This window comes from Acanthaster planci, linkage group LG07 (assembly GCF_054643075.1).
Source record: "Acanthaster planci isolate LZ-2023a linkage group LG07, COTS_SCS, whole genome shotgun sequence".
In the NCBI taxonomy this organism is placed as follows: Eukaryota; Metazoa; Echinodermata; class Asteroidea; order Valvatida; family Acanthasteridae; genus Acanthaster; species Acanthaster planci.
Window position 1 is genome coordinate 8,872,114 of NC_141783.1, and position 127,824 is coordinate 8,999,937.

The window sequence follows — 127,824 nt, forward strand, 5'->3', positions numbered from 1 at the left end:
TTGATGTAAGTTTCATATCCCTGATTTTTTTAGTTCTGAAATTATACTCAGAAAAGGGCCGGAAATCTTGTCCTGCTGCTTGCTAATTTTGTGTAATTCCCCTATTGTTTACGCATTACAGAACCTGTTCCCCAGGAATAATGGCTCTACTATGTTGTAGCATAAAAAGCCTCAGAATTATCCAAATCTGGCAATCCTGGTGGCATCTGAAAGGGCGAATGTTCCTCTATCCATTGATGTAAGTTTCATATCCTTTTTTTGTTTAGTTCTGAAATTATACTCAGAAGAAGGCCGGAAATCATGTCCTGATGCTTGCTATTTTTGTGTAATTTGCATTTGTCTACGCATTACTGGTCCTGTTCCCACGTACTGATGACACTCCTATGTTGCAGCATAAAAGGCCTGAGAATTGTCCAAATCTAGCAATCATGGTGGCATCTGAAAGGGCGAGTGTTTCTCTATCCATTGATGTAATTTTCATATCCATATTTTGTTTATTTCAGAAAATATCGTCAGAAGAATGCCGGAACTGTTGTCCTGCTGCTTGCTATTTTTGTGTAATTCCAATTTGTCTACGCATTACAGGTCCTGTTCCTGCGTACTGATGGCACTCCTATGTTGCAGCATAAAAGGCCTCAGAACTATCCAAATCTGGCAATTCTGGTGGCATCTGAAAGGAGAATGTTCCTCTATCCATTGATGTAAGTTTCATATCCCTATTTTTTTTTAGTTCTGAAATTATACTCAGAAGAAGGCCCGAGATATTGCAGTGCTGCTTGCTATTTTTGTGTAATTCCCATTTGTCTAGGAATTACAGGTCCTGTTCCCGAGGAATGATGGCTCTACTATGTTGCAGCATAAAAGGCCTGCAAATTATCCAAATCTGGCAATCATGGTGGCATCTGAAAGGGCACGTCTTCCTCTATCCATTGATGTAAGTTTCCTATGCATATTTAATATAGTTTTGAAAATATATTCAGAAGAAGGCCGGGAATCGTGTCCTGCAGTTTGCTTTTTTTGTGTAATTCCCATTTGTCTACGCATTACTGGTCCTGTTCCTTCGCATTGATGGCACTACTATGTTGGAGCATAAAAGGCCTCAGAACTATCCAAATCTGGCAATCTTGGTGGCATTTGAAAGGACAATTGTTCCTCTACCCATTGATGTAAGTTTCATATCCCTATTTAATATGGTTTTGAAATTTTTCTCAGAAGAAGGCCGGAAATCTTGTCCTGCTGCTTGCTATTTTTGTTTAATTCCCATTTGTCTACGCATTGCAGGTCCTGTTCCTGCGCATTGATGGCTCTCCTATGCTGCAGCATAAAAGGACGGAAAATTATCCAAATCTGGCAATCTTGGTAGAATCTGAAAGGGAAAATGTTCCTCTACCCATTGATGTAAGTTTCATATCCATATTTTGTTTATTTCAGAAAATATCGTCATAAGAATCCCGGAACTGTTGTCCTGCTGCTTGCTGTTTTTGTGTAATTCCCATTTGTCCACGCATTACAGGTCCTGTTCCCGCGTACTGAAGGCACTCCTATTTTGCAGCATAAAATGCCTCAGAACAATCCAAATCTGGCAATCCTGGTGGCATATGAAAGGGCAAATGTTCCTCTACCCATTGATGTAAGTTTCATATCCGTATTTGATATGGTTTTGAAATTATACTCAGAAGAAGGCCGGAAATCTTGTCCTGCTGCTTGCTATTTTTGTTTAATTCCCATTTGTCTACGCATTACAGGTCCTGTTCTAGCGTACTGATGGCACTCCTATATTGCAGCATAAAAAGCCTCAGAATTATCCAAATCTGGCAATCCCGGTGGCATCTGAAAGGGCGAATGTTCCTCTATGCGTTGATGTAAGTTTCATATCCCTGATTTTTTTAGTTCTGAAATTATACTCAGAAAAGGGCCGGAAATCTTGTCCTGCTGCTTGCTAATTTTGTGTAATTCCCCTATTGTCTACGCATTGCAGGTCCTGTTCCCGCGGAATGATGGCTCTCCTATGTTGCACAATAAAAAGCCTCAGAAATATCCAAATCTGGCAATCCTGGTGGCATCTGAAAGGCCGAATGTTCCTCTATCCATTGATGTAAGTTTCATATCCCTATTTTTTTTCAGTACTGAAATTATACTCAGAAGAAGGCCGGAAATCGTGTCCTGCAGCTTGCTTTTTTTGTGTAATTCCCATTTGTCTATGCATTACAGGTCATGTTCCCTTGTACTGATGGCACTCCTATGTTGCAGCGTAAAGCGCCTGAGAATTATCCAAATCTGGCAATCTTGGTGGCATCTGAAAGGGCAAATGTTCCTCTACCCATTGATGTAAGTTTCATATCCATATTTTGTTTATTTCAGAAAATATCGTCAGAAGAATGCCGGAACTGTTGTCCTGCTGCTTGCTATTTTTGTGTAATTCCAATTTGTCTACGCATTACAGGTCCTGTTCCTGCGTACTGATGGCACTCCTATGTTGCAGCATAAAAGGCCTCAGAACTATCCAAATCTGGCAATTCTGGTGGCATCTGAAAGGGCGAATGTTCCTCTACCCATTGATGTAAGTTTCATATCCTTTTTTTGTTTAGTTCTGAAATTATACTCAGAAGAAGGCCCGAGATATTGCAGTGCTGCTTGCTATTTTTGTGTAATTCCCATTTGTCTAGGAATTACAGGTCCTGTTCCCGAGGAATGATGGCTCTACTATGTTGCAGCATAAAAGGCCTGCAAATTATCCAAATCTGGCAATCATGGTGGCATCTGAAAGGGCACGTCTTCCTCTATCCATTGATGTAAGTTTCCTATGCTTATTTAATATAGTTTTGAAAATATATTCAGAAGAAGGCCGGGAATCGTGTCCTGCAGTTTGCTTTTTTTGTGTAATTCCCATTTGTCTACGCATTACTGGTCCTGTTCCTTCGCATTGATGGCACTACTATGTTGGAGCATAAAAGGCCTCAGAACTATCCAAATCTGGCAATCTTGGTGGCATTTGAAAGGGCAATTGTTCCTCTACCCATTGATGTAAGTTTCATATCCATATTTAATATGGTTTTGAAATTATACTCAGAAGAAGGCCGGAAATTTTGTCCTGCTGCTTGCTATTTTTGTTTAATTCCCATTTGTCTACGCATTACAGGTCATGTTCCCTCGTACTGATGGCACTCCTATGTTGCAGCATAAAAGGCCTTAGAATTATCCAACTCTGCCAATTTTGGCGGCATCTGAAAGGCCATTTGTTTCTCTACCCATTGATATAAGTTTCATATCCATATTTGGTTTATTTCAGACAATATCGTCGGAAGAATGCCAGAACTTTTGTCCTGCTGCTTGCTATTTTTGTGTAATTCCCATTTGTCTACGCATTACAGGTCATGTTCCCTCGTACTGATGGCACTCCTATGTTGCAGCATAAAAGGCCTGAGAATTATCCAAATCTGGCAATCTTGGTGGCATCTGAAAGGGCGAATGTTCCTCTACCCATTGATGTAAGTTTTATATCCATATTTGGCTTAAATCAGAAAATATCGTCGGAAGAATGCCAGAACGTTTGTCCTGCTGCTTGCTATTTTTGTGTAATTCCCATTTGTCTACGCATTACTGGTCCTGTTCTCACGTACTAATGGCACTCCTATGTTGCAGCATAAAAAGCCTCAGAATTATCCAAATCTGGCAATCCTGGTGGCATCTGAAAGGGCGAATGTTCCTGTATCCATTGATGTAAGTTTCATATTCCTATTTAATATAGTTTTGAAATTATACTCAGAAGAAGGCCGGAGATCTTCTCCTGCTGCTTGCTATTTTTGTGTAATTCCCATTTGTCTACGCATTACAGGTCATGTTCCCTCGTACTGATGGCACTCCTATGTTGCAGCATAAAAGGCCTGAGAATTATCCAAATCTGGCAATCCTGGTGGCATCTGAAAGGGCGAATGTTCCTCTACCCATTGATGTAAGTTTCATATCCATATTTGGTTTATTTCAGAAAATATCGTCAGAAGAATGCCAGAACTCTTGTCCTGCTGCTTGCTATTTTTGTGTAATTCCCATTTGTCTACGCATTACTGGTCCTGTTCTCGCGTACTGATGGCACTCCTATGTTGCAGCATAAAAAGCCTCAGAATTATCCAAATCTGGCAATCCTGGTGGCATCTGAAAGGGGAATGTTCCTCTACCCATTGATGTAAGTTTAATATCCCTATTTAATATAGTTTTAAAATTATACTCAGAAGAAGACCGGAGATCTTGTCCTGCTGCTTGCTAATTTTGTGTAATTCCCATTTGTCTACGCATTACCGGTCATGTTCCCTCGTACTGATGGTGCTCCTATGTTGCAGCATGAAAGGCCTGAGAATTATCCAAATTTGACAAACCTTGTGGCATCTGAAAGGGCGAATGTTCCTCTACCCATTGATGAAAGTTCATATCCATATTTGGTTTATTTCAGAAAATATCGTCAGAAGAATGCCAGAACTCTTGTCCTGCTGCTTGCTATTTTTGTGTAATTCCCATTTGTCTACGCATTACAGGTCATGTTCCCCCGTACTGATGGCACTCCTATGTTGCAGCATAAAAGGCCTGAGAATTATCCAAATCTGGCACTCTTGGTGGCATCTGAAAAGGGCAAATGTTCCTCTATCCGTTGCTATAAGTTTCATATCCGTGTTTTTTTAGTTCTGAAATTATACTCAGAAAAAGGCCCAAGATCTTGTCCTGCTGCTTGCTATTTTTGTGTAATTCCCATTTGTCTACGCATTACAGAGCCTGTTCTCGCGTGCTGATGGCACTCCTATGTTGCAGCATAAAAAGCCTCAGAATTATCCAAATCTGGCAATCCTGGTGGCATCTCAAAGGGCGATTGTTCCTCTATCTATTAATGTAAGTTTCATATCCCTATTTAATATAGTTCTGAAATTATACTCAGAAAAAGGCCCAAGATCTTGTCCTGCTGCTTGCTATTTTTGTGTAATTCCCATTTGTCTACGCATTACAGAGCCTGTTCCCGAGGAATGATGGCTTTACTATGTTGCAGCATAAAAGGCCTGAGAATTATCCAAATCTGGCAATCATGGTGGCATCTGAGAGGGCAAGTGTTCCTCTATCCATTGATGTAAGTTTCCTATCCCTATTTCATATAGTTTTGAAAATATATTCATAAGAAGGCCTGAGATCTTGTCCTGCTGTTTGCTATTTTTGTTTAATTCCCATTTGTCTACGCATTGCAGGTCCTGTTCCCACGCATTGATGGCTCTGCTATGCTGCAGCATAAAAGGCCTGAGAATTATCCAAATCTGGCAATCTTGGTGGCATCTGAAAGGGCAAATGTTCCTCTACCCATTGATGTAAGTTTCATATCCATATTTTGTTTATTTCAGAAAATATCGTCAGAAGAATGCCGGAACTCTTTTCCTACTGCTTGCTATTTTTGTGTAATTCCCATTTGTCTACGCATTACTGGTCCTGTTCTCGCGTACTGATGGCACTCCTATGTTGCAGCATAAAAAGCCTCAGAATTATCCAAATCTGGCAATCCTGGTGGCATCTCAAAGGGCAATTGTTCCTCTATGTATTGATGTAAGTTTCATATCCCTATTTAATATAGTTTTGAAATTATACTCAGAAGAAGGCCTGAGATCTTGTCCTGCTGCTTGCTATTTTTGTGTAATTCCCATTTGTCTACGCATTACAGGTCATGTTCCCTCGTACTGATGGCACTCCTATGTTGCAGCATAAAAGGCCTGAGAATTATCCAAATTTGACAAACCTTGTGGCATCTGAAAGGGCGAATGTTCCTCTACCCATTGATGAAAGTTCATATCCATATTTGGTTTATTTCAGAAAATATCGTCAGAAGAATGCCAGAACTTTTCCCCTGCTGCTTGCTATTTTTGTGTAATTCCCATTTGTCTACGCATTACTGGTCCTGTTCTCGCGTGCTGATGATGCTCCTATGTTGCAGCATAAAAAGCCCTCAGAAATATCCAAATCTGGCAATCCTGGTGGCATCTGAAAGGGGAAGGTTCCTCTATCCATTGATGTAAGTTTCATATCCCTATTTTTTTTTCAATACTGAAATTATACTCAGAAGAAGGCCCGAGATCTTGTCCTGCTGCTTGCTAATTTTGTGTAATTCCCATTTGTTTACGCATTACAGAACCTGTTCCTGAGGAATAATGGCTCTACTATGTTGTAGCATAAAAAGCCTGAGAATTATCCAAATCTAGCAATCCTGGTGGTATCGGCAAAGGCGAATGCTCTTCTATCCATTGATGTAAGTTTCATATCCCTATTCAATATAGTTTTGAAAATATATTCAGAAGAAGGCCGGAAATCTTGTCCTGCTGCTTGCTATTTTTGTTTAATTCCCATTTGTCTACGCATTACAGGTCATGTTCCCTCGTACTGACGGCACTCCTATGTTGCAGCATAAAAGGCCTGAGGATTATCCAAATCTGACAATCTTGGTGGCATCTGAAAGGGCAATCGTTTCTCTACCCATTGATGTAAGTTTCATATCCATATTTCGTTTATTGCAGACACTATCGTCAGAAGAATGCCAGAACTCTTGTCCTGCTGCTTGCTATTTTTGTGTAATTCCCATTTGTCTACGCATTACTGGTCCTGTTCTCGCGTGCTGATGGCACTCCTATGTTGCAGCATAAAAAGCCTCAGAATTATCCAAATCTGGCAATCCTGGTGGCATCTCAAAGGGCGATCGTTCCTCTATCTATTGATGTGAGTTTCATAGCCCTATTTAATATAGTTTTAAAATTATACTCAGAATACTTCCGGAAATCTTGTCCTGCTGCTTGCTATTTTTGTGTAATTCCCACTTGTCTACGCATTACAGAGCCTGTTCCCTCGTACTGATGGCTCTACTATGTTGCAGCATAAAAGGCCTGAGAATTATCCAAATCTGGCAATTCTGGTGGCATCTGAAAGGGCAAATGTTCCTCTACCCATCGATGTAAGTTTCATATCCATAATTGGTTTATTTCAGAAAATATCGTCAGAAGAATGCCAGAACTCGTTTCCTTTTACTTGCTATTTTTGTGTAATTCCCATTTGTCTACGCATTACTGGTCCTGTTCTCACGTACTGATGGCACTCCTATGTTGCAGCATAAAAAGCCTCAGAATTATCCAAATCTGGCAATCCTGGTGGCATCTGAAAGGGCAATGTTCCTCTATCCATTGATGTAAGTTTCATATCCCTATTTGTTTTAGTTCTGAAATTATACTCAGAAGAAGGCCCAAGATCTTGTCCTGCTGCTTGCTAATTTTGTGTAATTCCCATTTCTCTACGCATTACAGAACCTGTTCCCGAGGAATGATGGCTCTACTATGTTGCAGCATAAAAGGCCTGAGAATTATCCAAATCTGGCAATCGTGGTGGCATCTGAAAGGGCGAATGTTCCTCTACCAATTGATAAAAGTTTCATATCCCTATTTCATAAAGTTTTGAAATTATACTCAGAAGAAGCCCTGAGATCTTGTCCTGCTGCTTGCTATTTTTGTGTAATTCCCATTTGTCTACGCATTACAGGTCATGTTCCCTCGTACTGACGGCACTCCTATGTTGCAGCATAAAAGGCCTGAAAATTATCCAAATCTGGTAATCTTGGTGGCATCTGAAAGGGCAATTGTTTCTCTACCCATTTATATAAGTTTCATATCCATATTTGGTTTATTTAAGACAATATCGTCAGAAGAATGCCATAACTCTTGTCCTGCTGCTTGCTATTTTTGTGTAATTCCCATTTGTCTACGCATTACAGGTCATGTTCCTTCGCATTGATGGCATTCCTATGTTGCAGCATAAAAAGCCTCAGAATTATCCAAATCTGGCAATCCTGGTGGCATCTGAAAGGAGAATGTTCCTCTATCCATTGATGTAAGTTTCATATCCCTATTTAATATAGTTTTGAAATTATACTCAGACGAAAGCCGGAAATCTTGTCCTGCTGCTTGCTATTTTTGTGTAATTCCCATTTGTCTACGCATTACAGGTCATGTTCCCTCGTACTGATGGCACTCCTATGTTGCAGCATAAAAGGCCTGAGAATTATCCAAATCTAGCAATCATGGTGGCATCTGAAAGGGCGCGTCTTCCTCTATCCATTGATGTAAGTTTCCTATCCCTATTTAATAATGTTTTTGAAAATATATTCAGAAGAAGGCCGGAAATCTTGTCCTGCAGCTTGCTATTTTTGTGTAATTCACCTTTGTCTACGCATTACTGGTCCTGTTCTCGCGTGCTGATGGCACTCCTATGTTGCAGCATAAAAAGCCTCAGAATTATCCAAATCTGGCAATCCTGGTGGCATCTGAAAGGGCAAATGTTCCTCTACCCATTGATGTAAGTTTCATATCCATATTTTGTTTATTTCAGAAAATATCGTCAGAAGAATGCCGGAACTGTTGTCCTGCTGCTTGCTATTTTTGTGTAATTCCCATTTGTCTACGCATTACAGGTCATGTTCCTGCGTACTGATGGCTCTCCTATGTTGCAGCATAAAAAGCCTGAGAATTATCCAAATCTGGCAATCCTGGTGGCATCTGAAAGGGCGAATGTTTTTCTATCCATTGATGTAAGTTTCATTTCCCTTTTTAATAAAGTTTTGAAATTATACTCAGAAGAAGGCCTGAGATCTTGTCCTGCTGCTTGCTATTTTTGTGCAATTCGCGTTTGTCTACGCCTTACTGGTCCTGTTCCCACATACTGATGGCACTCCTATGTTGCAGCATAAAAGGCCTGAGAATTATCCAAGTCTGGCAATCTTGGTGGCATCTGAAAGGGCGATTGTTCCTCTATCCATTGATGTAAGTTTCATATCCCTATTTTTTTTTAGTTCTGAAATTATACTCAGAAGAAGGCCCGAGATATTGCAGTGCTGCTTGCTATTTTTGTGTAATTCCCATTTGTCTAGGAATTACAGGTCCTGTTCCCGAGGAATGATGGCTCTACTATGTTGCAGCATAAAAGGCCTGCAAATTATCCAAATCTGGCAATCATGGTGGCATCTGAAAGGGCACGTCTTCCTCTATCCATTGATGTAAGTTTCCTATGCTTATTTAATATAGTTTTGAAAATATATTCAGAAGAAGGCCGGGAATCGTGTCCTGCAGTTTGCTTTTTTTGTGTAATTCCCATTTGTCTACGCATTACTGGTCCTGTTCTCGCGTACTGATTGCACTCCTATGTTGCAGCATAAAAAGCCTCAGAATTATCCAAATCTGGCAATCCTGGTGGCATCTGAAAGGGGAATGTTCCTCTACCCATTGATGTAAGTTTAATATCCCTATTTAATATAGTTTTAAAATTATACTCAGAAGAAGACCGGAGATCTTGTCCTGCTGCTTGCTAATTTTGTGTAATTCCCATTTGTCTACGCATTACCGGTCATGTTCCCTCGTACTGATGGTGCTCCTATGTTGCAGCATGAAAGGCCTGAGAATTATCCAAATTTGACAAACCTTGTGGCATCTGAAAGGGCGAATGTTCCTCTACCCATTGATGAAAGTTCATATCCATATTTGGTTTATTTCAGAAAATATCGTCAGAAGAATGCCAGAACTCTTGTCCTGCTGCTTGCTTTTTTTGTGTAATTCCCATTTGTCTATGCATTACTGGTCCTGTTCTTGCTTACTGATGGCACACCTATGTTGCAGCCTAAAAAGCCTCAAAACTATCCAAATCTGGCAATCCTGGTGGCATCTGAAAGGGCGAATGTTCCTCTATCCATTGATGTAAGTTTCATATCCCTATTTAATATAGTTTTGAAATTATACTCAGAAGAAGGCCGGAGATCTTGTCCTGCTGCTTGCTATTTTTGTGTAATTCCCATTTGTCTACGCATTACTGGTCCTGTTCTCGCGTACTGATGGCACTCCTATGTTGCAGCATAAAAGGCCTGAGAATTATCCAAATCTGGCAATCTTGGTGGCATCTGAAAGGGCGAATGTTCCTCTACCCATTGATGTAAGTTTCATATCCATATTTGGTTTATTGCAGAAAATATCGTCAGAAGAATGCCAGAACTTTTGTCCTGCTGCTTGCTATTTTTGTGTAATTCCCATTTGTCTACGCATTACTGGTCCTGTTCTCGCGTGCTGATGGCACTCCTATGTTGCAGTATAAAAAGCCTCAGAATTATCCAAATCTGGCAATCCTGGTGGCATCTGAAAGGGGAATGTTCCTCTATCCATTGATGTAAGTTTCATATCCCTATTTAATATAGTTTTAAAATTATACTCAGAAGAAGACCGGAGATCTTGTCCTGCTGCTTGCTAATTTTGTGTAATTCCCATTTGTCTACGCATTACCGGTCATGTTCCCTCGTACTGATAATGCTCCTATGTTGCAGCATAAAAGGCCTGAGAATTATCCAAATTTGACAAACCTTGTGGCATCTGAAAGGGCGAATGTTCCTCTACCCATTGATGAAAGTTCATATCCATATTTGGTTTATTTCAGAAAATATCGTCAGAAGAATGCCTTAACTCTTGTCGTGCTGCTTGCTATTTTTGTGTAATTCCCATTTGTCTACGCATTACTGGTCCTGTTCTCACGTACTGATGGCACTCCTATGTTGCAGCATAAAAAGCCTCAGAATTATCCAAATCTGGCAATCCTGGTGGCATCTGAAAGGGCGAATGTTCCTCTATCCGTTGATGTAAGTTTCCTATCCCTGTTTTTTTAGTTCTGAAATTATACTCAGAAAAAGGCCCGAGATCTTGTCCTGCTGCTTGCTATTTTTGTGTAATTCCCATTTGTCTACGCATTACTGGTCCTGTTCTCGCGTGCTGATGGCACTCCTATGTTGCAGCATAAAAAGCCTCAGAATTATCCAAATCTGGCAATCCTGGTGGCATCTCAAAGGGCGATTGTTCCTCTATCTATTAATGTAAGTTTCATATCCCTATTTAATATAGTTTTGAAATTATACTCAGAAGAAGGCCTGAGATCTTGTCCTGCTGCTTGCTATTTTTGTGTAATTCCCACTTGTCTACGCATTACAGAGCCTGTTCCCGAGGAATGATGGCTTTACTATGTTGCAGCATAAAAGGCCTCAGAATTATCCAAATCTGGCAATCTTGGTGGCATCTGAAAGGGCGAATGTTCCTCTACCCATTGATGTAAGTTTCATATCCATATTTAATATGGTTCTGAAATTATACTCAGAAGAAGGCCAGAAATCTTGTCCTGCTGCTTGCTATTTTTGTCTAATTCCTATTTGTCTACGCATTGCAGGTCCTGTTCCCACGCATTGATGGCTCTGCTATGCTGCAGCATAAAAGGCCTGAGAATTATCCAAATCTGGCAATCTTGGTGGCATCTGAAAAGGCAAATGTTCCTCTACCCATTGAAGTAAGTTTCATATCCATATTTGGTTCATTTCAGAAAATATCGTCAGAAGAATGCCAGAACTCTTGTCCTACTGCTTGCTATTTTTGTGTAATTCCCATTTGTCTACGCATTACTGGTCCTGTTCTCGCGTACTGATGGCACTCCTATGTTGCAGCATAAAAAGCCTCAGAATTATCCAAATCTGGCAATCCTGGTGGCATCTGAAAGGGGAATGTTCCTCTACCCATTGATGTAAGTTTCATATCCCTATTTTTTTTTAGTTCTGAAATTATACTCAGAAGAAGGCCTGAGATATTGCCCTGCTGCTTGCTATTTTTGTGTAATTCCCATTTGTCTACGCATTACCGGTCACGTTCCCTCGTACTGATGGTGCTCCTATGTTGCAGCATAAAAGGCCTGAGAATTATCCAAATTTGACAAACCTTGTGGCATCTGAAAGGGCGAATGTTCCTCTACCCATTGATGAAAGTTCATATCCATATTTGGTTTATTTCAGAAAATATCGTCAGAAGAATGCCAGAACTTTTCCCCTGCTGCTTGCTATTTTTGTGTAATTCCCATTTGTCTACGCATTACTGGTCCTGTTCTCGCGTGCTGATGATGCTCCTATGTTGCAGCATAAAAAGCCCTCAGAAATATCCAAATCTGGCAATCCTGGTGGCATCTGAAAGGGGAAGGTTCCTCTATCCATTGATGTAAGTTTCATATCCCTATTTTTTTTTTGTTCTGAAATTATACTCAGAAGAAGGCCCGAGATCTTGTCCTGCTGCTTGCTAATTTTGTGTAATTCCCATTTGTTTACGCATTACAGAACCTGTTCCTGAGGAATAATGGCTCTACTATGTTGTAGCATAAAAAGCCTGAGAATTATCCAAATCTAGCAATCCTGGTGGTATCGGCAAAGGCGAATGCTCTTCTATCCATTGATGTAAGTTTCATATCCCTATTCAATATAGTTTTGAAAATATATTCAGAAGAAGGCCGGAAATCTTGTCCTGCTGCTTGCTATTTTTGTTTAATTCCCATTTGTCTACGCATTACAGGTCATGTTCCCTCGTACTGACGGCACTCCTATGTTGCAGCATAAAAGGCCTGAGGATTATCCAAATCTGACAATCTTGGTGGCATCTGAAAGGGCGAATGTTCCTCTACCCATTGATGAAAGTTCATATCCATATTTGGTTTATTTCAGAAAATATCGTCAGAAGAATGCCAGAACTCTTGTCCTGCTGCTTGCTTTTTTTGTGTAATTCCCATTTGTCTATGCATTACTGGTCCTGTTCTTGCTTACTGATGGCACACCTATGTTGCAGCCTAAAAAGCCTCAAAACTATCCAAATCTGGCAATCCTGGTGGCATCTGAAAGGGCAAATGTTCCTCTATCCGTTGATGTAAGTTTCCTATCCCTGTTTTTTTAGTTCTGAAATTATACTCAGAAAAAGGCCGGAGATCTTGTCCTGCTGCTTGCTAATTTTGTGTAATTCCCATTTGTCTACGCATTACTGGTCCTGTTCTCGCGTGCTGATGGCACTCCTATGTTGCAGCATAAAAAGCCTCAGAATCATCCAAATCTGGCAATCCTGGTGGCATCTCAAAGGGCGATTGTTCCTCTATCTATTAATGTAAGTTTCATATCCCTATTTAATACAGTTTTAAAATTATACTCAGAAGAAGGCCCGAGATCTTGTCCTGCTGCTTGCTATTTTTGTGTAATTCCCACTTGTCTACGCATTGCAGAGCCTGTTCCCGAGGAATGATGGCTCTACTATGTTGCAGCATAAAAGGCCTGAGAATTATCCAAATCTGGCAATCATGGTGGCATCTAAAAGGGCAAGTGTTCCTCTATCCATTGATGTAAGTTTCCTATCCCTATTTAATATAGTTTTGAAAATATATTCATAAGAAGGACTGAGATCTTGTCCTGCTGCTTGCTATTTTTGTCTAATTCCTATTTGTCTACGCATTGCAGGTCCTGTTCCCACGCATTGATGGCTCTGCTATGCTGCAGCATAAAAGGCCTGAGAATTATCCAAATCTGGCAATCTTGGTGGCATCTGAAAAGGCAAATGTTCCTCTACCCATTGAAGTAAGTTTCATATCCATATTTGGTTCATTTCAGAAAATATCGTCAGAAGAATGCCAGAACTCTTGTCCTACTGCTTGCTATTTTTGTGTAATTCCCATTTGTCTACGCATTACTGGTCCTGTTCTCGCGTACTGATTGCACTCCTATGTTGCAGCATAAAAAGCCTCAGAATTATCCAAATCTGGCAATCCTGGTGGCATCTGAAAGGGGAATGTTCCTCTACCCATTGATGTAAGTTTAATATCCCTATTTAATATAGTTTTAAAATTATACTCAGAAGAAGACCGGAGATCTTGTCCTGCTGCTTGCTAATTTTGTGTAATTCCCATTTGTCTACGCATTACCGGTCATGTTCCCTCGTACTGATGGTGCTCCTATGTTGCAGCATAAAAGGCCTGAGAATTATCCAAATTTGACAAACCTTGTGGCATCTGAAAGGGCGAATGTTCCTCTACCCATTGATGAAAGTTCATATCCATATTTGGTTTATTTCAGAAAATATCGTCAGAAGAATGCCAGAACTTTTCCCCTGCTGCTTGCTATTTTTGTGTAATTCCCATTTGTCTACGCATTACTGGTCCTGTTCTCGCGTGCTGATGATGCTCCTATGTTGCAGCATAAAAAGCTTCAGAATTATCCAAATCTGGCAATCCTGGTGGCATCTGAAAGGGCGAATGTTCCTCTATCCTTTGATGTAAGTTTCATATCCTTTTTTTGTTTAGTTCTGAAATTATACTCAGAAGAAGGCCTGAGATCTTGTCCTGCTGCTTGCTATTTTTGTGTAATTCCCATTTGTTTATGCATTACAAAACCTGTTCCCGAGGAATGATGGCTCTACTATGTTGCAGCATAAAAAGCCTGAGAATTATCCAAATCTAGCAATCCTGGTGGCATCAGCAAGGGCGAATGCTCCTCTATCCATCGATGTAAGTTTCATATCCTTATTCAATATAGTTTTAAAATTATACTCAGAAGAAGACCGGAGATCTTGTCCTGCTGCTTGCTATTTTTGTTTAATTCCCATTTGTTTACGCATTACAGGTCATGTTCCCTCGTACTGATGGCACTCCTATGTTGCAGCATAAAAGGACTGAGAATTATCCAAATCTGGCAATCTTGGTGGCACCTGAAAGGGCAATTGTTTCTCTACCCATTGATGTAAGTTTCATATCCATATTTGGTGTATTGCAGACAATATCGTCAGAAGAATGCCAGAACTCTTGTCCTGCTGCTAGCTATTTTTGTGTAATTCCCATGTGTCTACGCATTACTGGTCCTGTTCTCGCGTGCTGATGGCACTCCTATGTTGCAGCATAAAAGGCCTGAAAATTATCCAAATCTGGCAATCCTGGTGGCATCTCAAAGGGCGATCGTTCCTCTATCTATTGATGTGAGTTTCATAGCCCTATTTAATATAGTTTTAAAATTATACTCAGAATACTTCCGGAAATCTTGTCCTGCTGCTTGCTATTTTTGTGTAATTCCCACTTGTCTACGCATTACAGAGCCTGTTCCCTCGTACTGATGGCTCTACTATGTTGCAGCATAAAAGGCCTGAGAATTATCCAAATCTGGCAATTCTGGTGGCATCTGAAAGGGCAAATGTTCCTCTACCCATCGATGTAAGTTTCATATCCATAATTGGTTTATTTCAGAAAATATCGTCAGAAGAATGCCAGAACTCGTTTCCTTTTACTTGCTATTTTTGTGTAATTCCCATTTGTCTACGCATTACTGGTCCTGTTCTCACGTACTGATGGCACTCCTATGTTGCAGCATAAAAAGCCTCAGAATTATCCAAATCTGGCAATCCTGGTGGCATCTGAAAGGGGAATGCTCCTCTATCCATTGATGTAAGTTTCATATCCCTATTTTTTTTAGTTCTGAAATTATACTCAGAAGAAGGCCCGCGATCTTGTCCTGCTGCTTGCTAATTTTGTGTAATTCCCATTTGTTTACGCATTACAGAACCTGTTCCCGAGGAATAATGGCTCTACTGTGTTGTAGCATAAAAGGCCTGAGAATTATCCAAATCTGGCAATCTTGGTGGCATCTGAAAGGGCGAATGTTCCTCTACCCATTGATGTAAGTTTCATTTCCCTTTTTAATAAAGTTTTGAAATTATACTCAGAAGAAGGCCTGAGATCTTGTCCTGCTGCTTGCTATTTTTGTGTAATTCCCATTTGTCTACTCATTACAGGTCATGTTCCGGCGTACTGATGGCACTCCTATGTTGCAGCATAAAAGGGCTGAGACTTATCCAAATCTGGCAATCCTGGTGGCATCTGAAAGGGCGAATGTTCCTCTATCCATTAATGTAAGTTTCATATCCATATTTGGTTTATTTCAGATGATATCGTCAGAAGAATGCCTTAACTCTTGTCGTGCTGCTTGGTATTTTTGTGTAATTCCTATTTGTCTACGCATTACAGGTGATGTTCCGGCGCACTGATGGCACTCCTATGTTGCAGCATAAAAGGCCTGAGAATTATCCAAATCTGGCAATCTTGGTGGCATCTGAAAGGGAGAATTTTCCTCTATCCATTGATGTAAGTTTCATATCCCTATTTAATATAGTTTTGAAATTATACTCAGAAGAAGGCCGGAAATCTTGTCCTGCTGCTTGCTATTTTTGTGTAATTCCCATTTGTCTACGCATTACAGGTCATGTTCCCTCGTACTGATGGCACTCCTATGTTGCAGCATAAAAGGCCTGAGAATTATCCAAATCTGGCAATCCTGGTGGCATCTGAAAGGGCGTGTCTTCTTCTATCCATTGATGTAAGTTTCCTATCCCTATTTAATATAATTTTGAAAATATATTCAGAAGAAGGCCGGAAATCTTGTCCTGCTGCTTGTTTTTTTGTGTAATTCCCATTTGTCTACGCATTACAGGTCCTGTTTTCTCGTACTGATGGCACTCCTATGTTGCAGCATAAAAGGCCTGAGAATTATCCAAATCTGGCAATCTTGGTGGCATCTGAAAGGGCGAATGTTCCTCTACCCATTGATGTAAGTTTCATATCCATATTTGGTTTATTTCAGAAAATATCGTCAGAAGAATGCCAGAACTCTTGTCCTGCTGCTTGCTATTTTTGTGTAATTCCCATTTGTCTACGCATTGCAGGTCCTGTTCCCGCGGAATGATGGCTCTCCTATGTTGCAGCATAAAAAGCCTGAGAATTATCCAAATCTGGCAATCCTGGTGGCATCTGAAAGGGCGAATGTTCTTCTATCCATTGATGTAAGTTTCATATCCCTATTTAATATAGTTTTGAAATTATACTCAAAAGAAGGCCGGAGATCTTGTCCTGCTGCTTGCTATTTTTGTGTAATTCCCATTTGTCTACGCATTACTGGTCATGTTCCTGCGTACTGATGGCACTCCTATGTTGCAGCATAAAAAACCTCAGAATTATCCAAATCTGGCAATTCTCGTGGCATCTGAAAGGGCGATTGTTCCTCTATCCATTGATGTAAGTTTCATATCCCTATTTTTTTTTAGTTCTGAAATTATACTCAGAAGAAGGCCCGAGATGTTGTCCTGCTGCTTGCTATTTTTGTGTAATTCCCATTTGTTTACGAATTACAGGTCCTGTTCCCGAGGAATGATGGCTCTACTATGTTGCAGCATAAAAGGCCTGCGAATTATCCAAATCTGGCAATCATGGTGGCATCTGAAAGGGTAAGTGTTCCTCTATCCATTGATGTAAGTTTCCTATCCCTATTTAATGTAGTTTTGAAAATATATTCAGAAGAAGGCCGGAAATCTTGTCCTGCAGCTTGCTTTTTTTGTGTAATTCCCATTTGTCTACGCATTACTGGTCATGTTCCTGCGCATTGATGGCACTACTATGTTGGAGCATAAAAGGCCTCAGAACTATCCAAATCTGGCAATCTTGGTGGCATCTGAAAGGGCAATTGTTCCTCTACCCATTGATGTAAGTTTCATATCCCTATTTAATATGGTTTTGAAATTATACTCAGAAGAAGGCCGGAAATCTTGTCCTGCTGCTTGCTATTTTTGTTTAATTCCCATTTGTCTACGCATTACAGGTCATGTTCCCTCGTACTGATGGCACTCCTATGTTGCAGCATAAAAGGCCTTAGAATTATCCACCTCTGCCAATTTTGGCGGCATCTGAAAGGCCAATTGTTTCTCTACCCATTGATATAAGTTTCATATCCATATTTGGTTTATTTCAGACAATATCGTCAGAAGAATGCCAGAACTCTTGTCCTGCTGCTTGCTATTTTTGTGTAATTCCCATTTGTCTACGCATTACAGGTCATGTTCCCTCGTACTGATGGCACTCCTATGTTGCAGCATAAAAGGCCTTAGAATTATCCAAATCTGGCAATCTTGGTGGCATCTGAAAGGGCGACTGTTCCTCTACCCATTGATGTAAGTTTCATATCCATATTTGGTTTATTTTAGAAAATATCGTCAGAAGAATGCCAGAACTCTTGTCCTGCTGCTTGCTATTTTTGTGTAATTCCCATTTGTCTACGCATTACTGGTCCTGTTCTCGCGTACTGATGGCACTCCTATGTTGCAGCATAAAAAGCCTCAGAATTATCCAAATCTGGCAATCCTGGTGGCATCTGAAAGGGCGAATGTTCCTCTATCCATTGATGTAAGTTTCATATCCCTATTTAATATAGTTTTGAAATTATACTCAGAAGAAGGCCGGAAATCTTGTCCTGCTGCTTGCTATTTTTGTGTAATTCCCATTTGTCTACGCATTACAGGTCATGTTCCCTCGTACTGATGGCACTCCTATGTTGCAGCATAAAAGGCCTTAGAATTATCCAAATCTGGCAATCTTGGTGGCATCTGAAAGGGCGAATGTTCCTCTACCCATTGATGTAAGTTTCATATCCATATTTGGTTCATTTCAGAAAATATCGCCAGAAGAATGCCAGAACTCTTGTCCTACTGCTTGCTATTTTTGTGTAATTCCCATTTGTCTACGCATTACTGGTCCTGTTCTCGCGTACTGATGGCACTCCTATGTTGCAGCATAAAAAGCCTCAGAATTATCCAAATCTGGCAATCCTGGTGGCATCTGAAAGGGGAATGTTCCTCTACCCATTGATGTAAGTTTAATATCCCTATTTAATATAGTTTTAAAGTTATACTCAGAAGAAGACCGGAGATCTTGTCCTGCTGCTTGCTATTTTTGTGTAATTCCCATTTGTCTACGCATTACCGGTCATGTTCCCTCGTACTGATGGTGCTCCTATGTTGCAGCATAAAAGGCCTGAGAATTATCCAAATTTGACAAACCTGGTGGCATCTGAAAGGGCGAATGTTCCTCTACCCATTGATGAAAGTTCATATCCATATTTGGTTTATTTCAGAAAATATCGTAAGAAGAATGCCAGAACTCTTGTCCTACTGCTTGCTATTTTTGTGTAATTCCCATTTGTCTACGCATTACTGGTCCTGTTCCCGCGCATTGATGGCACTACTATGTCGGAGCATAAAAGGCCTCAGAACTATCCAAATCTGGCAATCCTGGTGGCATCTGAAAGGGCATTTGTTTCTCTACCCGTTGATGTACGTTTCATATCCATATTTGGTTTATTTCAGAAAATATCGTCAGAAGAATTCCAGAACTCCTGTCCTGCTGCTTGCTATTTTTGTGCAATTGCGTTTGTCAACGCATTACTCGTCCTGTTCCCACGTACTGATGGCACTCCCTATGTTGCAGCATAAAAGGCCTGAGAATTATCCAAATCTGGCAATCCTGGTGGCATCTTAAAGGGCGAATGTTTTTCTATCCAGTCATGTAAGTTTCATATCCTTATTTATTTTAGTTCTGAAATTATACTCAGAAGAAGGCCGGAGATCTTGTCCTGCTGCTTGCTAATTTTGTGTAATTCCCATTTGTCTACGCATTACAGAACCTGTTCCCGAGGAATGATGGCTCTACTATGTTGCAGCATAAAAGGCCTGAGAATTATCCAAATCTGGCAATCTTGGTGGCATCTGAAAGGGCGACTGTTCCTCTATCCATTGATGTAAGTTTCATATCCCTATTTATTTTAGTTCTCAAATTATACTCAGAAGAGGGCCGGAAATCTCATCCTGCTGCTTGCTATTTTTGTGTAATTCCCATTTGTCTACGCATTACTGGTCATGATCCGGCGCATGATGGCACTGCTATGTTGGAGCATAAAAAGCCTGAGGATTATCCAAATCTTGCAATCTCTGTGGCATCTGAAAGGGCGAATGTTCCTGTATCCATTGATGTAAGTTTCATATCCATATTTGGTTTATTTCAGAAAATACCGTCAGAAGAATGCCAGAAATCGTGTCCTGCTGCTTGTTTTTTTTGTGTAATTCCCATTTGTCTACGCATTACTGGTCCTGTTCCCGCGTACTGATGGCACTCCTATGTTGTAGCATAAAAGGCCTGAGGATTATCTAATCTGGTAATCTTGGTGGCATCTGAAAGGGCAAAGGTTCTACTATCAATTGATGTAAGTTTCATATCCCTTTTTATTTTAGTTCTGACATTAAACTCAGAAGAGGGCCGGAGATCTTGTCTTGCTGCTTGCTATTTTTGTGTAATTCCCATTTGTCTACGCATATCAGGTCTTGTTCCCGCGGAATGATGGCTCTACTATGTTGCAGCATAAAAGGCCTGTGAATTATTGAAATCTGGCAATCTTGGTGGCATCTGAAAGGGCGAATTTTCCTGTATCCATTGATGTAAGTTTCATATCCCTATTTATTTTAGGTCTGAAATTATACTCAGAAGAAGGCCGGAGATCTTGTCCTGCTACTTGCTATTTTTGTGTAATTCCTATTTGTCTACGCATTACTGGTCTTGTTCCCGCTCATTGATTGCACTCCTATGTTGGAGCATAAAAAGCCTGAGAATTATCCTAATCTGGCAATCTTGGTGGCATCTGAAAGGGCGGATGTTCCTCTATCCATTGATGTACGTTTCATATCCATATTTGGTTTATTTCAGAAAATATCGTCAGAAGAATGCCAGAACTCCTGTTCTGCTGCTTTTTATTTTTGTGTAATTCCCCTTTTGTCTACGCGTTGCAGGTCATGTTCCCACAGAATGATGGCTCTACTATGTTGCAGCATAAAACGCCTCTGAATTATCTAAATCTGGCAATCCTGGTGGCATCTGAAAGGGCAATTGTTCCTCTACCCGTTGATGTAAGTTTCATATCCATATTTGGTTTATTTCAGAAAATATCGTCAGAAGAATGCCAGAACTCCTGTCCTGCTGCTTGCTATTTTTGTGTAATTCCCATTTGTCTACGCATTACTGGTCATGTTCCCGCGCATTGATGGCACTACTATGTTGGAGCATAAAAGGCCTCAGAACTATCCAAATCTGGCAATCCTGGTGGCATCTGAAAGGGCAATTGTTCCTACACCCGTTGATGTAAGTTTCATATCCCTATTTATTTTAGTTCTGAAATTATATTCAGAAGAGGGCCGGAGATCTTGTCCTGCTGCTTGCTATTTTTGTGTAATTCCCATTTGTCTACACATTGTAGGTCCTGCTCCCGCGGAATGATGGCTCTCTTATGTTGCAGCATAAAATCCCTGAGAATTATCAAAATCGGGCAATGTTGGTGGCATCTGAGTGGCGAATATTCTTCTATCCATTGATGTAGGTTTTGCATCCATATTTGCTTTATTTCAGATATTCTCGTCAGAAGAATACCGGAGCTCTTGTCATGCTGCTTGCTATTTTTGTGTAATTCCCATTTGTCTACGCATTCCAGGTCCCTTCCCGCGCAGTGATTCCTCCCTTTGTTGCAGCAGAGCCTGACAATTGTCCAAATCAGTCCTTGTGGCATCTGAAATGGCGAATGTTCCTCTATCCATTGATGGCATAATCATATCCATATTTATTTTGGTTCGGAAATTATCCTCAGAAGAAGGCAGGAATTCTTCTCCAAGTGTTTACTGTTTTTGTGTAATTCCCATGTGTCGCTGCATTACAGGTCCAGTTAACGTGTAATGGCTCTCTATGTTGCAGCATAAGAGACCTGAGAATTGTCCAAATCTGGCAACCCTGGTGGTATTTGAAAGTTCTAATATTCCTCTATCCATTGGTGTAAGTTTCATATCCGTATCGTTTTTGGCTCTACAAATATTCTTCAAAGAAGGCAGGAGGTCTTGTCCTGCTGCCTGACAGGGCAAAAATCCCTCTATCCTTTCATGTAAGTTTCATATTCAAATTTGTTTTAACTCTACAAATACCCTCAAAAGAATGCTGGAGCTCTTTTCCTATGTACTGCTTGCTATTATTGATTCTCCCGTTGTCTAGTCATTATTGGTCTGGTTCCCGTGCAATGATGGCTCTCTATATTGCTGCATAAAAGATTTAAATTGGATTTAGATTTATTGCAGCATAAATTTTTTTTCAAATTTGGCAATCCTGGTGGCATCTGAAGGGGTAAATGATCCTCTCTCCATTGATTTAAGTTTCATATTCATATTTGGTTTATTTAGTTACAAAATAACCTCGACTAGAGAAAGAAGGCAGGAGTTCTTGTTCTACTGCTTGCTATTCTTGTGCAATTCCCAATTTCTCTATGGGTTATTGGTCCTGTTCCCCCGCAATGATGGCTAATAATCCAGCAAAAAGTACATAAAATTTGTCCAAATCTGGCAATACTGATGGCATCTGAAAGTTCGAATTTTCCACTATCCACTGGTGTAGGTTTCATATGCATGTTTCTTTTAGTTACGAAAATAACATCAAAAGAAGGCTAGAGTTCTTGTCCTGCTGATTGTATTTTTGTGCAGTTCTCCATTGGTAGTGTTCCCCACTCGGCGATGGCTCTCTGTTTTGCAGCATAAAAGACTTAAAAATTTTCTGAATATACCGTAGATACTGTAGCTTCAAAGACTTGAAAAGTGTCCAAATCTGACACTTCTGGTGGCATCTGAAAGGGCGAATGTTTCTCTCTCCATTGATGTCAGGTCTCATATCCATATTTGTTTTGGTTCAGAAAATATCCAAAAATTAAAAGAAGTCAGGAGTTTTTGTCCTACTGCTTGCTATTTTTAGTCAGTTCTCGCTTTGTCTACCATTAGCCTATTGGTGCTGTTCCCGCGCAATGGTGGTTCTATGTATTATAGCATAAAAGACCTGAAAATTGTCCAAATCTGGCAATCCTGGTGGCATACGGAGGGGCGAATGTACATATATGTTTTGATGTCCACCCTTTTTTATTTGACTTGCTCCGAAGATAAGCCCATGTAGTGGTAAAACTGTGCGTTATGCTTTGAATGTAGCCTTCCACGTCAATCCAAAATATTCCCTCAATTTGGAGCTTTTTTTAAAGAGATAGGGCCTACCCCAAACTGGAAACTACCAGTTCAAAATTCGTGATTATATTTCCATGATCCCTGCTGATTAAGCCATGTCTCATTGTCAAAACCCTGTTTGGTCTCAAAATATTAATGAGCTTAAGTGCAGATCCAACAATTTGGTGGAATGCACCCTTGAGTGCACCAAAGTAATTCAAGTAATTTTAATGTAAGTTTAGCTGTGATTCGTTATTTTGGCGAGGGGAAAGCACGTGTATATTGTAGACAAAGTCAATTACGCAAAAATAGGAAGCAGTTGCACACCAACTCGTGCTTTCTTTTGCAGATATTTCGCTAACTAATGCAAATATGGATATGAAACTTTAATGCCACTGTGTCTGGTATTATTACTTTTCTTTTATCGTAGGTAGGGTTAGAGGCGTCTGTCCCCGATAAAGATCGATACATCACCGATGCCAGCAGGGTTAGGTTCCGGACAGACGTATCCCGACATGCAGTTTGTGTACTTGCGCGGCTGGGTGACATTCATTTATCCTTATCTTTCATTTCTTATATCAGTTATTTTTTACGTAACTTGCACTGCACAGTTCATTTTTTGATGGAAACGGCGCATTATAAATTTTCACTTGTTATTAAATTTTCAATTATTGTCAAGCTTGATTGATTACAGTGTAAAATGAACAAAGGTCGGAGCCACAAGGCAGGCAACTGAAGTCCCTGAGGCCTCTCCAACAAAAAACAATGTGTTGTTTGGTCCTGTAGATTTCATTTGATTTTGAAATATGAGTAGGTCAAGCAATGAATTTTACATTATCCTCCAAAACAAAATCACCCCCCCTTAAAAAAAGTGAATGTTCCGAAGTGTTCTTAGAAGCCATTTTTCAAATGACATCCCTTACCTTTTCTGGCTCTTCTGACAAATTTTCAATTAAATTTTTGTCTGCTTAGCCCCCAAGATGGGTGCCTCTGAATCTATAGAGATGATCCTAAGCCAAACTTACACAATCGTACAATTTCTTGATCCATACAGACCCTTTTGGGGAAACAAAATTGCAGGGGTACTTTATAGTGCCTCCTCTGGCAGAGAATTTTCTTTGAATTCGGACACTGCACCCACGGACGTATATAAAAAAAACCTGGACTTGCAACGCCTTTGTATGAAAAAGAAGCCAACCAGCGGCCATTTTACCGAGCCGAATACAAAGGCTTGGGTTGGCTCCCTACTATTGACGTCAGGAAGAACAAAAGCGGGCATTACCAGGAAAGCTTTGTATTCGGCTCGGTAAAATGGCTGCGAGTGGATTCAATGACTCTATAAGCTGATTAAGGGCATTGCGAGTCCAGATTTTATTATACACGTCCGTGACTGCACCCTTGAATTTTTGTTCACAGCGCCCTCAACTGGCACTTTCCAACGTACATGTGCAGCTGCATAACGATGGGAGACAGTAGAGTTCGGGAGGGAAATCGGCCGGAAAAAGTGCTTTTCACCATACCATCTGCAAAAGAAATCGCCAGGTTAGAGCATGGAAAATCGAAGGTAATGTTAGAAAATTGTTAGGGCAAGCTGACCACGTGTACTAGGCCTATGTACATGTAGGTCTCCATGTATATACATGTAGCTACACTTTTGTAATGTACATGTACATTGCAATGTACAGTATGTACATGCTTGGTACATGCAATGATGCATGGAGGGAGTTCCTTCTACATGTACCTTCATGCTCCATCCATGTGGCCTACACACATGACACAGGGTGTTGGTCACATTGCCCCATTTCCACTTTGCCCCTAACCACTTCGCCACTTCACTCCATTCCCACTTCGCTCCATTTCTAAATTCTAGTTATTTTTATGTTACTTGGCCCATGGAGGAAGGAACACATGCTTGGCCCCATTTCCACTTCGTCCCAACGATTATCATTCAGGCCTGTGCCCTATTCTGTTCTTTAATAACAGAGGCATAGGATAAGTGTGGGTATACCCGAACGGTGGGAGAACCCGATCAGCCGTGATTTATTTTCATATAATAGGGCCTACAGACTGTGACGTGAATGAAATAAATAGAGTGTACATGTAGGCCCTACTATATGAAAAAAAATCACGGCTGATCGGGTTCTCCCCCGATCGGGTATACCCACACTTACCCTACATGTAAGCCCAGGTGGAACAAATGAAAACATCATCGTTAGAGCAATCAAATAACGCTGGGAGAATCCAACTTGCAAAGGCCAAATCAGTGCTTTCGATTTCCTGACCGACCCTAATTTTTTGGCGAGACCCTAACGTGGCAAGTTTGAAGAAACAAAGTTAATAAATACACTGGACAACAAAAGAAATTTGCCCCCTCTGTCAAAGGCCACACATTTGCACGTACAAATTCACTCCAAAGAAATAAACAATTTTTGTACACAGGTATGCTGCAGTACCCCTTACTAGTCACATGCCCAAAAGCAAGTGATTATCTTTATAACAAAGATGAAATTGACATGCACAGCAACTTGGTCTTCTTTCTGAGTTCAAATTTTCCAAGAGTTATGACCATCTCATTAGACCTCGCAGACAAATCATATCTTGTCACGTGGTTTCAGGTAATGAAAACCTAATTACAGATGTTCATGTGCAAACTAAATCGTCACGCAGGCTATTTATCGCGACTGTTTATGCCCTGCGGTTAGACGCATTTGCCCCAAAATAATTCAACATTTATATAACTGCAGAGCCAAAGTGTTACCTCATTAAAACAGACTTCAGAAAGAGTACCGTATACGAACAACACTAATTTTAACTTAACATGTTACAACAGCCATCAGGAAATACATAAAAAAAAGGGAAATTTAGTAAAGAAAATTCCAAAGCAGTACTTAAAAAACACTTCACACAAGTCTTACAGGGGCATCAACTGTTGTCTGTTTATATGGAACTCTTTCCCAGGCTTCTATGGGATGCCCCCAACGACTTCATTTTCAGTTTGCCTGATATGAAGGAGGACTTTAGCTGATGAAAGTTACATGTATTTACGTTTTACCTTTTACTGTTTAGGTCTAAATTTCATAAAAATTGAAATTGTGAATTTTACCAATGTGATTGATCTTGAAATGAAAAATAGTAGTCTTCCAAAATGATGTACTGATCTCTCCATCTCACCAACCGGTATTCTATGCAGAGATCATCAAAACAACCTTTTAGCATGTTTAGTAGAAAGTTGTGTACTTAACATGTACATGTACATGTACCTCAATCGTTAAGGAAGATTTGTTATTTAATAAAACAATTTACCTGTACATGTATCACGTCATTTTGGAAACTCGAAAAACTGTATACCAAGTAACTACATACATGTATATGTCCATTGTATGGAGTGAAACCACCCATCCTCTGATGCCCAAGGACATGTTCAGAAAGGAAATAGCAAAGAATTATGCTCACTAATTTTGAAATATGTTATGCTAAAAGTACAAATGCATGTACATGTATTTATAAGCCTTTCCCCATGTTCCCCAACTGTTTGTGTATAAGAGCAATTATATACACTGTGAATTCCAGACTTCCAAGTTTTTCTCTGAGGTCTGTTCTTACATGGGTATCCTGGAATTGAAGTGATGCAGATATGGGCGGGCGGAGGGAATTGTGAGACTATCAGATGTCAGCTATTAATAAACCAATCCATTAAGCCCCCTTCACCCCCACACATTATCAGACGTGCCAAAACACCCAGTTGCAAAATATAGCCCTCTGCTCCATTGACAGTAGGCTTGGTCATGATGGTGGATTTCTGCTTCTGTTTCTGTGCTGTACACAGTACCCTCATCAATGGGTTCGAGTGGAGTCAACAAACTGACAAAATTAAATTTTAAAAACAGCCTGTTGAACTAACTTCTGTGACCATACATGGACATGTAGTTCCCTTATTTCACCACTTACATACATGTACTGTGAAAACCAGACTTGACAATACATGTTAGTGGGGAAATAAGAGACCTGGTGACTAAACGGTTGCAAACGTTAGATTTTCAGCATCCACAGCATCCAAGGCTGACTGAAGCCTTATATACATATACATGTAGCTGAGAAGGCTATAAATTGTCCTGATATCTTCTGAAGAGACTCCGTTCTGGAATTGCTCTTGGGTAGAGGGAATACTGTACATGTACTTGACACGAGCCTCGTTGGAAGCAAGTCGCTTGAATGAATGTTGGCCACACAGCCTATGGGATTGGTCAGAACTGTAGCACCGGTACCTAAACTGGTCATTGTTGTTCGGTATGAACCCATGTGATTCCTCATAAATCATGACGAGCCTGGCCTTGATAAATGTACATGTAGGTCTTTCCTCAAGTGTATCCCATTCCTGAGGTTGAGCCAACAAGGATGCACTGGTCGCAGGGCTAATGTCTATAGCCATTATCAAAGCGTGCTGCTGTCCTTTGAGTTTGAAATCAAAACCTGTAACCAGCAGCATTTTCATTGAAGAAACTTTAGCATTGACTTGATAAAGAACTGGATATTTTAGACCACTTTGACGATCCTTGACTTTACAGTACATGTACATTTTGTGCCAAGAAGTACATACATGTATTGTGATATTAAGTTTGATTATGAAAATTAATCAAAATCACCATGGGCTCCTTGAATTGCATTTTGCTTTGCACACAATGTTGTTGTTTATCCTTTGATAGAGAATGAATACTGGGTAGAATCATTTATTTAGTTATTCCGTTTCACATGCAGGTTAAGTCCTACTTCAGAAGCCACTTTGGGAACCGTCTTTCAGTTTCACAGTCCAGGGGCCAAGGACCCTCAACTGAGCAGACCAGCTCAAGAACAGTCCCTCCCTCAACAGAAAATCTGCCCAGTTCCAAAGCAGCATCTGCTGAAGCCAATACTACAGTCACAGGCTCTACCGGCTCAACGCCACATGGCAATATTGACGTCAATGGCAGGACTGTCAGCGCGTCTGTTGATGGTGACCCCAAGGTCAACAGTTCATCTGCATCTGTAGGTAAGGATCCAAGTACCTGCGGCATGCGCGGTGAGGCAGGCATGGCAGGTGGCAACATCGGCGGTGGTGCCAAAAGGAAAATAGGGTCCGCCTTTGCCGACAAGTTCTCCGTGTTGAGGGACGAGTCCAACTATGAGGAACCAATGGCCAAGAGGTGAGCACGGGGTCCATCCTTTAAACCTCCTGCCTCATAACTTGCTTTAGCTTCATGCTCTAAATGGATTTTTTTTGTGCCCACGGAAACTGAAGATCAATAAATGTCTGCTTCAGGAATGTCACCAATTCCCGCAATTCAAATGAGGCAGTCAGTTTGGATCAGTCATTGACAGCTGACAAACACAACTGAAACCAGAATGAAATCTAATGAATTAATGTGAGACATTAAAGATGAAGTTTGAGAAATGATTCTCTTTATAACTTGATCTACAGTCATTTGCAAAAGATCAAATCGCCTGGAATTTTACTGGTATTTCTGTCACTGGGCCTGCACTACATTGTCTTATTGGATGATTACTTCATGTTTTTGCAGTGTTGCATAACATGAGTGTAGTGCTATACCCATTTGAATGAAATCTTTTGCGCAAACGGGTCTTGTACGACATTTTGTCTGTAGGGCAGCGTGGGTAAAAACATCCAGTGTACATGTAAGTGATCAGAAATAAAGGAGGGCACACTAAGTACCATATTAGACTGTTAACATTTCAAATCATGGAAATGCAGTCAAATAGTAGCTACGTGTATTTAACCAAGATACTAAGGTTACACATCAAAGATAAACATAAGTTGCCACGATTGATTGATTTAAGTTGGTTTTTCTTTAGATTTAATGCATTTGATATTGGTGGTCCTAAACTTTTGCAAGTGACAGTACTTGAGGGATGCATGCTATTCTCTGCATGATTGGATCTCCAGAAGAATCTTTGCAACTAACTTCAGACAAGTTAAACCCTCCATTTGTGCCGACTGTTACATGTAACTGCATGGGGGCTTTGGAATGAATTTTCAAGTGATTGTCTTAAATTGAAACTAACAAACTCCTGGCCTCATTCAGAAGGGTAATGATGTGCATATATACAAAGCATGCCAATGAGCACTGACATGCACCCAAGCCAGCATCTCTCCCATTTTTTGGTCTATTCTATCTGCAGACCTGCTGTATCCACTGCAGTAGTTGCCGCACCCATCACGACAGCTGCTAAGGCACCGTCTGGAACGAACACCATTATAGTCAACACAAGACAGGTACGTACAGTATGTACTTGGTCACAGGGAAGTTTTAAGGAGTGACCGTGTCAAATTAAGAAGCCACTTGACCACTGGTTGCGATGGGGGGGAGGAGGCCAGTGGCCCACTCCCTCTAAACTGACTTTGTGGAGGGCATGTGCTTAGAGAATCCGTCTGATAATGGCTGATGCCTCGTCTCACAGCTGTCTCCCCACTTTCCGCGGCTGTTACCCTCAGCATTAAGACATACATGCTAACTGCATGTACCTTAGAGACACCAAGATGTGGAATGTATTCTTCAGCATTCCAAAGGGATGCGTAAGTCTCGGAGTAAGTGTGGGGTTTTCAACATGGAGAATTCATCTCTCTTTTCATGAAGAGACAGACCTGTCTGTGTTGTGTAAAGTTCAACTTTTGATCTGCTATAAAACATGAGAAATTGTAGTGGCCAAATGTTTAGTTAAAATTCAGATATGTTACAAAAATCTAAAATATGTTCATTTGTGAAAACTCACATGATAGGGAAAACAGTATCAGCAATACCTTCCAAAGGGAGCCTTTTTATGTGCATAGTGAGCCTATTTTACAGCATGTTGATCAGGATGAATCATGCTTTGTTCCGTTTGCTAGGTCACTTACATGTACAACCAACACTGCCACACTGTAGGTTTCCAACCACACTCTTACTCATACTGTCATCAATTTCATATTTGCTTCTGTTGTGTGTCTTTATTCCCAGCGAGGCAATCCCATTCTCAAGCACATCCGGAATGTGCCCTGGGAGTATGGTGACATTGTCCCTGACTACGTCATGGGCAGAACTGCCTGTACGCTCTTTTTGAGGTGAGATATTGCCAGAGTTAACCATTGATAGCTGCTGTGATATGCGATATGGAATTTTTCACACCAGTGGCAAATCTGAGGGTTCTGTGGAGTCCTAAAGTGTAAAAGCGAGGCATGTTACACATCACCACCATCAACAGCTCCTCAGTATTTAAACACAAAGTCACAAATTTATGAAGCAGTTGAGAGATACAAACTGAATCAAAGGTTTATTTTTTGATTGCTGTACAATGTAAGTTCTCCTGTCAGACGTACATGTACATGTGTGCGTACTGTACGCACCGGTAAGAGATTGCTGAGAAATACATCCGTGTACATACAGTTTATAGAGGCTTTTCATGTGATGTAACAGGACTGGCAAAGGTACATGTACAGTATTTCAGGAAGCATACATGTACCATGTCCATGGAAGCATTTGCATTTTCGAATCTGTGTATTTCTATTGCCGATTTTCATGTTTGCCAGAATGGTCAGAGACTTCGAAGGTGCATGCGTTTCTGCTCACATCCATGTAAATTGAATGCTGGCCATCAAAAGTCACATGACTGGCAATGCTCTATACAGTGCATAGGCCATGAAAATAATCTTTACATACATGTATGTATTGGTAGTTATCATGGTTATAGCATACTGTGAATGTTTCCCTTGCAGGACCTTGGTAGTGCATGGTAAGAAAGGAAAGCGAGATTTGCGTAATAGAGTTGTCATCTTGCAGCTCTAAACGTCAAGATTTCAGTGTACATGACATACATGTACAGTACATGTGGAATCTTGTTGGATTTGGTGTGCATGGTTAGGGTTAAATTTAACCCTAAAGTGGTCAAGGATTTTGGCATTTCCAGTGGGGAACCTTTTGTCCAAGGAAATGCTCCTGCACTTCTACAAGTTTGCTGCACTTCACAATTCTGTTTTCAAATATCTCTGAGTTAACCCATGGATCGAGTGTACTTGTATTGTCATGGAAGACTATACTTTCGGTGATTTGCAATTACATGTACATTGATTCGGGAGATAAAATTTGGTTTCGTTCTCTCAAATTCTGTTCTGCCCTTACAGCCTGAGGTATCACCATCTCAACCCAAACTACATCCATGACAGACTGAAGGACCTGGGTCATCATTATGAACTGCGGGTGCTGTTGGTACAGGTCGATGTGGTGAGTCATGCATCCACTGCCATAAACTTACGCCTCTGCACTCCCTGTAGGATTATTTCCAAAAGTGTTATTCGTTTTTATCACTTTTTTTTAGATCTATGCGTGTTCTTACCTATCCAAAAATACATCTACATACCACGTACCGATGCTTTGGTTGAAAAATTATAACAAGACCACATTTGAATTAGGCACTCCACACTCTGCACAGGCCAGAGGGCCAGTCCACAAGGAAATGGGTCCAAGTATAATGTACACCAGAAACTGCACAGAATTTTCTCCCAGAAAGTCCATTACTGTCACAGTGTGAGCAGTATAGAAGGAATGAGCCTTTTGCAAGTTAAATTGTAATAATATCTGGTACACTGTGCTATCTTATTGCTCATAAACCTAACAATTTGAATTCCCCAGACTGAAGACACTGTTGCTATACCATGTGATCCGGGGTAAGCTTTTGCATTGTGACCACTGTCTCTGGAATGGACTGGTTCCTTTCCCTTCTTATCCATTGAAAAATGTGTATTGGTGCAAGGCGTCTCTTGTGTAACCAAGCAAAAGCTTGCTCCGAATCATGAGGTGTAGCAACAGTGTCTTTAGTATAGAAAATTCAAATTGTTATGTTCACGTGAATTTAAAGAACTCAGTGTACCAGATTTTATTCAAATTTTACTTGCAAATGGCTTATTAAAGAAAGTGACTTGATGAACACAACAATGAAACTCCCCCAGTGCCGGCTTGTATCAGTGTGTGCGCATTGGACTATGAGCAGAATTTTGCTGCCGTAGATGAATTGGGGCGTGCAGAGCACCTCATCAAGTAGAACTTTCTTTTCCCCTTGTCTGTTCGTTGTCTGTTCAGAAAGATCCCCACCATTCAGTGAAGGAACTGGCTCGCATGGCCTTAATGGCAGACTGCACTCTCATTCTAGCGTGGAGGTACGTAAGTTTCGCGGCTGTCACATGTTTTACCTGAATTGAAGAATAATGTCACTTACATGTAGTGTAATTCAACAACCAGACCTAGGAGCCATTGTTGCGGTGGCACAACACTTGTGGACAGGTGGTACACGCCTGTCACATGCCTCTATGACCAGTTGGCTTCTTTGCCAAATGCATGTGCCCATCAAGCTGAAGAATGTGCATGTGAGTGCCGTGCCATTGCAATTGTGGCGTCTTATGGGATTAGTCTATACTGAATCCCATTTAATCCTAACCCCTACATGTATTGGTACAGCCACTTGGGAGATGGAGATCCACTCCCTAACATCTGACTTAAGGAATGGGTTTTCAGTGTTTCGTGATGCCGTGAAGGGAACCTTTTTGCCTTTTGCCAACAAAAACTGTATTATTTCATTTCAAAATGCGTGCAACATTTTTTTTTTTCATGTTCTGGGCAATATCATGCAAGCTGCCTTCTTGTGACATCACAGGATTAACGTGCCTGTGATAATGTCTTAACCACTTGTTGCCAGGTTCAATTAAAATGGTTTTGCACACATACAGGCGTTTTTCAAGATTTTCCGTTTTCAAAATTCTTCAAAAATTCATTACTTTGTTTACTGGACTTTTACACCCACACGAATGACTGTCTAGTGGCTACTCTAATGTGACAGGCAACGTCTATTGATGCCCGAGTATTGCAGCCAGGCAAAAAGAGCCCAGATTGTGTGGTGTTACATAAGTTGTAGAGGATCAGGTCCTTAGCTTCACAGTTACATTGACTTAGCCAAATCTGCAGCTGTTCATTTTTGTTTTGTTCTTGTAGCTTGCAGTCAGAAAAAAATTCAATCTCGCATTGAGTTGAAGTATTTTGAAATGCTTTAAAATATGGTGCTTTGGAAAGTTTTCTAAATTTTATACCTTTTGTACTTCGACTCGTGACAAAACATATTTCTCATTTTCATTGGTACAACCTTCATGCACTTCCATGTAGTGGAAAATGTGGTGAAGTTTGAATCCCACAGTGAAAGTCTTAATCTCAGCAAGGGCATTTAGAAGGCATATGAAACTGCATTTGTGCCCATTCACTTGCAGGAAGAAGTTAATAAAGGCGAACATGTATGTATTTTGTGAATGGATATTGGAAAGGAGGGTAAAACGTATACATGTATGTGTACTTAACATTGTTTTGTTCTCTGTGGTTGAATGCAGTGCTGAGGAGGCAGGCAGATACTTGGAAACTTACAAGTCCTATGAGAACAAATCGGCAGATGCCCTAAAGGAGAAGATTGAAACTGATTATCTGTCCAAGGTGACATCAAAATTAACTTTCCTACTCAAGGCTCCCTGGTCATGGAAAAATCCTGAAATTAGTTATCCTGGAAAGTCATAGAAATTTGAGAAAAACAGGGTGTCCTGGAAACCTGATTCGAGAGGAAAACTAGTCATGAAAATCATGATCATGCAAGGGTTTGTTTTTTTTTTTGATCGGCGAAATTTGATTAAATGGAACAAAACGTTTCCGGCCCATATCCATGTCAGTCTGTAGTATTGGCTGTTGCAGGTTTCTAGTTCATAATATCAAACAACTATTCTCTGCAACATGGTGTTAAATTTTAGTCCTGGGAAGTCCTGGAAATATCATGGAATGTGGTTTTCAGATTTTTCTTGGGGACTCCATTCCTGCTAAATTGTATCAACCTATCTTTTCCAATCAATGCCCTTTAGGGAATCTGCATGCTATATGTGCTTGTTGCATCATGTGGGTACATGGAAATAACCTGTTCAGTATGAAGTTTCAAATCTCTGTAAAGGGGTTATGTATTGCTGGCATCTCCATGGTACCGGTCTCTTAGAGGCTGCTTTTGTTATAACAAGGAATACACAAATAGTTTACTCGAGCCCATCCCAGTGACACAGAACTCTTGCCCTCTCAGGACATGTCAATGCATAACCTCATTTCTTTCTTTCATGACGTAGGTGACAGATGTCCTCGGCACAGTAAAGTCGGTCAACAAGACGGACGCCGTCACACTGATTTCAACGTTTGGGGTAAGTTGTCGACTACGTCCTTAGGAAGTTTTTGCATTATGGGGCTGTCCGGTGGAGTGACCACTGGTCACCGACATGATATGACTGTTCCATGCCGTCAAAGTTCCTTTGTGGAGAAGTCTTCCATACAGGTATTTTTAATACTCTGGTCCAACCTATCACAGCAGGTCAACCTCAACGCCACTTCCATAGGCTGCGCGTGTGTTCCTTTGCTAGCCCTTGGTAGTGTAGAATAAGAAAATGACGCGGACGTAAGGTTCAGAATGAATATAAAACGTAAAGGCAGTCGCACATGTATTTCAAAAACTGCACGCTTACGCCCACGTATTCTCTTAAGCCCACGTATTCTATTACATGTCATGCATGTGTAAATCTGTGACTCGCGTAAACATACTGACTAAACTCCTAATTTGAATATCCCAAATAGTAGGATATTTAAATCATACAATACCAGGGGTTAGACCACTCACAAGGCATGGTGGGAATCAATATGACGTGGCAAGCCTCATACCCATGGGAACGAGGTTGGGTCAACCTATATGCACTACATGTTGTTTGTGAACTAGGGAAGGACCTGTCCCAGCTGTGGCCACACTGGCAGGACTGCTGAACCTACCGGTAGGAGAGCATCCTTTTTATTAGTTGGGTATTCCGATTCCACAGGGACACGCACTACCACCCAGTCCCCTGCCTTGAAATACTAACAAGGAACTGACTGGAATTTGATACACAATTCAAGAAGCTGATTTCATTTGGATGTTCCCCCCTCCAGACGTTTGACAAGATCCTTGCAGCATCAAAGGAAGATCTCTATCTGTGCCCTGGGTTTGGACCTCAGAAAGTAAGCAACTCTATGAAGGAAAAAAATGTTTGCGATTCCTTTGTTGTTGATGTTACTGTAAGTTAAATTGGCATTGTCTGTGGTCAAGGCACTTTTAGAAAGACACCTTTCGCTATAAAGCCACTTACTGGCTTGAAAATCTTCTGAGTGTTTCAGAGATGCCAACATTTACAATTTAGATGTAATTTTTACAATTTTTTTTCTCCAATTATGATTTCACAATCTCTATATCATATTTTATGATATTTTCAAATCGAGGGAATTTTATCAAAAACACGTCTGGACTCCTGTTACTTCATGTTACATATACCATAAATATGTACTTTGGTATCAGTCTATAGGTTGTGCAAATTTAACATAGGTTGTGTACATGTAATCTTATCAATCTGTAGCAGTGTTGGAAATGGGCTTACAGAAAAAGCTATGGCTACTGACATTGGGTATTTCCAGCGCAGCGAAGACCTAGACAGCTATTGCTCTGCGCAAAGGATTCGGATACAGCACTAGATTGTGCCCAACCTATCGCCTAACATAGCCCCTGGTTCCCGTGGGCAGTGCACCAGCAATGTATATTTAATTGTTGTATTGGAAACCAGCCAACCATCCTGTCAACTCGGCTCATGCGGGCATGTGATATGGATATGGAATACCGTATGTCATATGCCTGTTTACAATAGGTATTCCTACTGTTATCAAACATTGATGTGTCATAAAACGTTAAAGTTTCCTGAAAAGGATGGAGAAATTCCACCTGAAATTTAAAGAGTGCAGCAAAGAGTGGAACTTCATTGTAAAATCAGGTTGCACTGAAAAATTTGCATTCTGCAACATGTGTTGGTGCGACATTAACATTGCCCATGGCGGAGTCTAAGCACAGTGAAACAAAAAAACAGGTTGGCACAGTGCGCTGCTGACCTCTTTTCAATAGGGGCCAGATTAGCATGCAGCGGTGCTGTGTGGCTTATCGCTGCAGTGGTGGAGCGCGTTTGTCCTGGTGGTAATCCGCTCGCTTTAAGTGCCCCAAACCGTGGTATATTGTTTCAAAACAAGGCTGGATTGTCTCCACCATTGAGAGTGAAAATATGTCGGTAATGCCCAGCAGCCTGGCCTTTTGTTCCGAGTACAGTCTTTCGTTACAAGGCCCAGTTCCCTTTGTCCCATTACGGGTTCCCCGGCTATGTGTATAAAGCCTACGTGCTCGAAAACAGGTCCCCCGGCAGCAAGTGGTTGACAGGTATGTATACACATGTACATGTATGCTAATTGTTCTGATACATGTAAATGTACATAAACATGTATAAGTTTTTGCCTGAGGTGCGTGGCTCATGGCAGATTACTCTTTTTCAAGTTGCAGTGTTGGCATCTTTGGAGATGTAAAGCAAGGGGAACTTGTGTTGCACATCCCCGTTCTTGGAGACAGAAATGGCTGTGCACATGAACTTTAGAGAGCACTTCAAGTACATGTACATGTTAAAACACAGGAGAAAAATGTGTGGTCCAATGAACTTGGGCGAAAAACTACATGCATGCACCTGCTGTAGCCATCAATGAAAGTTTTGGATCTCGCTGGATGGTTGCAGTTAAATTTGTCATTAATGAAATTGTGTATGTGTAAACACTCAGCTATGCTCTTAAAGCAGTTCAAAAGTTGCAAAGCAAACTCTTTTTATATTGGCCCCTACACTCAAATTCCATTATCCCCCAGGCTCGGGAGCTGGTCCAGGCAAGACTGGAAACAAGGGGTCAGTTCTATTGGAAAGCATTTCTTTTTCTGTGCTTTGTGACTTGATCATTTCAGGCTCAGAGATTGTATGATGTGCTGCATGAGCCCTTCTTGAAGACAGCCAAAGATACATGGAAGACTGCAGCCGTGGAGACCACAGCAGAGGCATCAGCAGAAGACAGCATGCCAACAACATCAAAACCAGGTTGACGATGGAAACCAGCTGATTGTAAATAAAGTTATGCCCCTTGAAGTATATTGTACAGTTTTCACCACAAACAGTTCATTTGAGACCAAGGTAGGCTTCTCACCATGAAATAAACCATGCGTGGGGGTGGGGCATCTTCTCATCAGTATGGGGGTACTTTGACATCAAAGTCTGTTGGGCCCTTGCTGCCCTTCATAATGACTTTTGACAATACAAAGCAAAAAAGATCAACTGTCATGATGTTCTTCCATTTTATTTGTCTGGATGAAAATTTACAAACGAACGGTCGGGTTTTCCTTTCAAGCAATTTGAATTTATTGTCCTACACAGTTTTTGCAGAATCAATTTCAGTAATTTCCTCATGGATATCTAACTTTAATATGGAATTTGGTTTTATTAAAAAACTTTCACAGTGAAACTGGCAAATACATCATTCGTGGAAAAAAACCACTGACTCTGTCATTCTGTCCACAAAAAGATTGTCTGTCTTAAGTTACACGTATATGAATATTTTCCAATGATTCCTGTAATCTTTCAGTTGCCTCCGACAACTCGCTTTTGACACCATGTGAACAAGAAGATGCGCTTCCAAGATCAGTTGTCCCGCTGCTGGAAACATTCTCCCGGGAGTATTCAGTTCTAACATGTAGTTGTCCATCCTGGCTATCTATTTGGGCTTGGTCAAACTCAGGAGCATGTGTGATCTCCCTCCGCATGTAGGCACTGCAGGGATGGTGTCTGTCACTAGTGTTGCTGACCGGCAAGTTCCTCTCAACAGAAAAGTCTCTGTGACTATCTCTTTGCGTCTTTTTATCTATGCCACCTGATGACGAAGCCCCAGCTCGATTTATCACCCCTTCCAACTCTCCCCTCTCATTTTTGTCTTTGTCTGCCTCATCCTTACTGTCACTGTCATTGTCAGCGTCTCTCGTCTCGGCCGCCCCTCCCGTGGCCTCCCCTCTCTGCAACTCATCATCTTCCTCCTCGTCGTTTTCATCCTCATCCTCGCTGTCGTCGTCGTCCGATTCAGGTGTGGAATACTGCGGCTGGCGGTTCAAGTTGCACGTCTCTTGCTCCATGTCAATGTCCATCAAATCTGGAGGGAACAATATTGACCAACAAAGAAATGTTTTTCAAAAACATTGACCAGTGCAAAATTGCCTTGCCTGAATGCAGTGTCGTTGCCAGCAGTCTTGAGGTTGCCTTGATGCTAAAACTAATACTGTTGTGAGACTGCTTTTGTGAAGGATAAAGTTGGACCTGCCCCGGAATTAAATTAATGACAAGACATACATGTAGCAAAAACCCAGTTAGCCAGAATGGCTTAGTATCTGCCCTAAAGACGGTTTAGTACTTGTACACATACATAGTGTACTTTGGCCATATTGATACATACATGTAGGATCAGAGCTTAGCCATATTGCATATGGCAGAAAAGACAGTCGTGGGACTTAAAGTTATCATCAAGTCAGGGTTTCTCTGGTAGTTTTTACATTTTTGCCACGTCTCTTAAAATGTTGACTGCCGCGCATAATCTCACGGGGCGTTCCCATTTGGCAAGTGTTGTACGCATGCGCACATATTTTTTAGGTGTTTATTTGAACATGAGCATTTTCCAGATGTTCATGTATGTCCTCAACGCTGCCAGCAGTGTATTCGTTGTATTCTCAGTGATGCCAGTGTATTCAACTTACATTGCATTTGCATAAGCCTTTCATTTCCTATGAGTATGTATACTTGTGGCAGAATCCGGTACACCTGTTACTATGAGTATACTTGTAGTCGGCAGTCAGCGTGTTAAACACCTTACAGCCTGTTCTTCAGGCCATAACTGAATTGAGATTTTAGTCTGTCCATTTTTGACTGCAAAGGGGAATAACAACTATGTGAGAAAATGTAGAGTGTTCTACTGTTTTGGTTCAAACTACAGCTTGCTCACCTTTTCACAAGTATAAAAAAATCATGTATGTATAAGTGTTGAAACACTTACACTGGTTTAAAACCACAGGGGAAACACGGGTGACCCCCATTACTGGGTTTTGTGCCTGATGCCATCCGCTATTGAGTCACTGCAGTGTGTTCAGTTTTGGCACATTTATGAGAGTTCACAGGAAAAAAAATGGGTTCTAAGAGTTGGGTTCCATGGTGCCACTTCAAAGCAGTGTGCAATACACATGTACTCTGTAGGTTTAACCTGAACAGTCCTCAATCCTCCAATTTCAACATGATTTTTACATACACCCTATTATGGGGTTACGGTTGAGACAGTCATCTTTGTGCATGTATGTATTATCTAGAGTGAATTACAGTGAAATGTTTGGGATAAAACTTGTCTATAACCCCAGTCTACGTGTACAGATTGGCATGAAATGCAAACAGCAGGAAATATGAAAAGTGCCTTCTACCAAGAGGCAGCTACAGTATCTACATGAAAGCATGTATGCCGTACTCCATGTTAACCCAGATGGCACTTCTAGGCCACCGTACATGCGTAACTTCAAGCAAATGAGATGTGAGGTTTTGGCGCTTTACAGAATAAGAAAACCAAAGCTACACGTACATTCACGCCTTTGTAATCTGATTCGATCCTCCATTTCTACACGGGTAAAATTAGTCACCTCGAGTAACAAGGCATGTCCTGATTTTTGTACTTGAGGAAAGTGCACGTCTGGGGTGCATGTCATGCTAAGTTGAGTTAGCATTTGCACACAGCTGCAAACATAAACAGCTACACTCATTTCTGGTGCATATCATCACCGGTTTCATGAAGAGGCGAATTTCTCACCACAGAGTAAAAGCCAGGTTTCGAGGAAATCGTATTTGAAGTTGGTCTCTTTTTCAAACATTTATTTCCTCAGTATTTGGCGCGCCTTTGACTCAACCAATGCGACTTCACTGTCCTTGAACTTGAGGAAAGGACCAGCTATCACATTGACATCAATCTTACAGGACGTACATTCAACGACTTCCTGAGTGAATCACATGTCGGCATCATGTGTATTTGCCACAGGGATATTTTTAGTCATGGGGCAACAATGCATATTCAAAGCAAGTTAAGGGCACTAAATAGTAAGACTCTTTGCAACTTTAAAGCATGGCCAACCCAGTGAAGTTGAAGTGGTAATATACAGTCCAATTCAAGGAATCAGTCTTGCTGAATTCCTAAACAGATGCTTGAGTGGTACATGAACGATAGGCAGTGTTGTAGTAGAGACCACTTCAATAAGACCTTCACAAGACCAGCACAAGATCAATACTAGACTTCCAGTCTGAATCCCAGTCAAAAGCTATTCAAATGAACTTAAACCAATTTATTCCTTTGTTATTGTTCGCACTGTTAATTGTGGCTGGTTTTGTGACTGGTCTTGTGTCGGTCTCGACTACAACACTGACGATAGGAGATTAATGTTGTACGTTTTCAGGGTTCTTCGGAGAGAGTCTCAAAAACCCCATCAGCCTGATCTGAAACCATTTAAAAGATTGTTAAGAGTTATCAGGTTCGTCTAAAGCAGCTGAATGTGGTTTTTATTTTCTAAGACTGTAGCCAATGCCTCAATACATGTATCTGTGCATCTGTACCTGTTATTTTTCTGTATGTAAGAAAAAAGCTCTGGCACAAATTTTGTGTTTGTAGGGAATCCAATCTGAAAGTCTGCCAAAGCATGCATTTCAAATGAACACTACTTACACTTCGTCAATTATTATCAGCCCAAGTCCACAGGATTTCAGATTCCTCGGAAACGTACGCATCTTGTAGATAGTGTGGACTAAAGATAACAAGATGGACTTAGCTGTCCAGTGTGCCCCTTTGAGGTTAATAATCTGCACTAATGAATAGTTCCGGCAATGAGGTGCCTACAGTGGCCAGTGTGATTCAGTGGTGAAGGTTGTCACACTTGTGGGGCCACTGTTAAAGGTACCATGTGGCCCTTGGGGGGGCTGCAGTCACGCTGGCCAAAGTACACGGGCCACCTCCACACCCCACAAGACTGTTTTGGGGTTTCGGACAACAGATTTACCTCAAGGAACACCATGGAGTGATTTTTTTTTACTGCATGGCGCACAGAGCTGTTCAAGATATAGCGGTAAGGAAAATACATGTACTTGATATTTACATGCAAGTTCTTGGTTTACACACAGGTTCCAATCTGGTTTTTGGAAAAATTTCTTACTTTGAAAACATTTTTTATTCAAAGACAGGTAGGTCTGAGCTTAGTATGCAGTGCAAATTACAAGTTTTCCTCTCGATATTTGAGTGATTTTTGTTTTCTGTCTTTCAAGGAATGCTCCCAAACATGCTGCCAACTGCTGGTAAACTATCTAGTTGATTTGTGGCTCCAAAATCATCTTTTTCAATAAGAGAAAGTACCTTATAATTTTTATCATATTTTCTCAAAGCCTGTCTCTGTTCCTACTGTTATCTTTTAGGAAGTTACGTTTCTCTCCAAATACTTTCTGTAGATCAACGATTTACTGTAAACTCAAATCGCATATTTTGAGCTGTTGTGTTCAGTACATATACATGTACTTTGAAGTTTGAGCTGGGTTTTATATACAGGTTCAAAGTTGTGTTCCAGCTCAAGTTTCTTTATTGTTGCTCTTGAGCTTAATCCTTGAGATCAAGGGCTTTTCCCTTGAATTATTCATACTAATGAAGAAAATTGCCTTCTGAATTTCACAGAGGGATTTTTGAACTAAAGATGAGGTAGTTTACTCTAAATGACGGTTAGGCAACTGAAAAGAATCCCTCAAATCCAGCTGAATGAATTTTGAAAAGCCCTTTGCCAGTTACAGAGAAATTTCAATATTTTCAAGTGGCCAACCACAACAATACATGGCTTTCACTCCATCAAAAACTCCCTCTTCCGGCTTTGAAATGAGAGTCTTTGTAGTCACCTGTATTTGATCTTAGTGCGTCTTCCTGCGCAAGTCTCTCCATCCAGGCCTGCTGCGCTTCCACCACCTCGGCGCCGTTCTTGCAGGCCGCGTAGCTCTCCAAGACGTCTCGGTTCAGCCGGTAGAATCCTGGTCCCCACTTGAACCTCTTCAAGAGCTGCATACCATACTCAGGGAGACCTGACAAAGATGGGGCACAAATGCGGCCATTTCAATCTTAAGCAAGAGTTCAAATTGTAGAAGACGCTACTGCAGTGGCATGGATGGCACCACAGAGGTGGTCATTCATAAACTTGTGCACCACAAGTTTGCTCATGACTGGGAGCAGCAAAATACTATTTGTTGAAGGTGTTCCACACACACACCATATCAACCAAGCTTGAGAGAGTTGCCACTGAAGTAACGGCTTCTTATTCAGGTCTTCAGATTAAAGATTGAAATGGTTTATTTACTGTGCAGCGTGAAGTTGGGCTGAACAATACTTCCTTCTAGAGTGGAAGAGAACTTAGAGAAGTGAACTTGTGACTGATCTTATGAAATGAGTATTTTGTGTGTGTACAGTTTTCCACCCACTTTTTTCTAGTAAAGGTATCAGCAAGAATATTTGTGTCCTCAGCTCTTCATTTTGACATCTGAATCAGTTTGATACCTTACTGATTACGTACTGCTTCTAATGATGCCTACAGATTTGTTGAAAGGCCTGTGGTGATTACTCAGAGTTCTGATGACAGTTTGTGATTTTTATTGAGTTGGGCTGGGTCACATTTCATGACATCAAAAACTACAGTCCCATTGTGATGACAACTGACTGTTGTCCTAACAAATTAGTGTCACTCTATGAATTGGTGACAGGTGTAAGTATATGCCCCAAACGCCCTGCCTCAAACAAGACACTGGAGAATAACGGGGTTGTAAGTGGACACTTAAAATTAAAGCTGAAAACAGCAAGCAAAAAGCTGAAATGTAAAAAGTTCCCATACTTTTTATACAGACTAGGTGTACAAAAAAGCTGAAATTCAGGGTCAACATCTAAGCAAGAAAGTTGTGAAAATTTCTGACCATGAGCTCTAAGAGAAGCCAGCCAGCAAGCACACTCAAAGTTTTCAAAAAAATGGAAAATGTTTGCCGGAAAGTGAGAAAGCCAAATGCCTCACCAACAATGTAAAAGGTTGCAGCAAATGCCTCCACGCAGGAGAGTTTACAGGGCCTTCCGTAGTTGATGGGGTTCGCTGCCACCAAGTAGGGGAGAAGCCGGGGCTGACCACCCTTCATCTTGTCAAAGGGCGTCTGCTCCAGCATGGCCCAGGAGCAATCGATTACAGCGATGCCTTTTGCTTCGACAACGTGTCTATTATTTTTAAAGAACATAAATTTGTACAACAGACACCAAATCGGTTGAAGAGGAGAAAAAAGTAATGGAAAAAGAAACGAAGAATAAGACAACAAAACTTTGGTGGAATTGGGTGCTTCTATTTTCCTTTTCTTTTTTAAAAGTTGTACCGTGCTCATCTCAGTGTTGTATTTGAGTCCATCACAAGTCCTTTCACAAATCACAGGGTGAACAATGACAAAGAAATGTTTTTGTCACAGCTCACTTGAATAGCTTGTGAATTGGCTTAAGACTGAATGACTTGTGATGGACTTGTGATGGACTTACAGGGACTTGTGATGGACTTGTGATGGACTGGAATACAACACTGGCTCATTTATAATCCATTTATTGGATTCTTCACAGCTTATGAATCAGAAAAGAAAACCAGGGTACACATGTGTTTGACAGCTAAGAATTTCTGCTCCATATACATGTATATATCTGACACCCACGTGTAAGGAATATTTTCATATGACTGACTTTCTTATTAAGAAAATGTTAACCAAGTTGAGTTAACTGCTCTCTCATAGCAGTTATCATCTAACAAAGATACCATATCTCGGACAATCACACAAGGATTATATCCACCAATGTAAATTTCTCAGGAAACTGTGCGTACAATTCATTTTCAACGGTGACCAACATCAGGAGCTGTGTCATAACAACCTAACATTGAGGGATTTAATACTCCACATCCTTTGTGCAAGTAGCTGTCTTAAAAGCTTTCCCATGTTATGTAAATGAATTAAATGAGCCTCAGTGCACCTGTCCTGAGGGGAGACACAGTGGGTGCCCAGTGGCGACAGGATGATCCCATTAAAGCGTTGGGCAAGCCGTAGGGTCCTGATCAGCCCCTTGCGGGCCAGCTTCCGGCCGGTGCACTTCTTGGGATCACAGTGCTGCAGGTCCCACATGGCCAGCGGGCAGGGAATCCGCCAGGGGTCTTCCTCCTCTGCCGCTGGCTGGGACTGGCTCTCTGGATCTTCTGCAGGATTATAGAGAGATCATCAGTCTCCTCGACCTTTCCTGAAAAATCTTCCGAACCATATCCCAACTTCTGTCCATCACATGATGTACATCATGTATAAGCCAACTTGGATTATGATACACACTCATTGTATGCGTAAGATCCTGTAACCAACCAAATATTTCAAGAAAGAATTCTGAAAATTTTTCCAATGATGAGCACTCAGATAAGCAAATATTAAGTCAAGTGACAAGACGAGCAAATACATGTAGGCCTTATATCATTTTTATATTTACTTTCATTTAAGAATATCTCATACAGTAAGTTTATTAATGTTAACCATTTAATTGGGCTTCTTGGGTACAAGTGGTCTATCTGTGTACATACAGCAACTAAAAGTTTTGCTCATTTTGGTCAGTCTCATGGTGCTTTCTGTTTATCTCCGCTATTGGCTAATAATCACCTTTTCTTTCTAATTTCTTAGGGGCCTACATAGTTGTGGGAAATTTTCTTGAAAACATGGAAAAGGGGAAGTTAAATATTTCCAACATGATGCAAGCATGATCGTTTGATCACAAAACTAACAAAGATCGACTGATTGTTCCAAACACTTGTGCAAACAGAAACAGAATGGGGGACATATACATGTACACTTGCTAACCTTTTTCATAATCCCTTGCGTATCTTTCAAATTTGTGGACATGGCGTTTACTTTTGCCTCCTGAACCAACTGCATGGCTCTTTGTTCCCTTCCCTCGATTCTTTACCATTCTTCCTGGAACCAAAATAATACAGTCCACTTTCAATACACATCTGTATAAAGAACACCGTTATAACAAAATACTGTCACAAAAACAAATTCTGCAAATCCCAATTCATAGAATTCTGATATTTTCCTTTGTAGGCCATGTATCATGCCTATATTTCTACTCCTTTTACAACAGAGTTCTGTAATTTGTCATGTTTGTCTTGTCCCAGCAACCTTGTTATCTAGAATGAGAGTTGACCAAGTTGACGGTATTCCCCCAAATTTGACCACGCCCCTACATGTATGTACCTCAACGCTCGCACGATGCAAAACCAATGAGTCACGAACAGTGATGAGTACCACTATACCAACCATGCTAGTGTAGCAGGGCTACTTTATTTCACTTGTTTTCCTCAACAGATTTGACATCTTCAGGTTTATAGGAGTGGTTCCCCACATTTTCTGCTTTAACGTGACAGATGAAGTGCCACATTTAGATGAATTGTGTCAAGTGTAAGACACATTGACTTGGATAATGTTGAGACATTTCCCACAGACATTGGTCAACAATAGTTGGGCCAGCCCAACAGCAGCACTACAGTTGGGACCGTCCCAACTATAGTTGGGACTTATGCTATAGTTGGGGCATAACACTATCACTCAGAAAGGTCTATTGTCATATTGTGGACTTTTAAAGCAACTTGTAACATGTCGTTACCAGGTAATTTAAAGTAAAATATTCCCCATTACTCGCATAGGCCTACCCGGTACATGTACACACAATTGCAAAGCACAAACCTCACCGCTGGGCAGCTGTGCCAATATGCATGGGCGCTGGCCAACTATACATGTAAATGTAATAGTCCCCTGAAAAGGCATTCTTTGATGTTTATTTGGATTTCCTCACACAGCATTGCCAAACCTCTTTCTTGGAAACCTTAAAACTCATTTGCTTATAAACTGGTACCCTTACGTAACTTCGTGATACAAGTGTTACACCTTTATGGACACTTTAAAAATACTGGAAACTTACATTGTATACAACCCAACAGGCTAAAACAGTCGTAGAGAATCTCAGTGTAATGAAATTTTGTTCGAAATCCAAACAGAGCCAAGTCTTCCCTAAACCTAACGTGACGCACTTAAAAAAGGTTGTAGAAGATCCCCGGTAAAAATTTCATTTCAAGTTGACAAATTCTCGTAAAGCATCATTACTGCCACTCAAATATCCATCCACAAGTTTGTCAGAAAATTCTTTTCCTAGTTTCAGGCACATTTTAAAAGACTTTGTTTTTTTAAAACACTAGTTTTGAAAACTAGGTTGGAAAATCAGGCAAAAAATAAAATTTCATTCAAACTTTGTAGGCCTAGGGCTAGCCTGCTAGCAAGTATACATGACATGTAGGCCTAGGCCTAAGTAAAATCGAGATTTGAATTTTTGTATGAAGTTTCTTGAAATTTTTAATTGTGAAATTTGAGCTTAAAATATTGCTCCATACTGTGGGGTCCGACGTAACGGGGCAGACGTCGGACCCCACACTTTTCTGGGCATGTGGGGTAGGCCTACGCTACTGCCATGACCTGATGACTGCCTGACATGCCTGACTGCCATGCCTGCCAGTGCCACGTTCTGCCTGAGTCCTGACGTTAGCTGATTATGCTGGTTAGCCATGGCCAAACGAAGCATATCATTCGTACTTTGGGTAGGCCTAGGCCCTAGTTGAGCTGTTCTTGAAAACAATATGAAAAAAGGGTACTTTTCATGGTCTTACACTGATACTTTCCAACTCTGGACACTCGGAAGTCAGATTACGTTATGGGCGCCGCCATGTTACTTTCCGTGGCATTGTGGGGAATTCACGGGAAATCACAGGAGAAATAACGCGCGTTGAGCCATAATCTCGTGACTGACACAGTAGAGGCTACTGCGAATCACTTGGCTACGGCCGGTAACCATCTGATCATGCACAAGTTTACGGATAATTGCTACAGCCGCTTGGGAACGTCTTCCGTAGCTGCACACGTTACATCCAGCCGTAGCCTAGTCCAGTCAATTGCGAAGAAACGTTAAACCCAGTGTACATTGTACATGCTGCACAAAACGACAATGGCACCGCCGCCCCCTCCAGCTCCGCCACCTCCCCCAACAGGGGATTTAGATGATTTTTTGACAAATGGCCTCGATGGACAACCTCAAAATGAAGGGGTGAGAAACTTAGGTTTCTAATGATTAGGGACCTATGCCTAACGTTACCTCCCGAACCCAGCAGCCACATTCATTGACCATGTTGACACTGACAGGCATGACAGGGGAATGATCATGCATCCATTTTGTGCATGGACGGTGATGGTGCTCATTATGCTGGCTGTTGGCAATGGATTGTGGCGCAGCAGTTTTCTGAATCTGTTCATCAATAATAATTCTTTTTCATGTTTCATGTGCGCAAGCTTAGAATAGAAGACTTAACAGAGGAGAACAAATTCATGACAATAACGTTGCGTAACGTTTGCCGAATGGATGCCCATGATCGTTTTAAGAATTTGTTCCCCTCGAGCTTTGTTCACTTACTCGCGTGGGGCGCTAAAATCAACATGGCAACAGAATGGGAAATTGGCTTATTACCGCAATATCATCAAACTGTATGTTAGCATGTGTTAACCACGTTGACAGATGATGTGGGTGAACGCAAATTAGACGACTTGCACCAGTTTAAACTTAACGCCATGAGAATGAACATCCCAGATTTCTGTCTGGACAATTTCGAAAACCCATGAGGCTTTTTTTTATTATTCATTAGTTGATGTACATGTACATTCTGCACATCGATGTGTGTCCATGTAACATGTGTAAAGGGAACCAACCTTGAAAGTAGATTACATGTACATGTACATGTAGCTCTCAGTCCATCTTGCATCACCATTAAATACCATTTAAGGTATTGGTAAAAGTCTGAGTTTGCCAGAGGTAGTCTGAGATAGTGGGAGGTACATGTACATGTAGTTGGAGGTTGCCTGAGGTAGGCCTAACATTTTACTAAAGTTTTGGTCAATAATTAAAAAGAAAAACAATGATTTCTTGTTGTGGCATTCATTAAAGACATCTTGTAATTTTTGAATAATTTTTCAAGTAAGCTTAGCTACTTGTACTTAATTAACCTTCAACCAATATTCATGCGCTGAAATCAAGTGTACCATTTCTTCTTATAGCACTTTGACTTTTACTAATTTTTGGATATAAACTTTTCAATTATTGCATTATGGAGGCGTGTTTCAAGCTGATTCAAATGAAAAATGATAGAAATCGTAAACGATTCAAAAAGTAAAATTATTCATTAAAAAATTTAAAAGGAATAGAAATTTTCAAGTATTACTTGTCTATTTTCAAGATGTATTTTTTTTGCGTTGGGAAGATGTTAATTATATATAACGGTTTGCCCGTACCCAACGTATATTAATAAGCACTGTAGGCTCAGTGCTTGTCCGAGAGCTTGCGAAAAAAACCTCACAAGCTTACTCGGGTGGGACTCGAACCCACGACCTCCTGCTTACTAGTGCAGATGTCTTAACCACTCGACCACCGAGCTTGCTGGGATCGGCTGGCCGGTCCGAGTCAAATGAAGCAGCGGGTACCGCGAACTATTTTCAAGATGTATTTTTGCGTTGGGAAGATGTTAATTATATATAACGGTTTGCCCGTACCCAACGTATATTAATAAGCACTGTATGCTCAGTGCTTGTCCGAGAGCTTGCGAAAAAAACCTCACAAGCTTACTCGGGTAGGACTCGAACCCACGACCTCCTGCTTACTAGTGCAGATGTCTTAACCACTCGACCACCGAGCTAGCTGGGATCGGCTGGCCGGTCCGAGTCAAATGAAGCAGCGGGTACCGCGAACTATTTTCAAGATGTATTTTTGCGTTGGGAAGATGTTAATTATATATAACGGCTTGCCCGTACCCAACGTATATTAATAAGCACTGTATGCTCAGTGCTTGTCCGAGAGCTTTGCGAAAAAAACCTCACAAGCTTACTCGGGTGGGACTCGAACCCACGACCTCCTGCTTACTAGTGCAGATGTCTTAACCACTCGACCACCGAGCTTGCTGGGATCGGCTGGCCGGTCCGAGTCAATTGAAGCAGCGGGTACCGCGAACTATTTTCAAGATGTATTTTTGCGTTGGGAAGATGTTAATTATATATAACGGTTTGCCCGTACCCAACGTATATTAATAAGCACTGTATGCTCAGTGCTTGTCCGAGAGCTTGCGAAAAAAACCTCACAAGCTTACTCAGGTGGGACTCGAACCCATGACCTCCTGCTTACTAGTGCAGATGTCTTAACCACTCAACCACCGAGCTTGCCGGGATCAGCTGGCCAGTCCAAGTCAAATGAACCAGCGGGTACCGCGAACTATTTTCAAGATGTATTTTTGCGTTGGGGAGATGTTAATTATATATAACGGTTTGCCCGTACCCAACGTATATTAATAAGCACTGTATGCTCAGTGCTTGTCCGAGAGCTTGCGAAAAAAACCTCACAAGCTTACTCGGGTAGGACTCGAACCCACGACCTCCTGCTTACTAGTGCAGATGTCTTAACCACTCGACCACTGAGCTTGCTGGGATCGGCTGGCCGGTCCGAGTCAAATGAAGCAGCGGGTACATCTTGAAAATACATCTTGAAAATAGTTCGCGGTACCCGCTGCTTCATTTATTATTACTTGTCTCTTTAATCTTAATCTTGCTTAATCATGGCTGGAGAAACTCCCTAGACGTGAGAAGCTACATTTATTATACATGTAATGATCATAATGTACAATTGTGTGTGTTACTGCAACTGATTTTGTATGGTTTGTTCATCAGCAATCTGCAGGTCGGTACCTACGACCGAATATTCATACATGTATATTCAATCGAATTGAAGGTCAAATATTCAAATACATGTAGTACATTATTCAAATTGACTCAGCCCTACTGTTTCAGCCAAGATTAAGTAAAAAGCAAGCAGCCTTCATTGGTCCATCTTATTTTGTTCGTTGGAGATTTTCTAACAAGGCTTCCTCTTGGAACAAATTTATTTCATTATGTTTGTGCGTTATAGCAGGATTGACATTGTTCACTTCTGTGTTTCAAAGCGACGGACTTCATCACGATGGCATATTGGCCTCAATGTACATTTTTGTACATGTACCGGTATCATACTTTCTTTGCAAGAAAGCAAGATTGCAGTGTTGATAGATATTGCTTCAATATATACCCAGTACATGGCAACTTTAAGTGTAATGTGGATGTACGGTACAGTCCATGTTCTGGATGATCCAGACCTACATGTACATGTACATGTACATGTACAGTGTATATTAAACATGTAAGCTGATGCTGCAGTTAGGCTAGTCCTGGAGCACTGCTGTTGGATTGTGCCAACTAAGTTTGCGACTGATGCTTTGGTTGAGGCGCAAAAAGCTCAGCGAAGCATGTATGTTAGTATAGATGCCCAACTGCTGTTGGACAACATTTTTGCTTTGCGCAGATAGCTTGTGAATGTAAAATGTACTTTCACACTGTACATATGTTTATTGTAATCGACCTGCAGTAAAGGGAAACAATGTCCCATCCTGCTTTTACAGTGTTGTTACGTATCATCTCAGCAAAGGTCAGTCATTGCAGAAATGCTGAAAAGACATAAACCTGGGTGTGAGAAAAAAATTGTCAGTTTTGTTAGGATAAACATTGAAAATTTCTTGGTTCCCCGTAGCCTTTGTGCACAGTTGCTGAAGTGAAATCGGGATGCAACATTCTTTCCCACTTACAATGCTTACTCCACTTTTCTTGTCACCAAATCAGACTGCATCATGGACACGTTATCCGTGTCTCCACAAGCTTATTTTGCCTGTATGTACATTACATGTAACTTTAGCCCGTACTACACACATCCAGTCTTGATTCATGACAGGATGTTGTTTTTTACCAGGTCAAGCCTCAGCAATTAGTCATGACTCAGCTAACGTATCTTTGAGGAGAGACAGAAAAATCTTGTAAGGTCGTATAGACAAGTCAAGCCAAGAGCAGTCATAGAGTCGTCTACAGGATGGCGACTCCTGTCTGGGTTGTTTGAGCTCAGCCGAAGGACAAAGTTTCAATTTTGGCCTGGATACATACCTGTATATATGTTTTTTCAAGTTATCAGTATTAGAAGTCTTGTAACATTTTTTTGGAGACCGTAGAATTTTGCAAAAGGATGGCTCGGTACTTGGACCTTGGCACTTGTGATTACTTGGTGAGTTGTTCACAAAATTTGGCGCAAGTCGTGTTTTTTTCCACCCCTTAGTTTGATGAGACCTTGAACCTCCCCAGCAGTGCAGGCTCTCACTTTCACTCTCTTGAGTTTGCATACATGTAGTACACATGTAATGTACATACATGTAAGTTATGGAAGTACATAAGTGAAATTCATGAGATGAGCTTTGCAGACTTCATACTTTCACCCAAATGAAAACAGCTGGAAAATAGTTACTTGTAAATCTATCTGCTGTGTCAGCCAGAAATTACCACAGGTGTGTTTCCATGACTGGTTGTTGCATGTACCTGTACATTGTACAGTTGTAGTTATTTGTTTGTGTTTTTAAACATCCACTCGTGTGTTTTTGTCTATATTCACAAGTGGCTTTGTAAGAATGTAAAAGTATGTACATTTAACATCAAATTCTGAAATACCCGATATTTTGTTTTAACGTTAACAGTGAAAGAATTGCCCATACTATAAGTAGATGCACTCATGTACATGTATGTTTTAAGCTGTGTTTTACATTATTCATGCACTGGTACCCATAGAGGAACGTGCGTGCGTTGCTTTTAATAAACCATTACGAAGGAATGAGTTTGTCTTGTACGTCAGGACTGTTACTTGACTTGAGACTGGACAATATTTTTGAATTGGCACATGATTGACATGTACATGTACAGTACATGTACATGTACATACCGTTTACATTGTAATTTTGTCAATGATAACCTGTGTTGACAATGGTTGATGGAATACAACGTACAAGTACCTAAGAATCCACCTTGGCACCTCTGTGACTTTACATCACAAATTATTACATGATGTACATGTACATGTAGGCCTACATATTTCCAAGTAGGGACACATTGTAGACATACGGAAGTAATGACATGAATGAACTGGTACAGGATAACGGTTGTTTGGGTACATGGTGGCAGGAGGAACATACATGTACAGTACATGTACAAATACAGTACCTGCCAGGGCATGCGTTATGACCCCCACCTTAAACCCGTTTGAGGTGGCCCACAAAAATGCAACAGTGGAAACGGGTGGAGAGTGACACAGGCACTTTTGCAAATGCCATTTCAATCCATTATATCACCCTTCCCTCTCTTTTTACATTCTAAAAAGAAAGCACATGACGTGTACATGTACCTATTTTTTCGTTCACTTACATGTAATACCTTCAACAAATTTGGGAACTTTACTTATTTGATATAGATGACAAGAAACAGAATACATGCTCATTTTTCACCATTTCGAAGTGGTGATGAACCAACACCAATCTTTTGGTCTCGCTTGGCAGGAACAGCACGTCACAAAGTCATACCAAGTTGCAAAAATACCAAACTATAAGAAACATGTTTCTGGTCACGGTCACGAAAGTGCATACGTCCCTGTGCGGCTAAATGTATGTGTTGCCTTGATTGCACAAAGGACACCCACAATCTTTTTGCACACCTGTGTTCTGTCTTACTCCAAAATATCAGGAATTGTGTAGGCCCTACCTGAAACATCCTTTAAATTACTCTTTTCGGATCCCACTTAAATATGATGGAAATGTTACATGTAGTCATGTTAGGTGAAGTGAAAAAATCTACAATTTGATTAGGAAAGTGCACTAATTAGATTTACAGTCTTGCTGAGCATTAATATACGTTACATGTACATGGAACTGCAAACACAACAGGTGTTTCATACAGTGGGCATGTACAGGTGTAATTATCAGATTTCATTCACTTCACATTTGCTGGTATTTTCGACCTATATTGTATAGTGTAGGCATAAAAATCCACCTAAGAGCTTGACTGTTAATGAAAGCAGAGTGGTTGTTCTCAATTTTCAAATCCTTTGCAGTTTTACCGTGTAGTCCTTGAACACATGATGACCCTCACCTGCTACAGTATGTTGGAAAATACATGTATTTGTCTTTTCTTAATGGGAACCAGACAGCAAATCTTGAGATTCTCTCAACCAAACAAGTACTTGTACTTGTACCAGTATTTCCTATAAACCCCCACAAACAAAACCCTATTTCTTACATAAATCTTGATAAGTTGAGCAGTGTTGAACCTTACATTTTTTGTATTTACGGACAATATAACATGTATGTACCCGTAGTTCTAAATAAAATCATTCATTCTTACAGTGTACTGTTTCAATGCATTTCCTGCCGTCCAATATGAATTTGAAAGGTCAATTACAGTTTTTGTGAAGTCCTACGGTACCGTACCGGTACATGTCCACATTACAAGTACATGTACAATGTATGTAGTGCAAACTTTCATAAAATGGGTTAACATCAATGTAATGGTGCAAATAATGTGGCATGGAGTGGCATTGCATCAAGTTCTGAGGAATCAGCACTGCTGAAGATTTTACCTCATCAATAATGAGTCAATGATACCGGTACGTGCATCTTCATGTATAGAGTAATCCGAGGAGACGCCATAACTATGGTGGCACCGCACACTTACATGTATGTGCATTCTTAAGCATGAAGTGAGCGTGCTTTTGGCAAATCGCCACACCCTATTGGTTAAACAGGCACATGTACAGTATGTAACGCAGGCATTTCACTCGTCCATGAGTGTTGTGCTACTGGAGTAATGGCTTCTAATTCTGGTTGCTGAATGACACTATAAACTAACTGAATGGTACTGGTGTCACGTTTGCTCTTGCAGGCTGTTGCCCTGCCGTCCTTTGGGGCAGGGGATACCAATGGCTCCATGGACACAATGCCCCCAGCACCTCCAGAGAAGGAGCCTCAGGTATGGGAGAAGCCCCTGACCATTCCGGACATCCGCAAGAGCAGCAACAACTGGTCATTGGCCTCAGACGCTGGGGTGAGTTCACACAGTCTTGTTCCTGTTGAAAAGTTGTCATGTTTTCTCTTGTTGCAACAAAATACAACTGTGGATTCCATAGAAGACTACTTGTTGTATAGCTGCACTGTGTTGCCATCAACTTGAGTTGATTGCTGTATTTAACTTTGTAAGTTGGTATACCTGGGTGCAAACAAGCAGTTTCATGATGAAATACCTGAAGTGCCCTGCCCTGGAATGTACAATCTTAGAAATCCCCAGTTGGGGTAAGTTTCCGTGAAAGAAAGCCTGAGAAATTAAGCTAACCATGGGAATGTTTCACAGTATCATCAAAGACAAAACCAGGGTCCAATTTCATACGGTGTTAAGTGTATGATTTTCAACTGACGGAACCGCTGTCCATTCTAGACACTGTAAATAGAAAGCATACAATAAAGCTCACTGACTTCAAAAGAAATTGCTTAAAATTATGACATAATGCATCTCTGTACACATGCAAACGTGAAAATGCCAGCTTAAAAGTTGGCAAAGTTTTTCTGCTATAGACTAATGAACATGCAGTGAGCACAGCTTTTCTGCTACCGGTACGTACATGTACATGCACGTACATGTACATGTACATGCACGTACATGTACATGTGTACGGGTAATAAGCAACCCTGTGATATTGGCTAGACATTCAGTCTGGGAACTCCAGTCATCTTCCACTGAATGACAAGGCAGCTGGGTTAGAAGTTTCTCTTCCCTGTGATTGGGATTGCCAGTCCATTACAGGTTGCTCCACAGCTAGTGCTTGGTGCCCACTTGTTCTCCAGTATGGAGAGGGACAAGTGGGAGTGGAGTTGCTTGCCATACAATGTACATGTAGCTACAATCCTGGACAAAATAGTTGGAACATCTTGTGGGAAGCGTGTTCAAAAGATCCCCCCTCCCCCATTCTATGTTGCGGTCATTTATTGGACCAAGATTCGGCCCACCTTACCCAATGAGAAACAACATTGACGGGGGTGAGGAGGGAGGCATGTTCCAACGAGATTTGTCCAGGATTGTAGATTTGAATCCTTGAATCAATCACTCTACATGAACTGTACCGGTATATACATGTACATGTGCCATAACCACCAATAAGCCACAGTAAGATTGCATACTACAGTGTACATGTAAGCACGAAGGAGGAACAGTGTGTTATCAGTGACATTACAACATACTCATGTATACATGCACTGCATAACATTTCAAGACAACTTTGCTTAGATAAAGATTCTGCATTTTCCCATAACCCTGGCACAATATAATCTAACAACCTCCAGCCTGCCGGTGCATGACCGCCCTACATACATGTATATACTCCATCCAAGGTGATGTCAGTACCGGTACATTGTATGGTACCCTGTATATATGATGCCCCCGACCGCTGTAATTACAAACCAACCTTTCTGAAGTTGTCTGCACTCTGTTGGTAATAAATTTCAATCATCGTGAGTAGTAGCCCTCGCCTACTCTGGTTCCTTCCCCGTCTCGTGTCTTTTCCCCTTGGCTAGAAGAAGGTGTCCAACACCCTCCAGTTAAAAGGTTATCAGACACACATCATTGGGTATCAACACAAATACTTGTCGGTTAACTTAGACAGCCACAGAGTTAATGGTATCTTGAAGTGGATAAGAAAGTATCAGTTGTGTTTAAATGAATGGTTGTTGATAATTTGACGTATTAATGAGTTAATACATGTACATGTACTTGTAAATGCTTCAGTACGGTACTGTACATGTACCGGTACATGCATGTACATTGTACCTTGGCAAAATCAGCTAACCAACTCTGATTCATCTTGTGTAAGTGGCAAGTCCAATGAAAATGGATTTTTAAGAAACTTGCCTGTCAGCTGCAGAATCTCCGGATTAATTGCCTGGAGACCTGCAAGAAGTGCCATTTTCAGTTTAGCTCATTGGCCAGGAAATACATGTACTGTACACTCCTTGGAGACTCTAGTGTGTCTGTTAGTGAAAATTACCATATGATCGAGTACTTATTGACAGTATACATGTACACGTAGCCATAATTTGCTGAAGTGTTACATTTAAATATTTAAAGTTATAGTCTGTTGTAATGCAGATGGGGACATAATACTTTTACACTGTCCTGTTTTGCAGTATCGTATGTGTACATTTCTACTTTTACTATACCACTATCTGAGGACAAAAGACTAACCAACAAGGACAGAGACATACACCCTTTGTGTTTTGTCCTCTAGTAAAGCTTGCCAATAAATGTACTGTACATGTTCTGTACATGTACCGTTAGTGCATTTGGATGTTCATACATGTACCATACATGTACATTTGTACATGTACCTTTATATTTAATTTACTTGCTTCCATGCTGTAAGCTTATCTCAATTAACCAGTTCCCTTTGAAACCGAAAGAACAAAATTCCAACTGATGTCAGAAATGCTATAAATGTTCAGAGCTGGCACAAACTCAAGAGCACATCACATGGAATTGTTTTACCGAGGTTGCCTTACATTAAACCTGAAATGTCAGATAGGATTTTAGATGCCTGCATAAAAGTTCATCACGTGCGGTACTGGGTACTTGTACATGGGGTAAAAGTAACAATGTCCGGTTTCTTTAGTGAACAGCAAGTGGCGTTGATATACGTGTACATGTACATTGTAATACATGTATGGGGCATGCAGTACATGTATCTTACATAATATACACTCAAGAAAAATTAAAGACTTTCCACAATAAACACGGGAAAATCAAAGGCAAGATCACAAAGGAGCACTCAACCATGCCAGTCAATCGGTAACATCATACTCAGTGTGACAGGTGATTGGCCAGAATGTGCTTTCTCAGTACTGCGTCTTTCAAAAATCATTTTCTAAGATTTCCAAACACAGTGGTGTATCAACTTATCACATGGTTTATCCGCTGTCAGTGTAAGCAAGCTCAGCCCATACCATGTACTGATGTAGGAAACCATGTTGCCGCATGTAATATTGTTGACCCTTCGAGCTTGTGTCACACTTTATTTGTGCAAATGGGCCGTAAGGTAGTTTTGTACACAGTGTTTTTATTTTTCTCACAGCTGCTGCTGTATCTGCAAGAGTTCTCCCACAAAATGCTGGCAAAGACCAGTGACTTGGAGAAGAAGGTGGACAATCTGGTGCACGAGACCAAGTGCACAGACTCCCGAGTACACAATGTCTTCAACGACTTCCTCATGCTGGCCAACACACAGTTCATTGAAAATGTAAGTAACGCTGAGTCCGCTGTGGCTGAACCAGTTGATCGGAGGTAATGCCACTCCTACCAGCCTCCAGTCATGCCACAAGCTACTCGAGTGAAGTGTGACAAAGATGTTCCTTTGTTATTTTTCATCCCTGTTTCCTGTATCCGGACCTGTGAATTCATTTGCTGTAACCTCAACTTACATGTACCAGTATTTTGTAGCTGAGATGTGTACACTTCTGTGAGCTTACATGTACCTATTCTTCCATTGTCGTGAGGGCCACTCACAAGTCGCGTGAGAAGAACATGTACTGTACGTGTAGTGCAGTGGCCCAAAACATCATATGGACATTTTTGGAAATTTTCCACACAAAATACAGTGTGACACCAGACAGAGCACAATTTTCATGTTGTGCATTAGTTTTCCCAGCAGCTGGTTTCACGAAACGTGGCGTAATTTTGAACAATGCGTAAGCCTTGTGCCACAAATTTCTGCCATAGCTGCACAATGTTCAATGTTATGAGAGTTCCTTTACTGCACAACATTTTAATTGTATTGAATTTCTTGGACGAAGATGACTTTGTACAGCTTCTACCGCAGCTGTTCCTTGGCAATATTACAGCAGTCATCAAACAGTCATTGAATTACTACTGCCAGCCATTTTGAAAAAGTTTTCATCTTTTCTTCATTGGAACAGGACAGAAATATTGAAGTCCATATAAGTTCTTTGTTACCTTCTGAAACAAAGTTGTGCATTCCTCGTATAAACAAGTTAAATTCAGCAATGATGAGCCTTAACCGAACACAACAAGTTTAGACAAATCATTAATTTTCGTTTTATTCGGGGGAACTTGCGCCACTTAAAATCATGGCGTAGGTTACGCCATGATTTGTTGTGCAAGTCACAAACAAGTTTTCTGATATACCGGTAGCCGATAATTTCAGGGGTGTGAGAATTCAGCTTTTTAGCTGATTTCAGCTTATAGATACACATTGTATACATGACCAACAAGTGAAAGGCATCTGAAAGCACCAGTGAAAGATACCGACTTGAAGTTTTCTGTTCTTAGTACTTTTAATATTTCTGTAAAGTCTTACTCATACTGAAAGTTTCAGACGAGTTCTGTAGTTTCCAGTCAGCCTCTTAAATTGAGTAATCACTCAGTGACGCCCATCCTTGCCCCAAAGACATCCTCTTGTTGAACTTTTTTGCACTTCTGTTTATCACCTCTCCCAGTTGGTGTTCATTGACAAGATGTGTACATAAATTTTCCTAACAAGATGGCTGATTGCTGTATTAGCAGCCTGCATGCGATTCCTGATGGTACAGAGTACCGGAATATGTATAATTAGCCGTGATGATCCACTCTCTGGCAGACCCTCTAGAAGACACATGCCAAAATTTTTCATACCCCACCTTCAGGACATCACCAGGATATTTTTGGGGGTGGGGCAGGGGGGGCTTTTTAAACGAGGAAGTTCTGGGGAGACGGGCAGTGAACTGATAAACCATTTACAGTGCAAGGGGGTCATTTTAAGGGTCCCCCTCCCCCAACAAAATGTTGATTTTTATCCCCTTCCATCTCTTTTTTTGTGTATTTCTTTTGATTTTTCCCGTCTGTTTTCCCCTGTTTTAGTTTTTAATTCCAATAACTGGAGGGGGTCCCCTGAGGGTCCTCCTTCCCACAGACAACCATACTCCCTGGTGAAACCGAAGGGGCTTACTGTTGCCTTGTCCTGCAGTGCAAGTGCATGAGCCTACAGTATCTGTTCATTTGTCTTCAGTTTTCTAATGGGACGTAATTTAATGGGAGTTTGAGCTTCTGGCCAGCGGAGACCTTGGCTTGTTCCTTATTGAGCATCAATTAACTCAAAACACCTGACTCTGTCATCATATGACCATTGCTGCATACTAGTTCATATAGGTATAAAGTGTGAATAAAAGTATGGACCAACACATCCCTAAAGGCCCGTATGCTGTGTACATGCAGACCTTCGGTACAGGTACATGACCTTACTACAGGGGTGCGTTCGCGCAGTTACTCCTGTTAACATGAGTGAGGATGCGCGTGCATAACTCCTGGGTCAGGAGTATACTCCTGCATGATCTCGCTGATCCTTGGGGCGTACTCCTGCCGTTCGTGTGCTTTGGGAGAGTACTTGCGTTAACACAAGTACATGTACATGTAGCTCACTCAGCTATACCCCCAGATGTACAAGAACATGTACATGTATAAAAAATTTACATTTTTCTTCTACCAAAGCACAGTGGCAGAGAAATCTAAGTGGCAACCTAGCCATCTCTAAAGTTGGGGGGGGGGTCACACGTGTACAGAATCCTCGGGTGTGTACTCCCTATTGTTTTGAAAGTTGTCCTGAAACCAACATTCTTGAATCGTGCCTTGTTTTCACGTTTCGTCTGGGTGCCCTGTAACGGTGTACGGACTTGGCATTCAAATTGAATTTGACCACACACAAAAAAAATTCACAGTCTGCCAATTAGTCCTCATTTCCTGTTTCGCTTTATTAGTCCTGTCGGGGTTGATTCAACTGCTCATCCTGAACTTAAGTCCTCGATCCACTCCTCTTTCATGACTAGATTCCATTCCTTTAGGGCACCTCCTCCAGCAAGCATTCGTCCTGTGCTGGGCTTTAAAACAAACAGAGGATGCTGTGTCTTCATTGGCTGTGTTGGAAGTTTCCCGATTGTCACGCAAGACCACCACAAATGAACATCTTCCTTTCTGCGCATGCCAGTTGTCATTTCTTACAGGGTGTGTGGTACAGTAGGCACGCGTAGTAACCCTTCTTAAAGCGGAACATTCTAATTGGGTCCCGTTAGAATTAACAGAAACTGCATTTAAGTGTGGTTGGATATGAAATTTTGTGATAACATTAACAGCTGGCGTGGGAAAAATGAGGACATTTTAGGCAAGAGGAAACTACTAAGTGCAAGCGTATTGGTACATTGTACATTCCAATATTTTAATTTGCTTTTCGGTTGAACTTTTTCTACAGCGGGTGTATGACGATTCTGAGGAGACTGACCAGAAACCAGAAACTACCAACAAGAGAGAAGAACAGGTACCAGAGATATTTCCTTAGTCAAATGACCAAAGTTTTGAGGGGAAAAAAGTGTGTGTATTTTTCCTGTATTTTCCAGTATTTTTACGCCTACAGTACTTAACCCACTCTCAAAATTTTCAAGCCCTGGACTGAGAACCCACTGACATCCCTGTATTTACTCTACGCTTATCACTGACCCATCTTCCTTGTTTCCACAAACAAGGTCAAGACAAGAGAGCAGCGAGAAGCGGAGGTCATCCCGCGGGTCATCAAGGCCCTCAACCTGGGCATCAACGTGCTGGACTCGGCCTTTGAGCAGCTGGACGCCAACGCCGGCAACTCAGACTCAGAGGAAGAGGACCCCACCTACCGGGCCGTGGTGGAACCCATTCTGGAACCCAAGGTCAGTCGAGGCACTCACCCTGTTGTTCGGTTGCTTGGTTGTTCTGCTGCAGCACTGGAAAGGGAGGAATAAATTTATATTTCGTCTTTTGTTCATTACGTTAAGCATATTCAGCCTACATGTATGTAAAATCTAAACGTACTTTATAGTGTAAAACAATACATAAAACTGACATGGCTTTCATAAACAAATTAACCACTTCCTGCCGGGGCAGTTATCAATGTTGTTGATGCTGGGGTATTTATCACTTTTTCTGTTTTCAAAATTCTTTAATGATTCCTATCTTCATTTACTGGACACTTAAAAACACGTGAAGGACTGTAGCCTGACAGACAAAATCTATTGACGCCCGAGTATTTCAGCTAGGCCTGCAGCCTTGTAAAAAGAGCCCAGATTGTGCGGTGTTATATAACTTTCTTTTGGTAACGAACCCGGATCAGTGTGCTGCTGACCTCTTTTCAGTTGGGGCCAGATTAGCATGCAGCGGTGCTGTGTGGCTCATCGCTGCGGTGGTGGAGCGCTTTTCTCCCCAGTGGTAATCCGCTTGCTCTAAATGCCCCAAACCGTGGTATACTGTTTCAAAACAAGGCTGGATTATCTCCACTTTTGAGAGTTTAAAAAATGTCGGTAATTCCCTGCAGCCTGGTCTTTTGTTCCAAGTACGGTCTTTTGTTACAAGGCCCTGTTTCCTTTGTCCGAGTTCGGAGACCCCGACCACACATATAAAGCATACATGTACGTGTCCGGATCTGGAATCCCCGGCAGCGAGTGCATAATACACATTTATTGAAATACATCGAAAACACATGAAATTAATACTAAATCAAAAGACATAAAACACCCACAAGAACTCTTCAAGATTTAACCCCATGATGACGGGAACTTTTTTCTGAAAGCTGACTCCAAGAATTCCAGCCTCGCTTGGCCATGAATGCAACCTGCCAAACCGCAAATTCTTGGATTGTGGCCCTGCATGCTCTGCACGCTTTGAATTACACAGTGAAAAGGCTCATTGTTTGGTGGCATGCGGCTCTACTCACGCTTCCACATTCCCATTGCCTCTTTTCAAAGTGGGGACTATTGTGAAGCTGGTGCTTATGATGCAAATTTGGTCTTTTCATTTCTGGGCTACACACAAAGGCCAATCACCATATATACAAGAGCCAGGGTCTGCCTTCTTTCACCGTGTTTGCTTGAGTGTGGGCCAAGAATTATAGCTGTAAAGCGGGCTGAGAATCTCAATTTTTATGGTGGCTCTTACTGTCATCCGTCGCGAAGAGGTTAAAAGAAAATGTGACTTGAAAACTGATCACTTGTAAACATGCTGAAAAACTGTGGTTTTGGGGGCTACCATAAACGAACAAAATGATGATGAATTGCAAATAAACTCTGCCAAAAAAGACACAGTGCTAATACTGGAAAGGTAAGCCTGCCATAATCATCCTTATTATTGAGTATCAAGGCTAGACAAAACATGTTTGAACAGAAGAACGAGTCTCTGTACACGAACGTGTACGAGTCTGTCCTCGGGATAGGTGAGCAAGTGGTAAAATGAGACCTTAATCAGAGATACATGTACGTGCTCGTACAGTGAGTGTAGAAGGACAGGTACCATTGTATGTACATGTACATACCGTAGAGGATGAACTTGTACTCCCTGCGTTAACTTAGACTGTATCGTAGTTACACATCCAAGCACACCGTAAATTGCCGCAAGTGTAGGCCTGACCTTTAAACAAGGAAGCATTCAAGAACCCCCATCGTTTAATCCTTGTCTAGTTGAAGTCCATTCTAATTATCCACCCAGTTATCTTTAGAGAAACTTGGGGAGCCACTAAAACCTGTTGACACGGATTTGTGGAGAGGGATGAACAAATTCTAGAGAAGAGGGGAAAGAAAGACCTTTCTGTCTGGTCTTTGATCGGAACCGACCCCCAGCAAACCGGAAGGTCTTTTTTTTTTCTTTTTCTTTTTTTCCTAGTTGGTTTACTCCTTTTCCTGTTTTGGTGGCAGTTGGACCCTGAGGCAGTGTGCACACCTCCGTCTGGAGTGCCTCAGGGTAAACTCCAATTTTTGTGACCGAAAATTTGGTGGGGCAGGATGGACAACAGACCGGAACACTAGTAGGCCCTACCTTCAGGTTTCAGAAAATTTGTTCAGATGCAAACTGATGAATTGAAGAATGTCCATTACCTGTACCCTACATGTATCGATATTTGGATGTGGATGTATTGATATTTGGATACTTATTAATAATTTTGTGATACAAAAGTATTAGTATCATTCTACGTGTAATTGATGTGGATGCCTAATAAATGCAATTCTTTTTCCATGCTAGTGTCCATGCATTTAGATGTATACCAATCACAAGGTGTACATTAATTAATCACAGTGCCCTTTTTATAACTACGTGTATAATTCCTCACATAAATCCATTTGTGTATACGTGTCAGCCTGTACATGTTCATGTCAGTGTAAAAACTGGTAGCTCAGTTGGTAGAGCACTGGCAAGGTGTTCCAGAGGCCGCAGGTTCAAATCCCGCTCCAGTCGATTTCTTTGTTCGTCTTTATAATCATTCATAAGCACCTAGTCAGTTTCCCCATGTGATCTGTTTCATGATCAGTGTATAACTGTTATTACATACTGTATATGTACATGTACTTGTGTGCTAGATCTGGAAATGACTGACAGTTTGCTACAGGTATTTGGTTTGCAGCATTAACCCAACCCCCTAGGCCCTTTTTGCATGAGACCCTCCTCAGTCCTCCAGAATCCTCCAATTTGGGTGGTGAAAAAATTGGATTCTCTCTCACTCCTCCAAAATCTTCCAACATTTCTTGAAAATGTTATACATGTATGTACTTGGAGGCCTACTGCCTCACTCCTTCAAAATGTTCCAGCAATTCCTGTCATTATGTTGAGGCAGTGCAAATGGCATTCTTGAGCAGTGTGGTTGATTCAAGAGAAATATCGGGCTGAATTTATGCATGACTGAGCAAGAACAACACAAGGTCTAACCGACGACCTTGCTCATGGCATCCTTCGACATCAGCCATGCACTATTGCCATTCACCCTCAATCCTCCAAAACCGCCCAAAGGATTTTGGAGGACTGAGGAGGGTTAGGGTTAATGACTTGTTAATTTCCATGCTACTGTTTAAACGTGCTTGTAGTACAGATTTGTTTTTGCCAAGAATAATTTGCACGTGCCCATGTGTGAAACTTTTGTTGTCAGATGACACACATCTTGTCCTTCAGCCTCATGTGCTGCTCAAGTGAAGACAAATCAAAGAGGGTTTATTTATAGACGAGGCCCTCAGACTGTTAAAAAAGGACCACAGTGTATACCCCATGCCATGAGCATATCCAGGAAGCACTGCTTGCCAAGTCCGTCAGCGGTTTAGCCCATGAACGGTCTTATCCACCCTCTCACTAATCTTATTGGAAGCCCTGCCAAGTTGAGACCGCCTGTTATTTAGTTTGTTTCATTTTTTTCTTCGTTTCTCATCCTTCTTTTCCCGTCTGGTTGTACGGCTGTTGGCAGGACTTGTACGCTCACCGCTCGCTGCCGTTCCTCATTGGTAGTCCGGCCTTCATGCAGGATGACAATGTTGGGGTGGCTGATATCACGGAGGAAGGTAACGTGCAACGTTTGATTTTAGTTTCTCCTTTCGAGGAATTTCACGTCGTCTCATTACCGCTGCCTGTCTGAGTCTCGAGTTGGTTGGAAACGGTAGGGTTTTACTCAAATTAGGACCTGATGCATTTGAGACAGCAGGCATTTTGTGTCAGACTCAACTCTTTGACTTCTCTGCTGCTGCATGCATCTATACGTATGTCATGGATTACAGAATGTTGTTTGTATTGTTGATTCATATTAAATCATGTCTCAATACTAGTGCAATTGACTTACTGAAGGATCATTAAAGGATCATTCATGACAGTGATACAGTGTGGCAGGGACCAGTATTTGATGCCTGTACATGTACATGAATACATGTATGGCGTGGAGAATGCACGTTGCACTCAACAGGACATGAATGACATGTTTAAAGTGCAGGCTTCAGAACAGATTTTGCAATAAGAAAATCAGTAATCGGTGAATACTGGTATTTGCAGGATAATGGAGCAAGTGATACGTGTCTATGAAGTACTTACTGTACATGTAGATTTTTCCTTCCTCTCCACGTGTACAACACGAATAAGTGAAATAATGTGCTTATTAAATTATATTTTGTGGGATTCAGTCACAAATTTGTTCATTCTGTGTTCAGAAATGAGTGAGGAAGGATCTGTAAGTGGCTCAGAGAAGACAACATCAGAGTCTGAATCAGAGGTAAGCAATGCCATTACCTTGACAGAAAGAAGCATGAGCTTGAAATCAGCATATGTACGTGTACATTGTAGTATACAAAGTTCATGACCCACGAGTGAAAGTGATCATTAGTGTTTGTCACAGATTCTAATCAGTATTAAGACAAAAGTAATTTGACTGTGATACTTGACTTAACAACGGGCGACATTCTGTACTTAAAGATAAAACCCCTACGTTGTACTGTAAAGTTGTGGTACACGTATTTTGCTCCCAGAAATGCTTGCAGTTCATGTGTACATGTACATGTAAATGGTCTTACATTAGGACCATAGGCCTGCTTTATGTGTTCCAATGCGTATCTGTTATTCAACGCACAAGTGTATCCTATCATTGCTGCTTAGATGTAGTTCTTTTAAAACACTGGCCGCTTTAACAGCCTCTGTGAGATTTGGCCCAGTGGTTCCAAACAGGCCCCTTGCCTTGGCATCAGTTGAGCACTGCATCCTGTATTAGAATTGTCAAACAAATCTGAGAGGGGAAGGGGAGGAAACTGGTGCTTTTTTTTAAGTTAATGTGCGTCATATTCCCTTGGCGTGTTTCGCTGGACAGCTGCGTCGTGGGAAAATGCCATCTCCAATGAGAATCTACAGTTGCAAAGGCACTAACGGCCTGTCTGTCCCCAACTGCTCATTTTAATTGATTCGCTCCTCTCTTGCATGGACCTGCCATCTACGTCCTAAATTCTAGGGGTGTATACATGTACTTGTATGTACATGATATTTAAGGTTACACAGGAAATGTTCATTGGTCTTGGGTCAAAGTTTTTTAACTGGAGTTGTTTTAGGCAAGAGATGTTGACATGGTGCAGGTACATACATGTATGAGTCACTATGGTGGATTTAACTTCATTCTACATGTGCATGTACGTAATCATGTCAAACAGCACTTGTACAATGTGCATTTATGGTGTGGGAGGATTTTGCAATGTTGGAAGGTACAGTACAGCCTTTGCCACTGACTACAAAAGCGCTCCGTGTACATTTACATGTATATATGCACCAGGATGTGTGGAGGAGAAGCATGTGAAGTGGGATATGGTTGTTATGTTCCATACCCTCCCCCTTTTACTTTGACATGTACTTTGGTGCATCACTTGATAAACGCAAGGTGTGTTCTACAGTAGAATACTTTTCAACAACACGCGTTATAACTTCCTGTATAGACAAAGTCTTCTTCACACTTGTACTGATTTGCACTGTGATATTATACTAAGATGGTACATTTAAACATGCACTACAACTGGTCATTGAAACCTTTTCATGATTAGTCATAGGGTTTCTTATTTTCAAACCTTTTAGATTTGAAAGCAAAATTATTCCAACTTGAAAGTTTGTATATATTTCCATCCACTTTCTGTCATTCTGCAAATGTTGGTTGTTAATCTTTCACTTGAGATGAACTGGCTGAACAACCAAGAAATACATGTACATGATGTATTCATTAATCTACAAAAAGGCTCAGTAATTCAGCTCTGCACCGAAGGAACATGAAACGGTTTGTCACAGGTAGCAACATGTTTCTAACAGGCTTTTTCGGTTTACAGTACACCGACGAGAGCGAAACAGAATCTGAGATTGAATCGGATGTTGCAACAAAGAAGAAACCATCCCAGATAGAAAGGGTAGGTACTAGTACATATGTGCTCAGATCAAGTACTCATGCTTTTTAAGATTAAGAGCGAGTGTTCATGGCAGAAAGAGCAGTACTTATCGTCTTCCCATACTTCGCGGAAACCTCTGGAATGTGTTCACATTTTTGGTTGAAATTCAAACAAGCTGATGCAGACAAAATTCTGGCATGTAAAAAAGACACAGTACATGTTTGTGCCAGGAAAAACAAGTATTTGGAATGGGTTTGGTATCTGAAGATTCACCATTTGGCTTCACCTCGAAGATGTCACGTCACGGATTGGTCAGCCTGCTGGAGCAGCTTTCTGCAGTGGTGACCTTATAGGTCAAAGTCATTGTCTGTGAAAGCACGTGCCCTGCATTTGACATGTGTACATTTACATGTATCGTCACCATTTTCATAAAGAGGTGAATTTCACACCAGAGAGTAAAACCTAGGTTTCGAGAAAATTGCATTTGAAATTGGTCTCTTTTTCAAATGCTTATTTTCTCACTACTTAGCATTCTTTTGACTTAACCAATGCTACTGCATGAAAGAAGGGATCTTAAATGACACAGAAGTGCCAATTAACATTTGTAGAGGTCAATTAAATTGTTTATTTTGTAGTAAACAAACAAATTTGCCTCTTCATGAAAATGCTAAAATTCATGTGACTTTTGTCTAGTTGTGAAAATGTGCTATTTTGCTGTAGATGCTAAAATTGTAACATTTGTTATACGTTTCCAGCGTCAAATTTGTCATTTCATGAATACGGTGAAACAAGTCTGCCCATTAATTCGCCCTTTATTGCAAATGCTTTATCTATGGAAGGTAAATTTACCTCTTTGTGAAAATGCGGTTTAGGTAAAATTTGCCCAGGAAAATCATCGTGATTTGGCTGATTTCCGTAGATTGGGTAAAAAAATTATTACACCAAGTTGTAAGCACTGCAAAGCCTGGTTAGTTTTGCCAAAAACCAGAAATTTGACCAAAAAATCATGATTTTGGGGTCAAAGTGGCACATCATGAAAAAGTTGACGGTACATGTACGTGCCCTATTTGTACATTTGCTGTAGATGACGTAACTCATCATTGAAATGCCAGTGGAGGACAAAGTGTTTGCCCATGCCGTATTGTCTGATCAGGTCTTCAACAGAATAAAGAAGAGGGTTTTAGACATGTTTTGCAACCGTGTGAAGGACAGGTTATTAAATCAGGAAAATTGGCAGTGAATAAAAAGTGCTAGGACCTGAATAAGAAACGAAATCTGCATAGTACATCAATAAAGGAGCTACAGGAACATTTCAAAAGGAATACTGAAAATTCTACTGAATAGATAAAGGACTGATATACATGTAAATATGCTTATTTAGTTTACAGATTCTTGTAGAAGTTTACAGACATGTGCATTTCTGCAATATTTTCAGTCACAGACCGCAGCTGATATTTCTGTCAACTTTTTACCCAGGCACGGATCCAAGGGGGTGGGGGGTCGAGTAAGTGCACCAATACCATGGTAAACATGTCATGGTAAATACATGTATGTCATGTAATGTTTCATTATTATTTCCGCTTGTCGGCAAGAAATGAGACAATAAAAAGATCTCTGCTCTGACTCCCGAACCCCCATGGAAAAATTCCTGGATCCGCCCCTGTTATCCCAGTAAAAATGGATGCATTATGATATGTTTAACTCGGTATTATTGTTTCGTTCATTTGTTGACGCAGTCGGAGTCTGAGAATGATCTTTTTGAAGGAGAGAAGTTATCAGATGAAGAAGAGGAAAAACCAAAGGTGTGTTGATGACCATTGAACCTACATGTAAATAAGGATGGATTAATCGTAGAGCCAAATTTCCTAGTTGCATGGGATGGTACATGTACATGTATTAAACCGGAGGTCAGAGTCACCTCATTGGAATTACTGTCACAAATCCAGGGTGAGGACTTGCGGCGCACCTGACCCTTTGTTAAAGGGGTAGATCTCATGGTGCATGTACCTGGAATTTGAGGCTTACCCCAACAGTAGCGGTGCCTGAGCAGTTACAATTTGAACATAAACGTTGGTGGGAAGTTGTTGGTTTGAATTTTCCTCAAACAGCTTGTGAGATTTTTTGGAGGGGGAGGGAGGCTGGTGAGGGAAAATTCTTCAATTTATTCATTCTGTTTTGGTAAGTAAGCTTAAAAGAATATGTGTTCTATTTTGGTTGGTTCGTGTGGTTGATTATAAACAACGCCCTCCATTTGTGGGAAAGATGTGCAAATGAAATATTCTTCCCACATTTTCCCTTCAAAAACAATAATATCCAAACCCTTTGGATCAACCAAGTTAATCGCATTAAGTTGAAAAGAAAAACTGTTTATTTGGACAACCTAGAAATACTGACCTGGGCAAGTGAATACAAATGCAGCCCCCAAGAACGTTTCTTGTTGTTATGTTGATTGAGGATTTTCAGTTGTTTGATTTTTGACAGTCAGCTTTCAATTTACATGTATACAGATGTGCATGGAAATGCGCATGTTTCAAAGTCTCTCAACGTTCTGGCGTATATGAAATTACCAATAGATACACAGATTTCAAAATGTACAATGTGCTTGTACCCACCTCCACAGACATGGAGCACTTCCTGAAATGCCAATTTGCCCATCATGTTGGGTCACACAAAAACCTTTATAGTTCATTGTTGCATAACATTGAAGGGAACCTCAAATAGTCCTTACAAGTCAGCCATATTGACATTGAAAGTGAGTTAACTCTTCATTTTGGGACCTTGAGAGATTCACTGAAAGAGTAAATTAATGGAACTTCTGTTGAATTTGTGTCAGTTTACTTTGATTAATAATTTTACAAATATGATAAAACAAACTTTGATGTTTGTGCCAGATGAGGGCCTGTTTATTTCACACAGATTTTGATCTGTGATCCCAATGTTGTTTCGCTCTATCAATTAGATGGGCTCTGGTGTTAGTGAATTAACGGCAGATCACTGATTGCAATCCAGATCTGCTGGAAACAAACAGGCCCTTACATGTGGGTAGAAGCAATTGAAAAGCACGCTTGGAGCCTACATGTACATGCACATGAATCCCCAAATAGTCAAATACCATCCCTCTCAACAGTGAACAATTTTCAAAACTGATTCGATAGACAAGTTTAAAATGGCTCTCTCAGGAGTTTGGTCCTGGAACAGCTGTGGTGCCAACACTGGTCAAAGCGAGCAGATTTCTCACGGAGCCCTCAGGATTTTGTCCTTTGGCCAAAAATAAAAAACAGGCTGAGTCACTTTTCTCAGTCATCAGGTGTTATCCTGTTTGTTCCTGTTAAAGTTGTTATGGCATTGGATTCAGAGAGAAATGGTTATTCGCCTTTCCTCTATAAAGCTTCCCTGCAAACTTTTATTCTCTCTTAGACTAGGGTCATATGGTAGGTATACTTTAAAGGCAAGCCACTTGTGCTTTAATAGTTGTGGTTGGACAGGGGCTGTTATTTTTACTCTTGTAGGAAGGCAATTTTTTTCCATTTGGCAAAATTACACACAGACACGGGCCATTGAGTCATACAGTACATGTAGGTGTAGGTATAGCTTGACTTGCCATTTGTATACATTCATGTACGCGTGCATATACAGGTATTAGTGGTTTTGCTCACATGGGGCTAACCTGGGGGTTCTGCAGGGAATCCCTATAGGGAAGCTGCTGCAGGGATACAGTATACATGTACATGTAACTCATGTAATGTCGGCCCACTGGTTTGGCTCCATTTACAAATCTGAAGTCGGGATTCACAGAAAATGAGGCACATTTTCAGAAAGAGGAAAAGAGTTCTGAAGCTAGGAAAAGTACACGTGCACATAATTTGGATGATGGAATTCTACACTGTATCGTTCATTCCCAGAATTGGTCATGTAAACAGGAACTTTTCAAAAGCACCTCAAAAAATGAAAATGGGCACTCAGTATCTTTACAACACTCCCCCATAGATTTTGGCCTTGAACACATATGTATCATGTGCTGCTAAAAGACCTTTTCTAATTACATGTACATGTACTCAAGGCAATTATACCTCAGTAGATGTACATTTTGTAGCATTTGGATGCCACATGTATGTTCTCGTCAGTGTACACTTACATGTACCTGCGTGCACAAGTCAGTGTGTTTTGACTCATACACGTAGCCTTCAAAAAGCACAACCAATCTTATTCATCGTCATTCCTTTCATCGGTAACATGTGGACTGCACACGGAACCAATTTAAATGTTATGTGTACCAGTATGTATGCATTTTATCCAAAGTGCATGTACAACATTGTACATGAGCTTGTTGAGGCTTAACTTGATCTCCTTTCAGTTGCCAGCAAGTACCCACCATATACTGTATGTGAAATTTTTTTTTTGGGGGGGGATGTCACAGCTCAATCCCTGAGACTTGTAATTAGTCTTTTTACTTAACTTGTCCATGAGATTTGTGATGGACCTTAACTACTTACATACATGTATGCATGATTGTATGTGCACCTGACTTCTTCAATGTATTTATGTGATGATTTAAACGCCAGGGTGGAGCATTGGCAGACGAGCTGGCAGCAAGGATCGGTACAGCACCCCAATCAAAGGCTGATGACGATGGTAAGTACATGTACATGTACCAGGTCCACTAAAGAGGCAACTTGGTACTTGCATGCATTATGTTGCATGTATTGAGTCATGTTTTACTGTACCACCGACAGAGGAGAAGGCATTGGGCTTCGTTCATCTTGTTTCCAACACTCTCCTTTACACAAAGCACAGGCAGTTACCATCCGGGACAATACACTAACCACTGAGGATAGGGTCACATCCCTTGGCTTCCTTCGTGGTCTGTCCTCGTCACGGTAAATTAAAACAAATACACATAGCGTGTTCTGAAAAAACAGCTGATGTAACTTTGGCAGCTGCGTGTTTGAAAAATGCAGCCACCTACATGTACATGTATAGCTGAGATCAGTGCAGTGGTCACATGGTGGTTTGGCCCACCTACATGTGCATGTACATACAGCACATTCTCATTCTCAAACAAGTTACAACAGAACATGTAATTCCATACCATAGTTGGCATTTTACATGCACTCCAACATGCACACAAACTTGTACATGTACTGCACTTGTCTGTCCAAGCAAGTTTGCACAGCAAGATACCGTCTGTCACCATTTCAGAGGAACACACTGCCCACATGCATCTTGCCTTCAGCTGTTCCATTTTTGTCCAATATCCGTTCCACCTGGACATGATTACAATCTAGGATGTAGCTACGGGAAGGGAGGGACGATCCATGCAAGCCAGCGTAGCACCAGTGGCAACTCAGTCCCTCCATCTTTAAGTTGAAGCTGGGTCGTGCTACCCCAGGGGATGTCGTCCCCCCTCCCCATAAAGTGACCCCGTTTGCCTAAGAAAGTGTTAAAGTTACTGACAAAGGGGTGAACCCGGAGCTCAATTTTCTACCATGTTCTCATGGGATAAAATACTAACCAGGCTAGTTAGCCCAGTTTTGTCCCAGTGTGAAGAATGCGCCAATTGCTTTCTGCACAGGGTTGATTTTTGATAGATGCGGGACACTTCTCAGCTTGAAGAAATAGCTATGTGGTTCAGACAGTGCAAACTATCAAGTAATTTCAATAGATCAGAAGGGTTGGTTTTTATTTCTGCCAACATTTTTTGTTGCTTTGAGAATCTTGTGCCAAAAACTTAGACAAGGTTACCATGGGTACATGTATAATTGTGTGTCATTCTACCCCTGATGTGTTATAATTCAACCTGCCTAAATTAGTCGTACATGTACATATATGGAGTGTGTACACTAGTACCAACTCAGCTGTTAAGAGAGATGATAGGCACTTGAGCGCCATTGCTGTCGTGTTTTCTGTGCCCGCGGATTTATGCCCATTCTGATGAAAATTAATCTTTTACAGTCTGTGATATACCGGTACATGTACATGTATGTGGAGACAAACTAAAGTAGAGTTTCCCATACACTTGTTCTTGCCGGCGACTGATCACACAATACCATCTCGCTTTGCCATATGGAGTCACTACCTTCCCACACCCCTATTTTCTCTCCTGAATAGATTGCAACCCCTTCCCCCTTCCGCCCTTTTTGCAGCTCTCAAATTCATGGATCCGTTCACCGAATCCTTTGACCAATCATTCATACCAGAAACACGATAGAGAAAGACCATGTATCTTCTGTAGGGCCCTGGACCTCATGCAGTGACTCGTAATACACACGTTTCTTATCTTCCCCAAATTTGTGGATATGACTTCAGACTGTGATATTAGTGCACTTCCTTTGGAGAGAGCTGAAGTTGGACCATTCCATTCCATTCCAAGGTGTGGCACAGTTGCTCAGTTTAGCTGAAATCAATGTTCTTGGAGGCTAAATAAAGATGGCCGCTGTCAGTTTGTAAATGTGAATCAATCACAAAGGGTCATAGGTGAAAATGTCTGGACCACCTTTCAAACAGTTTAATTGGCTAAATATTATAAGTTAATTCCATGGCAGAGGAAAAATCTGCCACTTTTGCTGAAGAAGTCTACCCCTATCTGAAGAGTTTTCAGTATCATTCTCCTAGAATAGATTTCTGTTCGCGCTTCCTCCACTACAAGTTTCTAGCCTTTTTTTTGGCATTGGTTGCTTTCACAAAGGGGCTGGAGCAATTGGAAACAGTACTATCGGCAGCACTGCTTTTTTTTGCAAAGGAAAATTGGAATTATACTGTGAATTGTGATGGAATCTGCTGCAGTTTGTTGGTACATATACCAGGTACCTGTGGTTGAGAGACTTATGCAGGATTGACATTACTGCTGTGGTTGAACTCTGCTGATCTGTACAATCTGCCAGAATGCTCTTGGAAATATGTTGTAGACGTACATGTATGCAATTACTGGATGTGCATGTGTAAAAGTCTTGACGCTACTTGCTCAGTCGTAGATTGGATCACAAGTACAAACCTTATGAATTCTGTATGTGGATATACAATTTAAAAAGCCACCAACGACTTCAGGAAGGACTTCAGCCTTAATGTCTCAAGAAGAAGTTGCTGATGTACTAGAGTATTTAGTACTATTACCTTACTAAAATACTCAAAATTTGTTGAAATTCATACTCACAAAAAATTCGAGTTACATGTCCGTGTACCTGCATATGCACCCTAAGGGCTGTTTTCATAACTTTTGAACAAGGAATCCAGGGGTATTCTTGATGAAGGTTGGCCTATATTTTTTAATCTGACAGCAAAAGCTTTATGAAAGGTTGAGATGGGATCATCACCCGTGCTTCCATTTTGGAAAAGCATCTGATGGATTCCCTGAGAGAATCCCTCACCTTTGCTGACCACACTTCAGTTCCTAGGACAGACAGGAATTCCGTGCCAAACTTTGCATGGAACAGATCCCGGTCGGGGATTACAGCGTCACGGTGACAGCGCGCAACGGCCATTTCTGCCTGACCATCGCAGAGCCCGAGGAGACTATGCCCAGAAAGGCCCGCGACGAGATCCACAGCGACTGTGCTCGCGACTCCTGCCGGCTCTGCCAGCGTGGCAGCACTCACATACGCACAGACGGGGCCTCCTGCCACACATGCAGTGGGGGCGTGCCCCTGCGAAGCATCCACCGGCGGCTGGAGTTCAACACGGGCAGCCTAACCACCCATTTCTTTACCCTCTTTGATGCAGAGACCAAGCGTGACCGCAGTATCTCGGAGGTCAGTGGCACGTCTACCTCCAGCAAGGGCAAAAAGCGGAAGAAAGGGACAGCTAAAGATAAGTCCGGCAAACGGAGGTCAGCCTCCAAGACAAGTGGTGAGTCATGATCTTCAAATGTCCTGTGATCCTTTAGGCATTTGTGACCTGTTACCACAAAATGAGCTGAAAGTTGGAATATTCAAAAACTGAGATATTGGTATTTTGGAATTCAGCATAAAGAGAGCTTTTCAATGGCATGCACATAGAACACTTTGGGTAAAAGTGCAAGGTGACTATGTGACATTATTCTGGCAGCTTTGCGTCCTTGTTCCCAACATTGTTTCAACATTTCTGACCAGGCACAAATAATGCTATCATCTGTTGAGAAAATGACATTTTTAAATATGCAAATCTGGGAAATGCTTGGAATTAAATAGGATACGGGTTACTCTCTCCAAATATTACCAAAACCCCCAAATTGACCTCCACTTCAATATAACTTTGAACACTCAAAATAGAAAAGAGTGGGAAGCGACTTTACTCTCATTTTGTCTTGACAGGTCACATTTTAGACCTTTCCATCTCTTTTTTGAAGTAGATGCAGCTTTCCATGTACTTTTTGTTGCTTTAAGCCTGGTTTCCATATCAACGTAAGAAACGCAGAGAGCAACATAATCAAGACACAAAGCAGACAAATGGAAATATTTCAAACGAAAGGGTCGCCGATAACGCAAACCAGCCCCAGACGGATTGGCAAAGTTGAGTCGCTGAGTAGGCCTATGCAAACACGCACGCCGGCATGAGGGGCGTACAACGATGTTTCTCTCGCTTAGTACCACTCATGTTGTCCATTTTCTCCTTATTACTTGCACATGAAGCCCCAGTCGTCAACAAAATAGCTGACCATTACAGGCCTCGAATTTCTTTTTTTTTCAGGGCACTGCCATTTGGCATTGGTGGACTGGCTGAAATAAAGGGCTGTAATGCCAAATGTGAGGGCAGTAATGTCAAACGTGAGGGCATTAATGCCATCAGCGTACCAAAGTTATCGGCATTAATGCCATCCCAATTTTCCTTTTATATCGCATGAAAATGATTCAGGTGTAAGAAAAAGTAGGATACGCATTATACCTGAACATGTCCATGATAAGTGCTGAACCAGCAGCCAAGTGTTGAAAGGCTTCGGCCTGTTCTGACTGCAGCCGTTCTTTCCTCGGCATTTTGCGTATCACAAAAACTGGCCAGGCCAGTGATTTTGCACACAACATACGTGAGATTTAATCCGGGTAGTTCCGATCGACCGTACCGAAGTCATGTATGTACAGTTCGGATCGCGCGCGACGCGTAGCACTAAACTGCAAACACTATATTGCAGTGTTAGTCAAAATACTGCCCCGACCATACAGTTGTCCTGTGTGCACGAAAAACGTGGAGCTCTCAATATACCGATAATGCGTACACTTTGATGAGCACTTGTTCTAGACTGACATTATTGCATGGTACATTAAAATACTTGGCTTGGGCATACGTTGTTATGTTAAGTCGCTGGATAGGCCGGCGGGTGTCACCTGTGCTGTGCTCTGCTTGCGATCGTGCAGCGTGCATGGAGCGGGCCGGGCCGCCAGTGCGCGGTGGGCTGAGTGTACGATATTCCCACATACACACCGTGCACGCACGCCCTGCTTTATGCGTGTATGCCATGTGTTTGGATGGTGCGGCGCGGTGTTCTGGTCGAATGTGAGCAATCAAGGAACGATGCGTTTGCCACTTTCCATGCTGCCTTCCACATACCTCGCTGAACAGGGGCAGTCGATATGCACATGTAGGGCACTACGGCCAAGAGAAAAAAGGGCACTGCTATCTAGGCGGTGAAACACGATCACTTTTCGGAGGCACCATGGCCAAATGGGAGGGCACCAACGTCCTTGGCCATCGTGAAATTCAAGGCCTGCTATTAACAAATTACATCAAAGTGCAGTATCAGTTTGGCTTTAAGAGCCAACATTGCCACCTGAAAAGGCATTTTTTGCTAAGATTTTCCGAGTTTCGGGCGCCATTTTGATAAATTTTTTGGGAAGAATGACGTCACACAGCGTCTTTTCCACGACTGTATATGTCTTGATGTCTTGCAGACCGTCTGCATTACAAACAACCATATGGAAACCAGGATTTAGTTTTATATAGATAAGAGATGTTCTTTTAAAACATGTAAACTTTGATACATGAGTCTTACCCTGTAACTTAAAGAATTCCGTTGTTTTTCCCTGAACAATACTTTATATTAACCCTAACCCCCTTCAAGTTTTCTGTAGGTAATCTGTTGAACATAATGGAATCCAACAACAGAAAAAGTATGAAGCTTGCTGAACCCCACAGAACCCAACAACCAGAACAAAAGGCCTTTCGTTCACTGCTGGCATGAACAAAATCCCACAGAAAGAAGCTACTGTTGGATATCATTGAGTTAGCGATGTTCAGTGCAATTCACTCCCATTCAGTACGATTTAGTATTTCAGGTTTATTAATCCATATCTCACAGCAATAGCCTGAATTACACATGAACACAAACATACAAGTAATTTATATAAAGTTTACATTAAAAACAGTCAACCCTAGAATAAAAATGCAAATCTAATCTACAGAATTCTTTATTTTTAATCATTACAATAAATGACTAATTACTGAATTATAAGGTATACTTAACTGGTACTAAAAATAGCAATTAAGTGCATGTATGTAATCAAAAATGAATTTTAAGAGACAATCATATTCCATATTTTACTTCCTACAACTTAAATTTATTAAATCCTCAGGTGGCAAGTTCCACCAATGCTTACAAAAAAGGGTTAGTTATAGGGTGAGGATTCATGGCAGATGCACATGTCTTGTAGCATGTGCACTGATGTAGACCTGTAGGAAAAATACTGACGTCCTTTAACCCCTAATCGCCTGTACCATTTACTCCGGGGTAGGAAGCAGCAATTAGTAACAAAGTGTGCACTGCCCAAGAGCTAACACCACAAGTAAACAGGTTGGACAAAAACCCATTGTCTGCAGGACTGCCCCTCAGATCTTGAGACTGGGGTCATGACCACACCCCTGCCCTTGGCCTTTTGTCTGAATGAAGGAAGGTCTTGTATTATGGCAGTTCACAGTTTATTCTTTTCTAGTGCTGCAGCTGAACCGAACCAAAAATAATCGAACATGGCACTTTCGAACCGAACCAAACCAGACTGGTCAGTTCAGATGTTCAGCTTTAACATGGCATTGACAGTGCCCGGAATGCACGCAAGAAAAGTTGACTTGAATTGCACAACAATTCTAAATTCGTACTACATGTACATCCTATTGTGCTATTATATATTCAGATTTACAGATGTAGCATTACAGTGTCTGTTTACGAATCTCCAATAGCCATGCCCTTATATTCCATATTAGGCCAATGATGTCATAAGTGGCCATGCAAAACGAATTTTGATTGGACGCTGATCACAGTCAGACTCGTGCTCGAAAAGCATATGTAGCTCAGTCACCCAATTTTGTTAGAACAAAACAGTCCACATGCATCCATGGATTCATCCGTGGAAAAGCTGTTATAATAATTATAATCATATTAATACAATTGTAATGTGCAGATTCCACAATGTGTTCGAGTGCGCAGTACGACACTACACAAATATAAATATTGAATTAATATAAATTAATTGAGACTGGATAAGAACTTCAATAGTAGACAGTGAGAAAAAAAAGCACATAAACTGCAGTTACACATGATTAAGTACATCTGCAGAACAAAACAAAACGAATTCATTTAAACCAACATTTTCACCCACATATCTAGTACATTCTTAAATTCAACACTTTTGTATGTTTTGTTCAGTGGTTTGACACCCTATCACTGAAAGAGACATTTGGCATGCACATGCAACTTGCTCACAAGTGTGGCATTAATTGCTTCTAATAATTCTGGTCTCTAAATCAGTCTTTGTATACCTGCGGACTAGCAATGCACACTCAAGATACAGCCCTGACTTTGTAAAGTGTTCTTTTCACTCCATACTAGCTGTGTCTGAGGATAACATGTTTGACGAGCCAGCCGCTGCCGAAGACGAAGACTCGCCCTTCAGTAAGAAGGGAGGCCTGTTCAGCAGCTCAGGCGGAGGACTTTTCGCAGATGATCAGGAAGATGAGGAGGTGTGTTTACGGCACAAGATGTAAACTCCCACCATTTTGTTGCATACGGAATGACTTTCAGCTTGTTAACAAAATAAAAACTTGTTTTTAACTGACATTTTGCAAAATTAGGGCAGAGGAGTCGAGCAAGAAGTACTAGCACTATCAGTTTTGCTTTGCTACATGTATTAGCAGCTTGTTGGTTGGACATATACAGTTGCACCAAGGTGTAACTGGCTTGCATTTAAAAGTACTATTTTATCCAAAACAAGCTGTTGAATCAGTCTCTTCTTTTGCAGACGTTGCCTCGTCCACCTGTTTTTCATATCTTGTCCAGACCTCGAATGTGCTGACTTTTATCGTATGGGATTGTTTTTGTTATTTCTTTCAGGGAGGCTTGTTTGATGAGGCCCCTAAGCCACGGTCTGCCAGCCAAAGAGACGATCACATTTATGAAGATATTACTGGTAATTTCACACTGGAAACTCTGCCATCAGTTGACCCCAGTTAGCTTCTTGCATGAACAAGCAGCAATCTCGAATTGGTCAATACCTACCCAGCATGCACATTTACGCACATATTTCCCCCGAGTACGCACAAGTCAAGTCATGTGTTGATGGACGCCCTACATAAATTATGGCAATAAAATGAAAAAAAATAGTTATGTTCATAGCTGGACATGCCACAGTATCCACCTCGAGCAGAAGCACCTCCTCGTGGGTTGAAAAGAGCCATATTTGTCGGGAATGTTCAATATTTGGATAGCAGTGCGATCGTGACATGTACATTTCCAAGATGTTTGTGAACCAGTGAAGTTCTTTGTGACCAAAGGAGCTGCCGTTGCAAAGAAAAAAATACTCTCTCTTGGTCTAGCTTGAGGTCCATTTACTATCACTGAACGGCTACATGAAACCGTACACACAGTGTGTTTAAGATTCAACTTGGTGAACGTGCTTCACAAAATCTCAAATCACAGCTCACCACAACCTTGACTGTCACAAATTTGATGAAAGATTTTGTGTTGCTGTTCGCCGTAGTCTGCTTTGTTGGTGCACCTTGATTTTCATTTCTTGAAGTTGTTCTTGAAGAGTTTTCTCTTAGTCTCATCGGGGAACTTCATCCCTCAGACCTCCAGGGCCCCTTTTATTAGGTGGAAATGTCAGCTAAGGAGTCACCTAGAGTGAATTTGCATTATGACAAAATAGATGAGAAATGTGCACAGTCGTACATGTATCATGCAAAGGGAAATAAGGGAAAAACGCTAGCCCGATCAACCGCGTTGGTTTTTGGAAAGATTGATTCACTTGGTACCTTTGCAGAACCTATTCCTTTTTTGGAAGATTTTTCTCTCTGACTTCCAGGAGTGCACATCGTACACGCACAATGTACATGGCTAATGATACCTTTGGTATTAATTTAAGACAAATGTGTGGCTGGATGTTAGATATTTCAGCAAAGTGTGTATTCACAGAATTTAGTTGTGGTTTCAATTTGTCATGTGTTTCACTTCATTCTGGAACTTGGGCAATCAACTTAAACCATTTTTGGTTTAACAATATTTTTTACCATATTATGCATATTTACTATATCGTGCATATTTATACACTTTCATTCATTTTGTATTGATTTTCATTGATTGATTGATTTTTTTCCCCTTTATTATCATGTCTGTGAACAGCTGAAGAGGTGGAGACAAGTACAGAGAGCCACAACAAAGTACCCGCTGGTGCTGTGCCACTGTTTGGTGACCCATCCACTGAGGATGATTTATTTGGCAGCTCACCAAAATCAAATGAGGCCGGGGTGAGTGCAGAGATGACCTTTCCTTTCACTTAGTTTTTAAAGCCACCTTCATTTCCCATTTCCGGGAGCATTGTTCAAATATTTGACATTGTGTGACAGGCTTTAATTTTTTTTTATTACAGTGGGTAAATTTTTTTTAAAAGAAATCTCTTTAAAGCCCTTCAATTTGTGCATTGACACATCAAATCATCCAAAAGTCATTTGCCAGGAAGTGAGACATAAATGAATTAGATGTTACCAGATTTTAGCCCCACCCCAATATTTTACCGTAGTAGTTAAGCAAAATATCTATTTTTGAAGTTTTCAGCTTTTTCTTTGAGAATTTTGTTTAAGTTTCCACACAACACAGTATCTTTCCTTCCTGGTTTCGAAATGCAAGGTCAAGCCTTTGCACAATGTAATGCTCTGTGTAAAACACCTAACACCTAAGTCAGAATTGTAGCATTGGAAAGTGGTCGTACCAGAAATTCAACAAAGTTCTCTCACTGTGCGAAAGGGCATTGGTGACAAACATGATTTTGATTTTTCAATTTGCTTTATGCACAATGTCGATGCATGCTGTATTTTCGTGTCCATGTATAATGTACCCAGACCACAGATTGTCCAGATCAGATCTGGTTCAACTTTTGACAGGATGTTGTTTTCCCAAGTGAGTCATAACACGGAGCGATTGCATCTTTGGCAATCTTTATGTAGGATATTGAAGATTGCGTACATGTAGTGGCTTATTTCTTCATCTCTAATCTTGACAGAAGTACAGGCTCTTTTTTGCTGAGTGCATGTACATCCAGGTCTTGCATTTCCTTGAAGCTCAACTTCTTAACAGCAACACTTGTGTCGGGGCAGGCCTCCACCACGTCATGGGACAACTTCTTTTTTTCTTTTTGTATGGCAAATTGGGACCGAGTTGTGGAACAATTCTATGTTGGTCCTCACAAACTTGGTATAATGACAAGTGTTTGTCCCCACAACTACAAAAGAAGTACATGTATATGTATGTGTGTGCTTGTAGATGTACAGTATTTGGCAAGTGCACCCATTCATGTACATGTACATGTGTTGTATCAGGAAAACACTTTTGAGTGCATTACATGTATATCATGTACCTCACATTTGGGAGAATGCCCTGGCATGCCTTCTATTAAATTGTAAACCTCTTGCAGTAGTTGTTTGTATTGTCAACATCTGGCATCTCTTTCATGTACATGTATGTACAGTACCTGGACATGTACGGTACCCGACTTTAATACATTCATGAACAAACGTATGCCCTGTGGGATTGGCTCACGACCTATGCTGGTAAATACCACATCCTTGTGCCTCACCGAGAACTTCTTCAAACTTCACAGTTTATTAAGTACCAGAGTGGTCCCACGCATGGTATTTGTGGAAAAGGCATTAGCGTGAGAACCGTCGCATGAACCAAAACACCTGTGTACTCCATACATTTGCACTTCACTTCTTGGTTCCAAATGATGTCACGCTTCAGTACTCTATACACTTTCATGAGTCACCTGTAAATGTTCACAAATACACATCCATGCATAGTAATTAGTGGCATTTATGTTGGATACACTTATGTTGAATATGTACATGTACCCCACTACCCATAGGAAACACCCTTTTCATACATTGTACCTCATTTACTGTACCCCGTACGCATCTTAGGCTATGTGCGCAGACATGTGTGAACCTCCCTTGCGGTACTAAAACCCGTCTCATACCTTCCAACTCATGCATTAGGCTTGTGATACACGCATTTTGACCAAATCTCATGCTTACACGCATCAAACTCAAAATCTCACACATTCTGCAAATGATGACAATAATTCCCCAAAACTCATGCATTGGACAACAAGGTCAGTCGCGTGCATCAATTTGCTTTCTATATATGGTACTGCACACGCGCACTGGACTGTATTACAGTATTAGCCTTCAGTCAAGGCTTACCTGGACACATGGCGCACACAGGAGGAAAACAGGCTGTGCAGAGCGAGTGGCAAAGTTCGTGAAGGCCGTCTCCGAAAGTGGCTTGTAGAGCTTCACTTAGGTCTATTTTCTCAGCGTCTCCGCGTAGAGCGAAGACCTAGACCTTGGTCTAAACAACAGATCCGGATGCAGCATAAATAGATCAGCAATACATGCTGTACTGCTGGGCTATAAATTTTCCGTTCCATCGTGGACAGGCGCTGTAGAATGCAGAACATGGGCCATGCACTCAAACTTTTTCCAAATTATTTTATTAAAATTTTTATAAATGTTAACTTGAAAACATCATTTTCACGACACATTTGGAAACATATTGCGATGTGATTTAGTTTTGCGATTTTTTAAAAAGAATTATAACAAGCCCCGAAGAGATCCCAAGCATTTCATGCATTAACTTTCATTTGGTTTTGATGATGCATGCAACATACATGTACACGTACATATACTTGTACACTGACGTACCAGCTCAATGCCTCACTGTCAGAATCTCATGTACATATTATGTGCCCTGTATGCCTCACCAATGTAGAAAACCCTTTTCATGAGGGCAACCTCTGCTGCCAAGGAGAGGCGTAGCAGCATGGTGAGTCCTTTCAGTACGATGCATCATCTGAGACCCCTTGCATTGCACACACCTATGCACCAGTAGCTACATGTAGCCTGTATGCCTTGTTACCAGGTTACCAGAACTTTTCTTTTCTTGCCTGTGATAGTTTCTGCAACATGAAACCATGTCTGAGGCTTTCCCTTTTGTATAAAATCGGTGAGACTCTGCAACTGTCTCATTAGAAAAAAGAAATACACCTTGTCTCTTTCATGTCTTTAGAGATTGGCAGTTTTTCCTGTATCATTATTTTCAGGAGAGCTACTGTAGAGTTGAAAGTTAAACAAGTAACAAGTTTAAAATGTTGTAGAAACAGGAAGACTTACATGTACATGTAAATCACATTCAGAAGGAAAATAAGTGTATTTATTTATTTATTTTTTATTGCAAATGGGAAGACTTTCAACATAAAGTTGGGCTCATATTTCTTTCCCTATGAATTGCATGTGTGCATGCTACATGTACATGTACATGACTAACTTCATTAGGCATGTTAGGATAGGAGATACCGGTACCATACATGTACAGTGTGTACATGTATTGTAATCTTCAGCTTTCATGGGTATAATCATGACGTTTAATGACCTTTATTTGTTGCCTCCCCAGACGACAAAAACAGATCATAGAGTAGATTGTATTTTGTTTACAATTGACTTCAGTGGATAGTTATTTTTAACTTCGCCCATGACCTACGTACATGTATGTGTACATGTACTTGACCTTTGTGTGCATACATGTACGTACATGCTCACTTCTGCCAGCATCTAGCCCAAGTTTGCTACAGTTTCTTTCCTTCACTTGAAATTGATAAGCGTTTCATTTAATGTCATTGCATTGTTCCATACATGTATCATTTTTTATCAGTGGGAATGGTAACCAGCACGTACATGTACATGTGTACATCTGCTCTCGTATTTCCCACCTAGGAAGGATTAGTGTTGGGAGGAAGTACTGAATTTTGAAGCAGTTCACAGCAGGATACTATGCATTGCCACGACAAAAGGACTTGTTTTATCTCATCCAGCAAATCATGCCGTTGCAGCATGCTCCGTGAACCACTCGCGCGCTTCTTGTCATGGCAAGCGTAACCTTGACATTTATTGCACGGAATGACAACTCACACAGCGTAATGTGAGTCACAGGCCTCCGCTCCCCATCCCTGTGTGTTGGCTGAGGCCCGCAAGGGCTTTCATTGCCATTGGCAGAAGGATGCATGTATCGAGAGAACTGGTTCTGCAGTTCAAGTTGACTGCTCGGGGATTTGACTGTTTCGTCTGAATAATGTGTGGCAATCGGGGATCTTCACATGGTATCCATCAGTTGCCCCATTATTAATCTGCCTGTTTTCTTGCTGCCTGACCAGTTTTAATCTTTCACTGTCCTGCATCAGCATTTGATCATTTCTCTTATTTTATACAGTGCATGTGATAATTTTTGTTTGTGCACGTCAGTGAAGGTTGGGGCAATGGAGGCCACGCCTCCCTCCCTCCCCCCGGTGCTTCACAGTGAAGTTGGAGCTCAGTGAATGTTGAATATTCCAAGAAAAACAATACGCTAGGATCTTGATTTCAAATCTATGGTAAAGTTACCGAGTCTGGATCTGGAACATGCTCTAATTCAGTTGATAGCCACTACAAGATTTTGTGCACTGATTGGACAAATTATAGCCACTGTATGCTACGCATGCATCGGGTCAAAACTTGTGTGTGCTTTGCCAACTTAACTCAAAGTACTTACATCTGTTTCCAAAAATGCATCTTTAGACACACCGTTGGAAATGGCCTTCTTTTATTCTTCAAAATGACAGCTTGCTTGAAAAACTTACGTCACAAGCTTTTCAGCAATAAATTTGTAAGTTTCTTTATGGGCATCTGCAAATGTGCTACTAAACCTTAAATATATATACCTTCCAGGTGATGTTATAGTGTCAGCATATCAATTGAAAGAGGATCTTCCATCTGTCAGTTTCATTTCTCTCTTTTTTGTCTCTGTCGTCAGGAGTCATCCAGGAAGAAGAAGCAGCAGCAGAAAGGTGAGAAGAAAACCCCCAAGGAAGCAGGAGGAGGTGGCGGGGGATTGTTTGATGACGAAGACGATGACGACGGTCTGTTTGCCGAACCATCAGCCAGCAAACCTGCCAAGAAAGGTACCGGGGAATGACAAGCAACAGTTTGTTTCTGTTTTTAAACAGAAGGGATGCGTTTTCAGAGGCAACACTTGACTGTTGAGTGATGAGCTTTCTCAGGGAAATGTTTTAGGCGCATACAAAAATTAACCTTTATCTCGGGGAAAACGTGTTGGCAAAGAAAATTCAATTTGGTGTAGAAGCAACAGATCACCACTACTGTCACCAAGTGGTGAAATGCGTATATGCTGATGTTGGGAATGCTCTGATCATGAAGTAGCATGTTGTGTTCACCACTGTGTGTAAATGTTGATGAGATGTAGGAAATCTAGGCATGACCTGATGAGATCACAACCCAATCCTCCTATGACAGCTGTTATGAATAGCAGGCTGCACAGTGCCTTCACCATTGTTCTAGCCCTGTGATTTGGCAGTCATTGTGTACACGGATTGATAGCTATTTCTTTCGTCGGATTATCTGTAAATGTGATGAGCGACATTGTTTGTTCTCAGACTGCAAGAGTCGAGTGCTCCCCACCCAACCGTTGCTGATCAAGCCCCTAAATCTTTATTTCAGTTAGAAATATTTCATTTTTAAGATTAAATTGGGACACGCGGCCAAGTTGTTCCGGTTTGTGACTCTCAAAGGGTCTTGGGCTCAATTTCAGCCGTTGGTAAGAATTTGTGACCTTGGAGAAATCTCTTTACTATATATGCATGTAGGTATGTAAATGAGTACAGCTTCCGTACATTAACCTGTAAATGATCTGTCCCGATGGACATGCTGATAATTGTAGAGCTCTGAGACCATTCATATTAAGAAAAGGTTAAACACACAACAGCGTTGCATTTATCATAGGTATATGATAATTCATCCATTTGTAGAAGCAGCCAAGAAGACAGTGGATCTCTTTGGCGATGAGGAGGATGGGGAGCTGTTTGGAGGGAGTGCCGCCCAGAAACCTGCCCCTGCTGAGGCTCCCAGGCAGAGGACTGACTCCAAGAAGAAGGTCATTGGCATTTCATTATTCTCCAACACCAGTTGGTCAGATCCATTCCGATGCAAGTGACGGGCATTTTAAATAAGCAGTGCTTTTAGACTTTAGTGTCACATGACTGGATTCCCCCGGAGCCAATCCTTGGAGCTTCTAAGCAATTTCTGAGAAATCTACATGTACCAAAAAAATGAAAATCCATGATCCTTTCCTGCATTTTTACTTTCCTGCACGTTTGCAGTTGTAGACAGCTTGCGATTGGGTTTATTGCACGGGAAAGCTTAGTGCTTGATATCATTTTATGTTACAGCTTCCAGCCGGTGCTGTGTCCATGTTTGGCACCTTGGATCCTCTGGCCGCCAAGCGAGCTTCAGGAGACCATGAGGAGGAGAAGGAGGCGGTGGAAGAAGAGAAGACCACCCCTCCTCCAGTGGCCAAGAAGAAGGAGCCCAAGCCGACGCCACAGAAACCCGGTGGTATGTTTGACGAGGAGGAAGGGAACCTGTTTGCTGAGCAAGCCAAGAGGTAATCCATTGAACTCAGTCCCGATATTGGTGCAATCAGTTACTGCCAGTGTTGCAGTCTAGTCCAAGTCCATCCAAAGACTAGCTACGAGCCCTGTCATAAAAATCAGTTATAAATATAAGGGTTGAACAGTAACAAACGAATACTTTTTCACTGTAAACTTCTTCAATATATTGTGACTTGGCTTTGATACTTAATGGCTTGTGATAAACTAGCAGGGGCTTGTGATGAACAAGACAACAGTTAATGTTGCTGCTCCTTCTGTGACAGCCTCAGCCAACAGTTAGCATTGTATAGGCCTACCCAGGCTGCTCAGTCCTCCGGTGATGATCCAGTTCTATCAGCACCTTCTGCTCTGATGTCTTTGTCAACAGAATTTGGGGTTGGGGGGGAGGGGAGATTTTTGCCTGGTAGAAAATTTTCAGAGAGCCACTCATCACCTGTTAACTGATAAACCATTAACAGTGGGAGAGGGTAAATTTTAAAGGTTTTTTTTAAGCATATTAGTGATTTCCATCCCCTTTCTTCTCTGTTTTTCATTTCTTTCTCCTTTTTTCCTCTTTTTTTTTACTTTTCTTTTTTTCCCCATAGGGAAGCACCTCCCCTGCCCCTTGCATATTCCATTGGGGTGTTCTCTTTTACAGTGACCGTACTTTGGCTCTCCTACCAGCTGACAAGCTGGAACTCCTTCTGCATCTTGTACAGTGGCCAGCAAGCTCTGTTCAGTAGCACTCTTGATAATTGGCCTTCCTTGTTCCTCTCTAGTGCCAACTGTGTCAATGACGGATCTTAATGAAACTTGGTGTAAATGTAGAGACATCCACGTTTGAACATTTGCAAATTTCTAGCCCAATCAGACAAAGTCTTTCCTAATTGTGGTCATGGGTGTTTTACACTAACACTCACAACTTAACAGTTTTCCATTTTGCAGTTAGCGAACAATGTAAAGGTTTCAAGGGAGCCTGTGTTGAACACTTGACATGTGGTACATTTGCAGTCAAAGTTCTGTTCAGGGGATATCCGAAAAAAATGTCTTGGGGCAGATTCTACCCCTCCTCTATGCTCTGTAATGGTTACATCCGTGGTATCATATTTTTGCCCCTTCCAGCAGCAAACCTGCCCCCACCAAGGACAAGGACCCTTTGTTTGACGATTTGGACGGTGAGGACACACTCTTTGCTGACAAGGAGACCGTTCAAGTCCCACCGGCTGCCAAGACAGCTGCTGAAGACAAGGTGATTTTGTGTTGGGAGCCATATCACCCCTTCCCTGTGTGTTCTTTAGAATTCACGTTGGTTGTAACTTAGGTTTGTCAGTCTCTGTGCCCTGGTTAGAATCCTTCCTTGGTCTTCGCTGAATGTAGGTTTACATTCCTACTTTGTGTCATCCCAAGAACAAAACAGCAGCATTTTCTCTTAACAACCATGCAATTAAAAACCATGCAGTGAAAAACAGGATATTCACACAATACTGAAACTGTCTCTGTTTTATGATGAAATTGTTACTTTATCATTGATATGTTGTAAAATTCAAAGAAACATCTAGGGTGGGATTTGAACCAGCAGCCAAATTTTGCCCAAACCAGTATTCATGCCTACAGCCAAACTTGCCAGAAGTGAGATGCAAAGCCTCTGCCATATTTGCAGCAAGTGGATTTCGAACCTGTTGCCAAATTGCTCTGAAGTGGGATTCAAACTTGTGACCAAAATTGGGATTGGAACCTGTAACTTCAGAAGCCTTTTCAATTCCCCCCCCCATTTTCCTCCATGACAAAAAGAATGATTAAATTAGCCTTCCAAAAATCCTTGATTGACAGTAGCAAAAGAGAGGCATGGGGGAATTTGATTTGAAAACTGTGCAGAACTTTAAAAACTTTTGATGTCAGAATGTTGAATTTATTATTCAACCAACCACAGCCTGACATGAAGAAGAAGCCGTCCGGTGGTCTGTTCGATGACATTGAGGGCGATGACGGAGACGACCTTTTTGGAGCGACCTCCAAACCCAAGGAGACGTAAGCCATTGTGGTCCCAATTTGGAAGCATTCCTGATACATTTGTGATAAGATCTTGAAATAAATCTCAAGGATAGACTTTCAAAAATCAGTAGTTTTGTTCTAATAGACCAACTACGCCTGCTAAACTCGCATGACCCATAGTAGGTATTAAATATCAACAAACACTGCATCTACCAAAAGCAAAGTACTTCATAAGTATCATTTAAATAAAGCCGACAGTATAGGTACCGTACTCAGACTACTGATGTGCTGGGTACTCTACCATAACTTGGCTGTGAACAACACTCAAAACACATGTTGCTATGGGGTTGATACCCACTATAGGTTGCATGATTTTAGCGGGCGCAGTGGGTCCATCTGCAGTAAACTGGCAAACAGAGCTCTCAGTTTTGATGTACAAGTCAGTTAGGCATCCTGATGGAAATGGACAACATGTGGGTGGATAATGTTGAGGGTTTTCGTCCATCTGCATTGTGTCTAACTCGAGAGTGGCTCTGGTGAAGTCCAACTCATTTTTTTTTCACATGTTATAGAAATCAACACACTTGACAGAATTTTTTAAGTGTAAATATCACTCTGAAAGTAAAGTTACATGTACATGTGTGTTCCTGTACTGTGTGCAGGAATGGCAGAGGGTGTTATGTGATCACTCACAAGCGCTGCAGTCGGGAACACACCACCACTCACTCAGATTGATGTTCAGGCTTCTTATGTTACTCACATCCTCACAATTTTGTAGTGCTTCCTCATGGGCACGGCATCAAAACTGGCCAACATCAAGAGACTAGTCATTCTACACCACTTCCTTGAAATGATGCAAGTTTAATACGTTGACCATGTTTTTATAAAGTATTACTCTGACACGGTATTATGACTTCGACTCTTTTGACAGGACAAAGAAGAAGCCAGCCGGTGGAGTAGCACTGTTTGGAGACGCCGACATGTTCAGCACCTCGCCCAAGAAAGAAGAGACGGAAAACGCTCCCGTCAAGGTGAGGTTTCTGTAGAAATCATTATTGTTTTGGAGATCATGAAAAACCTGTCTTGTAATAATATACCCTAGTAAAAGTTTACAAGGAAGTACTGTCCTCCATCATAAAACCTCTTCAAAATATGGAATTCCAGACAGGATGCCCTCATAAAGAACTTTTTCCTTCCCCATGGGTGCACTGTTTTGTGGGAGCGTATTATTTGCATCATATTCTGAAAACGAAAGGGCTCTTCTTGGATCACCATGCCTACGCACATGCTTCCATGGTACATCTACACTTACCTGTGCATACACAGCTTGTCATCCCATTGACTAGGGGTGGTATTTCCATTGGTGTGACCCACACGTTCAAGAGTAGTCTTTAATACACAGGCTAGCCTCATCTCAAGGGCTGTGGCGGGCTACACATAGACAGAAATTCAGATTTTGAATTTTGCAGGCAAAGTAGAGAGGAATAAAGAGAAAACAGAAGTGCCACCAGAGGAAGCAGTGACTGTTAATGTTGGGTTTAGTGTCTTAGTCGCCTTGCATGCTCAACAGCAAATCCTGAACCAATTTCTTTTGGGGGGGGGGTTGGAGGGAAGGGGAGGGGTGGAAACTTCTGTGTTTTTATGTAACCTGTTACGGTGTTTCTTAGGGTTAAAGCTACCTTGTGGTGCATTTTACACACTTTCGGAATGAAGGAAAAGGAAAAAGACTTTGAACATTCACAATGGGGCCGTGGTACACATTGTTCCCCTCCCCCGATCTACTCCTGTGCATGGACCAAAGTAAGCTGGTCATGGCGGGGGTGCCTTGCCTAGAGGCTAGTTCAAGTGTACAGTACACTCTCTGCACACTTTCTGCCTCAACTTTTCCAGAAGCGGGATGCCACACCCAAGTCCAGAAACACACTGAGTCTGTTTGACGACGACGAACAGGACAATCAGCTCTTTGGTGATGGCTCCCCAGCCAAGAAGGACGAACCAGTAAGGTCACAGTATGAACGACCAAGATTTTTTTTAGTTGATGAGGCGGCTTTTTTTTAATTGCTGGGCAGATGGCAATGTGTTGTCTATTCATACCCGTCCTGGTGTTGTCATTTGAATCTTAACTCCAGTGCATTTGGTCACAATTCCAGTATGATATTCCAACTTGGTAAAATGAAACTTATACATGTACATGTAGCTGTGCATGGGCGCATGAAGAAAGTATGAAAGGTTTGCCCTAACACCATTGAATTTAATTTCCTTTTTGAATTGTGTCATTCTGAGAAGAACCAGTTGCTTCAGCTTGACATTTCAGTCAGTGTACTTTGTTTATCAGTGCCCTGATGATAATGGGAATGATATCTGTATAAGTCTCCTGATGACAGAGGGCTTACTGTTCAAAATGTTAATGAAATAACTGGTTCTACGTAGAACTACACAAATAAAAACATGAGATTAACTTCCTTGGTGTTACTGCAAACCTTCCAGGACTAATGTAGCAGATTCGGCCGAACATAAGGAACACAAACTCACCTTCAACGAGGACAATTTACAATACAATGTGTCATCAAAAGGTTGCAGCGCATTGTGAGAAATTCTTTCCAAATATTACAAAACCTCAAAATAGACCTTCCCTTCAATATGACTTTGAATCCTGAAGATAGGAAAGCGCAAGATGTGACTTTACTCTCATTTTGTTGAAACAGGTCACATATGTGCAAGTTGCAGCAAGAGGGCCATGCTGTTGTCAACCCTAAACTTAAAAAATGGCCTCTCCATGGTTCTTGGTGATGCACTGTATTGTGAGTCTCCCCTCTTTCATCAGTATACACGCTCGTGCAAATTGTTCATCCCAGGGTGAAAATTGTGAACTCCCAATGGCCTGTGGTGCGCCAAAAGTGGATATTTGGGATTTTGTACTTTAGCATTTTCAAGAAATGCAATTTTCCGATAGCAAAAATTTGGATTTTACTTTAACAACTCTTGTGGCGCATCAAAAGTGGACAACTAAAAACTTCAAATTCCCATTAGCAAACCCCCATTTTTCTGCCCGTAGATTTTTTGAAGTTGCACCATCCCTTTTACTTTGACGACGACGGGGTGGTCCAAAAGTGGACAAGTTGAAAACTGAAATGACCGCAGTGCTCCCTACGCTCAGAATGGAACGGTCTTGGAAGATGGACAGTCTACATTAACGGTAGAGGGTCAGTGGTCTGGCGGATGGCGTCACAGCTCAGAAAAAAATGTGGACGATTCTCATTGAGAAGCTTGCAAATACGAAAGGGGCCGTCGAAAGCCTGACAGTCCTTTATGGTATACCTCAAACTTACGACTTCCCAGCGCACCGTTTAATTAGAATGACGATGGCGGCTTGCCGTCGGGAATTTCCATTTTAAATAAATGAGCGCATAGTGATATGTCCCCTAAACGATGCTAGCTGTAATAAACCATTGTATCCATGTCCAGTAGTATAATTAAATTTGTTGTGGAATGATAAAAAGTTGGAATTGAAAAAGTCATGTCAAGAGAAGAAGCAAAGTGCTATTTAATCAAGCGAACCAAGATTTTCAAAAAGGGGAAAATAGAGAAAGTAAAGTGGGAAACATTAAAATGCAACTTGAACTTGCTGAATTAATTTCGACATCCCACAAATTCCAAAACATGTATTCAGCCAATAATTCCAATCACAAAAAGGATAGCCACAACGAAAATAAATCTTTCAGCCAGTACAACAGTCGGTCAATGATATAACACCAAAGATTTAATTTAATATTTATTGTTCAAATCTTTGTTTGAGTTATCAAATACAAGTGGGCAGATATAGTGGAGGCCTGGGTCATTACTAATGACGAATGATTCAAAGTGTCAATGTGAAGAGATATTAACGCAATGAAAACACAAACTTGCAAGTGAAGGCCCAGAGCAGTCATCATATGCATGTACTGTAAAATACATGGATGGTGGTCTGTGGATTGTATAACAAATCTTATATCTGAAGATCAAAAAATTGGTTGTTCACTTTTGCCACTCCGAGTAACTTCCACCATAATCAGTCCATAATTTTTGGACATATTATTTTCAAAAACTTCCTTTAGAATAATACTCCCCTCTAAACTCCCATAAAATTCACATCCTTGGCGTAAAAAAGGCCCTATATTTTCCACAAAATCGGCTATATAGAGATGAAAATGTGAGTTGCATGTAAAAGGCCAATCACAGCAAGAGAATGTCCAAATGACACCTGATGCCCGTCAATGGACGGCGGGTCAATACAATGGGCTGGCTGCGCAAGTTTGCTGTACTACATGTACAAAGGACTGTCACTCTGGCAGCCGCTTCCCAACTGTTGTCCACATTATGAAACTTTTTCTGGGTCTGGTGATGCCAATCTCAAGTTCCTAAGACCGTTCCATTTCAACGTAGGGAGAAAAGTGTCCTTTCAAGTTCTTCTTGTCCCCTTATGGACCACCCCGCCCTCGTCTATGTAAAATCCAAATTTCTGCTAGCAAAAAATTGTGTTTTTTGAAAAGGAATGGTACAACTTCAAAAAACCCAAAAATCTACTAGCAGAAAATGAGAAAATGGGGTTGTCCACTTTTGGAGCATGACAGTAATTGTGCCAGTAGGAATTTGAAGTTTTCAGTTGTCCACTTTTGACGTTCCACGAGAGTTGTTAAAAGTAAAATCCAAATTTCTGCCAGCGGAAAATTGCATTTTTTTAAAATGCTATACGCAAACTCCAAAATCCCAAAAATCTACCAGCAGAAAATTAGAAAATGGTGTTATCCACTTTTGACGCTCCACAATGGCCTCGTAAGGCAAACTGGCATATCCGTCCATTTTCCCATTTTCTTGCTTTCTCAAGGTCATGAGGCACCGAACCAAGAGCAAGAGCGTGTTCGACGATGAGGACGTTCTCTTCAACATCAAGGAAGAAGCGCCCCCTGTTGACCTGTTTGGGTCAACCAGCCCTGTTTCGGCTACCAAGGTAAGCCAGAAACTTGATTTCAAACGACGTCTTCTTTCTAGAAACCTTAAAAAAAACCAACTTTTTTCTTTGCCTTCATTCTTCTGTTTTTGTCCATTTCTACAATTTGAACCACTTATACAAGTTTTTTTTTTAGTCAACACAAATTCTTGAGCTTTTTCCCCTTCCATTGGCCGACATGCAAATTTTTACTCAAACATTTCTTGTTCAAAATGCAAGTGTGACTGGTGATAGATGAAGGTTTGCTGTTTTTTGCATGGAAAGAGAGAAGAGTAGATTTCCCATGAACCAAGGACTTGGGGGGGAGGATTCACTGACAACTAGACATACTGGTATAAGTCAGTGATAAGGCAGTGCAGTGGGCGATGGAAAAAGGTGAAACTTGTATTTAACTCACTTTTGCAAAGCTGACTGAAATTCCTGCTGTTTAATATACTCAATTAATGACGTAGACAGAAGCATGGTTGTTCTGAGGGAGCTGGCTTCACCACTGAGTAATATAGCCCTAAACAGTCCCAAATCCTCTGATTTCAATATGATGTTATATACACCCTAGGGGGTTAGGGTTAATTGATGTTGTCAATTATATTGATATTTTCCTTGTTTGTAGAAATACGTCAGTGGCAGTGATGTATAGTTGATGTATAGTCACTAGGATGCCATAAATTGGCCAGAAAAAAGTACAGTAATTTCTCAACTCTTGGAGCCAAAATCTTCAAAACTTTGACCACCACTGCATCATCACAAGGAATCCATTTTCTCCTTGTCCGTTAACATACCAACTATACAGTTACTATAGAATTAACCCTTACTTCTTTAGTTTTCATTTTAGAATTTTAACGGATGGAGTATGGTCAGAGTTTAGATTTGTATCACCTGAACTTGTTACGATATGAATAACATGCACATTAAAGCAAACATACCATAGCTTCATAATTCAGAAACATGTTTTTGAGAGCTACTAGTGTACTATTTAAGAGCTGTCCGTGGTTCGTCATGGTTATGAATAGGGATATTAAACTTCTCTTGTGCCCACTAAACATCAGCCTGATTCAAACGTTGATAAGCCGCGATCAGCCTCTTCCGCCGGCAAGAACCTCTTCAGTGACGAGGAGGAAGATGACCTTTTTGATGCTGCTGCAAAAGCCACACCCAAATCTGCCACTAAGGCCCCACCCGCCAAGAAGGCGGAGCCCTCTACCAAGCCCAGGGCCAGTTCCCAGGTGGACCTATTTGGGGACGATGACGACGACAGCGATTTATTTGGGGGAGGCGGCAAGGCTAAGGCCATGCCCGAGGTCAAGAGCAAGCCGGCCATGCCCCAGGTCAAGAGCAAGCCGGCCACGCCCCAAGTCAAGAGCAAGCCAGCCACACCCGAGGTCAAGGCAAAGCCATCCAAGAAGAAAGTGGGAGAGGATTCTAGCAACAGTCCCACCCACAGCGACCCCTTGTTTGGGGATCAAGTAAGTTGCACCTTTTGAGGGTGAGAAATTTTCCAGATGCATGGCTTGAGGGTAGTGGTTGCTTTCATATTACGTCTGCAGTTGCCTAAATGTGCATGTATTATTCTGTTTTCCCTCTCCACATGTCTGTCAGTTGTTGGAATTATCTCTCAGTACATTTTTGTTTGATACATGTACATGTAGGACTTGGACTTTAAACATATAGTTCCTCTTTGAGGAGAGGTTTGACTTGTTTTTAAATTGGAATGGAAAATAAAATAAAATATATATAAATATAATATATAAAATAAATAAGATATACGAAAAGTCATTGATTGCGAAGAAACTGAGTGCACAAGTTATCATAGTTGCGCTGTAAGAGGACAAAGCTACTTGGTGTAATATGGGATGAAATCTGAAGAGAACGTAACGTCATCCAGTGCATAGAGAATGCAAGGAAGCTACATGCATGAGTGGAGTATCAAAAACACAATATTGTCGACAAGGTGTCCACCGTCACAGGAGAAAAGCAATGTTTGTCAATAGCATGATTTCTGAAAGGAATGCAAGGCTTTGCTGATAAGGCAAGTGTTGTTAGACTGGCCCAGAGAGAGTATTTATTGGTAAGAAAACACACTGACACACTGTATGCTTACACATTGAACTCATTACAGCTCAACTTCTGTCTCAGTCCATTCTTTCTGTGTTGGAATCTTCTAAAAATATGGTAATCCCACAGTAAAGCATGCAAGTCCGTGGTGTCTACATTCACGTTTTTGGTATTACACGCATGGCACTGGATATGTTTCACTTTGATTAACCAGCTGCAGTGCGCATAATGGAGTTACTGAAAGTTGAGCGCATAAGTTTTTTTTTCTATCCTTTGTCATGTCAGGTTTACAGTGTTGTCAGTGTGTTTTTGAGTTGCAGTGTTTGTTTTTTTAGCTGGTTGGTGTTTTATTAACTGAACTCAATTAGAAACCAAAATATCACTGCCAAAAAATGTGGAACCTCCTAAATTTACATATTAGAATTAACTTAAAGGGCTATGCGTTTACAAATTATTGCTGTTTTGTTCACTAGCAAGAGTGAAAAGTGACCCTTTAAGAAAAAAGCCTGTCATAAAGTAATCAAAGCTTCAGTTTGAAGTCCAACCCAAAATCTAGCATAAGTCTAGCACATCATGTACCAGTACACACATCTGTGTGAGGTCATTATCCCCGAGTAGCCCATGAAATGAAGTAGCCAATAGCAATTGTTTGCTGTAGCAGAACCAAGACATTGGGCCTCAGTTTTTAAGATGCACAGTTTGTTAGCAGTGGTGATGACCAAATTCCTTGATCTGTTGCAGTCGCCTCCCCCTACCACGGCTGCCCAGCCCAAGAAGCCGGCCGGCGCTGTGTCCATGTTTGGGGGTGTCGACCCCTTGGCCGTCACCAGGCAAATCTCCCAGGAGTTCGCCAGGGAGGAGCAGGAGGCGAAAGAGCCCAAGGCCGAGGACAAGGTAGGCGTTGGAGAGTCAGACGACCAAGACTCAGGAGAAATTAGCATCTGGCTATAAACTGGACATTTCCTACTATACTCTGACTCCAGCATCAAGATTAGCTTGAAATTATTTCGGCAGGTGACCTATCTGGAATTTCAAAGCTTCGGATCCTTCCGGAGTCGGGTCTCTCTGAGGACTTGAACCACTGACACTGAACTTTGATGTGAATAGATTTTCTGAGGTCTGACAGTATTTCCTTCATAACAATACAAGGTTACCAGCCAAAGGTTCTGTGATGTGTGTCAAATATGGGCTGGTTTTAACATTGATTTTTTACTGAGAATCCATTTCCTTATGCACAGGTCAATGAAATTTTCCCCCTTGGGCCACCCCCCCCAAAAAAAACACAGTTTTGCTTCCTGCTTCCTCACCTAACCTATTTTGATGTCACAACCCTAAAATTTCTGTTTAGGGAAGACATTTTGGGCCACTGTGAAATTTAAAATGAAGAAAAAAATCTGTCCATTGTAGTTTAAACAATAAGCAATGCATGTAGCCGTTGTTTGGCATACACAACAGTTGATCCACTGTGAACACAGGGCGAGGGTTGCCCTCGTTTTCTCTGTTTTCTCCAAATGATGCAATATACGTGTACATTTAGAATTTGCATCTTGGCACGAACAGGAAAAAAGCCCTTTTAAGCTTGTTATAGTTGAGCTCTGAAGACAAATGACACTGCGTTCAATTTGGATGCTTCCATATTATTTGATCAGATAAAAATCAGAGAAGACATGTTTTCCTTAGTAGTGCTCTTTAACACTTAGCTGCACACTGATTCAGTATTAAAACAACAATAGAAAAATTTGTTGACCTACCCACCCTGTCTTCAGATACGATGTAATAGGAAGCAGAACTATTTTTTATCTTACCTTCTCAACCCCTCGTATTTGTTGATGTAAGGAACTTTAGTCCAAAAGAGCTTGCAACTTGTTGGCCAATCACAGTTTATGAACTCTCTTAACCCTTTCCAAAGGCGCATTGGGTTGGCAGACTTCAGGCATTGTGATTGATCAACACATTGCAAACTTTTGGAGGTGCACTATTGTGAATTGCCCGTATTCCTTGAAGCAAAATGGAGTACTTGACAAGACTGATTACAGGGACTGGTTTATTCTGTTTCCATTAAGCTTGCATTGATTTTTTTTTAGGGGGGAGGAGAAATCATTAAGTAGAAATTGGTGCACTTTAGCTGTGGTAACCTAGATGCACGACTGTAGCACCTGAGTAGTGACAAGAATTAAGGTACATGTTTGTCATGTTAGTGTTACTCTTTGTAACACTGTATCGAGTAGACCCTGCACATGGTTGTGCTCGTAATAAGGCAGGGTAACAGACTTAAAAGCAATGATTTCTCAGCAACTCGTATTCATGTGTCCATTCACATATCAGAGTGGAAGATTACGAACATGTAAATGCATGCCTTTATGTGTATTATTACCTTCCATGACCTCGCCCCCCAAAAAACAGTCCAGCCGCTCTCCAAGTATCAGTTCTGTTTCGGAGAATATCAGCCCCAAGCCCTTCTCAGCGGCAGCCACCTCTTCTGATAAGCCAGCGTCTGTCATCCGATCAGTCAGAGCACCCTTGGCCAAAGCCGGGGGGAAGAGAATTAGCATGCTACAGGTTGGACTTTTCATTTCCGATATTTGGTTTTTTTTCCCTCCACTACCTCCATTTGTTTTCACAGCTACCCGCAGCTACATGTACTTCCATTTCTATTCCATTTTCATAAAGTGCGGCTCACAATTGCACTGTCATCTGTCGCTCTTTCCCTAACCATGCAAGACTACTCATCTTCTTGAAATACTGCATTAATGCAGGCATTTCCAGTTTCCTTGCCACTGCAGAATCATTACTTTCGCAAGTCGCAGCGTTCAAAAAGGACATTTAAACACCAAACTGACAAAGGCTTCTGCAAATTGCCATTAAAAAATCTAAAAAAAACTGGAGTACCAGGTTATGACATTGAATATGCACAGCTGAAAAATTAAACGGCCGAGCATGACATTCTTTATCATTTCGAGGACAAAATTCAACATTTGACTTTTTGTAACTTAGTTTGAATGCACATTGGGTTTTGTCCCTGTTTACTACAGGCATCACCATTGACTAAGTATAATTTTCTTCAGAATAGAGAGCCTGCTTGGTTCGCCATCAGTCAGGACCGTTTTGCTTCCTCTGTGACCTGCAGGGGTACATGTAGACCCTTGTCTACTTTGATTGCCGTAATATTCAAGTACTGGTAGCGCTCATGACTATTGACCTCCTGTTGTTATAAGCCTCCTGACGACCTCACAAGGATAAGATTCATGCTGGTTGCCATTCTGTCTAACCCGAAGTTGCCTTCATGCTTGGTAGACACCATGGGTAAACTTACCACAGTGCATTGCTTCAGCAAATCTCCCTGACCTCTCTTGGGATATCCTAGTGAATTTCACCTCGAATCCTTCATCTTCGTGCACTATTGCCTTGCTTTTCATCACTGTGCAAAGTCAGCCATTAATTAATTATATGTAACGGGTTTGCCCTTACCCAACGTATATTAATAAACACTGTATGCTCAGTGCTTGTCCGAGAGCTTGCGAAAAAACCTCACAAGCTTACTTGGGTGGGACTCGAACCCGCGACCTCCTGCTTACTAGTGCAGATGTCTTAACCACTCGACCACCGAGCTTGCCGGGGTCGGCTGGCCGGTCCGAGTCAAATGAAGCAGCGGGTACCGCGAACTATTTTCAAGATGTATTTTTAAACCCGTTATATATAATTAACATCTCCCCAACGCAAAAATACATCTGGAAAACAGCCATTAGTTGTAGAAATAGTCTATTTGTGTATCATTCATTTGATTCATTTGCTGTAACTTGCATTCCATGATTTGGGCCATTCTTATTTCAAGAAACATTGTGAGTTTTACTTTAAACTTGTTTTTTGTTCAGGTACATGTACTAATTTACCTCATGGTTCAGAGCTTTGATTGAAGGGGCCTCTGTTGTGGTTTGATTGAAAACCTGTTTTTAAAAAACTTAAACCTCCACATACATATTTCATGGACGTATTACGTACACGTGTACAAGCACTCTTATGGGCAATTGTTACAAACGTATTTACTGGTACATCTACATGTATGTGTTTAGACAAGTTCCATGGAATCTGCCATATTATTTCATAGTCTGTGATTTTGAGGGTAGATTTCACAGCAAGGCTTTCAGAATTTATGGTAAGAATGTCTGCCAAGGAGTGGTCGTTCTTTACCATGCCTTTCAAAACAGGCATACGTTGGTTGAAAAAGTTTGGCTTTGAAATTTGGCTTCCAATTTGGCTTAAACATTTCTCCATGGTGCTGTATTTCATTTGTTCAAATAGTCAGGTTTAAATCCTGATTGTGTTGTGTGGATTGCTATCATTTTTTGTCCTGTATTTACTGATGCTGTCTGTGCTGCCAGTCACACTTTTGGGCAATATCGGAAGGGCTTTTTATTGGTCAAATTGTGGTCCATTCAGTGTTTCCAGGGACACCATTGGTTATTGTCTTGATGCCATTTTAGAGGATGTGTTTAACTGATGCATGACCCTGTTGTAGTCTCTATTGCTGAACGGTCATATACATGTAAATGTACCTGAAACTTCTGTCTGCTTTGCAATTTCAATCAGCTTCAACAGTTGATAACGGTCTTCAGTGGACTAGCCTCAGTGATTGGTTCAAGTGTGTTCCATTTCCATTAATACATTACATTCCATTATCTTTCAATTACCGCTATGTTGAATTCCATGTAAAAACATTTTTGTATTTCACTTAAATAATTGCTTACCAAATGTTCTGGAACAAAAGACCAAAAAAAGACATGCATGTGTAGGAAATTGTCTTTGAACATCAGGCACCACTGTTATTTTCTCAGCTTCACCTGGATTGTTGATGTAGTGTGCCCTTTTCAAGTTCTGACTTCAGAGCAGAAAACAAATTAGTGGAGCAAACTTTGAGATAAACCTGTCCACATCCTGAACACACTTGAGGCATTCTTCAGTGCAAATGTTTTGTAAACCGAAAGCTTTCCAGTGTGTTTTATGTATCTCTTTAAATGATGTACAGTACATGTACGTGTATCTCACAAATAGTACAGGTGAGACTACTGTGCATTAATGTTACAACTTGTCAAAGTTTCTTTGCTGATTGTCAGCCAGGAGAGCTTGGTTCATGGGATAATCTTTCACTGTTTTTCATTTTTTTGCCTCAAAATGCTATTGCTCCTCAAACACTTCTCAAATTTAATATCCCAATGACCTCTAACTCTGTTTTCTTTGTGTACTGCATGCTTTATATTCTTTGAAACTATTAAGTGAACGTTTTTGTTTTAAGTTCTCTTGTTGGTAATGAAGTTGGTTGTGTCCTTCCTTTAAACCATAACCCCTTTAATAACAGATCAAGTGTGATTTTTGTGCAGATGCATGCCTTTTAAGAAGTACAGTTTCCTAAAAAATGTGCTAACTTGAGGGATAAAGATGGATGTCTTGTGCTTAACCCTGCACATAATTCAGGGCCTTGTTGGATTCCCATACGTTTAGGCTTTGTTGTTGTGTACATTTTTTGTCTACTCCCAGTTACTGCTGTCCACCAATCAAGTGCAAGCCCTGATGCCGATGGGGACTGCCCCTTCTTCGCACCCTGGCCTTAAACCAAAATTGTCTTCCATAGCCACCCAGACACCCCCTACCAGACCCTGCGTGCCTCCTGTCAGATCTTGGTCGCCTCCCGCTCGGCCTCTGTCACCCCCACCCAAGCATTTATTGCCTTCAGCTAGACCATTTTCCCCTCCAGAGAGGTCATTGTCTCCTCCTGCTCGGCCCTTATCACCCCCTACTAGGCTGCTATCACCCCTAACCAGGCCCGTGTCACCACCAACTAGACCTCTCTCACCCCCCACGAGACCTCTCTCACCCCTTGCAAGACCCCTCTCACCTCCCACACGGCCCTTGTCACCCCCAACTCGGCCCCTGTCACCCCCACCCAGGCTCTCCCCCTTTGTTGACACACCACCGTCTCCCCCTCCAAGATGCCTATCTTCCACACCCAAACCACCTTCTCCACTTCATCATGTCTCTCCACCCAACCGACCTGGGTCAACACTGCGACCAATATCCCCTCACCCTCCCCAGCCTAGCCACAGCAAGTTTGAAATAATCTTGCCCAAGGCAGTGAAGAAGTGTCTCAAAGTCATTGACAGCAGAACTGCAAAGAAAGCAAAGCATGCCCAGGGGAAACAAACAGAGCTCGTCAGTGGGAGCAGCAACCTTGAAAATACTTCAAAAGCACCCAGTGATTTTTGTGAACAAGTCCTGAGACAGCACAGAATCAACAGAAACAACAACAGCCCAACGAGTCCAGACAAGCTGCGCAGCAGACACCCATCAGATCCCAGCAGCGTCAAGAGGAAGCAACACGCACGTTTGAAGTTCAGTCCCAGTGATGCCCTGTTCACTGTCAGCTCAAAGGCACTGGCAAAGACTCCAAGACTGTTCCACAAGGAAACAGAGAAACCTAAGTACCACCATGAGACCTCAGAAGACACATGTAACCTGGATGGGGGTCAAACACGGCCTCCACCCCAGCGACCATCAGCACCCCCACCAAGGGCTCCCCCACCCCCTCTAAATCATCATGTTCTTGATTCAGCATCTGACACGACGTCATTACCAGAAAGCTTTTGCCAGCTCAATCAGGATAACTGCAACTTGCGTACTTCAGTACTACCAGATCTGCCAATTCACATAGGGTTTCCCAGAAGGGCCCCTCCTGATCCTCTGCGGAGAGTAGAGTCCATCAATGGCCAGGGCTGTGACCCCCCGCACAAGCCCAGCAAGCCCCCCTTGAGCCCCGTTGTAGTATTAGCCGCAAGGCGGTCTGTGAAAAAGTCCAGTGTCAACCCATGCCCCTCTCCTTCTCCTCCTCACTCTCCTGTTTGGTTTCCCCACAATGCCCAAGCTGCTCTTCCAAAAATCCCCTCTTCTCCAAGACTTCCAGGGCGAAGACGTATCTGCCCTCAAATAGAAAATGCCCCTCCTGAGTTGCCAAGAAGGCATAATCACCACTTTCCCCGCAGTCCTTCCGTACATGATGATTACCCGAAGCAGGAGGAACCAGTTCACCAAAAATCACCTGTTACAGGTCTTGTAGATGCAAAATATGGATTCCAAGTGTTATCATCACCGCAGCATAGAAGGATGCTACCACCAATACCATCTGCTGAGCCAAAGCATGGAAGAGAGGCAGCAGGAGACTTTTCCTTTTTGCCAGCAGAGCCAAGCTGCAGTCAGAGAGCAGTACCGGGGGTGAACGGCATTCATGACCGGTCACCAAGGCCAGGTATTAATTCGGCATTTAGAAAAAAATCAAGGCATGTCAAGTTTACACCTGGCCAGGAACACAGGAGTGGTTCCAACTTCCCTAAAGGTTCTCCCCAAGTTGGCATCTCGTCTCTGCACCCATCCTTGCCATTTGTCTCTGGCAAGCCTCTGCCATCAATCCCACACTGTGACGTCAGCCATCCTATGCATCAGCAAGATATCCACCAGGCTGCCAAGCCTCTCCCACCAATTCCGTCATCCACTCATAGTCATGACAAGCATCCCCGCAGAGACTCACCATTTCCAATGTCTTACCTCAGGGATAAACCATTACCAGCTATCCCCCAAAGTGACTCTGTTATTCTAGGAGCACCATCTTTACAAGCTAAATTGACCTCAAACTGTTCCCCATTGATGTCTGTGGAAACCTTGCATCAGCAGCACAAACCCTTACCTGAAATACCCCACTGTGCATCTGAGAAGCAAACAAACTTAAGGTCGGATCTGCCACCAGCATCAGCTTTACCAAGTCCCCCTCCTCGTAAAACACAGCTTTGTGATCCTCAGTTACAGCAGATAACTTCCAGGTCGCACAAGAGGTATGACCTCAAACATCCTTTGGCCTTGGATGAACCAGAAAGCTGCCCTGTCGAATCCAAGTACACCCTGGATAATCAGAATCCCCAGCAAGGTGTCCTGGTCAGGAAACATTCCAGAAGAAGCTCCAGGTTTGTCCGACCTCCCTCAGCTGATGCTGAACTGTTACACAAGATGGAGAAACGGAAGGCAGCTATCGAACTGTCCATATCAAAAGCATCCATGGAGAAGAAGAGCCGTCTCAAATTGAAGGCATTAAGTGAGAGCAGTCAGACTTGTCCTCCAGCAGACAAGAGAGGAGATTTGAGCAGAAAACACGGGCAAAAAGAAGAGTCAGCATTGCCTCCCCCCAGGCACATGATGGACACTGGCTATTTTCAGTACCCAGACACAAGCCGTGATTCTCAGCAGCCTTTCAGAACAGTGCTTAATGAGAATGATTGTTTCTTGACCATGCGGCATCCACTGGATTCGGAGACTGTAAAGGATACAGATTCAGAGTCAGAGACCTCCCCGTGGTTGAACTCTTCACTGCCCCGAGCTCCGCCCCCACCTCCTCCACCAGTGCCTCCCCCTCTCCCACCTCGAGAGGTTCATCCCTTGTCCCTGACATCACGACCTCCAACACTCCCTCCCAGAAACTCCCAGGATGCTTTTGTCACAAACACAAATCCAAATACCGTTACACCCTTCTCTCAGAGCAGTCATACCGCAAGTGGTGGCAGAAATCAGACAAAGACTTTTCCATCACCTCTGCCAAGGACCAGTGTGCATACCACTCAGAGGAATAGGAGTGACCAGAAGGCCACTTCACAAGTAATCAGAAACTTCCCTCCCGGCATCCCAAGCCAAAGATTTGGCTCTACTGATTCAAGCCCTTGTCAAAGTCCTGTGCGATGTGAGCCTTCATCAGGCCAGTCAGAGCTGATGGCAAAGTTGGAGAGGAAGAGAGCAGAAATTGATTTTGGTGTCTCTCGGCGCTCCTCATCAGCCTCCTCTGTTCAATCCAACAGCAGCAGCAGAAGAGTTTCACCCCCAGTTAGAAGCCCAAACAGTTACAAGTTTTGCAGCCAGTCAGCATTGACAGTGGAGTCGGAGCTTATGGCAAAACTAGCAAGGAAAAGAGAGGCCATCGAGAGAGCCTCCATAGATCCCAGCCCTCCCTCAACTCGAGAGAATCAAAACTGTGAGCAGAGGCGCATGCAAACTCGAGGGCTGGAAACTTCCAAAGAACAATCTGAGTTGATGCAAAAGCTTGAAAGGAAAAGAGCACAAGCTGAATCTAAACCTGTACCAACAACTGACTTTCACACTGCTGATGAGCAAGGAAGGCACATAAAGAAGGACAGGTGGAGAAAGCCTAGCCTTTCCCAGGAACCCTCGAGCGAGCCATCAGAGTTGATGAAAAAGCTGGCGAGGAAGAAGGCCGAAGCTGAATCAAGTGCATTGGTAACTGATAACAAGCACGCAGAAGGGCCCAGAGAGGGTCACCTGCCTTCACTGAAAAATTCTGAGAGTGGGAGAAAGCTAAGCAGTTCTCATCAACTCCCCAAGCAGTCTGAATTGATGGAAAAATTGGAACACAAGAGGGCACAAGCTGAGTCTGCCACCTCAACATCAAGGCACACGAGGAATGAAACTAACAGACTTGGTGACTCCCTGAACGAGGGCTTATCTCCACCAGCCAAAAGTTCCAAGCAGAAAAGGAACCCCTCCTGCAATCAAAAAGTGCCCAATGAGCAATCTGAACTGATGAGGAAGCTCGAAAGGAAACGTGCCGAAGTGGATGCGGGGATTGTGTCACCAACACAGGATCGCCAGAGCTTTCAAACCAGCAAGTCACCACCAAGCGTACCTCCTAAGAACTTGAGAAACAAGAAGAACCATCCCCTTTGCCTCTCCCCTGTGAACATATCCCTAGTTGATACTTTCCAAATGCAAGGCACAATTGTTTCTACAAAAAGCAGCATGCTGACTGATCCCCTACTTGAGTCAAGACATTGCGCTGAAGATGATGCTCGGGGCTCATCGTCAGGTCCTGAAGGATTGTCCAAGCCAGAGGAGAGGAAATCGGAGGCCGATTCTACCTTGCAACTCATCAAACCCATTCAAAAAACTCCAAGTATACCTTTCCCAGAAATCACTTCTTTGTCTACACTGCCCTGGAGGCCCTCCAAGAAGGTACAGCGCGTGAATTTCTCTCCCAAAAACTCTGTTGGCAAGCAAAGTAAGAGGGACTCAGGCCTGGGATGTAAGGAGACTGAAGTCTTCAAAGTGCCCCGCAGGCCTAAAAGTGTACGCCGGGAGATGTCGAGAGGATCCAGGGAATTCCAGAAACACAGACGCTGTCCCTCTGGAACACAAAGAAACAGCCGTGTGACGATCGAGCCTTTTGATCAGGCTGAAAGTAATGATGAAATATGCAGTGGGAATGCAGAAAATGAAGTCCCTAATGTATCTAAGAGAACCAAAAAAGTTAGGAAAGTGCCCTCCCGGGAAGCCCAAGATTTCCAGAGACACAAACCTGTCTCAGTACCGGGCTCCAAAATTGTTAACCCAGGAACCCTAACCACCAGCAAATTGATGAACCGATCACAGGATTTCTGCTTTGGTGAAAGCACTGAAAGTAATGCTCCAAAGGTTCCTAGAAGGACCAGGAACCTGCGGAAGGCACCCTCCAAAGGAGCACACGATTCCTGTAAATTCAAATCATCCCCTTCTGTTCCGGCCTGCAGAGGGGCTGACTCCAGCACACTCCCCAGCAGCAAGCTGTTGAACCGATCGGCCGATCAAGTGGTTGTCAAAGCCCACCAGGGGAATCCCTGTCCAGGCTCTCCAAGGCCCAGGGTCAGGCGAAAACCAAGCGAGAAGCGCAATCCACCCCATAGCAGCGTCCACCTTAGGAAGAGACCCTCGGTGAAAAAGTCATCCCCCAAGCAAGCCTCTCTTAAAGTGCAGCGGAATTCCAAAACCCTGTCACCCTCTCTGCCCCAGGACAGCCACTCCAAGGCCCCCTGTGCGCCCAAGACTCTACCCAAACCAGCCAGCACCAAGAGGATTCAGGCAGCCAGGCTGCTGGGCTCAGCCGTCAGTGGTACCACTGCCTCCTCTTTGCCGAGGCTGCGAAAAAGCCCCACAGAGAGCACATTCCGCCAAATCCAGGTGCGGTTGGTTCACATCAGGAGGAGAGCATGGGAATAATGAATGCTGCACTTGCATCGTCGGACAAATCAACAAAGTCACTTCCACAGTATTTAGCTCACTTTGTAACAAAGTAGGACGAAACATTCTTTGGCCCGTCCAAACTTGGACTAACAGTTGTTACCTGTGGAGGTGAAGTTTAAGTTTGGAATGTGCACTGAGCATGCATGACTTTTGTGTTGCATTGTCAAATAGCTGGGTTATGGACGTTTGAAACCCAATGTCAACTTCATTTTTATGAAAGTGATGTCTTTGTTGGTTTTGTTGTGTGTTTTTTTACGTGTGTATTTTTAGAAGAGATAAACATAATGTGTGTATTTTTGTTTTTAGTTTTTGTTTTGGGGCTTTTTAGTTTTTGTAGCTACACATTTGATAAGAACACATTCATACACACAAAAGATATTTATCCATTTGTAACGCTTAACACGGAGGTACATCACAAATAAAGAATGCTAGATTTAATTTGGGGAACCAGCTACAACCTGAAGTAATGCTGATTTTTCCCCCTTCCCTAGTTTAATTTTTAAAACCTGCATGCTGAGTGCTTTTTGAGAGCTTGTAAGAAAAAAATACAAGCTTTTTTGGAGGGAACATTATCTGCGACGACCTACTTTCCAGCACGGATGGGTTATCACTTGCCCGAGTTGGCAGGCCTGTTGGAATTCCATGTATCAGGGAATGTTGGCCAAGTTTCATGAAATCATTGGTCCGCTTGCAAGCTCTGCTTAATACTCATCTGGTTGCACCGCAATGTTTTCACATTGGGTTAGAGACAAACTTCATCAACTGCAGTGGAGCAGTTAATGAATTCTGCTGCAGTTGCATAGTCAGGCTTGGCACCGTGGTGCTTGCCTCACCTTCCACCTCTGCAACCCCTGGGGGTTCAAATCCCACCCAGGCCTCAGGCTAACGTGTGGTTGGGTTTTCAGTCCCTACCTGATTCCGCGCCCCCACCCCCCCCGTAATGTTTGTGTAAAATCTTCCTCCATTGCCTGACACTGAATATTTTTTCGATGCCCTCACCCCGAGAGCTGCTTTGGAGAACAGTTTATAACTGATGTAGGGCTTTACCCTGGATAAAAGAAGAATTAATGATTACATAAATAGTACTGGGAAGTGCCAGACTTGACAATACTGACATGTACGAGTACTGTAGACAAATAACAAATATATGTGATGAATTCAATGGATTGGATGTATCACTTTGTCATAGTGATTGACCAATTGGTTAATAAGGCCAGATCTTAAATATTAATGAAATATTGTTGATGATATTAGGGAGTTTGTTTACTGTTTAAGTACATGAACATATATTTTTTTTCAAATTAAACAAGTACAGTTTCACTTTATTGAGTGCTCCATTAAACATGCACAGTATGTGCTAACACAGGAAGGGAGGGGGTTAAAGTACCCTGCTTTTTCTTTAAATGACAGAAAACTAAACAAATCATATTGCTTTATTGATTATTCCATAAAGGAACTTCATAAATGTTGCGTTTGCTGCATATTTGAACATAATGTCATGTATGCTTCCAGGATATGAATGAGCCTTGACTGACAATTATTGATGGCATGGATGTGGGGCATGCAGTTTTTCACACTCAGGGCAAGCAAGCATGAGGTTGCCCTGCACAGCCTTTGTTATGGCATGCCTGCATGCATCTTGCGTCATTTCAAACATTGCAGAGTTTCCTTCTCTCGTTTGTTTTTTTCTTTCCTTGGGAGTCCTCCGCTTTTGTTTCCTGTGTTTACCCTCACCAGCTTGCAGCGATAACAACCTCAATCTCAAATATCATATTCTCATTTTCCCCCTTTTGTTCATCTTGCATGCCCTCATGCCAAATCAGATGTTCTATAACCTATTATACCCTCTTCTGCCTCCCATCCAGTCAAACATGGCAATAGACCCCACAGCGATGAGACCAGGGGCAACTCCACCCTCAAGGGAAGTGGAGCCGGAGGGAGTGTCATTTGACGAGCCGCCAACACTTAATACTCTCAGCAGCCTCAACAAGGTAAGGCTTTTGTCTGGAACTTCACAACAAGATGGAGCACTTGTTGAAGTCCAGTCATTTCACTAGTCCCATCACAAGTTGGTTTACATGACCAGTCATAAATAACAGGATGAAAAATGACAACAAAATGCTCTTGTGACTTCACTGGAACAAATGGATGGCTCGTGTTGGACCTGCAGGGACTTTTTATGGGCCCAACTACAACACTGCAAAATACAGACCTGTACAGTGATGCCGTTGTCAGACCTGCCAATGATGTAGCCATATTTCTGATGGGAAATTCTTTAAAACACGATCGTACGTTTTCTCCCCCATAAAATACGGGCTTTGACGATATTGACACACCTGAAAAAAACATCATAGTTTAGTGGTTGCGAGTGCAAGTTATGCTAGAAATATACAGCTTTGAACGTTTGCACATGTACGCGTGTACAGGGTATGCACGCACATGTACCAACCTTGTGTGTAAACAGCATCCGGCAACCACCCAACATTATGTTGTGATTGGCTGCCCATGTAAAATCAATATTCATGTTGCATTGATGGGACTCTTTAAAGCCGCTTGTGCGTCAGTGGAAGTAGTGACGAACAATCTCCAGTAATTTATGCTGCACACGTTTCACAGCCACCGTAAAGATGCGGCTTGAAATAAGGTTACTAATTTTTCTGCTTTCACTGCAGTAGATGGCCTTGTGGCAACTGGTGCGGGGCAAAGGGAATTGTGTCGTACATTATTGCACGGCTTTTACAGGTTCTGAGATTTCAAAAAGTTTTGGACGTAGACTCATGTCAGTGCAACACCTGTTTATGAATTGTTAAAGAGGGTCCGATTCAGATGCTTTGACAAGACCGATCCTCAAGTTAAAAATCTGCCAAAATAAACCAGGATGGAGACATTTTACTCCCTTGGGGAGTATACAGCTTGCTGATACCATTTCTGGCACAAACACAACAGCCACCTCGACCCTCACAGATAACCCATTTATACTCCTGGGTGGAGAGATGCAATTGGGCATAAAATGACTTGCTCAAGGTCACTACATACGACACCTTAAAGAAGCAGCTGAAGTTGAAACCCCCAGCCACATGTTCATGAGTCACAAACCCTAACCACTACATGTAGGCCTCAACGCCTCCTGAACGGATGGCTTGTGAGACTGGACAACATATACATTGTATGGAACCTTCCTGGATTTGCCATGTTCCACCGAGTAGTAATCCCACTGTTGCTTTCTATGTTTGAAACAAAATTGGGACATCACGCTCAGTTACGAATTACAGCTGCTGGAACTGTCAGAATACTGTATCCAAAAAAAACCAAAAAGTTGGATTGGAATTTGATGGTGTCAAGGTAGTTAGGCTAATGATGGGCGTGCTCCAAGTATGCACTGTGATAGGGATGTTTCACTATACAGTGCACCACAAAGAAGGGTTGCCACGGAGAGGCCTTTTGTTTTTTCAAGTTTACCATCGTCAAAAGCACAGCCGCCCTGCCACAATTTACATTTGAGTATATGTCGGTAGATGAGCTGAGGAAATTTGAACATCCCATGCAGTAGAAAGAAGCAAGGATTAAATAAAACTACTATTCAAAATACAGGTGCGGACCTTTTTCCTTTAACAAATATTGGAAATGATAAAAAGTTGAGTTCCCTGTTGCAGTCGGGGAATAGAATTCATCAACTGTTTCCCACAATGCAAAGGGATAAATGGCCTTTCCATGGCAACCTCTTGGTGGCAAACTGTATTGTGAATTATCCTTTTGTATTGAGATCGGTGTGATATGCACTCAACTGATGTATACGTACAAAAAGATGTTTTTAACAGAAATGGTGCAAAGCACATTCAGTCCTTCTAATGTGACTTGAAATATCTCTTTTACAAAAATTTCAATCAGGGACGTGCCAAGATATCTACCAAGCGTCGTGCCCCCTCACGCCGGCTACGCACTGAGGGGGCGACCACGGCCATTCCTGTCAGCCTGAGCCCCTCCTCCGGTCTCCTCAACACTTCCTCCGAGCCGCTGCCTGAAGAGCGGTCACCATCCTCCCGCCCGCTGGACTTCTCGACTGGTCCCCTGGACACGAACGATGTCACATTCCCCCCTGTCACTTCCAGCAAACCCAAAGGTGCAGTTCTGTTGCATTTTTGTGATGTGGTACAAGGCAGTTTGTATACCAGAATGGGCGAGTGTTACCTCAGGTACAGCCCTTTCAAGGGTGTTCAAAAGCATGGGCCACTGTTTAACATACAGCATTGGGAGTGCAGTGCCTCATTGGACTGATGTGCATGCACATTCAAGAATGAAGTATAGATTCTGTATTTCTTGTACAAGTGCTCTTTCGTGTAATGTACATTTATGTATGTATCAAACAAGAGGGAATATTATTTACCTGCAACAAAAAGAGACGTTCTAGCAAAACTATAGATGCACCCAGGGGGGTTAATCTATGTGTGAAATGCTAAGAGTGAAACATTTGAATGGATCTTAATCAATGAAATCGCAAAATTTCATGCCGGGGTATTTAAAACAAAATTAGTTGCCAAAAGTTTTAAATTTTGGGGCCAAGGGTTGATGTTTTCAACCACAGTATTCATCAGAGTTGTTGGAATGCCTTCTTGTGTAAAGACAGGCCCCTCCTACCTGGTATGGTGTTAATGGGGCATACGGTATTCTTGGCATGTGGTTTCTTACAGCAAACAGAACTCTGTTTTCAGGGGTGTGATTTGTCAGGATTTGTCAGGATTTCAGGATTTTTTTCATTGAAATTTTCCTGATTTCAGGATTTTTTTCATTGAAATTTTCCTGATTTCAGGATTTTTCAAACAATCTCTCGCAAAATGTAGAAAATCCTGGATTACCATAACGGTGTATTTACATTCATGTATAAAAGTTGGCATAGAACACAAGAAATGGGTATTTTAAGGGGTGTCTCAAGGCAAACATGTAAGTATATTATCATAGACTCCATGCTGCTGTGGGACCCTCAAACCCTCTGGTGATTGTGTTGTGGATATTTCACTTTCCTCAGATCTCACCCCTGTGTTTTGTTTCTTTATTGAGGATGTGTTCCGTTGTGTCTGTAATTCATCTCATTGTTTACTTTCTTAAGCAAGTCACTTGAGGGCGCTCTTCATGTTTCATGTCACCGGACCATGCTGTTTGGCATTCATAGTAGTTTTTTTTTTGAATACATGTTTTCACATGCTGTAACATCAGTCCATTGCCGTGCGTCTATGTATTTCACTAACACAATATGTTCCAAACTATGTAACCAGAATTGACCCGTCATTCTGACAGCTTCTTGATTCCGACAAAGAGTGACACAAATCGCCCAGATTTTAAACAAAGTTTGGGAGCACCAGATGCATCAATAAGCAACAGTGCAGAGAGGATAGCGGAAATGTGACCCACTCTGTGAAAATGAGTCTTAAGTCGCCAAAGTCACTTTGGAGTAAAAAGTTCTTTAGAATAATTTCACACAGTGTAATAGGAACCCACAGTATTTTTCACCATGGAGTATCCGCTTTCATCAGGATGCCAAACTGAGTGATACGTGAAAACAAAAACCTCAGTTTGCTCTTTCCAATACAAATGAAAACTCAAAAAGTGGCTCCGGGGACGTATGACTCATTTTCACAGAGTGGCTCACAAATGCGATTGAATTTCTGGTCAAGGCCACAGACACTGTGTGCTTCATTAGGCTTAAAATGCACAGTCCTAGGGATGAATGAATGTTCATCAGAAGGGTTCATAGAATGATTTGCGGTAGCACCATGGACGTATCTCTTTTGTGAGTATTTGCGGTTCTGAAAAGAACCAGTGGTACTCGACGTTTCGAGCAGTATGCTCTGCTCGAAACGTCGAGTACCACTGGTTCTTTTCAGAACCGCAAATACTCACAAAAGAGATACGTCCATGGTGCTACCGCAAACCTACTTTCTATTGTACCTATTCACCATGCAAACCTTCAAGACTTATCTGGTTCATAGAATGGTTGCTTTTCATCCCCATCATCCAAGTTTGAAAAACGTACATGTAGGTCATGTACATCTTATGTCATGGATGTATGTCGGTGCAAATGTGGTACATTATGTGAGGCATTAATTTATGTTACTCATATGTACCTATATTAAAAGTATCAGGGCATTTAAGGCTTCAGACATACGCACATGCGCAACTGGACTCTTTTTCTGCAAACTGACGTTTGCCTTTTTTCCCACAGAGAGAGACATTCCATCAAGTGCTCCTGATTTCAGTAGTCCTCTGGGCATTGCTCCAAGTCAGACGACGCCCTCTTCAGTGTCAGTAGACAGTGACAAGCCCAAGGCCAAACCCCGGGACATGTTTGGGAACGACGACCTCTTCAGCGGCAGTCCCGAGGCAGCACTCCCAGCGAAAATCGGCGAGGACGACCTTTTTACGCCGGCACCCAAGAAGAGCGAAAGGACAAAGTCGCCGCTCAGCGTTGACCAGGACTTGTTTGCTACTGGTACCAAATCGCAAGCAGTAGAGAAGAAGCCCCAGTCTGATCCATTTGAGGCGGATCTTTTCGGGGACGGACCAGAGAGCAAGAAACAGAAGAAGAAGGCTGGGAAAGCAAAGGCACCGGCAGCGGACACTGACCTGTTTGCAACAGATACAACCAAAAAGAATGGTACAAAATGTTCAGACAAGATGGAGAATTTTCTTAGTGGTTAAAAGTACTAAAATCTCGACCCATTTCAACAGTGGTTTGTTTGTCTGGATCAAAAATTGCCCTCACCAGATTAAAGCAGTTTTGACTCAGATCAAAAATTTTTTATAAGAGTGATTGTTATCTCTGAATTGGATTCTTGTCACACAGTGAGGAGTTTACTTTGTGTGCACTTGCCAAAGTTAACATGGAGCCGGCTTAGTAAAGATTCTCTCTAGTGCAACCCAATTTAATGTGGGCCATGTGTTGAACAGTTTTGATCTGGATCAAAAACAGTGAAACAGTAGACAACAGCTTCACTTTAATCTGTGTTGTGGAAGTCACCATGGCTTAAAGTTAGAGGAACAATTTTTTTTCGTTTGTTTTACTCAGAAACTAAAGCGCCACCTCTCCTTGATGATGATGACGATGATCTGTTTGCATCAGCATCTCCAAGCAAGGCGAAGAAGAAGAAAGATTCCAAGAAGGCAGAGGTATGCACCAGTGTTGTTGTCAAGACCTCTTAAGGTCATCACAAGGCCCCACAAAATCATCATAGGACCAGCCCAAGACGTCCAGTTTAAATTCAAGTCACAGGCTTTTAGATTAACTGCAAGAAAAGCATTCCTTTGTCATCACTTCATACCCAGTTATTTGTAACCAGTCTAATGACCGGTCTTGTGACTGGTCTTGTGGCTGGTCTTTTGTCTAGTAGTATGATGGTCACGACTACAACACTGGTAAACAGCTGTCGCTCAACTGTATTATTTTTGATTTTACATAACCCAATGGAAAATTTGACTACATCCTGGAGAAACTATGTGCGACTACAAATATTATGAGGGACGCACTGTGGTATGGACTCTGTGCCTCCAATTTTCAATAGAATGTGCACAAATGTACACATGGTAGAAATTTCATTGCAGTGTCCGCCAGTAAAAACATAATTGATGGGGTAATTGGGCATAACACGATGTGTTACTGCACGCTGAGTCTATAATTCCACACAGTCACTGATTACAGAAATGTGACAAGCAAAGAAAATATTTGTTAAACTGAACAAACCACAAACAAGTCTCATGATGCATACGTCTCTTGGTGCTGAATTTCAGCCGACCTGTTTCCCTCACCATTAGAATGTGACCCATCAAGACAAAATGAGCGTAAAATCGCATTCCACTCTTTCTTTAGTTTCCTATTTTCACATTTCAAAGTCAAATCTTGAAGTGGAGGTCAATTTTGGGTTTTTATAGTATTTGGAGAGAGTAACCTGTCTCATATTTAATTCCAAATATTTCACTAGACCATTTACATGTATTTAAAAATGCGATTTTGGGGGGAACTTTGATGACAGCATTATTCATGCCTGGTCAGAAATGTTGAAACAATGTTGGCAACAAAGACACAAAGCTGCCAGAATAATGTCACATTGTCCCTTATGATTTTACCCTGAGTGTTCCATGTACATACCTCTGGAAAGCTCTTTTTCTGCTGAATTCAAAAATGTCAGTGTCTCATTTTTTGAAAATTCGGACTTTCGGCTCATTTGTTTTGGTGACTGGTCACAAATATGCCAAGTTGCATTTTCTACAAGGCAGCCCTATGACATTTGGCCCCGTCTGACCACGGCTAGCTTTTTTGAGAGTGTCTATGCATTCTACTTATACCATGCTATTTTACCCAGTTGGACGAAGACGACCTGTTTGCCACCAAAAAGCCAGCCACCAAAAAGACCAAATCCAAGAAGCCCGATGCGGACCTGTTCAGCGACAGTACCAACATATTTGATGACCTTCCCAGCTCCAAGCCCAAGGAGAAGAAGAAAAAGCAGGAGTCATCGCTCTTTGCTGACCCAGCGGAAGGTATGTGAATGAACTCTGTCCCAAGTTTTTGCCCTAGCCAGTGTAATGAAAAGTAATGAGCGCTGCATACGCCAAAGCTGTTTAAGAGCTTGTTTGGTGGGACCTGAACCCACATCCCCATGGTTACCAGTTCAATCGCCTTAACCATTTGACCATTGAACTTACTTTCGGCTTGTATAGCCAAGAGTTGCTAAGAGCTTGCTGGGGGGGACCTGAACCCACATCGCCGTGGTTCCCAGTTCAGTCCCTTAAGCATTTGACCATGGAGCTTACTTTGGTCTTGTATAGCACAAGAGCTGTCTGAGAGCTTGCTGGAGGGACCTGAACCCACAACCTTGAAGTCACCAATGCAGTCCCTGAACCATTTGACCATTACTTTGGTCTGGTGGCTATTTCAAGTAGTTGGAGTTACAGTAGCCAATTAACAGGAATGCTTCTCCTCTGTTCTTTGGTCCTTGTTTGCTCTTGCTTTTATCTTGTATATAAAGCATGATGCCTTCCGCTGAGCTCGGCTGGAACCCCAACTTTGGCTCTCGAACCCTTATTTATGCATTTACACATGTAAGTCATATAAAAAGTCTGAGATTGGATGCCCTCAGTCAGTCCATGTAGGTCACTGAAGCCACTTGTTGCCACATTACCACACAAATCTACAAAGTTATGACACATTACTTGAAAAAAACAAGGGAGACTGCTTCCTGTGGCACAGCAAGTTCGGTCGGCGCAAGTGCAAGTGCAGTGCAAGTGATTTGACTTACAGCCAGCACTCTTGATACACCTGCACTCACTACAAGTGCAGTTTGTAACATACCGGACAATGAGTATGCAAAAGCTGCATGAATTTGTGCAAAAATTCCAGTACTCTTGGGAGCCAAACTACGCTTCGATGTAGAGTTGCAGCCTTGTGCTGGCTTTCCATGGTAATATGTCTCAGAAATCAACATTCATGACGTGTAAATGAGCTGTGTGTTTTTTAAAGGAATGTTATGATCTTCCTTTAACCCCTTCTCGATGGAAATTTCTTTCCGAAAGCCGACTCCAAGAATTCCAGCCTCGCTTGGCCATGAAGGCCACCTGCCAAACTGCAAATTCTCTGCAAGCTTTGAATTACACGGTGAAAAGGCTGATTGTTTGGTGGCATGCGGCTCTACTCAAGCTTCCACATTCCCGTTGCCTCTTTTCAAAATGGGGACTATTGTGAAGCTGATGATAATGATGCAAATTCGGTCTTTTCATTTCTGGGCTACACACAAAGACCAATTACCTTATACACAAGAGCCAGGGTCTGCCTTCTTTCACTCGAGCGTCGGCCGAAAATAATAGCTGAAAAGCGGGCTGAGGATCTCAATTTTTACAGCGTGTTTTAATGCGTCCCGGCGTGAAGGGGTTAATAAAACAAGAGCATGATGCACAGGAAGGAGGACAAGCAAAATTCATTGAAAAACCTGAAAACTACAATGGAAGACAGGGAAATAGACATGGTCCTGTTTCTAAGATTAAGTTATTTTCAGTTTGATTGAAAAAGTAACAAACATAATCACCGCTGAAGCTGGTGAAGTTGTAAGCAAATCGTTCTTGGGAACAGTAGTGACAATGGCACATGCGTCAACAATTTCCTTTGTGTTCAGCACACTAAGATGGTCCCTGGTGGCTTCAGTCGATACAGGATACATGTGAGTCCCAGATCGTTTATATGATGTCCTAGCCTTCAACGCTCGGGGGCCTGTTTGATTGTCACAGATCCGGATCACGATCAGTGATCCAATGATTCACTGACACTAGAACCTGCATTATGAATGGAGCAAACCAGAGTTGAGATCATTGGTCGAGAACCAAATCCATGCGAAATAAACAGGCCTGCGATCAGTTGAAGACAAGGCAGAGATAAAGCTGAAACGGAAATATGGCTACAGCTTACAGTGCCTTAAAACACCGAAGACCAAGCAGGTGTGCATTGTTAATTTTCCTGTTGCGAAATTATCGTGGTTAGACGTCCTGCCCCAGAACACAAATATCAGTACATATATGTCAATAACAGCGGTCAAACGAGTAAGTGCAAACTCGCTCTCTAGCCGTCCTCACTGTATATCTCTGTTTCTTGGCCAGATGATATTTTCGCCTCTCCAACAAGCTCCAAGCCTAAGAAGACCAAAGCAAAGAGGAAGGCAACCGAAAAAAAGCCTGTGACTGGCGACTCCATCTTTGATGAGTCCGCTCCTAGCATCTTTGACGACCCCCTGAATGCCATGGGGAAGTAAGAAATGCATAGACATCCTGCTTTGGGGGAGGTGAGGTGTAAACAAAATGACAGAAACAGGGCAGAGATTGGACCTTTGACCCTTGACCCTTATCAAGCAACACATTTGAGACAGAGGTCATTGCCCACAAAATCTCCATTGTTTGAGAATTTGAAGGGGAGGTATGTTTGAAAAATTACAAGTCAGACATCATGTCTTGGCTTTTTGTCTAGAATGAAAGCTTATATCTTCCCCATAATTCATCTTTGACGGTATTCTCCTCTCTGGCATATCTGTCTAATTCAGTCACTTCAAAAAAGTATCCGCTTACATGTATTAAAATCACCATGAACAGGATTTCATGAGATTGCAACTGCCACTCAGCGATTGTTTATAAAGGTAACAGAAATAATGAAAGTGACCTGAAGGTACTTAACAGTCCAGATAAATTAAGCCCCCCCCCCAATTTTAGTCCTGCCATGAGCCCCTTGAGAAATAAAAGCAGTATATTTTTGTTTGTATTCTTTTGTTCTTTTTTGCAATGGAATGAAAAGTCACTTGAAGTATCAGAATTTAGTAACATTGCACTAATTGGACAGTGTTGTACAGCGCACCTGTAAGATTAAATTTCTTTCTTTTTTTTTCAAGAAACCAGCAGATTTTCATTTTCATCCTGTCACGTGTACAGCTCCAACAGCAGTGTGAAATAAGACCAAATATGACTTGCCTCTTAAAAAGGGTTATTGGAAGGTGGCTACTGGCTGGCGATCTCCAGAAGCCTTTGTCAGTCACGCGAGCAAAGTGTGTTATAAATTTTTTTTTATTTTTTAATGTATTTTGAGTGAGGTGAACAGTGTCTTTAAAGTGATATCCCAGAGAGGAATAATGTCCCAGAGAGGTCAGTTGACCTGTTTCACTTGGGTGGGCTTGTGCATCATCAGTTTCAAGTTGGTTAGTTTTATGATCTCTCATCATTTGAGTCACAAATGTATAACTGTCACCCAGGATATAGCATTCACCATCGACCCATGTCGGCATGCGTTGAAGGTTTTTTCAAAAATGCATGATCTATTTTTTCTCTCTCTCATTTTGGAACAGTAATTTGAAGGTGCCTGTGGTATACTGAGTGGAAAATGTGCAAACCATGTGGCAGAGGCCAGGAACCTTGTTAACGAGTTTAACCATTTTCATGGCACCGGCCATTGGTGAATTCATATTCTAGTGCTCTGCAGTTAGTTATCCAGAGCAGAACTCTTGCTTCATTTGTCTAAAGTTAATAGCAAGATATACCAAGTGCATGCTCTTTTGTAAAAGCCAAATTTGTTCACATACAGGATTGAAGTGTATGCTGGATAATTTTTTTTGTTGTTTTGAGTGAATTGAGTGGATTTTTTTTAGAATCCAATCCAAAGGTCGGTCAACGTGTGTCACTTGGATGGGCTCATGCACAGGTTTCATGTTCATCATTCATGACATTCTCACCTGGTTTGTTGTCATGTGGAATGAGCAATGTTTTACTGCCACACAAGATGTAGCATTCGCTGTCGACCCATGTCAACATTTGCCCAAGGCTGTTGCAAAAATGCCTAAGCTATTTTTTTTATTTTTTGGAGTAGTATTTTCTAGTTGCTTTATGGTAACACCGAGTGCAAAGTGTATAAAACACGGCTGGAGCTATCATCCGTTTATACCAGTCACAGTGTTTGAAAGTAAAACTCTTTCATGATGCACCTGTATGGTGGACTGACTGGTTCTGGCTGTCCTTCTTCAAAGTCCCTTCTTAAGCCCTGTCACCTTTCACAAGACCAGTCGTACTTGTACTCAACAAGAGGTGAGCAACGACAAAGGAATGTTTTTTGTCACAGTTCATTTTGAATAGATGATGGCTTGGCTCCAGACTGAATGACTTGTGAAGGACTTACGATAGACTTGCAGGGACTAGTGATGGACTTACTTCATGTGCAGTCAGTTCTCTAGACCAGAATGTTTGCTTTGTGTGTCTGATGCAAGCAGGGTGTGCATCCGACTCATGCCAAACCCAGAAGGCGGTGGAACATGCAGTACCCTTCGTGCAACTGCATATCTTGTTTCAGACACGCACCACCTTCTAGTGTGGGCAATCCCAGCAGTTAGATTGAATATATCAGCAGCGTCTTTGACCTCACAAGATCGCAATTGCAGATGGATAGGCCCAAGATATAACAATGAGTCTGGGGAAGAAAGAGGGCCAGGCAGGGTGTTTCACCCCTTTCAAGATCTCAGCATTGCCATAGCAGAGTTCATTGAAACTTGGTATGGATGTAGACTCATCCACTCATGTCTGCTTTGTACAACTGGAGACGTTCAGCTCCATTGAACAAAGCATTCTGCGTCCTCAAGAGTACCGTAAAACATCACTCTACATTTCTCACTGCCAAAAATGTGGAGGGGGTGATGCACGTCAACCCCGCTCACCCCAACCAGCTTCTGTAAATCTTGTGACCTCTGGCGTTCAAAGAGTATGACCAAGCACACAGTATAACTAAGAATATGTACACACATAAATCTGTCCAGGTCACAGTTTTACTGAGTATGTACACCTATACTTTGTAAACCGGAAGTATTCTTTGCATTATTCTTTCTATTATTCTTCCTTCAGCCAGAGGCGTTCTCTTGCTACATTGACGCGTATTTACAACTTATATTTAGCGAAAGCTTTGAATTTTGAAACTAGCGTTTTTTCATAATGTATTGCATTTCGTGTTTGTTTCATGGGCGCAAGTTGCACCTTTCCAATCCCAGTTGTTTTATATATTCATCGTTAGAAACCATGATTATAAAATCTGTTCTTCACCGCCAAAGTGAAATCTCGGACAAATCAGTAATGTCTGAATAGTTAGCCGTTTTACTATTCCAGGATCGCACATCGATGCTTTTCAATTATACAGAAAATATATGTATCCAAGAAAGTCACGCAGTTTCCCTTCGTAACGGGAGCAACAAAGTAATCGTAGATGAAGCCTGGTTTTGAGATATTTTTACTGTGCTTATGCTTTCGGGCAGTTTATTGGTTTCATGCGCATTCGAAACACTATGTGCATCATTGGGGTTCTGTTAAAAAAATTTGGCCAAGGAAAATTGGCCACTTTCCAACAGGTCTGTCCATCCCCAACTCCAATGCCGACGGTCTCCCCATCATTCTGGTTAAGAAGCCTGCCATGTAAGTCCTGGGTAGAGTTACAATGTAGGGTTAAATAGCCTGGTTTGAAGAACGCTCGGGCCGTAGTTTCCAAGGTCTACGGTTCGAACCCTGTTCCAGGCAACTGCTTAGGTCACCAACGAGCCTTTTCCCTCTTTTTTACCACTGCAAACAGGTTAGGCCGAATGAAATATACCTCGATAAATAACCATTAACGAGGGGCTGAAACATACGGCTGCCAACCAAGTAAGTTTGATGCCAGAAAGTTAGATGTAAAGTTAGATGTAAAGGAAAGAAAGGAAATGTAAAATGGGGTAAATAATCGACTCGATACATTCTTTTCATTGGTAAATATGTGTAATTGATTCTTTTTATTGTTCAGAGGACTGATTTTTACCGTTCTGTACATGATATTACATTACTGAAAATATTAAGCTTCGTTTTTGTAATACACATGTATTTACGCATGGATAAGTTGAGAATATGGATAACTCAGTCTACATGCCAACAGTTTTTTGTACAAACAATTAAAGAAAATGTACATAATGGTAGATATGCTATATAATTAAAGCAAATTCTGCATATGATGAACCTGAAGCAGATATTAGCATCCTGTTTGAAATCTATGAAGGTGTTGCAAATGTCCACGACGTGTTTGACCAGCGTGCATTTATGTTTTTAGGTAAAGGACGCTCCCAAAGGAGTAGCCTTTTCTAAGAAGGTCGTATTTCTATTTTTTTTAAGTCTGGGGAGATGACTTAGTCACGTACTTGAGCCTCTGTAAACGAATCGCCCGCACTGTCGCCGATGTAACCGACGTACGGCGTGATTGACAGTCAATCCGAGCCAGTACTTCGCTGTTAAGTAGTACGCTGTACGTTCGTACGCGCAGCATACGCTTGTCCGCACGGCACGGCCTGATGGTTTACGAGCTCGATATAGCAGCAGGCAGTACGTGTGTAATGTGTGGAGGGGCTGGTGGTAACGGGGCCTGGTTTTCCGTCCACCGATTCAATTCACGCCAAATCTAACTCCTTGGTCAAGGTTACATGAAAAATTGAATGGTGACTCGTCCACAACTAGCCACTAGATTGCAATTTAGCGTGACGTCATGATACCGTCACAGATCTTGTCCTGACTCGTGGTTTGGTGTGTGTGTTTTTTCTGGTAAGCTTGCTGTCCGATTTGGAAGCAAAAGAATCTCTTGAAGTGGCCGATTAAGCGGTGAAGGGAGCTGCACCTTCAACCCTTACCCACCCCCGCTTCCCCTTGATGATATTTTGTTTGTAATTCAGCGTAGCACCATTTTGAACCACGCAAGGCTCAGTTTATTTCAAACTGATTTCTAGTTTTTCAAGTGAGAAAACTGGGCTGAATGCATGCCTGTTTACAGTCAAAACAATGGTTGGCACGTTGTCGAATTAAAGCTGCGTGGTCACACTGTATTGCCGAAGCCCTGCGGGGTCACACCGTGTGACCTTCACCGTGAGATGCGTGATTCCTTACCCCGGAGCATGCTGTCAGATTATGCATCAATTTCCTGCACCAAATAAAGCGATCACGTCCGGTCCCGCAGTGGTGGAGAATGAACAATGGAATATGCATGGCAGCCCTGATGTTTTTGTCTGGAACTTGAAGGCCACTGACGATGCCAGCCCTGATCACGGTGTACAGCCCTGATGTTGCGTTTGTGATGACACGCCTGTTTCCTTGTATTGTGAGACTGTCAAAAAATTTCCACGTCGCAGCTCGCATTCTACAGTGCAGAATTTATTACAGTCTTGATTGAATAAATTACACTGTGCAGGTTGAGCTATCTAACATCTTCTTGTGATCTTTCTTTGCCAATTTGGTTAAGGACTTTCGTTGTAATTCTTTTCCTGAAAAGCTGAAAAATCTGGATTGGCCTGTCATGAAGCGCAACCTGGTCATTCAAGGAATGAAAGAATTCAGCGCCCGTCTTTCCGAAAGTGCACAAAACGTTAGCCCAAAAGGTTTCTCCAGATCTGCAGATGAAGCCCTTGTTAGGCGATTGGTTGACGTCAAACTGATTCTTCCCAAACGGAACGGGAGTGGCGCTAAATACGGCTCTGCGACTGAGGAAGTTGCCATACGCGTTACTTCTTCATTAGCGAAGAAGCTTACCTGTGAAGATTCTGCACAAACGGTTTGGCAGGCTGGTTGGTTAGTTGGTTTTGGTTGGTATGCTCTCGTTTGTTTGTTTGGTTTTTTCTTAGACGAAAACTATAATCAGAATATAGAGGTCACATATAATTATGGAAAATCTTGTGGGGATTGGATTGGCCAATGTGGATGGATGTTTTACTAAATTTATTAACAGATCATTGCAAAGTGTTCACTAAAAAATGAAACTTAGGGAGGTCGAATCCTTGAGGGTACAGCCCTTTTATTGAAAAGCCGCCTTATTTCCTGTGTTTATTATGCTTAAGGTATCTGTCTTAACATGTTATCCTCAGTGAAGTTTGAAAAGTCCGCATGTGTCCATTCGTTCTCAGCAGAGTGACACTTCACAAACCGGCCAGCCCAGACATTTTCCCGAGAGGAAGGCCGCATACGCTGTCATTGATTAATTTACTCTGGCGAGATGTCGCAAATTGAAGCCCGTTTTTTTAACCTGTTATGCCATATATAACAGGTAGGATGTTTTCCCTACCCTCCGAGAATTATCGTAAATCTCTCAATCATTGCTCCGCGTCGCGTCAAGCAGTTTCTGTGGTCCTCGTCTCAAATCTGTCTTCTAAACTGGAATTTCTGAGCTGTTTTGCGTTCTGTTCTGTCCTGATCGCAGGTCATCTTACGTGCACCTTTTCATTGTGTGTCGATCCAGGGACGCGCGGAAGGACCCGTTTTTCGAAGTATAAATGCCCCGACAGAATGGCTTGGCAAATACGGACTGTTTTTCTCCGTCGGACTCGCCAAATCCCTATTTTAGGACATTCAATTTGTAACCGGGTTTGCAAAGTGATTCGTTAAAATAAGTGAAGAGGCGGGCTGAATTTAAAAATATGCACTCGTGTGTGTAAACGTTGCGTGTTTTCAGAACCTGTTTTTGCCCCCCCCCGCTTGAGTGCTTTCGAGTTTCTTTCCCCAGAGACCTGACAGGCTCAGGAAATACGACTTGTTTAGAAGACATTCGGGTACCTTGAGGTTTTCAAGGCTCCAAAATTACGCGGTACCGGTATAGGGCAAGATTCGCGACTTAAGTGTGACCGTTTATAATCTTGACAGCTGAAACGGTTGAATAAAGTGGATAATTGTACGGGAGATTTCAGATCACTTGATTTATTTCGCTCTTTTTTACAAGGGAAACTAATTTAGGAACAAGTTCTTCAGCTATATTGAATATAGCTTGTACCGACTGTCCAAATTAAAGGAATAATGTATTTATACAAATACAATGAATTTTAATGAGCATTTTCCACAATGCAGCCTTTATGGCATCGATATCAGTAGCTTCTTTTGTCGTGAAAAAAAAAGAGCGCACAGTTACAATTTTGTCTTGGAAACTAAGATTCCGTGAAAGTGTCAAGTGGGGAAGCATGTCATTTTCTGATTTGTTATAGACCATGTTATTGGATGGAAATTGGCTTTCTGATCAACAACTCCACAAAATGCAGCCAGGCACGGTCCTCCCGTGTAACTCATTTTGTGACACCCTTTGTAATTATGTAAGCCGACGAGTGACGGACTTGTTTGGTCCGCTCTTAGATTCCATTCACGCGGTGTCTTTACTTTTATTTCCCGATTCAGCGAGATTCGTGCATATTGTATTTCTCGCCTGTACCTATTATTATTTCGCCTGCGAACCAGGAAAGGCCGGTGGGCCACCTGCGGCCAGCGAGCGTTCTGCCACAAAATAACAAGATTGTATTAATATCGTTTGGTCCGCCTGTGACATGCTGCTTTGAAGGGGCAGTTTTGTCTGCCATGATTTCTCGTTGAGATCTCGCGTGATTTTGCAGTGGTACGGAAGCATTCCACCTACGCCTGAAGCCTGGTTCCCCCTCCCTCTTCCTTTCCCCACTGATTCACGGCTGGTTTTTTCTTGACGAGAAGGCGAACACAATCGCAAATTTGTGACGTCAGATCCAGTATTCGCGCGGCATATTCGCAAAAGTGGAAACATCAATTCGAGCGAAAATTCGCTGCAGCAAATCTGCCGTGACGTCAAATATGCTTCGCTTTCACATTCGCCTGAAGTATGAACCGGACTGAAAGGTTTGAAAGAAAGGCCCCATCACCGCAAGTGAACCTGCAGCGTACTTATTTAGATTCTTTCCTTTTAATCAGTAAAGCTAATGGATCATTTTAAGAAGGGTCCAATTTTTTTCAGTGTCCCTGTCGCATCTGACATGATTTTGTAAGTTCCGAACACATTCTGTAATTTCCAAAAGTGATGAATTAATTCAAATTACCTGCCAAACAAATAAAAATAGTTCGAAATCAATTTCAGTGATATTTCCGTGTAAAATTACAGAGATCAGGTGCAACAGGAACACAAAAGGACTCTGAATTAATAGAATAACCCTTACACGAGTTTTGAAATGCAAATCGACATGCAACATTATGCAATTATTTTAGCGTCGCGGTTGTGTGATATTTAATCTAGTGATAGCACCTTCCAGGATTGTTACGAGTAAGTTTAGATTTCTCACTGTTCGGTTAATTCCATCTACAATGAGATGCACTTTTAATGTGACATTTTTACATAATAATTAACCGTGCTGAGTTGACTCGGCGCATCTGGTGCTTCCAAAATAAAAAAAAAACACCTAGCGAAAATGAGCATTTGAAGAGACAGTTTCCTGTGTTTATTAGAGACATGGGCATTGCAGTCCCTTTCTTGGCTGTGTTCTGTCCAGGGAACTCAAAATATAATTGACACTCCGACCTTGCCTGAAGTCGGCTCTGCGGTTCAATTCTTTTGAAAATAGCAGGGAAATAATGGGTCTAAATAGGGATTCCGAAGGAGAGGTCACGTTCTAGACGCACAGCGGACCATAGGAAGATGGAAGCTGTGGACGTGGCGAGCTTCGGCTATGATATCATTACTGCACGTCAATGATGTGTGCATTATTCCGGTCCTGTACACCACCTGAGGGCAGAAACGAGGGGCCGTGTGGCCAATTATTTGAAGTATTGTGATAAGAAACAATGTCCGATGTTGAAAACGGGCCTGGGCTGAGCAAAATAAACTACATTAAACTGTGAATAGCGGACCGGCCCTTCCAGTTGGTGTAGTTTTCGTGAACGCAGCGGGAACCTATGCCTAATTGAGCGTGAAACGTACCGTAGATAATTGGTTAAGTACTGCAGTGAAGTCGATTTTTCTTGTATGTATTTTTAGCCTAAGTTCACATAATCAGTATCTGCCTCGAGCAGAATCGCCCCCTCATCGGTTGAAAAGAACCTTGTTGGTCAGGAATGTGCATTTTGTTGGTACAGATGCGACCGTGATGCATGGGTTTCCTAGTTCCTAGTGTGAAGCACCGGAGTGCAGTTCCGACCAAAGGAGCCGCCGTTGCTAAGAAAATAGCGCCCTACGACTATGCTCCCCCCTCCAAAAGAAGGGGAGGGCCTTTAGTAAAAAATGAATGGCGAATTTTATCGATTCAGTTCCCCTTCACCCGAAGCGTGTAAAACGCCCCCAAAAGTTGTTTAACCCGTCAGAAAGATATGAACACAATTTCTAAATTGTTGTTTTCCTCGAATATTTCGTTCTGGATTCGTCTTTGGTACCACCGGTCGTAAAAGGGTAGCATTGGTGTGCAGTATTTCAGCTGAGCACCTAGATACCCTGGACCTTCTGTCCCCCCTTATAAGATTTGAGGCAAATTTATTCATTTGGGTCTACACAAAAGACTGCACAATGCTTGTGTACTTGCTGAATTGCATAGCCTACAGTTTCTTTTGCCTTTTCTCTTTGCCTTATTGATATACATGCATTTCGCCATCGCAGGCTGCTTTCAATATAGTCACTCGTGTTTTGTCGTATTCTTTGCAGCTAGGGAGAAATATAGGCGCCGCCAAGTGGTTGCCACGGAGAGGCTTTCGCAGTGTATTGTGGGAAAATATCGACAAAGTGCGGCCAGCTGGGGTGCGCGCAGGAAACTTAAATTTCAATGTTTGTCTTGAACATTTGAAAGTGCTTTTGATTATATAAAGGTGGTGGTCTTTTGTGAGGTGCAGAATGCCCTTGATCGGTCAAATGTTTCCTCAATGCTTTTGTCAACCAAAAACTTGTAAAATGGCCTCTTGGTGGCGCACTGTGTTTTGAATTGTCCGAAGTGTTTTTCATGTTTCGCATTGCACGGGCCTATTATATTGGCTCTCTGTAGCCTAATTAGCATATACCGTCTTAATTAGTTCGCTTATTCGTTACATGCACTGTGTATCCTTGAACTGGAGGCCATCATACAGACGCGTTAAATCGATGCGTGACGTGACTGCGCTGGTCGTGGTCCGCCTGGAATCGATCAATTAGGATCAACTTACAGCAAATCGAAAGTCGCGGCTCAGTTACGTTTTGCACAACGTCACTCAACCAGTTCAGTCTTGACTTTATCCAGTCAGTAAACTTGAGCAAGACTCATCCTGACTGGAACAGACTTTAAGTCGATGTGCCTTTCAAATTGACAGCAGAATGCCCTGCACGCAGGTGCCTTTAAGGACCTATTTGGTGTTTAACCACACCTGACTCGACCCACATCTAACTAGGCATTTAACTTGACTCTTGTAATTCACCCTTGTAATAACTGTCAAGCTAGTACAAGTTATCTAGCTTTGTCTGAAGTTGATACTTTGAGTATTTCCCCTTAATTCCAGCATGCTTATTTGGTACGTATTAATTGGCAAAAAGATACAAGCTTTTCTTACATCTGGATAACTAAACGGAAAATTAAGGCTCCACACTAGAAACGGCTTACACAAAAGTTCGCTCCTGTCCAGCGCCCTGTAAGGGCGCCGGGAAAGGCTGATAGCCTTGCACAAAGTTGAAGGAAATACGTCACACGGGGTCACAGCTAACAACGCGCACGAGCTCGTTCAGTGTGTTTCACAAGCTGCAGTTATCAATTCGATATTTTCTTTTTCTTAATTCCACATTACTGAAAATATTCTGACTACACGTTATTCGTTCATCTGAAATTGATGAAGATAACCAGTGATTTGAAATCGTCAAAAGACATGTGATCAGTGATACGTAACGGGAAGATAAATTATTACACTGTGTGCCAAGACCGTGTTTTCATCATAGCCAACACTTTTTCCG

General features: G+C 41.8%; 3 protein-coding genes across 11 annotated transcripts; 2 read left to right on the plus strand and 1 right to left on the minus strand.

Annotated features, from left to right (window-relative positions):
• The first annotated feature begins 23,902 nt into the window (after positions 1–23,902).
• On the plus strand, positions 23,903–37,190 carry LOC147798618 (uncharacterized). 2 transcript variants are annotated; one of them, XM_087139103.1, is made up of 10 exons: positions 23,915–24,318; positions 27,510–27,934; positions 28,929–29,022; positions 29,744–29,847; positions 30,904–31,003; positions 31,859–31,935; positions 33,151–33,250; positions 33,919–33,990; positions 34,763–34,831; positions 36,630–37,190. In XM_087139103.1, the coding sequence occupies exons 1-10, from the start codon at positions 24,199–24,201 to the stop codon at positions 36,762–36,764; spliced, it is 1,296 nt and encodes a 431-aa protein (XP_086995229.1). In that variant the 5' UTR covers positions 23,915–24,198; the 3' UTR covers positions 36,765–37,190. The 2 variants fall into 2 exon arrangements, with proteins under 2 accessions (XP_086995230.1, XP_086995229.1); XM_087139104.1 differs by lacking the exon at positions 36,630–37,190 and having other exon boundaries at positions 23,903–24,318; positions 34,654–34,788.
• tsr3 (TSR3 ribosome maturation factor) lies at positions 36,990–46,600 on the minus strand. Its single transcript, XM_022247643.2, has 6 exons — positions 46,518–46,600; positions 44,659–44,772; positions 43,796–44,015; positions 42,813–43,006; positions 41,659–41,838; positions 36,990–37,858 (listed from the first exon to the last, which is right to left on the minus strand). Exons 2-6 carry the CDS (start codon positions 44,765–44,767, stop codon positions 37,251–37,253), a joined length of 1,311 nt encoding a protein of 436 aa, XP_022103335.1. The 5' UTR covers positions 44,768–44,772; positions 46,518–46,600; the 3' UTR covers positions 36,990–37,250.
• On the plus strand, positions 40,803–121,130 carry LOC110986046 (uncharacterized). 8 transcript variants are annotated; one of them, XM_087139100.1, is made up of 32 exons: positions 40,803–40,847; positions 53,716–53,877; positions 56,948–57,112; positions 60,110–60,175; positions 60,381–60,560; positions 64,106–64,199; positions 64,836–64,897; positions 66,480–66,557; positions 68,273–68,338; positions 71,099–71,168; positions 74,253–74,378; positions 78,325–78,455; positions 78,826–78,901; positions 80,113–80,237; positions 82,756–82,809; positions 84,829–84,976; positions 85,841–85,965; positions 86,261–86,475; positions 87,584–87,710; positions 88,392–88,489; positions 89,385–89,484; positions 90,344–90,451; positions 93,318–93,440; positions 94,487–94,903; positions 96,234–96,386; positions 97,896–98,051; positions 108,455–108,580; positions 110,478–110,709; positions 112,807–113,238; positions 113,650–113,750; positions 114,941–115,118; positions 117,225–121,130. In XM_087139100.1, the coding sequence occupies exons 1-32, from the start codon at positions 40,818–40,820 to the stop codon at positions 117,374–117,376; spliced, it is 4,476 nt and encodes a 1,491-aa protein (XP_086995226.1). In that variant the 5' UTR covers positions 40,803–40,817; the 3' UTR covers positions 117,377–121,130. The 8 variants fall into 8 exon arrangements, with proteins under 8 accessions (XP_086995226.1, XP_022103329.2, XP_022103330.2 ...); XM_022247637.2 differs by lacking the exon at positions 40,803–40,847 and adding an exon at positions 46,735–46,951; XM_022247638.2 differs by lacking the exon at positions 40,803–40,847 and adding an exon at positions 46,735–46,951 and having other exon boundaries at positions 87,587–87,710.
• Positions 121,131–127,824: the final 6,694 nt, after the last annotated feature.

What these genes read in the sequence shown, in the direction of transcription:
- LOC147798618 (XM_087139103.1), top strand. Translation starts at nt 24,199, where the DNA reads ATGTGCAGCTGCATAACGATGGGAGACAGTAGAGTTCGGGAGGGAAAT. An exon ending in TAGAGCATGGAAAATCGAAG is followed by an intron (nt 24,319 to 27,509) that starts GTAATGTTAGAA and finishes TTTCACATGCAG; the next exon opens with GTTAAGTCCTACTTCAGAAG. An exon ending in CTGGGTTTGGACCTCAGAAA is followed by an intron (nt 34,832 to 36,629) that starts GTAAGCAACTCT and finishes TGATCATTTCAG; the next exon opens with GCTCAGAGATTGTATGATGT.
- tsr3 (XM_022247643.2), bottom strand. Translation starts at nt 44,767, where the DNA reads ATGGTAAAGAATCGAGGGAAGGGAACAAAGAGCCATGCAGTTGGTTCA. An exon ending in TGTGTCTCCCCTCAGGACAG is followed by an intron (nt 43,007 to 43,795) that starts GTGCACTGAGGC and finishes TAAAAATAATAG; the next exon opens with ACACGTTGTCGAAGCAAAAG. An exon ending in CGCACTAAGATCAAATACAG is followed by an intron (nt 37,859 to 41,658) that starts GTGACTACAAAG and finishes TGTTCCCTCCAG; the next exon opens with ATTTGATGGACATTGACATG.
- LOC110986046 (XM_087139097.1), top strand. Translation starts at nt 101,058, where the DNA reads ATGCCGATGGGGACTGCCCCTTCTTCGCACCCTGGCCTTAAACCAAAA. An exon ending in GCACATTCCGCCAAATCCAG is followed by an intron (nt 106,527 to 108,454) that starts GTGCGGTTGGTT and finishes CCTCCCATCCAG; the next exon opens with TCAAACATGGCAATAGACCC. An exon ending in CTCTCAGCAGCCTCAACAAG is followed by an intron (nt 108,581 to 110,477) that starts GTAAGGCTTTTG and finishes AATTTCAATCAG; the next exon opens with GGACGTGCCAAGATATCTAC.